This window comes from Odocoileus virginianus, unplaced genomic scaffold, assembly GCF_023699985.2.
Source record: "Odocoileus virginianus isolate 20LAN1187 ecotype Illinois unplaced genomic scaffold, Ovbor_1.2 Unplaced_Contig_2, whole genome shotgun sequence".
Lineage (NCBI taxonomy): Eukaryota > Metazoa > Chordata > Mammalia > Artiodactyla > Cervidae > Odocoileus > Odocoileus virginianus.
The window spans coordinates 3,779,409-3,923,587 of NW_027224319.1; the positions used below are offsets into that span (position 1 = coordinate 3,779,409).

Sequence of the window (144,179 nt, forward strand, 5' to 3'; positions counted from 1 at the left end):
GGGAGACAGGCAGTTGGGAAGGGCTGGGGTGTCCTGAGTGACCAAGGAGGGGTCTGGCAGGAGCAGTCAGATCTCTCATCTGATGGAGCTGGAGAAAGATCACCCCCGCTTTCCTTCCTCTATTTCATTTAATCCTCAGAATAGCCTCATAGTGTATATACTACTCTAATCCTTATTTTATATGAAACAGTCATCCATTCAACCAGCAGTTACTGAGCTTGCTGTGTGTTAAACTTTACTGAGTTTACACAAAACAAATACTAAGTGTGATTGGTTATGTGTGTGTGTGCACGCACATATGCACACATGCATGTAGATAACAATACTGGAAGGTGATGCACTAAATTACTAATATGCTAAGGGGCTGCATTTGAGTAGTGGAATAACAGGCGCTTCCATTTTCCTCTTTGGGCTTTTTGCCTGTTTCCAGTTTTCTACAAAGAACATAGATTGCCGTTGTAACAAGATTAAAAATAAGTATTATTTCAAAACTTGAATTGGAGGATGTTGTGAAATAGTTCTCATTATGATACTGTAGTGGATCAAATATTATACTTTGATTCAGTGTTATTTTACCAAAGTAGTAGACAAATGTTTCTTAATTCCATTGAACCTCCTCTTCAGACTGTGGAAAAGGCTGGCAGGGTTACATGTGGAGAGCTGACCCCAACCTTACCCCTGAGGCCTGTATTCGCCCACGTTTCCTGTGTGGAAGCATAATCCCAGTGCAGACTGACCCCTTCCTCCTCACACACAAGTTCGCTACACCTTCATGACACCACCTTCTTTGCATAAAGATGGCAGGAAAACACAGTAGCTCCCTGAATGAGAGAGCGATTTGGTAAATCCCCCGAACTCTAGCGTCCACCAGAAAGAGGCCGCTCAGTGGTGTTACTGTGTGTTAGGTAGGATCCCCGTTCACTTAGGGTGCTTTCTGACTGAGGGGGCCCTCCCCCACCTTTGCTGTCCTGCACCATGGGCTCGGAGGCAGTCCCCCTGCCCGCCGGGGCTGGGCTGATGTCCATGCACCTGTCCACTGCACCGTGCCGACAGCTCAGGGAGGGCAGACGGCCCTTCTGCACCCGTGTCTCCTGGGGCTCAGAGCGCTGAGTTTAAACGAAGCAGGTCCTTGGTCACTGTTGCCGGACTGAATTGATTTGCACAAACAATCGTGAGGACACTGGCAAATGAATTAGGGTTCATTCCAGCGGCAGAATTCAGCACAGGTCCCAAAGCCGAAGCTAAGAAATGATTTATTGCCTGGGAAAGTGATCCCAACATGCTGCTGCTTAAAAACAACAACAGTAGAAGAGCAACCACAGTCAAAGGTCATCTTGCTTATAAACATAAACATGCACAGCAAAGATAAAACTAGAAGATACATCAAAGAATGTACAGTGCTGTTTCTGGCTAGGGGATTATGAATGATTTTGACATTTGTTTTTTTTTCTCTGTGTTTTTAGGCTTTTCTAGTAAACAATTTATATTATTGGAAAAATTATTTTTAGAGAAATGTACAACTGAGGGAAAAGGGAATAAAGACACGTCTCACTTCAGGCGAGAGCTGAGGTGTTAAGGACCTTTAGGGTAAATGAATTTCTTTGAGTTAAGTGGTCCTTGACTTCCTACACTGACAGAGTCCCCACCCGTCCTGGTAGACGTTGCCCTCCCTGCCAGCCTCAAACCCTGTCCACTTGCACACCAGGTCACTGTCCTGCTGATCGGGCCAAGGTGGCAGCCAGAACTCTGATCCATACAACTATAAGGTCTGGATGGAGGTCCAGAGGAAGAAAATCAACCCTGTCTCCTGTTGCCTGGTAATAATTTCTGCAGTAAAGCTGTCAGAAATTACTGCTGCATCCCTCAACTGACAGGGAAGGGAGATTTTGAAAAATATTCAGAAAGACAGAAGTACAGCATCTTATATATTTTGTCTATGTCTAGCCTGCTGCCTGAATTCTTCTAGTTCAGTAGTTATAAAAATTCTACCCAAGGGCTTTCTTAGCCCCACTGCCAACAGCAGTTCCCCAAATCCATTTCCCACTAGGTGTCAAGTTCTTCCATCAGGAGCTCGAGGTTCCTCATGGTTTCCAAGAACCTAACCGTGCCATGGGGGTTGGGTGGAGTGGGTGGAGGAGGCCGCAGGCTCATGATTGGCTCTCAGTTCAGAGCAGAGGCAGCTATGGAAATCAGTTTCCAAGTTCACTAGTACTGAAGGTGGTGGATGCTCAGTGGCTGGTTTACAAATGTTAATGTTCATAAATCTGAACTCCTGTTTGGGACTAAGCCCGTCTCTGTCATCCTTTGTCCCAGTCTTCTGTGATGTCCCATTTCATTCATTCATCTCCTTTCCACAAAAGAGTAGTTCATGGAGAAAATTCAAATGCCAGCAGTGATTTTGTCCTGAGCACATTGGAATTCCCTCAACCCCATGTGGTCAGAATTCCACATCAGGTGAGACAGTTGCTGGGAGACCAAGCTGCCTCCTCCCCAGCCAGCATGCCCGGCAGGTCAGTCTTGCTGGGCCCTGCATCGGCCTCCAGGGGCCTGAGTCAGAACCCAGCAGAGAGTTCATGCTCTCCTGTGGAGGGGGACATGGAGCTGACCCTCTCCAGCCTGTCTGTGGAGAGGAAGGGGAGCCACTTGGCCAGGTGCACAGCCACCAGCCGATGGAACAACTGCCGCAGGTACTTGCGGAACCTCTCGCCGACAAAGACATAGATTACAGGGTTGACGCAGCAGTGAGTGTAGGCGATCACCTCCGTCACCTGAATGGCCAGGTCCAGCTGTCTACTCTGCTCACACTTACGGGTGAACAGGGAATCTTGGAAAGCAGAAATAAACACACTCAGATTGTAGGGTGTCCAAAAGAGAAAGAAGATGATCATGATGACAAAAATCAGACGCACGGCCTTGGCCTTCTTCTCATTTGGTTTTCTGAGCAGAATCTTTATAATCCCTGTGTAGCAGACGATCATGACCAGCAGAGGCAATACCAGGCCCATGATGTTCAGTTTCAGAGCCTGGAACTGTTTCCACCTTGTGAAGCTTTCAGGAGGAAAATGAAGACTGCAGGTGTAGTGGCTGAACTCCCACTGGGTCGTGGAAAAGTACAAGCCGGGGACAGACGCCAAGACGGCCAGGGCCCAGACGACAATGCTGGTGACGATACCAAAGGTGACAGTCCGAGCCCGCAGAGCAAACACGGCATGGACGATGGCCAGGTACCTGTCGATGGTCAGCAGGATGATGAAGAAGATCTCGCTGTACAAGCCCATGAAATAGAACCCAGAGAGCAACTTGCACATGGCCTTACCGAAAACCCAGTCATCCTTCACCTTGTAGTCGATCCAGAAGGGCAGCGTGAAGAGGAAGATGAGGTCAGAAATGGCCAGGTTGAGGAGGTAGATGCTGGTCATGCTTCTGAGCCTCTTGTACTGCATGAGGACCAGGACCACTAGGATGTTGCCGATCAGGCCAACGACAAACACCACCGAGTACAAGGGGGGCAGCAGCTGGGCCCCGAAGGCCCGCTCCTGCACCTTCTGGCACGGGGTCGTGTCCCCGTAGTCGTACTCGGTGGTCATCTCATAGTCCTTTGCGGTGGTTGAAGTTTCCATCCTGGCTTCTGCCACGGGTCAAGGGAAAGGTTTCTGTGTGTATCTGCTGTTAAAGGCAGTGGGCTCTGGACAACAAAAACAAGGCAGTGAGTATACAGCCTTCACCCCTGGACAACTGTTTACTGAGTGCCGACTGTGTACACGCCCTGTGGGGCAAGGGAGACCCAGGTCCTCTGGACTTGGTTCAACCCGGAGTCCACCACACTAACAAACACGGCGTGCACACATCGCTAACTCAAGTGCTCTGGCAGTGAGCGCTCTGAAGGGGACGTCCAGAGGAGGGAGAGCGCAGACGGGGGGGACAAGGGGAGGCCTCACGCATGTTCCCGACCAAGCCTTCCTGAGAGCTTCCCGTGGACTCGGCGTTGGACTCAGCGTTAAGCAGCCCTTGAATGGGGACCATGGTCATTCCCCGTTTTAGAGCTGAAGGCGCACACGTCGGGGGCAGTCAGGACACAAAGCTGCTGAGAGCAAGAGCTGGAGCTCAGACCCGGGTGTTCAGGCCCATTCCTGAAACCCCCTGCCCCTCCTCCCCAGTCTCAGAGCAGTGACTCTGCACTGTGGGGTCCCCAGAGGAGGCCGGGAAGGAAAACAGTTCTGGCTGAGAGTCAGAAACTGGCCGACAGATCTTTCTGGCAGATTCTCAGCCAGGGGTGATGGAGTGCCGTGGGGGCAGGTCAACGTGAATGTTTGTTCGGGCATCACAGACACTGGGGACGTCACTGTCATTATGTAGCCAGAGCCGAGGATGTACTGCGATGAGAAAATCACCAACAGTGCTGCCACAGCGAGAGCCTAGGAGGCCAACCCATCCCCCGGGCTGACTCGGGTACTCTGAAGGCCTCTGAGACAGCCGTGAGGAGGAGTCAGGAACAGTCCGGGAGGAGTTCGGTGACCGGGTAAGGAGAAGATGGGGCTCTGGGGGAAGAAAGGCTCAGAATAGCTTCAAGACATGGAGTGTCACACAGTGACCAGACACAGGGCGGAATTCTCTTTAAAAAAAAACTTTAGATATTTTTAAATCAGGGTTGCCTCAAAATAAAAAGAAACAAAAAGCCTGACTTTGTAGAAAATTCCCAGCCCCTGCTTTTTAGCACTCCCTTCCATCTTTTCCATCCTCCCCAAAGGGAGCACAGGTTTTTGTGTAACCTACCAGCTCTGTGACCTCATGTAAGTTAAACTACCTCCCTGAACTTCAGTTCCTCATCTGTAACATGGGAAAGTATCCTTACCTTGCAGGGGTAATGTAAGGCAATGTCTGAGCCTTGCCCTGGAAATTATCAGGTTCTCAGTAAATATTAGGGGACCTCCTTCCCTTCAGGTGCCCTGCTCTGAGGCCTGGTGCCACCAGGATGTACGCCACTCCCTGTAAGTCTCCCTGTAGTTAACCTGGAAAATGAATGCTGCCTGACAGTGATGGAGGCACAGTCCCTTCCATCTGCACTGCACTGTGAAATTTCCAAAATGCTGCCATCAGTGTAACTGATTTAACCTAAACTTTGATCAGTAAAGTGAGTGCTACTTACAGCACAATTTCCACCTAACATCTTGAGAGTCCAGTGCTCCTCCTTCCATAGAACTTAAAGAATGTTTCCTGCTCACAAAATTCACATTTCTGTAGTGGCTTTCAGAGATTAAGGCACAGGACGGTGGGGGGTGCTGGGCCCCCAGGCTGCGGGGAGGTCATTTCCCATCAAATTCACCCCTACGGCTCTCTCCTCCATCTCTGAGCTTGCGTACGGCCAGCCAAGCCTCTTTCTGGAGAAACCTAAGGTGGCAGGTCGCCAAACAAGCTGCGTTGGCAACTTCTGATTTCTGCTGCCGCTGCCAGCTGGCAGACAGCTCCGTGTGGCGGCCAGCACTTCTGGGTGTGTTCTCAGGCTTACTGTGTGAGCAGCAGGCAGTACAGACAGCAAAGGGTGCAAGGCTGAGCCCGTGAGCCCAGTTTCTGGGGAATTCTGGCAAAAGTGGAGGCAAACCGCGTCAGCGCTGTCAGGGGCCATCTGAACAGAGTCACCTTTACACCTACTCCCACTTTCAAGCCAGATCACTATTTCCCCACTTCTTGGGCACCAGAAACAGCTCCTGGGCACGCTGTCCCTAAAGAGAGATGAACTGGAGTGAGGCCCTGGAGGCGACACCCAAGGAGCATGCCATGCCACGTGCCAGTCTGTCTGCAGCCTGCTACTAACGTCTGCCCCAGGCCGTTGCCCCAGTGATCCAGCGCCAGCATCCTTTATCCTGGGAGTTGGTGAAGCCCCTGGACAGACCAAGGGCTGTCTGTGGTAGTGGAAGACACCCAGGCCTGGTGGGGTGCAGGAGCTGGCTTCTTCTGGCTCATCAGAGCCAGCTGTGTGCAGCTGTTCTGCATCTAGCATGCTGGTGACTCAAAGTCAACCAGAATGGGACTATTTACACATGGGAATCAGCCAACACTAGGAATCAGGGCACTTTTCTTGGGAGAATTAGCTGATAAACACTTGCCAGTGCATCCATGTCCTTCAGTCTGAATAGCCTAGAGTTGTCCTGGAGCCAGAGTGGGGACTTAAGGGTCAGTGAGGGGCAGAGAGCCTGGTGGTCGGCTGTGCAAACTTCTGGGGATTTCTAATCCTGAAAGTCTGGGACCTTCCAGATCTACTGGAGGAAAGGCTGAAGTAGATACGTCCAAGTAGCCCCCATGTCATTTATCTTCAGAACAAAATTCTGACCTCCCTCTTCTTTAGAACAGAATGGATGCCCCTTGCCCTCTCCCGCCCCCCACAGCTGGCCAGTCACCTGGCCAGCTGCCTACCTTCTGGTGGGTGAGAGCCTATCTCCTTCAAAGACAGCACACAGTCCTGATTTTGGGGCTCCTGGAGTCTAGCCTTCTTAAGAAACTGTCTCAGTATCAAATCATCTTTGCATCTGCGAAGCTTTTACTAATTAGTATTATCCTTTTGCTGCAATTTCCTCTTATACCATGTTTGTCTTGAATAGCTTTCTTCAGAAAGTATGTTAATAGTGGACTGACTTTTTAATCAGTCATCAACAAGCAATCAGACAAGAAAGTATCCTGTTTTTAGAAAGAACAAGAATCAGCTCAAAACAAAAAGAACACCCTATTTTACATCTGAGCACTCATATAAATCCATCCATCCTCAGTATTGCTATACAAAGCACTGTCTTTCAGATGCACTGCTGGGTTACTTAGGCATTTGACTGGCCCTCAAAGAACTCCCCAACTCTGAGGAGACAGACTGATAAACAAGTCATGTCCTGCAACAGGAGAACTACAGTCCAATCTGGTCATGTGCAAACAACAGTACCTTCAAAAGTAACTGACAAGACCGAAGAGACAAGTTCCACTTACTCTGGCTTCAGGGGACTGTGTCCACGAAGTGTTTGTTTCTGAAGCTTTTAGATGCTTTATGAATTCGAGGGCAAGGTCCTGAGTGAGTCAGAAGTTCTCAGCTTCCTGTGTGATGATGGAGATAGAACTCCGGGTCTCAGGTTTTCAGAACAACAAGAAGGGGACAAAGATCCTCTTTCTTGTACTGCTGGGTGTCCAGTTCCTGAATGCCAAGTTCACGCTAAGGTTTTTTCCTGCTCACTCAGCTGTACTTCTCCTCGGGCAGCTCTGCTTTAAGGGGATTGGGTGGTGGGGCTGGGTGGAGTTGAGCAGGGCGAGGTGGGTGGCAATGAATGTTTCTGGAGCTTCTGAGGCAATCTAGTTCTTGCCCTCAGTAAGTAGTCTTCCTCTTCTTTTTTTTAAAGATTGCAAATAAAAGGATTTAAACAGGAAATCTGGGGTTCTGGGTCCTCAAAACAGTCTGGCCCTACCAGCCCTAGAAGGGCAGGAGGTCACTTCTTTTTGGCACCCCCATGTGCCTGTGCCAGCAACTGCTCACCGCCCCTCTCTGCTCTCCAGTCTGCCCCACAAGCCCCAGGGAGCGGCTCTATGACACAGAGTCTCCCGCCTGGAGAGAGTCCAGGTCTGTTGGATGGCTGTCGGCTGTCGGGCCCCTCCTCTTTGATCTCAGATTTCCTTTTTGCGTCTCATCCCTGACAACTGATTCGGACCCAGTCCTGTCTCTGCTTCTCCTTCCCGTCGCAATGTCAACATCCTAGAAAGCTTATGCTCTGTGTGACCTTGGCTGCAGGAAGCCTGCAGCCTGTCAATGAGGCATGCCTTCAGATTCAAATGCTGCACCAGCAAGTTAACTTCTAAGAGGTCGTCATGACCTTGGAGCACTCTCTGTTGTCTAATCCTGGGACGCACTCTCTCTCTGCAGAGCCAAGGAGGTTGCTTCTGGTCCCAGGTCACATTCAGACACCAAAGCCCAATGGGCGAGTGTCTCACAGATGGACAGAAGGGCCTTTGCGGCACACAAGTGGCTCCTAGGCAGTAGCCCTCTGTCACCTCCCCATCACCCCGTCTCTTCCCCCACCCTCCCACTCCATTCCTCTTTAATTTCCTTCCCCAGGCTCTCTTTCCACCACCCTTTCTCACAACATAGACTCCCTTGGCCCTCCACCCAGAATTCTACACCCCCTAACCTGACAAACCACAGGGAAAGGTCCAGTAGTCCCTCTGCTCTGCTCAGCTGCCCCCTTGTGCTGGGTCAGGTTCCAAAGTCAAAGAGGCTGTTGGACACGTTCATGCAGATCTCTCTCATCCTGCCCGGATCACCCAAGAGACACTCCCTCCATGAAGCCTTCCTACTCTCTACGGGAGGAAGTCATTCGTGACAGGCAGGTGCTGGAGCTGAGAGTTTTAAGATTTTGGAGGGGGGTGGTGGGGGTGGTAGAGTTTCCCTTAGTCACACTTTATTGTATAGGTTGGACATTTGGACAATAAACAGCAAGGCACCATTTAAAATAGCTCAAAAATGAAAAAGAATAGAAGTCATCATTTTCTGGGCTTCCCTGGTGGCCCACTGGATAGGAATCTGCCTGCCAATGCAGGGGACATGAGTTCAATCCCTGGTCCAGGAGGATCCCACATGCCACGCAGTAACTAAGCCTGTGTGCTACAACTATTGATCTTGTGCTGTAGACCCTGGGAACCCCAGCTACTGAGCCCACATGCCCAGAAGCCTGTGCTCTGGAACGAGCAAGGTCATCGCAATGAGAAGCCCAGGCACGGCAACAAGAGAGCAGCCCCCACTTGCCACAAGGGAAAGCTCGACCAGCAATGAAGACCCAGCACGGCCAATAAGTAAATAAACAGAAACTATAACTTTCTAAAAAGAAACCTTGGATGTTTACCTCAGTTTGGGTACCACTCTCTAATGCTCTCTTGTAATAATCCTTGATTTCACTTTTCACGTGCATCTCTTTTTTCACAGCCTAATAAACAACCTCAAAACTTTGGGGCTTAAACTCACAAGGAGATTGTTCTGTGATTCTGTGAGTTAGGCGGGTGTTCCCACATAGCCTCACTCCCACGACTGATGGTGGGCGCTGCTTGCTGACTGGACCGCCTCAGTTTTCCACGTGGCTCTCGTCTTCCAGTCTGCCAGGCTGGCTTTATGCACAACAGTCTCAGGCAAGAGAAGACCCTGTAAAGCATCTTAAGGAAACGCCTCTGAGGCCACAGAGGATCACCTGTGCTGCAGTCTATCACTCACAGCAAGTCACGGAGCCAAGCCACAGACAAGGCAGTCAGGAAACAGAATCTGCCTTTTCAGGGGAAGAAATAAAGTCACATTGTAAAAGCTGGTGAGTACCGAGAGGAAGGGCTCTGAAGCCATATTTATCTTCTACCAAAAGCACAGGCTTCCTCTAGCTCCCTCACCCGGGGGTTCCTTGAACTCCTGTCCTCTGATGGTCCTGTCTTCCCCCATCCTTAGCCACTCATTCCTGTGACCCTCCCTAATCCTGGGATTTTACCGTCAACAACATCTGTGTCCTTTTTGTCTCAGGTCTCAGCATCTCAGCCCCTCACCTCCTGTTCACCTTTACTTCTCACCACCTCTAGCATCTCAGCTCCAGTGGTTCTTTGACCCCAGTGCAACCAGTGACATTTCAATTTCTTCTGATCCTCAGCCTCCTCATGCTCCTACTTCCATCACCTTACAGTCCAGGGGCCATCATTACGGTCCCTCCTGTACACACATCCTCAACGCCGTCACTCTTTTCTGATCTGGTTGTGCCCACCTGGCACAAACCCGGTCCTGATTAGATCTGAATCCCACCGGCACCATGAAGTTGAACACGGCTGGAGGGAACCACACAGCAGTACCGACTGGGAACCCCTAAATTACTGTCGGCCACATGCCAAGGGTCCCTCATGCCCACCAACGGCATTCCCCCCTTAGACATTATCTCACACTTTCTGCCTTTTCCTTGAACCTCCAGCACCACCTCCATCATCTTCAGTCTTAGCTGATGACCTTGTTCCCCAAGTCAGCGAGAGAACAGAAGGCTCAGAAGAGACTGTTAACACATCCCACCTCCCTTCTTCCCATCCACCCTTCCCTGACCCTTCTACCTGCTTCCCTCCTGCCACGAGGATGCATTCTCCATGCTCCAAGTTCATCTCATCCATGTTGCCCAGGATCCTCTCTCACCAGCACGAGGACATCATTCTAGTCATCTTCTCCTTTATCACCAGTTTTTTTTCTGTCTGCCAGATTATTCCCATCAGTATACACACATGCTCTTATTTGATCTGAAACAAATAAGTAAAGAAACAAACAAGTTAGCAAGCAAAGTCTCCCTTGATTCCACTTTCAATTCTAATTATGATTCATTTCTTTTTAAAAATATTTTACTTATTCAGCTGTGCTGATTCACAGTTGTGGCACATAGGAACTTCATTGCAGGATCTGTAAGTTGTGGCATATGTAATCTAGTTCACTGGCCAGGGATCGAACCAGGGCCTTCTGCATTGGGAGCAAATAGTCTCAGCCACTGGACCACCAGGGAAGTTCATCTAATTACTGATTCATTCCTGCACAGCTCTTTGCAGTACTCAAAAGAGCTGTCTTTATCTGCATCCAGTTCCACTTCACTCCAGTTTCTAGAACCTGCTCTCCTCTAGCCCCCGGTGATTTTGTCAGGGTCATCAGTGACCTTCATGTGGCTAAATCCAATGGTCAGATCTCAGGCTGTACTGGACCTGACAGCTCAGCACATTTGACACCATTGTAGCTCCCTCTTCTTGATACTCTTCGCCTCAAGGATGATACTCTTCATCCTGTGTGTGCAGGATCCCAGTCTCCTGGCTTTTCCCTCATTTCACAGCAGCCCCTTGTCAGTTCCCACTGCTGGTTTTTGCTCAGTCTTCCAGCTTCTTTCCTTGGCAAGCACCAGGCCATGGTCCTTGAGCCCCGCTCCTCCCAATCTGCAGTCACACCTTTGATGGCTCTATGCTCTCTCACGGCTGAAAACGTCATATCCACTCTGAAGAGGCCCAAATGTACATCTCCAGCCTGCCCAGCTCCCTCAAATCTAGGCTCATACCCAGCACTCTGCTCAATGTCTCCACCTGGTTTTCTCAAAAGCTTTTCAAATAGAATTCCTGATCTTCTCTCCAAATTTTATTGTACTGTCATCCACACCTAGAGGTAAATGGCAGCTCCATTCTTCCTATGGAACCTACCAAAACATTGGAGTAACACTTGAATCTACTCTTTGGAACCTGACCTGTGATCTTTTTGCAGAATCTGCTGACTCCATTTTCAACACACAAAGACTTCAATCCCTTCTTGCTTCACCCACTGGCCCCAGTTTGGTCAAACCACCAAGACCACTGTCTCTTTCCAAAACAACAGCTGGCATGATTCTTCAAGAGTTACTTCAGGTCAAGCATACCTCTTCCAAGTCCTTATATTGGCCTGCAAGGCAGTTCACCACCTGCCCTCCTCCCGTCTCTGACTTCATCTGTTAGTTTCTCCTTCACTCACTCTGTTCCAGCCACACTGGCTCCCAGGATGCCCCTGAACACACCAGGTACCTTTCCACCTCAGGGCCTTTACATGTGCTGTTTCCTCTGCCAAGATGCCCCTCCCCGACATGCCTGGAAGGCCTGCTCCCTCACCTCCTTCATTTCTACATGCGTGCATTACTTTCTCAGGAGGTATTCTCTAACCATCTTATTAAATTGAATCTCCTCTTCTCCCACCTTAGAAATCAATGACCCTCTTCCCATATTTACTTATTACTTCCTGGGTTACATATATTTAATATGTAGTTATTGTCCGGTTTCTCTCAATGTAATGACAGCTTCCTGAGAGCTGGAATATTCCCTCTTTTGTTCACTGCCATAGCCCCAAACAGCAGGTGCTCAAGAAGCATTTTTTGGCCATGGTCTGCAGCATGTGGGATCTTAGTTCCCTCACCAGGGATGGAACCTGTGCCTCCTGCATGGGGAGGGCGGAGTCTTAAACACTGGACTGCCAGGAGTCCCACAGTAAGCATCTCTGAATGGCTAAATTGCAAGAAATTTAGAGTCAGGATACCCAGAGAGCACATTAGCAACAGCTCTGCAGTTTATCCAGGATCCAGGGCACTTCCATCTTTCCAACACACACGGGTCAGCACTGCTCATGGCCACGAGATGGTTGAGCTCATCCAGGCCTGATGACATCTACCAGAAAAAAAGTGCTGTCTCTTCCTGCTGTCGGTTCTTAGAAACAAGGAAACTCGCAGCAGTTTTGTAAGAAAACATCCACTGGGGAGCTGGATTCTCTGCAGTGAAACCAGGAGACAGCCCCTCCACCTGGCCTCCCTGGGTAGGGCTAGGCAACAGTGACCCAGGGAAGGGATCAGCCCCTCTCTGTAGTTCTTCTGCCTCAGGCAGCTGCTCAGCAGGAAGCAGACACTGGGAGGCAGGATGTGAGAGGCTATGAACAAAGGGGGAGCACTGTATCTCTTCCCAGGCTCTTTCCTCCCCTCCACAACCTACCTGAATACAGGGGCCTCTGGGGGAGGTTCCTGTTCAGAGCATGGCCACTAAGCCCACGAAGGCGGATGCCAAGGGTTGCTAACCAGACGGTGGCAGTTCCCTGAAATAGTACCTACAAGCACTGGGTGCTGGCTCACTGCTAGGCGGGGACTCAGGGAGGAATGAAGACGGTGAGTATGATCCTGTCTTTGTCCCTCCAATCTAAATTGCAGACCGTCACACGTACACATAGGCACCCACTGACTCCTCTATCTGCTCTGAGAGCTCTAATTCATGGTTGCTGCATGCTGGTATTCATTCATTCCCTTCCATCTCACTTCTCACACGTCTACCAAATGCCCTCTTCCCTTGCCTGTTGTGCGTGCTAAGTTGCTTCAGTTGTGTCTGACTGTTGTCACCCTATGGACTGTAGCCCACCAGGCTCCTCTGTCCATGGGGATTCTCCAGGTAAGAATACTGGAGTGGGTTACCTTTGCACCAAGGGATGGAACCCACATCTCTTATGTCTCCTGCGTTGGCAGGTGGGTTCTTTACCACTAGTGCCATCTGGGAAGCCCCCTTGCCTGTTATGGGATCTCAAATATGAGTGAGGCAATGCCTGGATCTAGTGTTAACTCAAGGTCAGATCTGTGGGCTGGCTACAGTAGACACTGCCTGGGAGCTTGGTGGTAATGAAGATTATCAGACGCCACCCTCTGACCTGTAGAATCTCAGGATGTGGGGGTGTTGGATCCAGAAGCTATGGTTGAACAAGTCTTCCACATGCTTCTTATTGGTGCTGGAGTCTGAGAATCATGGCTGGACCCTTGCCCTTTAAAGTGTGATGGTAAAACCTGAGTGCTTACCAGAAATGCAGACTCTCATGCGTCACCCCAGGCCTACAGAGGAGAATCTGTCTTTTTTACTAGCCTGCCCAAGGATTTCTTTGCACATCCCAGTGTGAGACACTCTTGTCTAGAATGTCACAGTCCAGTGGTGGAGACATCTCCTTGGGCTCAAAGATGCACCAGAGCAAGGTAGGAGGGGTCCAAAGTGCTCACTTAATCTGAGACTACAGACAATGAGTTGGAGTCTATCAGCGGAGTAGGCAGAGGACCAGGGGTTGTGTTGCCAAAATGGCCTCTGTTCACTGGTGCCGAAGGGAAACACAGAGATAAGAGTTTTGGGTGAAGTAGAAAAGACATTTTATTGCTCTGCCAGGCAAAGCGGGTCACAACATGCTAATGCCCTCAAGATTGTGGGAGGCTCCTGCAGGGGGTAGTGAGAATTTGTACAGTGTTCAAGGAGCAGGGAGTAAGCAGCTTGTGGATGATTAGTGGTTGGCAACAAGGTAAAGTTTCAAGCATCTTCAATGTTCTGGTTTCAGCCAGTCTAGGGTTCACGATCTTGCCAGGGAACTGGGAGATTGGTGATCTGCTATGTTGTAGAATGACTGTCTAAACTGTTACCAGTTCCCCAGTCCAACAGCCACTCTTCGTTTCTACATCTTCACATTGAAGATCATTAACTCTTTGTTGATCATTAATTCTTTCATTTCAGTTCAGTCGCTCAGTCATGTCCAACTCTTTGCAACCCCATTGACCACAGCATGTCAGGCCTCGCGGTCCATCACCAACTCCCAGAGTTTACTCAAACTCATCTCCATTGAGTCGGTGATACCATCCAACTATCTTATCCTCTATCATCCCCTTCTCCTCCTGCCTTCAATCTTCCCCAGCATCAGGGTCTTTTCAAATGTGTCAGCTCCTCGCATTGAGTGGCCAAAGTACTGGAGTTTCAGCTTCAACATCAGTCCTTCCAATGAACACTCAGGACTGATCTGCTTCAGGATGGACTGGTTGAATCTCCCTGCAGTCCAAGGGACTCTCAAGAGTCTTCTCCAACACTACAGTTCAAAAGCATCAATTCTTTGGGGCTCAGCTTTCTTCACAGTCCAACTTCTCACATGACTACTGGAAAAACCATAGCCTTGACTAGACGGACCTTTGTTGGCAAAGTAATGTCTCTGCTTTTTAATATGCTGTCTAGGTTGGTCATAACTTTCCTTCTAAGGAGTAAATGTCTTTTAATTTCATGGCTGCAGTCACCATCTACAGTGATTTTGGAGACCCCCAAAATAAAGTCAGCTACTATTCTCATTGTTTCCCCATCTATTTGCCATGAAGTGATGGGACCGGATGCCATGATCTTAGTTTTCTGAATGTTGAGTTTTAAAGCCACCTTTTTCACTCTCCTCTTTCACTTTCATCAAGAGGCTTTTAGTTCTTCACTTTCTGCCATAAGGGTGGTGTCATCTGCATATCTGAGGTTATTGATATTTCTCCTGGCAATCTTGATTCCAGCTTGTGCTTCATCTAGCCCAGCATTTCTCATGATGTACTCTGCATATAAGTTAAATAAGCAGGGTGACAATATATAGCCTTGATGTACTCCTTTCCCATCTGGAACCAGCCTGTTGTTCCATGTTCAGGTTCTAACTGTTGCTTCCTGGCCTGCATACAGATTTCTCAAGAGGCAGGTCAGGTGGTCTGGTATTCCCAGCTCTTTCAGACAGTTTATTGTGATCCACACAGTCAAAGGCTTTGGCATAGTCAATAAAGCAGAAATAGATGTTTTTCTGGAACTCTTGCTTTTTAGATGATCCAGCGGATGTTGGCAATTTGATCTCTGGTTCCTCTGCCTTTTCTAATACCAGCTTGAACATCTGGAATTTCACAGTTCACGTATCGCTGAAGCATGGCTTGGAGAATTTTGAGCATTACTTTATTAGCATGTGATATGAATGCAATTGTGCGGTAGTTTGAATATCCTTTGGCATTGCCTTTCTTTGGGATTGGAATGAAAACTGACCTTTTCCAGTCCCATGGCCACTGCTGAGTTTTCCAAATTTGCTGGCATATTGAGTGCAGCACCTTCTTTAGTCAGCATTTTACTTCAAAACAAGGACACAGAGGCTTGTTCAACTTCCTTTTTTCTTTGATACTCCTCAGTCTTGAGGACTGAGAACAAAAAAGGAAATAAAGTTATAGATTCCTCAGTCTTGATGAAGGAGAACAAGAAAGGGAACGAAGTTTTAGATTGAGAGGTTAATCATAAACTTGGTAAGGAAACTCAATTTTAGTTCCCTTTGTTTCAATTTTCCCCAACTTTTTGAGAGAATGGGTTGGTAAACTGCTCTGGTTACTTTCTGCTGACCTGGGGGCATAGTCCTGCCTAATTTGGGGAATGGACAGAGTTGAAAAGAATCCTGAGTTTCAAGCTTGGCATTAATATTTTGTATTAAGAAAATATTACCTCTATCTTTGATTACCTCTATCTTTGATTGCTTTGTTGTAGCACATGGAAAAACATTCAGAATTATTAGACGTATTACAGTGAAGAAAACGTCTAAAATACACCTTCGAAATATTTTTGAAGAGTCCTATTTTAGATGGCAATCAGGAAATTAAGTGTTGGAGTGTTTACTTTTTACATATACATTTAGTAACCAGGTAGCCTTTTGCTCGGTGGCTATAGCTTGAGCTGTCTCATTTGCTTTGCTATTTTTAAAGTAGGAGTTTTCATACTTAAAAAGAGGACATTGAGATCATATGGGTGCAGTTGGCAGCTGCTAGCACATACTGTTTAAAAAACGGTTGATGGTGTTGTGAAGTATGATCAAGTTTAGAGAATTCAGGTTTTCAGTAACTTAGAAATGTGTCTGAACACACATTCATAATAGCTACCTAGTTCCACTTGGGGTGTCTGAATGATAGTTATTTCATCTCAGTTTTTTAAATGTAATTTTTTGATGGCTAAAGCATGTTTAATAGGCCACAAAAGGCTGGTCTGATTAGCCTGAAGTTCAAATTCGTCAAGTACAAGTCAGAACAATTTCCCCATACCTCAACATGTGAAATTTTCTTCCATAATTTTCCCCCCTTTAATTGCAAATCTTTCCATAAACATCACTGATAATCAAAATATTTTCCTAACATTGCCAAAGCGGCCAAGTTGCCTCCTCTGGGTCCATTTATGCATCTTGATGCTAGGCCTCTTTTTTCCCCTAGTTCTCCATGTTGGGGGAAAACTAATCAGATATCATTAACAAACTCAGAGGTATATTAATGGGGCAAAGCTTTGGAGGCTATGCATTTTACCACTAGCACTTAATTGTCACACAGCATTGTACATGTGCTTTCAGCAATATACTTAAAATAAGCAGTGATACATGTCATGAATAGTTATACTCTGTGACAACTTCACTACAGAATTTTCTTTTCATCCTGAACATTGGGGTCTAAGTATGCTTAGAAGTAAAATAACTTTCCATGACGACAGGAAGACAAACATTCAGTAAAGAGAGCAACTGAAGTCCGGGAGCAGACTTACACGTCAGCTGTCTTCTACTGTTGTCTCCTTTTCCTCTGGTGTGGGTATCCTTTGGGGTTAACAGTTTTTTCTATAGACAATCCTATATGGACACTCTTCTTAAATGGGAGATATGGAATTAACAGTCAATTCCCTTCAGTTTTGTTGCACATGCGCTAGTTAAAAGTACCTATAAAGTCCTTTTATTTAGCTTGGAGAAAGTTTGTTAAATGATATCTTTTCCAGTGTACATAATCTCATAGTTGCAGGTCACAAGACATTTGATCTTTATCCAAAGAAAATCACTGTGATCAGACTTAGAAACAAGCTTAGAATATTCTTTTACTAATTAAATTAAACTGTATAATAATGTAACATGGCAACAAGGAGCCATCCTGGACAGAGATAATAAATACAAAGCCTCAGTACACATAAAACTTCATGATCCACAAGAGTTTAATATTGAAACATAATTTCCTTCTCTAGATTATCTTTATTTCTATGAAATCTAGCAAAATTAAGACTAATTCACTTAAAATAGGTTTGTTTTCAATAAACATGTCCAGATTATTCACATGAGTGTAACTACCCATATGAACTCTTTCAAATTGACTGCACTGGAACTTAATAGGAATCTCAGATCGAACTTTCAAAATGCCTCTAAATGCCAGAATAGCCATGCCGATGGCCTGTCTTCAAATTCTTCCTGTGATATTTATGGATTGGGTAAATTTGTCTCTTTTCCAGGTTTATGAATATTTAAATTCCTGCACATGCCAAGAGATAGTCTTTCCCATTCACCTGATAAAGTTGCTTAGAACCAAAGGGTCTCTGATTTCCAGAGGAACCAGACAGAGAGAAAAGAAAAATATTATAACTTTACCCACAGATATAAACCAGCAAACTGTTGTAAATCATAAGTAGCTTGAGTAAGAAGGATTTTCTATATATTAAAAGCAACGATGAGAAAGCCTGTAGTGGGCTCGCTGGTGGTCCAGCGGTTAAGACTCTGAAGACAATGCAAGGAACCTGGGTTCTGTCCCTAGTTCAATCACATTTTAGATGTGTAATCTAAAATACAATACAAATGAACCTATCTATGAAACAGAAACAGAATCACAGACACAGAGAACAGACTGGTGGTTGTCAAGGTAGAGGGGTTTGAAAGAGGGATGGGGTGGAAGGTTGGGTTGGCAGATATAAGCTTTTATATATAGAGCGCATAAACAAGGTACTACTCTATGGCACAAGGCTTCCCTGATAGCTCAGTTGGTAAAGAATCTGCCTGCAATGCAGGAGACCCCAGTTCGATTCCTGGGTTGGGAAGATCCCCTGGAGAAGGGAAAGGCTACCGCACTCCAGTATTCTGGCCTGGAGAATTCCATGGACTGTAGTAGTCACAAAGAGTCGGACACGACTGAGTGACTTTCACTTTCACTCTATACCACTAAGAACTATACTCAGTATTCTGTGACAAACCATAATGGAAAAGAATATTTTAAAAAAGAATGTGTATATAACTGAATCACTTTGCTGTATAGCAGAAATTAACATTGTAAATCAACTATACTTCAATAAAAAGTATGAAAACTGAAAAAAAAAACAAAAAACTTGTACCCAGATTTTTAGAGCAGTGTTATTTACAACTGCCAAACATGGAAGAAACTGAGATGCCCTTCAGTGGATGAATGAATAAACAGACTGTGATACATCCAGACAATGACATATTATTCAGCACCGAAAATAAATGCTATCCAGGCCATGAAAAGAAGCTTAAATACATATTACTATGCGAAAGAAGCCAATCTGACAAGAGTACATATTGTATGATTCCAAAGCATGACTTTCTGAAAAAGGCAAAACTAAAAGGAGACAGTAAAAAGATCAGCAGTTGCCAGGGATTAGGGAGAAAAAATGAAAAGGCAGAGCATCTTTCTAAGGGTGATTTTTAGGGTTATGAAAATGATACCACTGTGATGGACACATATTATTACTCATTTATCTAAATTCATTAGACTGTACACCACCAAACGTATACCCTACTATAAACTAGGGACTTTGGGTGATGATGAAATCACTGCAGTAGGTTCATCAGCTGTGACACTGTTTGGGGGATGATGACAATAGGGGAGGGTGAGGGTGTGTGGGGGCAGCAGGTGAACGGGAAGGGTACTCTCTGTCCTTTCCCCTGGGTTTTGTGGTGAACTTGTAACCGCTCTAAAAATAAAGTCCATTAAAAAAATCTTATGAGGCCACAGGTAACTTAAATAAAGTTGAAGTAACTTTGCCAGAGGTCCCACAGCTGCACAGTGATGGAGCTGAAGGCAGGGCAGACACGGACCCCCTGTCTCGCTCCAAGGCCTTACCAAATCAATACATTCTGCCATTTCTATGGATCTGATCAGAAGCTACCTTTCTGTGTTACTTGTCCCTTTATTCCTTCTGCGCATGAATCACCTGTGCAGACCGCAAACCATCTGGAGTGGGACCTGACAGCCTGCATTTCTAGGGAGCTCCCTGCTAACAGCGATGGAGCAGGTCCGGAGGGGACACTGAGTCACCAGGGCTCATGTTCCACCAGCACCAACCTGCTGGCTGAGTCCTGCACACACCCTGAGTTTTATCATCACTGTGTCTTACGGACGCTACCTGCTCCCAGAACGTCTTACTGCTGCATCTTTTCTTATTAAAACTCATAATCTCCCTTAGATATATGCATTAAAATCTATTCTTATGATAAATCAGCACGTGACCCTCACCACCCCCACGGAGAGGCAGAAGTGATTTCTCCCTCTGACGTGCTTGCCTTGCCCTCGGCACCATTTCTTGCAGCGCCTGCTTCTCCTTATTAACTGGCGCCTCCCTGCTCCCTGACTGTGCATCTGTTCACTTCTGCTATTTTGAAAGCACTTTGAGGAGAGGAACTCTATCTCTTTCATCTTTACAGGTTTCTTAACAGCAAGCAGGGCTTTGTACACGGAAAGGAACATGACCTTGCCTTGCCCCTTTCTTATTTCCCTGACACTGGCCCTCTTTTCTGTAAAATGGGATGTTTGGACTGCAGTGAGGTTTAAATTAAATGTCATATGTTCAATGCCCACAGTAAGCCCCTGCCTGATAAATACTTATTGAATTGGATTTTCCTCTTTTATTATCTGAATAAGGAAAGGAGGTGGGCATGAAAGTGAGTTAATGACAGAGCTGGGCCTAGTAGCAGGTAACTCAACCTTTATTCAAGTCATTCTTCCACTCTATCAAGCTCTGGTGTACTTTATTTCAGTTATGTTAGTACCTCCCAGTCATTTATATGACTAAAATTTATCAGTATTTACAGAAGAAACCTAGAATACTGTTTCCTGGTTCACATTTCTTGCACAAATCATTGGCTAAAATTCAGATGTGGCTGACAAATTAAAGGCATTGATGTATTCTTACATCTTGGTAAATGGTAAAGTAACATAATATATTGAATACACATCTATAATGTAATGGTAGGTCTACATAACTCAAAATAACCAAATTTAACAATAGGATATGGTTCCAGCTTAAACATGATCATAGAAGATAAATGATTATGACCAACCAGAGTGATTCCCACTCGCTGGGAGACCTTGGCAAACTCTTGATTTCTCATTTGCTTCATCTGTAAAACACAGATACTCTTAATACCAGTCCCATTACCTGCATCTCATAGTTCATGAAATGAGCAAAAATTGGCAATTTATATAAATGCTGTAAAATATAGCAAACTGTCCACGCACAAAGAATAATTAGCAATAGCTTTGGGCATAATAGAGCTGGGGGTAAAGGCAATTTATGTGAATATACAGAAGGTAGATGTCTTGGGGAGGACCAATGATTAAGTATTTCGCCTACTATTATTACTCTTTAGATTTATGATCTTTGCTCCAAATGCTCCAGGTATGAGACGTGAGACATGTGTGAAGAGGTCAGAGAGCAGACTGCTTCTGGAGCCACCTTCCCTGTTTTAGAATAAGAGAACATGGTTTATCTGATGTAGGCACGTTGACTGGCAGCGCAGGCTTGCAAATTCCTTCAGTATTATGTCTTCTAGACTGCATAGGGTGCTGAGTGATTAAACTCTTTCTTTTTCCATGGAAGTAGCAGAAGATAACATGCAAACTGAGTTGTGTGGACTCAGGAAAATTCCCTGTAAACTGCATTGCTCATCTGAAAGTAGCATAAAGAACTGCACATCTGTCTGTCTGTATAAAACAAACAGAATCCGGACTTCATTAATGGACCTGAGGAATAAATTATTCTCTAATAAATGTTTTTATAATCGCAGTGGAGAGGAAGACTAGGACACCGAAGAAATGGGACTCTGCCATACTAATCTGTTGGTGGAAGCCTGGAGGAGGAGTGGGAGAGGGAGGAGTTCACAGCTGTGTTTGATGCCAGAGAGGTCGTGCCTTCTCTAAAGACGGGGAGTGTAGAGGCTCTGGGAGGTACCTTATTCTAGACTGCCAAGGAGAATGCCAAATCAACCAGGAGGATGATTTTCCCTCTTAGCTTTTGGCAGATAACCCAGGAACAACCCAATGTGACTTTCAACTGAGACTCCAGACCTAACAATCTCTGTGCCCTGAAGGTCACAGTGTCCACAGGACGTGGGCTAATGAGCTGCAGCAACTATGGGACAGGGCACTTGGGCTGTTTGACTTTTGCACCCAGATACTGCTAATGCATGAAATACTTAATCATCTCTCCGGTTGCCTCATCGAATGTTTACTGTCATTGGCTTATGATCACAAGCACCTTTATTTTGTAAGGGAGGACAGAGAATAAATTTAATTGACTCAGGGGTGGTGAGGAGGAGAGAAAAGCAGGCTGGAGAGTGATGTGGTCTCTCTTTCCTGTCAGGCTCCCTGAATTGCATCTGAGCCCTGATGCTGGAGGACTAAGCTGCTTTCATTACAGACTGTGAGATTCTTGCAGGCCTGAATTCTTGTAGGCTGTAGGCTCAGAATTGTCTGTGAGTTACCTGGCCCAGCCCTGGGACCCAGAGGGCTGGCACCCTCACGATAAAGCCCATTTGTGAAGGCTTCACTGATGCTAGCAAGAGGCTTCTCAGGCAGACTGAGTGGAGGCAGGCCGAGGCGGTGGCAGAAGTGCTGTGGTAACAGCATCTAACAGACTGACTCGTGGACACGGGGGCCCTTTGAAATAACTCAAGAATATATTCTTGACTGGGCAGAGGGGAAATTTTCAACCTCAATTCAATGTACTTTGGGCATACTCAAAAAAGGATCCACTGATGGCCGTGACTAGGACTTCCAAAACTATGTTGAATAATAGTGGCAAAAGTGGAAACTTTGTTTTTGTTCTTGATTTTAGAAAAAAATGTTTTCAGTTTTTCACCACTGAGAATGATGTTTGTGGTGAGTTTGTCGTATATGACCTTTATTATGTTGAGGCAGGTTCCTTTTATGTCCATTTTCTGAAGAGGTTTTTTTTTTTTTAAATCATAAATGGGTGTCAAATGTTGTCAAAAACTTCTTATGCATCTACAGAGGAGACTGGCTGGCTATATAGTCCATGAGGTTGCAAACAGTCAGACACAATAGAGTAACTAACACCTTCACTTTTTTCATTGAGATTATCATATGATGTTTATTTTTCAATTTGTTAATATGGTGTATCACGTTGACTGACTGCATAGATTGAAGAATCCTTGCATCCCTGGGATAAACCCATTTGATCATGGTGTATGATTTCTTTAATGTGTTGTTGGATTCTGTTTGCTAGTATTTTGTTGAGGATTTTTGCATCTATGTTCATCAGTGATATTGGCCTGTAATTTTCTTTTTTTGTGATATCTTTGTCTGGTTTTCGGTATCAGGGTGATAGTGGCTTTGTAGAATGAGTTTCGGACTGTTCCTTCCTCTGAAATTTTTCGGATGAGTTTGAGAAGGACAGGTTTTAGCTCGTCTCTAAACATTTGATAGAATTCACCCATGAAGCCATCTGGCCCTGGGTTTTTGTTTTTTTGGGAGATTTTTGATTGTAGTTTCGATTTCAGTGCCTGTGACTGGTCTGTTTCATAATTTCTTATTTCTTCCTGGCTCAGTCTTGGAAAGTTGTACTTTCCTAAGAATTTGCTAATTTCTTCCAGGTTTTCCATTTTTATTGGCATATAGTTGTTCATAATCTCTTATGATCCTTTGTATTTCTGCATTGCCTACTGCAATCTCTCCTTGTTTTTAATTTTACTGAGTTTTCTTCCCTTTGTTCTTGATGACTCTGCCTAATGGTTTGTCAATTTTGTTTATCATCTCAAAGAACCAGCTTTGGCAGTCCTAGCCATGGCAATCAGAGAGGAAAAAGAAATAAAAGGAATCCAGATTTGAAAAGAAGAAGTAAAACTCTGTTTCCAGATGACATACTATACATAGAACACCCATAAAGATACCATCAGAAAATTATTAGAGCTAATCAATGAATTTAGTAAACCAAAAGCATACAAAATCAATACACAGAAATACTTTGCATTCCTATACACTAACAACAAAAAATCAGAAAGAGAAATTAAGGAAACAATCCCATTCACCACTGCAACAAAAAGAATAAAATATCTAGGAATAAATCTACCTAAGGAGACAAAAGACCTGTATGCAGAGAACTATGAGACACTGATGAAAGACCTCAAAGACAACACAAACAGAAGCAGCTATATATCATGTTCTTCAATTGGAAGAATCAATATTGTGACAATGACTATACTACTCCAAAAATTCTACAGATTCAATGCAATCCCTATCCAATTACCAGTGGCATTTTTCAGAGCTAGAACAAAAAACTTTATAATTTGGATGGCACAAAAGTCCCTGAATAGCCAAAGCTATTAGTCAAAGCTAATCTTCAGAAAGAAAAAAGGAGCTGGAGGAATCAACCTTCCTGACTTCAGGCTATACCACAAAGCTACAGTGGTCAAGACAGTATGGTACTGGCACGAACAACAAAAAATACAGATCAATGGAACAAGATAGAAAGCCCAGAGATAAACCCATGCACCTATGGGCACCTTATCTTTGACAAAGGAGGCAAGAATATACAATGGAGAAAAGACAGCCTCTTCAATAAGCATTTTGCTGGGAACATTGACTAGCTTCATGTAAGTAATGAAATTGGAACACCTCTTCACATCATACAGAAAAAGAAATAAAAGGAATCAAGATTTGAAAAGAAGTAAAACTCTCACTGATTACAGATGGAATGGATTAAAGACCTAAATTTAAGGCCAGAAACTATAAAACTCTTAGAGGAAAACACAGGCAGAATACTCTTTGACATAAATTGCAGCAAGATCCTCTTTGACCTACCTCCTAGAGTAATGAAAATAAAAACAAAAATAAACAAATGGGACCTAATTAAACTCTTTTGCACAGCAAAGGAAACTATACACAAGATGAAAAGACAACCCTCAAAATGAAAGAATGTAATTGCAATTGAAGCAAATAACAAAGGATTAATCTCCAAAAAATAAAAATAGCACATGCAGGTCAAAGTCAGGAAAACAAATAATCCAATCAAAAAATGGGCAAAAGATCAAAACACAGAAAAACAAACAATCCAATCAAAAAATGGGCAGAAGATCTAAACAGACATTTCTCCATAGTCATACAGATGGCCAATAAACACATGAAAAGATGCTCAACATCACTCATTATTAGAGAAATGCATATCAAAACTAGGGCTTCCCAGGTGGTACAGTGGTAAAGAATTAGCTTGTCAATACAGGAGACACGAGAGACATAGGTTCCATCCCTGGGTCTGGAAGATCCCCTGAAGTAGAAAATGACAACCCATTCCAGTATTTTTGCCTGGGAAATCCCATAGACAGAGAGGAACCTGGCAGGCTACAATCCAAGGTGTCCCAAAGGAGTCTGACATGATTTAGCGACTAAACAACCACAACAACACATAATAATGCATATACATGGAATCTATAAAAATGGTACTGATGAACCTATTTTCAGGGGAGGTATACAGACCAGAACTGTGGACACAGCAGAGGAAAGAGAGGGTGGGACAAATTGAGAGAGTAACATTGAAACAGATAGACTACCGTGTGTGAAAGAGATGGCTAGTGGGAAGTTGCTGTGTGATGCAGATTCCTCAACCTGGTGGTCTGTGACAACCTAAAAGGGTGAGACGGGGGTAGGTGGGAGGAAGGTTCAAGACGGGGGGGATATATGTATACTTACAGGTGATTCACGTTGTTGTATGGCAGAAATCAACACAACATTGTAAAGCAATTATCCTCCAATTAAAAATAAATTTGAAAATTAAAGCTTACAAGGTAACTTCAAAAAATTAGATACACACAAATAAAATATAAATAAATATAAATATAAAATAAAATATAAAATAGACACACAAGTCCTACTGTATAGCACAGGGAATTTATTCAATATCCTGTCATAATCTATAATGGAAAAGAATATGAAAAAACATACATATGAATAACTGAATCACTTTCTTGTGCACCTGAAACTAACACAATGCTGTAAATCCACTGTTTCAATAAAAAATAAAATGAATTTAAAAAATAGTCCAAATCGGAAAAAAAATCTTTGAAAAATAAATAAATAAATTCTGGGGTGGAGCCCAGCTCCATCCTTTGACCGCTCTGTGGTGTCTGCCAAGTCCCTTCGTGAATCTCAGTTTCCTCATCTATCACATGGGGTAACACCAGCATCCTCACCAAACTTAAGGGGCTGATATGGAGACGTCTGTCAAAAGGACAAGGTGGACCATGGGCAGCTGGCAACTCTACTGTGCTTTGTCCATGTGCTGACCGATCATCAGACCAACACCCCTGGTGTTCTCCAACCCAGCCCTAGTCTTGAGGGATGATCAGTTCAGTTCAGTCACTCAGTTGTGTCCAACTCTTTGTGACCCATGGATTGCAGCACACCAGGCTTCCCTGTCCATCACCAACTCCCAGAGCTTACTCAAACTCATGTCCATCAAGTCGGTGATGCCATCCAACCATCTCATCCTCTGTCATCCCCTTCTCCTGCCTTCAATCTTTCCCAGCATCAGGGTCTTTTCCAATGAGTCAGTTCTTTGCATCAGGTGGCCAAAGTATTGGAGCTTCAGCATCAGTCTTTCCAATGAATATTCAGGACTGATTTCCTTTAGGATTGACTGGTTTGATCTCCTTACAGTCCAAGGGACTCTCAAGAGTCTTCTCCAACACCACAGTTCAAAAGCATCAATTCTTTGGCATTCAGCTTTCTTTATAGTCCAACTCTCACATCCATACATGACTACTGGAAAAACCATAGCTTTGACTAGACAGACCTTTGTCGGCAAAGTAATGTCTCTGCTGTTTTTAATATGCTGTCTGGGTTGGTCATAGCTTTTCTTCCAAGGAGCAAGCATCTTTGAGGGATGATAACAGGTGTTATTTGAGAAAATAAAAGTTTTTTCTACTTTAAAACTACATTGGCAGAACGCAAGGTTAATCACGTTTAAACCTGCTCCTCACTGAGGACTTCTCAGAGACTGCAACGCCCTGTGAATCTCGGTGAGTGTTTTCCACACAGTGTCTGAGAGGCAGGCCCCGAGGGCTCCCACACCACACCCTCGATGGAATGCTGCATTAGATAACAGGATGATCTCTGAGTGGAGGACGAAGGCGTCAGACTTGGTGTCGCCTCTGACGTTAATGCTTGGATCACAGGAGACTGGAAGGACAAACGAGTTCATTTAACCAATGAAGTGTTAATGTGGGATTACAGCCTGGAAGACAGAATGTTCTTGATACCAGAAAAACCCCAGGAGAAATCCCCGATGTGCGTGATGAATCTGACCAAGATCTCCCAGAGTCACCAGTACACTTCCAGAGTCCACACAGGCCCCTGAAAGTCATTTCTAACAAGAATCCTCTGTAAGCATAATTCTCAGAGATCAGCTGGCCCATAGGAAAGGCCAACACTGTAATAACAGACACTCAGTTCAGTCACTCAGTCGTGTCCGACTCTTTGCGACCCCATGAACTGCAGCATGCCAGGCCTCCCTGTCCATCACCAACTCCTGGAGTTTACCCAAACTCATGTCCATTGAGTCGGTGATGCCATCCAACCATCTCATCCTCTGCTGTCCCCTTCTCCTCCTGCCCTCAATCTTTCCCAGCATCAGGGTCTCTTCCAATGAGTCAGCTCTTTGCATCAGGTGGCCAAAGTATTGGAGTTTCAGCAGCATCAGTCCTTCCAATGAACACCCATGACTGATCTCCTTTAGGATGGACTGGTTGGATTTCCTTGCAGTCCAAGGGACTCTCAAGAGTCTTCTCCAACACCACAGTTCAAAAGCATCAATTAAAAAACAAAAAGCATCAATTCTTTGGTGCTCAGCTTTTTTTATAGTCCAACTCTCACATCCATACATGACCACTGGAAAAACCATAGCCTTGATTAGATGGACCTTTGTTGACAAACTAATGTCTCTGCTTTTTAATATGCTATCTACGTTGGTCATAACTTTCCTTCCAAGGAGTAAGCATCTTTAAATTTCATCTGCAATCACCATCTGTAGTGATTTTGGAGCCCCCAAAAATAAAGTCTGCCACTGTTTCCACTGTTTCCCCATTTATTTGCCATGAAGTGAAGGGACCATTTTGAGTGTACTCTACCACAATAAAAATGGGGAGGGGGCAAAAAAATAATACACATTAAAAATCTTAGAATAGGACTTTTGCCTTGGTCATTCAATTTTTCCCATTCATTTGTCCACTGACACGTAGGTTGTTTTCATACCTAGACTATTCTGAGTAATGCTGCAATAAACATGGGAGAATAGACATTTCACTGAGATAATGACTTGATTTTGTTTGGGTATACTACGTACAAAGAAGTGGAATTGCTAGGTCATATAGTAGCTCTATTTTTAATTTCTTAAGGAAACTCCATACTGGTTTCCACAGTGACTACATGCATTTACATTCCCACCAATAGTGAACAAGAGTTCCCTTTTCCCTACATCCTCACAACTCTTGAAATCTCTTATTTCAAAATAGACATTTTCACAGGTATGAGGTGATATCCTACTCTGGTTCTGACTTACATTTCCAGGATGATCAGTGATGTTGAGAACTTATTCATATATTTCTGGGAATCTGTATGTCTTCTTGGAAAAAAAAGTCTAGGTAGGTCATTTACCCAGAGTGAATTATGGTCTCTTACGGTGGAAGAACTCAGTGCTGGGCCCAAAACCAATGCTTTTAAATGATTTATTGCCTGGGAAAGTGATCCCCACATACTGCTACTTAAAAAAACAACAGCAGAAGAGTAACTACAGTTGAAGTTCATCTTATTTGTAAACATAAACATGTACAGAAGAGAGAAAACTAAAAGAAAATATTAACCCATCAAAGAATGTACTGCCTCTGCGCAGGGGATTATGAATAATTTTGAAGTTTGTTTTTTCTCTTTTTGTGTTTTTAAGCTTTTCTGGGAACAATTTTTATAACTGGGAAAATCATTTTTAGAGAAATGTACATCTAAGGGAAAAAGGAAGAAAGGCATGATAGATAAGAGGTCCTATCTCAATTCAGGTGAGAGCTGAGATGTTAAGGACCTTTAGGGTAAATGAATTTCTTTGAGTTAAGTGGTCCTTGACTTCCTACACTGACAGAGTCCCCAGCCTTCCTGGGAGATGTTGCCCTCCCTGCCAGCCTCAAACCCTGCACACCAGGTCACTGTCCTATTGATCGGTCCAAGGTGGCAGCCAGAACTCTGATCCATACAACTATAAGGTCTGGGTGGAGGTCCAGGGGAAGAAAATCAACCCTGTCTCCTTTTGCCTGGTAATAATTTCTGCAGTAAAGCTGTCAGAAATTACTGCTGCATCTCTCAACTGACAGGGAAGGGAGATTCTGAAAAATATTCAGAAGACAGGAATAGGAAAAGGAAGTAATGACTACCTCTGTCCCACGGCAATTTCAGAAGGACAGCAGTTTATACATTTTGTCTGTGTCTAGCCCGCTGTCTGCATTCGTTGATTTTAGCGACTGTAAAAATTCCATCCGAGGGCTTTCTCAGCTTCACTGCCAACAGCAATTCCCCAGTCCTATTTCCTGTTAGGTGTCACGTTCTTCCATCAGGAGTTCTAGATTCCTCAGGGTCTCCGAGAGCCTAAGCGCTGCGCTGGGAGTGGGGCTGGGGAAGTGAACGGCGGCTGCCGCCACCCGCTTGACTTCTCCACTCAGAGTGGAGGCAGCTCTGAAGATCCCTATTTCCAAGACCACTGGTCATGGGGGTGAGGGCAGCAGATGCTCCATGACTGGTTTACAAATCTTATTGTTCAACAACCTGAACTTCTCTTTGGTACCAAGCCCTTCTCTGTCATCCTTTGAGTCAGTCTTCTGGGGTGTCCCACTTCATTTATTCATTTCCACTCACCTATTCATCTCATTTTCCACTGAAGAGAATTTCATGGAGAAAAAGCAAACCCTAACAGTGATTTTTGTCTGGAACACCTTGGAGCTCCCTCAACCCCATGTGGCTACAATTCCAGGTCAGGAGTCAGAATCTGGCTGGGAGACCCAAGTTGCCTCCTCCCCAGTCAGCATCTTGGCTGGTGACGGTTGTTGGGTCCTGGATGGACCACAGAACAGCTTTCTTCCTCGCCTGTGAAATGGACATGGGGTGAACCCTCTCCTGTCTCCTTGTGGATGAAGAAGCGATGTATAGTCAGCTGATAGAGCAAGTCCCGTAGAGCCCTGTGGTACCTTCCAGGGGAAGACACATAGACTATGGGGTTGACGCAGCAGTGCGCATATGCAATCACCTCTGTCACTTCAATGGCCAAGTCCAGCTGGCTGCAGTGCTCACACAGGGAATCTTGGAAAGCAGAAACAAACACAGTCAGATTGTAGGGTGTCCAAAAGAGAAAGAAGGTGATCATGATGACAAAAATCAGATGCACGATGGCCTTGGCCCTCTTATCTCGTCTTCTGAACAGAATCTTTATAATCTGTCTGTAGCAGATGATCATGACCAATAGAGGCAATATCAGTCCCAAGATGTTCAGTTTCAGAGCCAGGAACTGCCTCCACCTTCTGAAGCTTTCAGGAGGAAAATGAAGACTGCAGGTGTAGTGGCTGAACCACGACTGGGTCTTAGAAAAGTAGAAGCCAGGGACAGAAGCCAAGATGGCCAAGACCCAGGTGACACTGGTGGTGATGACACGAAAGGTGGGGGTACGAACCCTCAGGTGAGACGAGATGCGGCTAAGCAACACGGTCCTGTGAATGGTCAGCAGCATGATGAAGAAGATCTCACTGTACAAGCCCATGAAGAACAGCCCAGAGAGCAACTTGCACATGGCCTCACCGAAAACCCAGTCATCCTTCACCTTGTAGTCAATCCAGAAGGGCAGCATGAAGAGGAAGATGAGGTCAGAAATGGCCAGGTTGAAGAGGTAGATGTCAGTTACCTTTCTGAGCCTCTTGTATTTCACGAGGACCAGCAACACTAGGATGTTGCCGATGAGGCCAACGACAAACACCACCGAGTACAAGGCGGGCAGCAGTTGGGCCCCGAAGGCCCTCTCTTCTGCCGTGTCATGCAGGGTCTGGTCCCCACGGTCGTATTCTGTGGTCATCTCATAGTCCTTTGCGGTGGTTGAAGTTTCCATCCTGGCTTCTGCCACGGGTCAAGGGAAAGGTTTCTGTGTGTATCTGCTGTTAAAGGCAGTGGGCTCTGGACAACAAAAACAAGGCAGTGAGTATACAGCCTTCACCTCTGGACAACTGTTTACTGAGTGCCGACTGTGTACACGCCCTGTGGGGCAAGGGAGACCCAGGTCCTCTGGACTTGGTTCAACCCGGAGTCCACCACACTAACAAACACGGCGTGCACACATCACTAACTCAAGTGCTCTGGCAGTGAGCGCTCTGAAGGGGACGTCCAGAGGAGGGAGAGCGCAGACGGGGGGACAAGGGGAGGCCTCACGCATGTTCCCGACCAAGCCTTCCTGAGAGCTTCCCGTGGACTCGGCGTTGGACTCAGCGTTAAGCAGCCCTTGAATGGGTACCATGGTCATTCCCCGTTTTAGAGCTGAAGGCGCACACGTCGGGGGCAGTCAGGACACAAAGCTGCTGAGAGCAAGAGCTGGAGCTCAGACCCAGGTGTTCAGGCCCATTCCTGAAACCCCCTGCCTCTCCTCCCCAGTCTCAGAGCAGTGACTCTGCACTGTGGGGTCCCCAGAGGAGGCCGGGAAGGAAAACAGTTCTGGCTGAGAGTCAGAAACTGGCCGACAGATCTTTCTGGCAGATTCTCAGCCAGGGGTGATGGAGTGCCGTGGGGGCAGGTCAACGTGAATGTTTGTTCGGGCGTCACAGACACTGGGGACGTCACTGTCATTATGTAGCCAGGGCCGAGGATGTACTGCGATGAGAAAATGACCAACAGTGCTGCCACAGCGAGAGCCTAGGAGGCCAACCCATCCCCCGGGCTGACCCAGGTACTCTGAAGGCCTCTGAGACAGCCGTGAGGAGGAGTCAGGAACAGTCTGGGAGGAGTTCCGTGACCGGGTAAGGAGAAGATGGGGCTCTGGGGGAAGAAAGGCTCAGAATAGCTTCAAGACATGGAGTGTCACACAGTGACCAGACACAGGGCGGAATTCTCCTAAGCTTTTAGATATTTTTAACTAAGGTTGCCTCAAAACAAAAACAAATAAAAACCACTAGATAGCCTGGCTTTGTAGAACATCTCCAGCTTCTTCTTTTTAGCACTCTTTTCCATTCTTTACAATCACTTACTGAAGAACCTCCCCAAGGGAGGAAGTCTTTTCGTCTAACCTGCTGGTTCAGTGATATCACATAAGCTAACCTACCTCTTTGAACCTCAGCTCCTCTCTGTACCTAGAGAAACTAATCCTTCGTTTGCAGGACTATTGTTAGGCAATGTTTGACCTTTCACCTGGAAATTATCAGGTCCTCAGTAAATATTAGGGCACCTCCTTCCCTGCAGGCGCCCTTCTCCGAGGCCCAGCACCACCAGGAATGTCCCAGGTTTCAATCCTATTCTGGCCAATGTATCACACTCCCTACAGGTCTGTCTGTAGTTAATCTGGAAAATGAATTCTGCTTGAGAGTGATGGACATTGACAGTCCTTTCCATCTGCACTGCACTGTGAAATTTCCAAAATGCTGCCATCAATCTAACTGATTTGACCTAAACATCGATCAGTAAAGTGAGTGGTGCCTGCAGCATAATTTCCATCTAAAATCTTCAGACTCCAGTGCTCCTCCTTCCACAGTGCTTAATGAATGTTTCCTGCTCACAGAATTCATGTTTCTGCAGTGGCATTGTGAGATTAAAGCACAGGGGGTAATGTTGGTCCCCGTGACTGTGGGGGTGGTCCTTTCCCATCAAATCCATCCCTATGGCTTGCTCTCCCATCTCTGAACTTGCATACACCCAGTCAAGTCTCTTCCCAGAGAAACCCAGGCTGCCACTCACTAAACAAGCTGTGTTGACAATTTCTGATTTCTGCTGCCACTGCCAGGGCAGACAGCTCCGTGTGGCAGTCAGTACTTCTGGGTGGGTGGGTTCTCAGGCTTACTGTTAGCAGTGGCAGCACGGACAGCAAGGGGTGGAAGGCTGAGCCTGTAAGCCCAGTTTCTGGAATTCTGGCAAAGGTGCTTCTTGGTTCATCTACTTCAGTAGTACATGAAATGAGAAATTCCAGGTGTTCAAGCTGGATTTAGAAAAGGCAGAGGAACTGAGATCAAATTGCTAACATCTGTTGGATAATAGAAAAAGCAAAAGAGTTCCAAAAAAACAGCTATTTCTGCTTTATTGACTATACCAAACAAAGCCTTTGACTGTGTGCATCACAATGAACTGTGGAAAATTCTTAGAGAGACGGGAATACCAGACCACCTGACCTGCCTCCTGAGAAATCTGTATGCAGGTCCAGAAGCAACAGTTAGAACTGGACATGGATCAACGAACTAACTCCAAACTGGGAAAGGAGTACATCAAGGCTGTATATTGTCACCCTACTTATTTAACTTATATGCAGAGTACATCATGTGAAATGCTGGGCTGAATGAATCACAAGCTGGAATCAAGATTGCCAGGAGAAATATCAATAACCTCAGATATGCAGATGACACCACCCTTATGGCAGAAAGCGAAGAGGAACTAAGGAGCCTCTTGATGAAAGTGAAAGAGGAGAGTAAAAAAGCTGGCTTAAAACTCAACATTCAAAAAGCTAAGATCATGGCATCTGGTCCCATCACTTCATGACAAATAGATGGGGAAACAATGGAAACAGTGACAGACTTTATTTTTTTGGCTCCAAAATCACTGCAGATGGTAACTGCAGCCATGAAATTAAAAGACACTTGCTCCTTGGAAGAAAAGCTATGACCAACCTAGACAGCATATTAAAAAGCAGAGACATTACTTTGCTAACAAAGGTCTGTCTAGTCAAAGCTACAGTTTTTCCAGTAGTCATGTATGGATGTGAGAGTTGGACTATAAAGAAAGCTGAGCACCGAAGAATTGATTCTTTCAAACTGTGGTGTTGGAGAGGACTCTTGAGAGCTCCTTAGACTACAAGGAGATCAAACCAGTCCATCCTAAAGGAAATCACTTCTGAATATTCATTGGAAGGACTGATATTGAAGGCATTGAAGCTCCAATACCTCGGCTACCTGATGCGAAGAGATAACTCATTGGAAAAGACCCTGATGCTGGGAAAGATTGAAGATAGGAGGAGAAGGGGACGACAGAGAGTGAGATGGCTGGATGGCATCACTAACTCAATGGACCTGAGTTTGAGCAAGCTCCAGGTGTTGATGACGGACAGGGACTCGTGGCATATTTCAGTCCACGGGGTCGCAAAGAGTTGGACACAACTCAGCGTCTGAACTGAACTGGAGGTAAACCGTGTCAGCACTGTCAGGGGCCATCTGGACAGAGTCACCTTCACATCCACTCCCACTTTCAAGCCAGATCACTATTTCCCCACTTCTTGGGCACCAGAAACAGCTCCTGGGCACGCTGTCCCTAGAGGGAGATGGACTGGAGTGAGGCCCTGGAGGCGACACCCAAGGAGCATGCCATGCCATGTGCCAGTCCATCTGCAGCCTGCTACTAACGTCGGCCTCAGGCCGTTGCCCCAGTGGTCGAGTGCCAGCATCCTTTATCCTGGGAGTTGGTGAAGCCTCTGGACAGACCAAGGGTGTCTCTGGTGGTGGAAGACACCCAGGCCTGGTGGGGTGCAGGAGCTGGCTTCTTCTGGCTCATCAGAGCCAGCTGTGTGCAGCTGTTCTGCATCTAGCATGCTGGTGACTCAACGTCAACCAGAATGGGAATACTGACACATGGGAATTGGCCAACACTAGGAATCAGGGCACTTTTCTTGGGAGAATTAGCTGATAAACACTTGCCAGTGCATCCATGTCCTTCAGTCTGAATAGCCTAGAGTTGTCCTGGAGCCAGAGTGGGGACTTAAGGGTCAGTGAGGGGCAGAGAGCCTGGTGGTCGGCTGTGCAAACTTCTGGGGATTTCTAATCCTGAAAGTCTGGGACCTTCCAGATCTACTGGAGGAAAGGCTGAAGTAGATACCTCCAAGTAGTCCCCATGTTCCTGCATCTTCAGAACAAAATTCTGACCTCCCCTCTTCTTTAGAACAGAATGGATGCTCCCCCAGGAAGTCACGTGAACGGCTGCCTGCCTTCCGGCGGGTGAGATCCTACCTCCTCCTAAGACAGCACACAGTCCTAATTCTGAGGATCCTTGTATCTAGTCCTCTTCACAAACTGCCTCAGTATCAAATCATCTTTGCACCTGCAATTGTTTCTCTGATTATTACCCTTTTTGCTAAAATTGCTTCTTATGGCACATTTGGGCTTTGTTTCCATGGGGAAATTTGACTGTTGTTAGTGTCTTGAATAACTGTCCGCAGAAAGTACCTTAATACTGGGATGACTTTCTTAATCACTCACCAGAAACCACTGTAAAAGAAAGCATCCTGTTTTTAGCAGAAAGATAATCTCCCCCCAAACAAAAAGAACACCCTAGTTTACGTCTGAGCACCCAGTTGTATAAATCCATGCATCCTCAGTATTGCTATGCAATTTGTTGCCTTTCAGAAACATCACTGGGTCCTTAGACATCTGACTGGCCCTTGAAGAATTCCCCACCTCTGACAAGACAGACAGGTAAACAAGTCATGTCCTGCAGCGGGAGGACTACAGTCTACCCTGTCCACGTGCCAACAATAGTACCCTCACTAGTAACTAACAACACAGAAAAGACAAGTGTCACTTACTCTGGTTTCAGAGGACTGTGTCCGTGAGGCATGTGTCTGGAGGACATTCCTCTCTTCTCCTTTCTGGACCACCCTGGACTTCCAGATCAAGTAATTAATATCAGGAAGAAGAAAAGTAGCATCTGGGACTTTAGAACTCGTCTGCCAGCATTTCTGGTAAATTGCCAGGCTTGCACACCAAGGCCACTAGACCTGGTCCATTTGGAGAACCTTTCATTCCCATCTAGGCATTTTCTATAAGAATATCCCAGTTGTGAGATGCTGCTTTGACCAAGGCCACAACCAGCTTAGCGGGACTTGGATATCCATTTGAGCCTAGGGCTTTTTGTTTTTTTGTGTGTGTGCAGCTTCCGTTTGTCTGGTGAGGATTTTGGTTTTGCTTTCAGTTCTGCGTGCAACGCTGTTTTATGCCACGCATTGTGGCCATAGCTTCCTCTTCCATTTTATCTGACGCTCCCCCAGGGAAGACTCTGGCATACTGTTTGACCTATAGCAATGAATCTATCACTTAGAAGAATGAGATCCTACTATAATTCTGTTTGACCAATGCACATTATTAGAAGTAATGAGAGGTGGCCTAAATTATTATTGTAGTATTCAGCTAGAATTACTTTGTCACATGAATGGAAATGCTGGGAACACTCTCCACTCCATCTGTGCTAGGCACTCTGGGCTCACTCCTGTGGGGGAACTGAGTGGCTCTGCACCCCCATAGGGCATCTCTGCGTTTGTTTTCTTTCAGTAGCTGAGCCAATCTGTTTGGAAGCCTTTCTCTAGAAGTTTTAAACTGTACCTCCTCTGATTTTCTGTCTGTGTGGACAGAGATTATCTGTCCTTTGTATTTTTCTATGTATTATTTCGGGATGAACCACTCTGGCATTTTGTATGATGGGAAATTCTACCCGCTCATTGCAAGCTACTTTGGGAGTGGAAATGGAATCTTTGAGCTACACCTTGTCTGATCTTTTGTTTATGGGACCATATTTGTTGTGTGCATGAATGTGAAACAGTATTTGCACTGACTGGTTGAGACAAATAATAAGGCTCAAGTGTGACAATATAAGCTAGGCTTCAATAGTATGTGAATAGAGAACTTTCAGATGTTCAAGCTGGATTTAGAAAAGGCAGAGGAACCAGAGATCAAATTGCCAACATCCACTGGATCACAGAAAAAGCAAGAGAATTCCAGAAAAACATCTACTTCTGCTTCATTGACTACACCAAAGCCTTTGACTGTGTGGATCACAACAAACTGTGGAAAATTCTTAAAGAGACAGGAATACCAGACCACCTTACCTGCCTCCTGAGAAATCTGTATGCAGGTCAAGAAGCAACAGTTAAAACTGGACATGGAACAACAGACTGATTCCAAATTGGGAAAGGAGTACGTCAAGGCTGTATATTGTCACCCTGCTTATTTAACTTATATGCAGAGTACATCATGTGAAATGCTGGACTGGATGAAGCACAAGCTGGAATCAAGATTGCCAGGAGAAATATCAATAACCTCAGATATGCAGATGACACCACCCTTACTGGCAGAAAGCAAAGAAGAACTAAAGAGCCTCCTGATGAAAGTGAAAGAGGAGAGTAAAAAAGCTGGCTTAAAACTCAACATTCAAAAACTAAGATCATGGCATCTGGTCCCATCACTTCATGACAAATAGATGGGGAAACAATGGAAACAGTGACAGACTTTATTTTTTTGGGCTCCAAAATCACTGCAGATGGTGACTGCAGCCATGAAATTAAAAGACACTTGCTCCTTGGAAGAAAAGCTATGACCAAACTAGACAGCATATTAAAAAGCAGAGACATTACTTTGCCAACAAAGGTCCATCTAGTCAAAGCTATGGTTTTTCCAGTAGTCATGTATGGATGTGAGTGCTGGACCATAAAGATGGCTGAGCAGCAAAGAACTGATTCTTTTGAACTGTGATATTGGAAAAGACTCTTGAGAGTCCCTTGGACTGCAAGATCAAACCAGTCAATCTTAAAGGAAATTAACCCTAAATATTCATTGGAAGGACTATGCTAAGACTGAAGCTCCAGTAGTTTGGCCATCTGATGCAAAGAACTGACTTATTGGATAAGACCTTGACGCTGGGCAGGACTGTAGGCTGGAGGAGAAGGGGACAACACAGGATGAGATCACTAGATGGCATCACTGACTCGATGAACATGGGTTTGAACAGGCTTGGGAATCGGTTATAGAGAGGGAAGCCTGGCATGCTGCAGTCCATGGGATCACAAACAGTCGGACACGACTGAACGATTGAACTGACTGTGACAATACCAGGGTACCATTCCCTATTATGTTGGGCTTTGCCTGTGGTGGAATGTTGGTTGGAATTTTCCCTCTTGTTAAGGGTGACCAGAGCTCCATTCCAAGCCGTAAATGCCCCCTGCCTTCCAGGGTATTTTTACAAAACTGGGACATCTTCAACTGTCTCCATGAAAAGGATTTGCCATCTCTTTCTGCCTGTGCCCTAGCCCTCCGGAACACTTACCTACTCGACCTATAGATCCTGAGACTGAAGGAAAAGGTGGGGAAAGAAGGTTTTCTTAAACTCAAGCAGAAAAACTGTGAGGTTTCTGGCTCAATCTTTATGTACAAGTTAATCTGTATATAATCTATATTTAATTAGCTTAAAAGTAAACTCTTACAAATTAAATCCAAGTGTCTAAAAAACTGACCAAGATCAATTTTAGAACCATATGATCTGGTAAATATTCAGTATTGACTTGCTATCTGCTATTTAAGGTGGCTTAAGCTTGCTGCTGAGAGGAGCTACCCCACCTCCAAGGAGCGGCTGCTGCGCGGGCGCAGGAGGGCTGAGAGGAGCTACTCCACGTTCAAGGTCAGGAGGGGTGGCCGTGAGAAGATACCCCTCGTCCAAGGTAAGAGAAACCCAAGTAAGATGGTAGGTGTTGCGAGAGGGCATCAGAGGGCAGGCACACTGAAACCATAATCACAGAAAACTAGCCAATCTGATCACAGGACCACAGTCTTGTCTAACTCAATGAAACTAAGCCATGCCGTGTGGGGCCACCCAAGACAGTCGGGTCATGGTGGAGAGGTCTGACAGAATGTGGTCCACTGGAGAAGGGAATGGCAAACCATTTCAGTATTCTTGCCTTGAGAACCCCATGAACAGTATGAGAAGGCAAAATGATAGGATACTGAAAGAGGAACTCCCCAGGTCAGTAGGTGCCCAATATGCTACTGGAGATCAGTGGAGAAATAACTCCAGAAAGAATGAAGGGATGGAGCCAAAGCAAAAACAATACCCAGTTGTGGATGGGACTGGTGATAGAAGCAAGGTCCAATGCTGTAAAGAGCAATATTGCATAGGAACCTGGAATGTCAGGTCCATGAATCAAGGCAAATTGGAAGTGGTCAAACAGGAGATGGCAAGAGTGAATGTCGACATTCTAGGAATCAGCGAACTAAAATGGACTGGAATGGGTGAATTTAACTCAGGTGACCATTATATCTACTACTGTGGGCAGGAATCCCTTAGAAGAAATGGAGATAGCCATCATAGTCAACAAAAGAGTCCGAAATGCAGTACTTGGATGCAGTCTCAAAAACGACAGAATGATCTCTGTTCATTTCCAAGGCAAACCATTCAATATCATGGTAATCCAAGCCTATGCCCCAACCAGTAATGCTGAAGAAGCCAAAGTTGAACGGTTCTATGAAGACCTACAAGACCTTTTAGAACTAACACCCAAAAAAGATGTGCTTTTCATTATAGGGGACTGAAATACAAAGTAGGAAGTCAAGAAACACCTGGAGTAACAGGCAAATTTGGCCTTGGAGTATGGAATGAAGCAGGGCAAAGGCTAATAGAGTTTTGCTAAGAGAACGCACTGGTCATAGCAAACACTCTCTTCCAACAACACAAGAGAAGACTCTACACATGGATATCACCAGATGGTCAACACCGAAATCAGACTGATTATATTCTTTGCAGCCAAAGATGGAGAAGCTCTATACAGTCAGCAAAAACAAGACCAGGAGCTGACTGTGGCTCAGATCATGAATTCCTTATTGCCAAATTCAGACTTAAACTGAAGAGAGTAGGGATAACCACTAGACCATTCAGGTATGACCTAAATCAAATCCCTTATGAATATACAGTGGAAGTGAGAATAGATTTAAGGGACTAGATCTGATAGAGAGAGCCTGATGGACTATGGACGGAGGTTCATGACATTGTTCAGGAGACAGGGATCAAGACCATCCCCATGGAAAAGAAATGCAAAAAAGCAAAATGGTTGTCTGAGGAGGCCTTACAAATAACTGTGAAAAGAAGAGAAGCTAAAGGCAAAGGAGAAAAGGAAAAATATACCCATTTGAATGCAGAGTTCCAAAGAATAGCCAGGAGAGATAAGAAAGCCTTCCTCAGCGACCAATGCAAAGAAATAGACGAAAACAACAGAATGGGAAAGACTAGAGATCTCTTCAAGAAAATTAGAGACACCAAGGAAACATTTCATGCAAGAAAGATGGGCACAATAAAGAACAGAAATGGTATGGACTAAAAGAAGCAGAAGATATTAAGAAGAGGTGGCAAGAATACACAGAAGAACGGTACAAAAAAGATCTTCACAACCCAGATAATCACAAAGGTGTGAACACTCACCTAAGACATCCTGGAATGTGAAGTCAAGTTGGCCTTAGGAAGCATCACTATGAACAAAGCTAGTGGATGTGATGGAATTCCAGTTGAGCTATTTCAAATCCTGAAAGATGATGCTGTGAAAGTGCTGCACTCAATATGCCAGCAAATTTGGAAAACTCAGCAATGGCCACAGGACTGGAAAAGGTCCATTTTCATTCCAATCCCTAAGAAAGGCAATCCCAAAGAATGCTCAAACTACTGCACAATTGCACTCATCTCACATGCTAGTAAAGTAATGCTCAAAATTCTCCAAGCCAGGCTTCAGCAATATGTGAACCATGAACTTCCAGATGTTCAAGCTGGTTTTAGAAAAGGCAGAGGAACAAGAGATCAAATTGCCAATATCCGCTGGATCATCAAAAAAGCAAGGGAGTTCCAGAAAAACATCTATTTCTGCTTTATTGACTATGCCAAAGCCTTCTACTATGTGGATCACAATGAACTGTGGAAAATTCTAAAGGAGATGGGAATACCAGACCACCTGACCTGCCTCTTGAGAAACCTGTATGCAGGTCAGGAAGCAACAATTAGAACTGGACATGGAACAACAGACTGGTTCCAAATAGGAAAAGGAGTACGTCAAGGCTGTATATTGTCACCCTGCTTATTTAACTTATATGCAGAGTACATCAGGAGAAATGCTGGGCTGGAAGAAGCATAAACTGGAATCAAGATTGCCGGGAGAAATATCAATAACCTCAGATATGCAGATGACACCACCCTTATGGCAGAGAGTGAAGAGGAATTTAAAAGCCTCTTGATGAAAGTGAAAGAGGAGAGTGAAAAAGTTGGCTTAAAGCTTAACATTCAGAAAACTAAGATCATGGCATCTGGTCCCATTACTTCATGGGAAATAGATGGGGAAACAGTGGAAACAGTGTCAGACTTTATTTTTGGGGGCTCCAAAATCACTGCAGATGGTGACTGCAGCCATGAAATTAAAAGACGCTTACTCCTTAGAAGGAAAGTTATGACCAACCTAGATAGCATATTAAAAAGCAGAGACATTACTTTGCCAACAAAGGTCCATCTGGTCAAGGCTATGGTTTTTCCAGTGGTCATGTATGGATGCGAGAGTTGGACTGTGAAGAAAGCTGAGTGCCGAAAAATTGATGCTTTTGAACTGTGGTGTTGGAGAAGACTCTTGAGAGTCCCTTGGACTGCAAGGAGATCCAACCAGTCCATCCTGAAGGAGATTGGTCCTGGGTGTTCATTGGAAGGACTGATGCTGAAGCTGAAACTCCAATACTTTGGCCACCTGATGTGAAGAGTTGACTCATTGGAAAAGACCCTGATGCTGGGAGGGATTGGGGGCAGGAGGAGAAGGGGATGACAGAGGATGAGATGGCTGGATGGCATCACTGACTCGATGGGCATGAGTTTGAGTAAACTCCAGGAGTTTGTGATGGACAGGGAGGCCTGGCGTGCTGTGATTCATGGGGTCGCAAAGAGTCGGACACGACTGAGCGACTGAACTGAACTGAACTAAACTGAAGCTTGCTGCTTTGACTAAAACAGACAGTCTTTAGAGTCATCAATGTTAAGTAATGCAAGTGAGATAAGAAATTTTGGGTAAACTCTTTAGGAATAGTTGTTTTAGAAATGTGTACTTAAGAATTATCCCCCAGGTATTTGGTAGCTTAGAAATTTTGAGTTAAGTTAAATGACAAGTTTATTGAATATCTAGGTTATTTCTAAACAAAATAAGATACTGAAACATTACTGAATACTGCATTCCTTTGGCAGAGAGAGACTCATAGGTATTTAGGAAACTAGATACTGGTGGCATCCTGAGATATAATAAAGTACATATTTTTAGAGTTTTGCATGATCAAGATTTTCTCAAATAGGATTAAATGTAGTTGGGTAAACGGATTTAAGTATTGTCTGGCAGTTTCCAAAAGTTCTTTGGGGTTTCCCAGGTGACTCAGTGGTAAAGAATCCACCTATAAAGACTGAGATGTGTAAGGAATCATGGGTTTGATTCCTGGGTGGGAAAGATCACCTGGAGGAGGAAAGAGCAACCAACTCCAGCATTGTTGCTTGAGAAATCCCATGGACAGAGGAGCCTTGAGGATTACAGTTCACAGATAGAAATGAGTTGGACACAACTTATCCTTGAGCACTGAGCACAAGTGAAAACTTTTGACCTCCAGGTAACTTCAAGATATTTCAGAGGACCCCTGATTCATCTCAGAGAGAAATATTTAACTAGGATTGCTTGCTGTATTAATTACAATCAGTTAAATTTAATCCCAATTTTTTAACCAAGTTTTTTTACCAGACTGCATTGCAATCAGATGAATACCTATGCATCCTCCTCTTTTTTAAACTCTTTCTGTCATTTATAAACAGTTATTGCATTCACCTTCAAGAAGCTTTATGAGAAGGACCACCTTTGACAAATACAGGCTTCTGATAATCTTCATGTCATACTGTAACAGGAGGGAAAGGGGCAGGGCACAACTTTTGAAAGAATGACATAGCCCAAGGACACAACATAAACCAATTAGAATCAAATGGGACCAAGATGGCAGACAAGACTAGACCTTGATCCTCAATCAGCAAGTGAAATGACACACCCAGAGGTGCCATGACAGTTCCAAGGCACTGTTAAAAGACCAAGGAGTGGGCGGTGGCCCAAATCCTGGAAATCTCCACCCCTTCCCAAAATAGTTGGAATAATCCTCCCACTCATTAGCATATGAAATTACCCAGCCTATAAAAACTAACCATGCCACATTTCAGGGCTGCACTTGCCCTCTGTGATGGCCCACACTCTGTCTGTGGAGTGTGCTTCTCTCTGAATCTGAATAAATCCACTTCTTACCTATCACTTTGTCTCTCACTGAATTCTTTCTGTGATGAGACATCAAGAACCTGAGCTTCATTAGGTCCTGAAACCAGGTACCATGGGTTTTGGCTGGGTTTGAGTCCCAGCCATGTGGGTTCAAGTCCCAAGCAGGAAGCCTTCCAGACCAGAAGTTCTCAAAGTGAGGATCCTAGACCAAAAGCATCAGCACCGTGGGAACTTGCTAGTGGTGCAAGGTTTGGGCTCCCCCCAGACTTACTGAATCCGAAATTCTGTGTTTTAGTATGCCCTCGACTAAATGTTTAAGAACCACGGATCTGGTTTCCCACCAGGCATTTGGCCCAGCGTTTTATATGATCTCTCTCTAGGAGACCTGGGCTGGCCCTGATGTGAGTTGAGAAGACTTCTTTTGCTTTCAACTTGAGGCTGAAACAAGAAGCTGCTCAGTGGCCCATTCTGTTTCCTCTTCCTGTCACCTACACCCAGGGCCCCACGGCCTTTCAAAGTTGAAAGGCAAACTTCTTAGTGCAAACACACGTACGTACCTGCATACATATACACTCGGTCTTTTTGTTTTTAAAACACAGGTGAGCCTATGATACACATTTTTTTCCATCTTGCTTTTGTCACTGAACATCATACCCAAGAGATTCTTCCCGACCAGTACATAGGACCATGCGCTTAGGCAAAGGTCCTGTTGTAGTAGAAACGGAGAGAGTAGCAGTGAGGCACACACCACATGATTCTGACTCTGACTTTGTCTAGGACTCTGATTCCATGAGTGTCAACCCCATCCAGTGTCAACCCCATCCTGGTCCACTGGCCCCTCCAGTTTGATCTCACAGACTTCCTTTTTACAACTCATCATGACACCTAGTCCTGACCCAGTCCTGTTTCTGCTTCTCCTTTCCTGTCACGACAATAACATCCCAGAAAGCTTATGCTTTGTGTACCCAACACAGGGTGAGGCCAGGCTCCTTGGCTCTAGGGAGCCTGCTTATCCATGAGGCACACCTTTCAGATTCAAATGCCGCACCAGCAGATTAATTTCCAAGAGAGGGGATGCAGTGTCATGACCTTGGAGAGTTCTCTGTTGTCTAATCCTGGGATGTACTCTCTGTCTACATGGGGAAAGGAGGTGGCTTCTGGTCCCAGGTGGCATTCAGACTCCAAAGGCCGACTGGTGAGTGTCCCACAGATGAAAAGGAGGGCCTTTGGGGCACAAGAGTGGATCTTTGGACTTAACCCACCCCTGTCCCCTCCACATCACCTCATTTCATCCCCATGCCCTCCTACCCTGTTTCTCTTTGTCTAATTTCCTTCCCCGGTTTCCTTTTTCACCACCCTTCCTCACTCCATATTTCTCCTCTCTCCTTAATCTCTGCCTCTCCCGGCCGACTGGGCCTCTCTCCCAGGCTCTCTCGCGGGCCCCCAGAATTCTACAACCCCCAACCGGACAAACCACAGGGAAAGGTCTAATAGTCCCTTTCCTCTGTTCAGTTGCCCCCGTGTGCTGGGTCAGGTCCCAAAGCAAAAGAGGGTGTTGGGCACGTCCCTGCTGATGCCTCTCATCTTGCCTGATTACCCAAGAGGACACCTCCTCCATGAAACCTTCTGACTCTCTATAGCAGGAAGTCATTAATGACAGGTAGATGCTGGAGTTTGGAGAGTTTTAAGTTTTTTGGGGTGGTGGTAGATTTTCTCTTATTCACACCTAGTTGTATATAGGTTGGACATCTGGACAATAAACAACAAGGCATCACTCAAAATAACTCAAAAATTAGAACAATTACAACCTATACTTTTCTGGGCTTCTCTGGTTGTTCAGCAGGAAAGAGGGTTTGATTCCTGATCCAGGAGGATCCTACATGCTACAGAGCAACTAAGCCCATGCACCACAACTATTGACCCGACTCCAACTGCTGAAGCCCACGTCCCAGAGCCAGTGCTCCATAACAAGCAAAGCCCTCAAATGAGAAATCTGCACCCTGCAACTAGAGGGTAGCCCCTGCTAGAGAAAGACCAATTGGCAATGAAGACCCAGCAAGGCCAATGAATACATAAATAAAAGGAACCTATAATTTTCTAAAAACCTTGGATGGAAGCTCTTGTTTGGTACCATTCTATAAAGCTGCATAAAGTTATACAATTGCTCATTCACTATCTATATACCTCTCTGTCTTTGCAGCCTAATAAACAACCTCAAAACTTTGGGGCTTAAACTCACAAGGAGATTGTTCTGTGATTCTGTGAGTTAGGCGGGTGTTCCCACATAGCCTCACTCCCACGACTGATGGTGGGCGCTGCTTGCTGACTGGACCACCTCAGTTTTCCACGTGGCTCTCGTCTTCCAGTCTGCCAGGCTGGCTTTATGCACAACGGTCTCAGGCAAGAGAAGACCCTGTAAAGCATCTTAAGGAAACGCCTCTGAGGCCACAGAGGATCACCTGTGCTGCAGTCTATCACTCACAGCAAGTCACGGAGCCAAGCCACAGACAAGGCAGTCAGGAAACAGAATCTGCCTTTTCAGGGGAAGAAATAAAGTCACATTGTAAAAGCTGGTGAGTACCGAGAGGAAGGGCTCTGAAGCCATATTTATCTTCTACCAAAAGCACAGGCTTCCTCTAGCTCCCTCACCCGGGGGTTCCTTGAACTCCTGTCCTCTGATGGTCCTGTCTTCCCCCATCCTTAGCCACTCATTCCTGTGACCCTCCCTAATCCTGGGATTTTACCATCAACAACATCTGTGTCCTTTTTGTCTCAGGTCTCAGCATCTCAGCCCCTCACCTCCTGTTCACCTTTACTTCTCACCACCTCTAGCATCTCAGCTCCAGTGGTTCTTTGACCCCAGTGCAACCAGTGACATTTCAATTTCTTCTGATCCTCAGCCTCCTCATGCTCCTACTTCCATCACCTTACAGTCCAGGGGCCATCATTACGGTCCCTCCTGTACACACATCCTCAACGCCGTCACTCTTTTCTGATCTGGTTGTGCCCACCTGGCACAAACCCGGTCCTGATTAGATCTGAATCCCCACCGGCACCATGAAGTTGAACACGGCTGGAGGGAACCACACAGCGGTACTGACTGGGAACCCCTAAATCACTGACGGCCACATGCCAAGGGTCCCTCATGCCCACCAACGGCATTCCCCCCTTAGACATTATCTCACACTTTCTGCCTTTTCCTTGAACCTCCAGCACCACCTCCATCATCCTCAGTCTTAGCTGATGACCTTGTTCCCCAAGTCAGCGAGAGAACAGAAGGCTCAGAAGAGACTGTTAACACATCCCACCTCCCTTCTTCCCATCCACCCTTCCCTGACCCTTCTACCTGCTTCCCTCCTGCCACGAGGATGCATTCTCCATGCTCCAAGTTCATCTCATCCATGTTGCCCGGGATCCTCTCTCACCAGCACGAGGACATCATTCTAGTCACCTTCTCCTTTATCACCAGTTTTTTTCTGTCTGCCAGATTATTCCCATCAGTATACACACATGCTCTTATTTGATCTGAAACAAATAAGTAAAGAAACAAAGAAACAAGTAAGCAAACAAAGTCTCCCTTGATTCCATTTTGGTCTTCAACTACTGAGTCATTTCTTTTTTAAAAAAAAATTATTTATTTATTTATTCCACTGTGCTGAATCACAGTTGTGGAACATGGGATCTCCACTGTGAGATTTGTAAGTTTCAGCATGTGGGATCTAGTTCCCTGACCAGGGATCGAACCTGGGCCCCCTGCATTGGGAGTGCAGAGTCTCAGCCACTGGACCACCAGGGAAGTCTCATATGATTACTGCCTCATTTCTGCACAGCTCTTTACAATACTCAAAAGAGTTGTCTTTATGTGTATCCAGCTCCACTCCACCCAACATTTCTGGAACCTGCTCTTCCCCTAACCACCACTGATTTGGGGAGGTTCTCCAGTGACCTCCAGGAGGCCAAGTGCAAAGGTCAGTTCTCAAGCCTCGTTGGACCTGACTGATCATCACATTTGACACCATAGTTGTTCCCTCTTCTTGATACTCTTCCTCTGTGGATGCAGGACACAGTTTTCCCCAGGTTTTTTCATGATTCACAGGCAGCTCCTTCTCCATACCCACTGCTTTCTGCTCAATATTCCAACTTCCTAACCTTGGCATGCCCAGGCATGTTCCTTGAATCCTTCCCTCTCTCCGATCTACACTCACACCTTTGGTGGCACCATTCTCTCTCGTGGGTCCAAACATCATGTTCACACTGAGGACACCCTAAAGTACATCACCAGACCACCCCACCCCCTCAAATCCAGGCTTATACTCAACTCTCTGCTCAGTGCCTCCACTTGGGTTTCTCAAAAGTATTTCAAATCAAACTCCTGATCTTTTCCCCAAATTTTGTCACTGTCATCCATATCTACAGGTAAATGGCAGCTCCATTCTTTCCACGGAAATGACCAAAACCTTGCAGTAACACTTGAGTCTACTCTTTTGAACCTGACCTGTGATCTTTATGCAGAATTTGTTGACTCCATCTTCAAATATATAAAGACTCTAATACCTTGTTACTTCATCCACTGGCCCCACTTTGATCCAAACCAACCAAGACCACTGTCTCTTTCCAATGCAGCAGCTGGAGTGATTCCTCAAGGGTTACTTCAGGTCAGGCACACCTCTTCCAAGTCCTTACATTGGCCTCCAAGGTGGCTCACCATCTGCCCTCCTCCCCTCTCTGACTTCATTTCCTATTAGTCTCTCCTTTGCTCACTCTGTTCCAGCCAAACTGGCTCCCAGGATGCCCCCGAACACACCTGGTAAACACATCACATACCTTCCCACCTCAGGGCCTTTACACGTGCTGTTTCTGCTGCCAAGATGCCCCTGCCCCACATGCCTGTAAAGCCTGCTCCCTCACCTCCTTCATTTCTACACACGTGCATTACTTTCTCAGGAGGTGTTCTCTAACCATGTTATTAAAATTGAATCTCATCTTCCCCCACCTCAGAAATCAATGATACCCTTCTCAGATTTACTTATTATTACCTGGGTTACATCAAGGCTGTATATTGTCACCCTGCTTATTTAACTTATATGCAGAGTACATCATGAGAAATGCTGGGTCAGAAGAAGCACAAGCTGGAATCAAGATTGCCAGGAGAAATATCAATAACCTCAGATATGCAGATGACACCACCCTTATGGCAGAAAGTGAGGAGGAACTAAAAAGCCTCTTGATGAAAGTGAAAGAGGAGAGTGAAAAAGTTGGCTTAAAGCTTAACATTCAGAAAACTAAGATCATGGCATCTGGTCCCATCACTTCATGGGAAATAGATGGGGAAACAGTGGAAGCAGTGTCAGACTTTATTTTTGGGGGCTCCAAAATCACTGCAGATGGTGATTGCAGCCATGAAATTAAAAGACACTTACTCCTTGGAAGGAAAGTTATGACCAACCTAGATAGCATATTAAAAAGCAGAGACATTACTTTGCCAACAAAGGTCCGTCTGGTCAAGGCTATGGTTTTTCCAGTGGTCATGTATGGATGTGAGAGTTGGTACTATAAAGAAAGCTGAGTGCCGAAAAATTGATGCTTTTGAACTGTGGTGTTGGAGAAGACTCTTGAGAGTCCCTTGGACTGCAAGGAGATCCAACCAGTCCATCCTGAAGGAGATCAGTCCTGGGTGTTCATTGGAAGGACTGATGCTGAAGCTGAAACTCCAATACTTTGGCCACCTGATGTGAAGAGCTGACTCATTGGAAAAGACCCTGATGCTGGGAGGGATTGGGGGCAGGAGGAGAAGGGGACCACAGAGGATGAGATGGCTGGATGGCATCACTGACTCGATGGGCATGAGTCTGAGTAAACTCCAGGAGTTGGTGATGGACAGGAAGGCCTGGAGTGCTGCGATTCATGAGGTCGCAGAGTCAGACATCACCGAGCGACTGAACTGAACTAACCTGGGTTACATATATTAATACGTAGTTATTGTCCACTGTTTCTCTCAGTGTAATGCCAGCTTCCTGAGGAATGTTCCCTCTTTTGTTTACTGCTGTAGCCCCACACAGCAGGTGCTCAGTAAGCATTGTTTTGGCCATGGTGTGCAGCATGTGGGATCTTAGTGCCCTCACCAGGGATGGAACCTGTGCCCCCTGCTTGGGGAGGGTGGAGTCTTTACCACTGGGCCACCAGGAAAGTCCCCCAATAAATATTTTTGAATGGATAAATCATAAGAAACATAGAGTCAGGATGGCCACAGAGCTGGTTTATAACAGCTCTGTGGCTTATCCAAGACCCAGGGCACTTCTATCTAGCACATACAGACCAGCTCTGCTCATGGCCACGAGATGGTGGAGCTCATCCAGGCATGATGACAACTAATAGAAAAAAGTGCTGTCTCTTCCGGTTGTCAGTTCTTAGAAACAAGGAAGCTCAGAGCAGTTTTGTCAGAAAATAGCAACTTGAAAGATGGTTTCTCTGCAGTGGAACCAGGAGACAGGCCCTCCCCCTGGCATCCTGGGGCAAGACTGGGCTATGGTGACAAGGAGGGGGGGTACTCCTTTCTGAAGTTTTGCCTCAAGGAGCTGCTCAGCAGGAAGCAGACACTGTGGGCAGGTTTTGAACAAAGGAGCACTGGATCTCCTCATGGCCTCTTTCCTCCCCTCCACAACCTGCTCATAAACACAAGGATCTCTGGGGGTGGTTCCTGCTGGTATAGAGCCCAGGGTGTGGCCACTGAGCCCATGAAAGCTGGGGCCAAGGGCTGCTAACCAGACCAAGACAGCTCCCTGAACCAAGTACCCGCAAGCACTGGGTACTGGCTCATTGTGGGCTGAGCCTGGTGGGAAGGCAGGGAGGAAAGAAGAGGCTGACTATGACCCTCTGTACCTCAGTTCTAAGGTGCAGACTGTCACATATGCATGTATGCACCCACTGACTCATCTACCTGCTCTGAAAGCTCTCATTACATGGTTGATGCATGCTGGTACTGATTCCCATCCAGCTCATTTCTCACATGCCTATCAAATGCCCTCTTTCTCTGCCAGTGAAGGGGTCTCAAAGTAGAATCTGTCAAGGCTTGGAACTCGTGTTAACTCAAGGTCAGGTCTGTGGGCCAGCAGCAGCAGCATCACCTTGGGAGCTTGGTGGAAATGAAGATATTCAGGCGCCACCCTGTGACCTGCAGAATCTCAGCATGTAAGGGTGTTGGATTGGGAAGCTATGGTTGAACAAACCTTCCACATGCTTCTTATTGGTGCTGGAGTCTGAGATTCAGTGCTGGATCCTTGCTCTTAAAGTGTGATGGTAAGACCTGAGTGCTTATCAGAAATGCAGACTTTCACCCCACTGCAAACCTACAGAATCTGCATTTTTTTTTTTTTACCAGTCTCCCCATGGATTTCTTCGCACATTACAGTGTGAGACACCCTTGTCTACAAAGTCACAGTCTGGTTAGGATAGAAATCTGGTTGGGTTCAAGAGATGCACAGAAGAAGGTAGGCGAGGTCCAAAGTGTTTTGCAGAGACATTGCATTTGCAGAGACTTAATCCCAAAGAATGCTCAAACTATCGCACAATTGCACTCATCTCACACGCTAGTAAAGTAATGCTCAAAATTCTCCAAGCCAGGCTTCAGCAATATGTGAACCATGAACTTCCAGATGTTCAAGCTGGTTTTAGAAAAGGCAGAGGAACCAGAGATCAAATTGCCAATATCTGCTGGATCATTGAAAAAGCAAGAGAGTTCCAGAAAAACATCTATTTCTGCTTTATTGACTATGCCAAAGCCTTCAACTGTGTGGATCACAATAAACTGTGGAAAATTCTGAAAGAGATGAGAATACCAGACCACCTGACCTGCCTCTTGAGAAACCTGTATGCAGGTCAGGAAGCAACAGTTAGAACTGAACATGGAACAACAGACTGGTTCCAAATAGGGAAAGGAGTACGTCAAGGCTGTATATTGTCACCCTGCTTATTTAACTTATATGCAGAGTACATCATGAGAAATGCTGGGTGGAAGAAGCACAAGCTGGAATCAACATTGCCAGGAGAAATATCAATAACCTCAGATATGCAGATGACACCACCCTTATGGCAGAAAGTGAGGAAGAACTAAAAAGCCTCTTGATGAAAGTGAAAGAGGAGAGTGAAAAAGTTGGCTTAAAGCTTAACATTCAGAAAACTAAGATCATGGCATCTAGTCCCATCACTTCATGGGAAATAGATGGGGAAACAGTGGAAGCAGTGTCAGACTTTATTTTTGGGGGCTCCAAAATCACTGCAGATGGTGATTGCAGCCATGAAATTAAAAGACACTTACTCCTTGGAAGGAAAGTTATGACCAACCTAGATAGCATATTAAAAAGCAGAGACATTACTTTGCCAACAAAGGTCCATCTAGTCAAGGCTATGGTTTTTCCAGTGGTCATGTATGGATGTGAGAGTTGGGCTATAAAGAAAGCTGAGCATTGAAAAATTGATGCTTTTGAACTGTGGTGTTGGAGAAGACTCTTGAGAGTCCCTTGGACTGCAAGGAGATCCAACCAGTCCATCCATAAAGGAGATCAGTCCTGGGTGTTCATTGGAAGGACTGATGCTGAAGCTGAAACTCCAATACTTTGGCCACCTGATGTGAAGAGCTGACTCATTGGAAAAGACCCTGATGCTGGGAGGGATTAGGGGCAGGAGGAGAAGGGGACGACAGAGGATGAGATGGCTGGATGGCATCACTGACTGGATGGGCATGAGTTTGAGTAAACTCCGGGAGTTTGTGATGGACAGGGAGGCCTGGCGTGCTGCGATTCATGGGGTCGCAAAGAGTTGGACACGACTGAGAGACTGAACTGCCTGAATCTGAAACTACAGACCATGAGCAAGATTCTATCAGAGAAATAGGCAGAGGACTGGGGTGGTGACTCCAAAACTCATCTTCTCTTCACCAGTGCTGAATGGGAATACAGAGACAGAGTTTTGGGAGAAGTAGAAAAGAGTAGCTTTTATTGTTTTACCAGGCAAAGCAGGCCACATTGAACTAATGCCCAACCAAACTGACTACACTGAAACTTTTTACTAGGAATCTCAGATTGAACTTTTTAAAGGTCTCTCAAGGCCAGGAAAGCCATGTTAATGGCTTTCCCTGCCTTCAGATTCTGTCTGGGATATCTATAGATTGGGTAGATTTATCTCTTTTTCAGGTCCCCCCTCCAAAATCTAGACACATGTCAATGGCTTTCCCTGCCTTCAGATTCTGTCTGGGATATCTATAGATTGGGTAGATTTATCTCTTTTTCAGGTCCCCCCTCCAAAATCTAGACAATTTCATTCCAGAAAAACATCCACTTCTGCTTCATTGAATACCCTAAAGCCTTTGACTGTGTAGATAAAAATAAATTGTGGAAAATTCTTACAAGAGATGGGAATACCACACCACCTTACTTGCCTCCTGAGAAATCTGAAATCTGTATGAGGGTCAAGAAACAACAGTTAGAACTGGACATGGAACAATAGACTGGTTCAAAATTGGGAAAGGAGTACACCAAGGCTGTATATTGTCATCCTGCTTATTTAACCTCTATGCAGAGTACATCATGTGAAATGCTGGGCTGGATGAATCACAAGCTGGAATCAAGATTGCTGGGAGAAATGTCAGCAACCTCAGATATGCAGATGATACCACCCTAATGGCAGAAAGTGAAGAGGAACTAAAGAGCTTCTTGATGAGGGTGAAAGAGGAGAGTGAAAAAGCTGGCTTGAAACTCAACATTCAAAAAACAAAGATCATGGCATCCAGTCCCATCACTTCATGGCAAATAGAAAGGGAAAAAGTGGAAGCAGTGACAGATTTTCTTTTTGGGCCTCTAAAATCACTGTGGATGGTGACTACAGCCATGAAAATGAAAGATGCCTGCTCCTGGTAAGAAAAGCTGTGACAAATCCAGACTGCCTACTAAAAAACAGAGACATCACTTTGCTGACAAAAGTCCACATAGTCAAAGCTATAGTTTTTCCAGTAATCATGTATGGATGTGAGAGTTGGACTATAAAGAAGGCTGAGCGCTGAAGAATTGATGCTTTTGAACTGTGGTGTTGGAGAAGACTCTTGAGAGTCCCTTGGACTGCAAGGAGATCAAACCAGTGAATCCTAAAGGAAATCAAAATGAATATTCATTGGAAGGACTGATGCTGAAGCTCCAATCCTTTGGCCACCTGATGTAAAGAGCTGACTCACTGGAAAAGACCTTAGTGCTGGGAAAGACTGAAGGGAAAAAGAGAAGGGTGTGTCAGAGGATGAGGGTTAGACAGCATCATGACTCAGTGGACATGAATATGAGCAAACTCCAGGAGATAGTGAAGGACAGAGGAGCCTGGCGTGCTGCAGTCCATGGAGTCTCAAAGAGTTGGACATGACTTAGTGACTGAATGATAACAACAAGATATCTATTACTCTATTAATAATCAATAATAATTATAATTATAATAATCTATTAATAGTAATAAAATATAATATATATTAATTTATATATTATATATAATATATATAATATATAATATATAATATATATACATATAAATATAATATAATGTATTTATATTATATTTATATGTATTATATTAATATTTATATTGATATATAATTTATATATCAATATAAAATTAATATATTAATATATTATATTATGCTAATATTAAATATATTAATATTAATAATATTTATATTATATTATATATTTATATTATATAATATAAAATTGAATATATATTATTATATGATATAATTATATATACTATAGTAATATAAAACTATCAATTTAATAATTATTATTAATATAAAATTAATATATTTAATATATTGTATTAAATATATTAATATTAGTATTAAATATATTAAATATTATATATTATATTTATATATCATATAATTTAAAATTAAATACATATATATATATATAAATATATAATTATATATAAAATATATAAAATTTAAAATATATAATATATAATATATAATATATATAATGATATATTATATATAATAATAATAAAAATAATCTATTAATAATTTATTAAAGGCCAAGTGATAGCCTTTCCCATTCACCTGATAAGGTTGTTGAGAACTCAAGGGTCTCCAATTTCTGGAGGAACCAGACAGAAAGAATAGAAAGATATTGTAATTTAACCCACAGGTGTAAATAACCAAACTGTAAATCATGAGAAGTGTGAGGAAGAGGGCTTTTCTATATCTTAAAAACAAAGATCAGAAGCCAGCAGTGGATTTCTCTGGTGGCAAATCAGTTAAGAAACAGCCTACGAATGCAGGAGACAACAGTTCGATCCCTGGTCCAGGAAGACTCCACACGCTGCAGAGCAAGTAAGCCCACGCATCAGAACTACTGAGGCAGTGCGCTGCAACAACTGAAGCCCGTGTGCCCCAGAGCTGGTGCTCTGCAACGAGACGCAAACTGCACTGAAAAGGCCATGCACCACAACTAGAGAGTAGCCCCCACACCCCACAACTAGATAAAGTCCAGAGGCAGCAACCAAGACCTAGTGCACTGAAAAACAAATAAAGAAGCCAGTAATCTGTGAGACAAGTCTCAAGATCATAACCACATTTAGCAGATCATTTAATTCCATATAATTATCTTTGATCTGCCTGAATCCAGATTACCACTCGTTTTGATGAATGGATAAAGATGTCTTACACATATTCAATGGAATATTACTGAGCCATAAAAAGAACAAAATGATGCCATTTGTGGCAACATGGATAGACCTAGGAATTATCACACTAAGCGAAGCTAAGTCAGAAAGAGAAAGACAAATATCATATGATATCACTTATATGTGGAATCTAAAATACAACACAAATGAACCTATCTATGAAACAGAAGGGGCTTCCCTGGTGGCTAAGATGGTAAACTGTCTGCCTGCAACGTGGGAAACCCAGGTTTGATCCCTGGGTCGGGAAGATCCCCTGGAGAAGGAAATGGCAATCCACTCCAGTATTCTTGCCTGGAAAATCCCATGGACAGAGGAGCCTGACAGACTACACCTGTCCATGGGGTCGCAAAGAGTCGGACACGACTGAGCGACTTCACTCACTCAATGAAACAGAAACAGAATTATGGATAGAAAATAGACTGGCAGTTGTCAAGGGGGAGGGGTTTGGAGGAGTGACGGAGTAGAAGGTTGGAGTTAGCATATATAAACTTTTATATACAGAGGGGATAAACAAGGTCCTACTTTATAGCATAGAGGACTCTACTCAGTGTTCCATGATAGACCATACTGAATATTTGGAAAAGAATATTTCTTAAAAAAGAATATGTAGAACTGAATCACTTTACTGTACAGCAGAAATTAACACAGCATTGTAAATCAACTATACTTCAAGAAAAAATATTAAAACTAAAAAAAATATTAAGGAAAAACTTGCACCTGGATATTTGGAGGTACCAAATTACCAATTACCAAACCTGGAAGTAACCAAGATACCCTCCAGGGTGTGAATGGATAAACAGACTGTGACACATCTAGACAATGGAATATTGCTGTTGTTCAGTCACTAAGTTGTGTCCGACTCTTTGTGACCCCATGGACTGCATGCAGCACGCCACGCTCCTCTGCACTTCATGTCCATTGAGTCAGTGATGCTATCCAACCATCTCATCCTCTGCTGCCCCCTTCTCTTTTTGCCTTCAATCTTTCCCAGCATCAGGGTCTTTTCCAATGAGTCAGCTCTTCACATCAGGTGGCCAAAGTATTGGAGCTTCAGCTTCAGCATCAGTCATTTCAGTGAATATTCAGGGTGGATTTCCTTTAGGAGTCACTGGTTTGATCTCCTTGCTATCCAAGGGACTCTCAAGAGTTTTCTCCAGAATTACAATTTAAAAGCATATCATTCAGCATTAAAAAGAAATGAGCTATCAAGCCATGCAAAGAAGCTTTAAAAAATACATATTACTAAGTGAAAGAAACCAATCTGACAAGGGTATATACTGTATGATTCCAACTATAATACTTTCTGTAAAAAGGTGAATTCTAGAGACAGTAAAAGATCAGCAGTTGCCAGGGATTCAGGAGAAGAGATGAAAAGGCACAGCACATTTTTAGGAGATTTTTAGGGTTGTGAAGGTGATACCATAGTGATGGATACCTATTATTACACATTTATCTAAACGCATTAGACTGGACTACACCAAGAGTGACCCCTACTGCAAACTATGGACTTTGGGTGATGGTGAGTCAATGTAGGTTCATCAGCTATAACAGCCCCACTCCGGTTGGGGATGTCAATAACAGAGGATGCTGAAGGTGTGTGGGGGCAGCGGGTGAACGGGAACTCTCTGTCATTTCCCCCGGGTTTTGCTGTGAACCGGAAACAGCTCTAAAAAAATTAAGTACATTAAAAAAAAATCTTATGAGGCCACAAGTAACTTAGATATAGTTGAAGTAACTTTTCCAAAGGTCCCACAGCTGGAAAGTGATGGAGCTGAAGGCAGAGCAGGCATGGACACCCTGTCTCACTCCAAGACCGAATCTTTTTTTTTTTAATTCAATTTATTCATTTTAATTGGAGGCTACTTACTTTACAATATTGTGGTGGTTTTTGCCATACACTGACATGAACCAGCCATGGGTGTACATGGGTCCCCCATCCGAACCCCCCTTCCACCTCCCTCCCCACCCCTCTGGGTTGTCCCAGTGCACCAGCTTTGAGTGCCCTGTTTCATGCATCAAACTTGGACTGGTGATCTATTTCACATATGGTAATATACATGTTTCAGTGCTGTTCTCTCAAATCATCCCACCCTCACCTTCTCCCACAGAGTCCAAAAGTCTGTTCTTTATATCTGTGTCTCTTTTGCTGTCTCACATATAGGGTCATCGTTACCATCTTTCTAAATTCCATATATATTCATTAATATGCCTAAACTACTTCACTCTGTATAATGGGCTCCAGTTTCATCCACCTCATTAGAACTGATTCAAATGTGTTCTTTTTAATGGCTGAGTAATATTCCATTGTGTATATGTACCACAGCTTTCTCATCCATTACGTCTGCTGATGGGCATCTAGGTTGCTTCCATGTCCTGACTATTGTAAAACGTGCTGCAATGAACTGGAGAAGGCAATGACAACCCACTCCAGTACTCTTGCCTGGAAAATCCCATGGATGGAAGAACCTGGTAGGCTGCAGTCCACGGGGTTGCTAGGAGTCAGACACGACTAAGCGACTTCACTTTCATTTTTCATTTTCATGCATTGGAGAAGGAAATGGCAACCCACTCCAGTGTTCTTGCCTGGGGAATCCCAGGGTTGGGGGAGCCTGGTGGGCTGCCGTCTATGGGGTCGCACAGAGTCGGACACGACTGAAGCGACTTAGCAGCAGCAGCAGCTGCTGCAATGAACATGGCAGTACACATATCTCTTTCAATTCTGGTTTCCTCAGTGTGTATGCCCAGCAGTGGATTGCTGGGTCGTATGCCAAGGCCTCATCTAATCAATACATCATGCAGCTTCTATGGATCTGATCTGAAGCTACCTTTCTGTGTTACTTGTCCCTTTATTCCTTCTGCACATGAGTCACCTGTGTAGACTGCAATCCATCTGGAGTGGGACCTGACAGCTTGCATTTCTAGGGAGCTCCCTGCTAACAGCGATGGAGCAGGTCCAGAGGGGACACTGAGTCACCAGGGCTCGTGTTCCACCCGCACCAACCTGCTGGTTGAGTCCTGCACACACCCTGAGTTTTATCATCACTGTGTCTGACTGATGCTACCTGCTCCCAGAATTCATATCTCTGCTTATCAAAAATCATAGTCTCCCTTAGATATATAAATTAAAGTCTACTATCAAGATAAACCAGCACCTGACCCTCACCCACCCATGAGAGGCAGAAGTGATTTCTCCCTCTGATGTGCTTCCCTTGACTTCAGCACCATTTCTTGCAGCGCTTGCTTCTCCTTATTAACTGGAGCCTCCCTGCTCACTGACTGTGCATCTGTTCACTTCTGCTATTTTGAAAACACCCTAAGGACAGGAACTCTCTTTCATCTTTACCGGTTCCTTAATAGCAAGCAGGGCTTTGTATACAGAAAGGAACATGACCCTGCCTTGCCCTTTTTTCAGTTCAGTTCAGTTCAGCTGCTCAGTCATGTCTGGCTCTTTGTGATCCCATGAACTGCAGCAGGCCAGGCCTCCCTGTCCATCACCAACTCCTGGAGTTTACTCAAACTCGTGTCCATTGAGTAGGTGATGCCACCCAACCATCTCATCCTCTGTCATCCTCTTCTCCCGCCTTCAATCTTTCCCAGCATCAGAGTCTTTTTCCAGTGAGTCACTTCTTCGCATCAGGTGGTCAAAGTATTGGAGTTTCAGCTTCAATATCAGTCCTTCCAATGAATATTCAGGACTGATTTCCTTTAGGATGGACTGGTTGGATCTCCTTGCAGTCCAAGGGACTCTCAAGAGTCTTCTCCAACACCACAGTTCAAAAGCATCAATTCTTTAGCACTCAGCTTTCTTTATAGTCCAACTCTCACACCCATACATGACTATACTGGAAAAACCATAGCTTTGACTAGACAGACCTTTGTTGGCAAAGTAATATCTCTGCTTTTTAGTATGCTGTCTAGGTTGGTCATAGTTTTTCTTCCAAGAAGCAAATGACACTTAATTTCATGGCTGCAGTCACCATCTATAGTGATTCTGGAGCCCAAAAAAATAGCCTTTCACTGTTTCCCCATCTATTTGCCATGAAGTGATGGGACCAGATGCCATGATCTTAGTTTTCTGAATGCTGAGTTTTAAGCCAGCTTTTTCACTCTCCTCTTTCACTTTCATCAAGAGGCTCTTTAGTTCCTCTTTGCTTTCTGCCATAAGGGTGGTGTCATCTGCATATCTGAGGTTATTGATATTTCTCCTGGCAATCTTGATTCCAGCTTGTGCTTCATCCAGCCCAGCATTTCTCATGATGTACTCTGCATATAAGTTAAATAAGCAGGGTGACAATATACAGCCTTGACGTACTCCTTTCCCTGGAATTTGGAACCAGTCTGTTGTTCCATGTCCATGTCCAGTTAACTGTTGCTTCCTGACCTGCATACAGATTTCTCAAGAGGCAGGTCAGGTGGTCTGGTATTCCCATCTCTTTCAGAATTTTCCACAGTCTGTTGTGATCCACACAGTCAAAGGCTTTGGCATAGTCAATAAAGTAGAAACATGCTTTCCTGGAACTCTCCTGTTTTTCCAGTGATACAGCAGATGTTGGCAATTTGATTTCTGGTTCCTCTGCTTTTTCTAAAACCAGCTTGAACATCTGGAAGTTCACGGTTCACGTACTGTTGAAGCCTGACTTGGAGAATTTTGAGGATCACGTTACTAGTGTGTGAGATGAGTCTAATTGTGCAGTAGTTTGAACATTCTTTGGCATTCCCTTTCTTTGGGATTGGAATGAAAACTGATCTTTTCCAGTCCTGTGGCCACTGCTGAGTTTTCCAAATTTTCTGGCATATTGAGTGTGGCACTTTCGCAGCATCATCTTTTAGGATTTGAAATAGCTCAACCTGGAATTCCATCACCTCCACTAGCTTTGTTCGTAGTGATGCTTCCTAAGGCCACTTGACTTCACATTCCAGGATGTCTAGCTCTAGGTGAATGATCACACCATCATGGTTATCTGGGTCATGAAGATCTTTTTGTATAGTTCTGTGTATTCTTGCCACCTGTTCTTAGTATCTTCTGCTTCTGTTAGGTCCATACCATTTCTGTCCTTTATTGTGCCCATATTTGCATGAAATGTTCCATTGGTATCTCTATAATTTTCTTGAAGATACCACTAGTCTTTCCCATTCTATTGTTTTCCTCTATTTCTTTGCACTGATCACCTAGGAAGGCTTTCTAATCTCTCCTTGCTATTCTTTGGAACTCTGCATTCAAATGGGTAAATCTTTCCTTTTCTCCTTTTGCTCCTTCTTGTCTCTTTGATATTGGTTCTCTCTCCTATATAATGGGACATCTGGACTGTGGTGAGGTATAAATCAAATGTCATGTGTCAATGTCTCGCCCATAGTAAGCCCCCTGATAAATATTTATTGAACTGGATTTTCCTCTTTTATTATCTGCATCAGGAAAGGAGGTGGCCATGAAAGTGAGTTAATGACAGAGCTGGGCCAGTACCAGGTAATTTCCCCACTCAATCAAGCTCTAATCTACCTTATTTTGGGTATGTGAGTACCTCTTAGTCATTTATGTGACTAGTATTCATCAGTATTTATAGAAGAAACCTAGAATATTGTTTCCTGGTTGCACAATTCCTGAACAAATCACTGGCTAGAATTCAGATTGGTGTTGTTCAGTCACTCAGTCGTGTCCGACTCTTTGTGACCCCATGGACTGCAGCATGCCAGGATTCCCTGTCCTTCACCATCTCCTGGAGCTTGCTCAAACTCATGTCCACTGAGTCGGTGATGCCATCCAACCATCTCATCCTCTGTCGCCCCCTTCTTCTCCTGCCTTCAATCTTTCCCAGCATCAGGGTCTTTTCTAATGAGTTGGCTCTTCGCAGTCAGGTGGCCAAAGTACTGGAGCTTCAGCTTCAGCATCAGTCCTTCCAATGAATATTCAGGGTTGATTTCCTTTAGGATTGACTGGTTTGATCTCCTTGCAGTCCAAGGGACTCTCAAGAGTCTTCTCCAACACTACAGTTCAAAAACATCACTTCTTTGGCACTCAGCCAACTCTCACATCCACACATGACCACTGGAAAACCATAGCTTAGACTAGACAGACCTTTGTCAGCAAAGTAATCAGATAGGGTTAAAAATAAAGGAACTGATGTACCCTTACAATTTGGTAAATAGTAATATAACATATTTAATATCCATCTATAATGTAATACATCTCTATGTAACTCAAAACAACCAATTCAAAAATAGGAGATGGTTCCAGATTAAACACGATCATATAAGAAAAGATAAATGATTATGATCAACCACAGTGACTTCTACTCACGGGACACCTTGGCACTCTCACCTGATTTCTCATTTACTTTATCTGTGAAACGCAGATACTATTAATATCACCTCCTTACTTGCTTCTCAGAATCCATGAAATGTGGAAATAACTGCCAATTTAGGGAACTGCTATAAAAATATAGGAAACATTTTATGTACAGAAAATCATTAGCAATATCACTGGGTATAATCCAGAGGTGGAGGGAAAGGCAATTTATGTAAAACACATAGAAAAGTGGAACAGGATTAATGGTAGATGGGACACTGCAGAAGAAATGATTAGTGAACTTGATGACATCAATAGAGAGTATTCAAAATGAAACTGAGAAAATAATTTTAAAAAAATTTAAAAATCATCAATGAGATAATTTCAAGACATGGCCTAATGGACACATAATTAGAGTCCCTAAAAATAAGTGGTGGTGAAAAAACAATTGGAAGTAGTGGCTCAAAACTCATGTTTAATTGAAACTATAAACCCACAGATCTGAGAAGCTTAATGATACCCAAGTACAAGTAACCTGAAGAAAACTACACCACAGCATAACATAATGATGGTATTTCTGATTAGAAACAACTCAAATGAGAAAATACTAGAACACATTTAGAGTAATGAAAAAAGACTCAGAGAATCTATACCCTGAAGAACAGACAAGAGGAAAATTATATGAGAAGTGACTGTAGATATGCACAAAGAAATGAATAGCACTGGAAATGAGTAAATATAAAATATTTTTCTCTTAGTATTTAAGTCTTTTTTAAAACATAAACTTCTAATTTTGGAATAATTTCAAACTTACAGAAAAGTTGCAAAGTTATTATGAAGATATTAGATAAATGCTGCCTTTAGATACCAACTTCACATATTAATAAACAGATTGGTTAAAAGTGGAAGAAAAGAGAAACATATAACATCAGTATTCATTAAAAAATACAAATTAAAATTAATGAGATACTTCTATTCCTTTTTTTTTTCATTTATTTTTATTAGTTGGAGGCTAATTACTTTACAATATTGTAGTGGTTTTTGTCATACATTGACATGAATCAGCCATGGATTTACATGTATTCCCCATCCCGATCCCCCCTCCCGCCTCCCTCCCCATCCCATCCCTCTGGGTCTTCCCAGTGCACCAGCCCCGAGCACTTGTCTCATGCATCCAACCTGGGCTGGTGATCTGTTTCACCCTTGATAGTATACTTGTTTCAATGCTGTTCTCTCAGAACATCCCACCCTCGCCTTCTCCCACAGAGTCCAAAAGTCTGTTCTGTACATCTGTGTCTCCTTTTCTGTTTTTCATATAGGGTTATCGTTACCATCTTTTTAAATTCCATATATATGCGTTAGTATACTGTATTGGTCTTTATATTTCTGGCTTACTTCACTTTGTATAATGGGCTCCAGTGACCCAGCAATCCCACTCCTGGGCATACACACCGAGGAAATCAGATCTGAAAGAGACATGTGCACCTCTATTCCTTAGAATGACTAAAATTGAAAACCATACCACAAAAGAGACAAAACATACAGGAGAAAATAACAAAATACCTGGAGGGGAAAATGGATGAGATCTGAAATGTGATTAATAGGAATCAATTAATCAGAGTGGAAGGAATTATACAAAATTGAGATTGAGGACTTTCCAGATTAAAGGAACAAAAATGTTCAGATTGAAACAGTCTATTGAGTTCTTAGTATCATGAACAACACCCAAGCTCAGACACATTCTTGGGGACATTTCAGAAAACCAAGGATGCAGAAAGGTTCTTTCTGAAAATAAGAATGGATTTGAAATAATATAATGAAATGTCATTAGCTACAGAGGATGCTAAAAGATGATAGATGGTCTTCTGCATTCTAAAGGAAAATGACTTTAAGCCAAGATTTCTTTGCTCAATCAAACCATCCAAGTACTTTATATAAGGTATGAAGGCAGGACGAAAACATTTCAGGTGTGTGAGGATTCAGAAATTCTATCTACCAGTGTTCTCGCATTGAAAGTTACTTAGGTCTGTAGTCAGGCAAAGCAAGAAAGGAAGATGGAGGGCCCCAGAGCCAGGGAACCCCACCCAGTAGGAGAGAAGTTTCCAGAGGACAGCGGTGTGTCCACAAGCTGGACAGAGAAGTGGATCCATGTGAGGACAGTAAGGATGGGGAACTCTTAGAGGTCATTTCCAGCGGAAGGAGGACTTGACTGAATAGAAACTATACTGCAGAGGTTGGAGGAAGGTGAAGACGTGAAGAAGGCAAATCCTTAAAAGGCATGAGAATCACCAGGAAAAAAAAAATAAACAGGATAATAAAAGAAAAATAAATAAATAACAAATATACTAAATGTTGGTGAGGATGTAGAGCAACTGGAACTCCCACACTACTGATGAGGATATAAAATGGTACAGTCACTTTGGGAAACAGCTGAGCAGTTTTTAAGAAAATTCAATATGCATCTACTATAAAAGTCCAGGCATATATCACCCCTAGGTATTTACTCAAGAGAGAAGAAAGCTTATGTTCATACAAAGATCTGTTACAGATGTTCATAGCAGCTGTATTTGTAGCAGCCCCAAATTGAAAACTGCCTCCGTGTTCATCAGCGGGTCCCAAGTAGGTGAGCTCAGAGAAGGGTGTTATGCACTAGGAAACAGAAACGTCTTACACAGCAAATGGAAGAGTGGATGTGCATACAGGATCCTGCACTAAGTGTGCTGTGCCCACATGTACTTGTAACGATGCTGGTTTCAAAGAAGATTTCACATGTGGTTGAAGTATTTGAAACTGTGAAAAGGAAAAAATTCCAAAATGAAAAACAGCTTAAATAAAACCAATAAATGAATTTGATTGTTACATAATTTATACTCTACTGTGGCCAAAAGTTCTAGGAACTTGCTCCAAGTGCTCTCACTCCATTACCATCATAGAGGCCAACAAGGCAAACTTCTTCTGGACATGCTTTTAAATCCCATTCAAGTCGCCAGGGTTCTGATTAGGTTATAATTCTTATGGAAAGCTTCTGGCCTCCTTCTCCTTACTCACCACCATCAGTTTCTTCTGCATGTTCATTCCTAACCCTCATCTGCTCAGATTGGTTATGCACTATGATTTTTACCCCTTCAGTCAAGATAAATTCTCTTCTCCCATTTATCTGATGATAAATGCTGCTGGAGCCAACTAGGTAGTGTAGCTGTGGTTCTGTGCTCACAAGTCCTTCAAGCATACCTAACTCAACAGTTGAAATTTAAAAACAAATTGTGGGTACTATAAATACACTGGTCCACAGCAGACTGAGGTATTTCAGAAGGCAAGAGATAATGAAAGCAATATTCTTCATTAGGACACTGACATGTCAGATTCTATTAAAGCATGAGTTATTTCTGGAGCATTCTTAAAGAGATGGGAATACCAGACCACCTGACCTGCCTCTTGAGAAATCTGTATGCAGGTCAGGAAGCAACAGTTAAAACTGGACATGGAACAACAGACTGGTTCCAAATAGGGAAAGGAGGCCGTCAAGGCTGTATATATTGTCACCCTGCTTATTTAACTTATATGCAAGAGTACATCATGTGAAACCCGGGGCTGGATGAAGCACAAGCTGGAATCAAAATTGCCAGGAGAAATATCAATAATTTCAGATATGCAGATGACACCACTCTTATGGCAGAAAGCAAAGAAGAACTAAAGAGCCTCTTGATGAAAGTGAAAGAGGAGAGTGAAAAAGCTGGCTTAAAACTCAGCATTCGGAAAACTAAGATCATAGCATCTGGTCCCATCACTTCATGGTGAATAGATGGGTAAACAGTGAAAGACTTTATTTTGGGGGGCTCCAAGATCACTGTAGATGGTGACTGCAGCCATGAAATTAAGTGTCGTTTGCTTCTTGGAAGAAAAACTATGACCAACCTAGACAGCATACTAAAAAGCAGAGATATTACTTTGCCAACAAAGGTCTGTCTAGTCAAAGCTATGGTTTTTCCAGTAGTCATATATGGATGTGAGAGTTGGACTATAAAGAAAGCTGAGTGCTAAAGAATTGATGCTTTTGAACTGTGGTGGTTGGAGAAGACTCTTGAGAGTCCCTTGGACTGCAAGGAGATCCAACCAGTCCATCCTAAAGGAAATCAGTCCTGAATATTCATTGGAAGGACTGATGTTGAAGCTGAAACTTCAATACTTTGACCACCTGATGCGAAGAGCTGACTCACTGAAAAGGACCCTGATGCTGGGAAAGATGGAACGACAGAGGATGAGATGGTTGGATGGCATCACTGACTCAATGGACATGAGTTTGAGCAAGCTCCAGGAGATGATGAAGGACAGGGAAGCCTGGCGTGCTGCAGTCCATGGGGTCGCAAAGAGTCAGAGACAACTGAGCAACTGAACTGAACTGAACTGAAAGACCTAAAAGCAGATTTTGGTATGACTAGCAGACAGGGCTAGATATTAAGGATGCATTAATGATCCCCAAACCGGCCACACAGGGAGTTCAATTTTTATTCAGTATAACTCTGGTTTTTGTTTGGCAGAGAAGAACAGGGAAATGAGTTTCCAAATCCCTTATCATGTCCACTGTCAAGGCAGAGAAAATGCAGACACTGCTTGTCTCTTGATAACCCTTCTGCAGCCCTGCGGAAGTATTAAAATAGGGCAGCTCTATTGGCCCTTTTTTGACACTGCTACTTAAGCTGTGACTCACACTCTTGGGCCTCTGCTGTTGTGGACCCTGACTTCTTGGTCTTCACCCAGAAACTCTGGAGAGGAGGCAAGGTAGGTTCTACTCCATCAAGGTCAGTGTAGTCATAGGAATGTAGTGGTTTCCTCTCCTACTCCCTGCAGCTCAGTGTTCTGTGAAAGCACCACAGGGCCAACCCGGGCTTGTAAATGAGGCCAAGCAAATGAGACCTGCGTTCCTTCTTACTCAGGGCAGATCTAGTTTTGCAATTTTATGGAAGATACCAGTTTAAAAGTTTCAGTGTTGATAAAAGGTTTGAGAACCACCAGGCTGCTTTGGGACAGCACAGTTCAGTGGTTGAGATTATAGTTCTGGAGCTTGAAAACATGGGTTTAACTTCAAGTTCAACCACTCCTGGATTATGTGTGCCTCATGGAGCAAGTAAATCCACCCTCTGAACCTTATACCTATTCTGGGTCCAGAATAGTAATCAGTGGTGGTTATTAACCCTGCTGTCTGGTTCTATTAGTAGGTAGAGAGCTAGAGGGGAATCAAGCTAAGATTCAGGAGGAGAAGGGGAAACAGCTCATGGTTTGTGAAAGACTTGGGGCCTGACTCCCCTGACAGGTCTGAAATAGAGAAGGGTTTACTTGTGTTCTCTCTTCTAATGACAAACTATCCTTTCATAATGTAAAAACAGGTCTAGAGAAGTTGTGACTTATACCACGGTTAAATTAGAAATGTATATTCTATATTCTGTTTCTGTATGTATGTAGCTTTTTAAGGTTCTTCTGGAAGTCTCAAACTTTTTCTTATTCAAAGAAACAAAGCAGCTATATATGAGGACCTGATATGAGCTTAGGGAAAAGCTGCAGTCTGGAATAAAGTACAAGAAAGCATTAGAACTAGGAGGGGGTAGAATTGAGGCTGACCAAATATAAAACTAACATTTAATAGATATTATATGTGTGTGTTGTGCTCAGTCGTGTCCAACTCTTTTCGATCCCCTGGACTGTAGCCCACTAGGCTCCTCTGTCCATGGAATTTTTCAGGCAAGAATACTAGAATAGGTTGCCATTTCCTGCTCCAGGAGATCTTCCTGACCTAGGGATCAAACCTGCATCTCTCCCTGCACTGGCAGGCAGATTCTTTACCACTGTGCCATCTGGGAAGTCCATATTATATATAATAGAATGATTAAAAATGAAAATCAATATGAAATTTTTAACCCATTACATCAATAATAATGATATAATAGTACAGACTTTATAAAAAAATTTTTTTTCATAGTAATTCTCAGAGCAATGGAAGCTAGGTCAATACAAAGTTAACCTAAAAATAAAATGAAAACAATGTCGCCCCCACCCCCCCCTTCTTTGCTATTCTGCGCTGTCACAATGAAACATCTCAAGCATCAGCTCTGTTTGGCCACATCACACTTACACTGCAATACACAGAGAAGAGACTCTGGCTGGACAACAGGGTACAAAAGCCAATGGCATGTGCTCTAAAGGATGTTTCCAGAAGCCTTTAATTACAAGACCTGGCATTTCGCCACTCAAGCCTCTTCATGAGAAGAGTTCACTAAGTTCAACATATGCTAAGAACATAATATTAGATTCAGTCTGTTCCTAACGGAAGGGGAGAAAAAAGATGAGAGCAAATGTACCCTATTCAGAACCTCAATCAGAGGAGTGACAGAACGTGAATTGTTCAGTCTACAAGGAGGGTACCATGCCTCTGTGAAGTCCAAGGTCATTTCAACTCCATACCAGGAGAAACTGCTGTGAGTGCATTAAAAAACTGACAGTGATCTGCGTCAAAAGAAAGTCTCCTTACTGGTCAGATTCCCTGCCTGTTAAGGGGCTTTCCTATCTGTCCTTCAGTCTGAACCTAACAATCCAGACAAATGAAAGAAGAATGCTCCTGCCAGCTGCTGCCCTCTCTTAGGATGTTTACTTGATGCTTTCTCTTCCCCTCCTCTCAGAACAAAGGTTGTTGGTATTTAGGGTCAAAATTAAGCCACGTAATGTTCTGACAGAACCCTCCGATGGCAGGAAACTCTGTTAGCATTTTGACAGGGTGAGTCACTTGTCCACGGAGGCCCAATGCAGTGACCGTGGTGCCACCAATATTATGCTCGAAAACTGGAGGGAAATCCAGGGCTTTTTTAAAAAGGACTTGTAAAAAATCCTGTTTTTCCCAAGAGGTACAAACTGAAAAAAAACCAAGTTGGAACTTTTTTGCCTATAAACTTGAGAATGATTAAAAAACTTAAAGAAACAGAATGGCAATATTCTGAAGTGCTGACAGTGTGAAAAAAACAGACACTTTGGTGAACTCCTGTTAGGAATAAAGTTACACATTAAATGCAACTGTTTGGCAGAGAAATCTGGCAATAATGTATCAAAAGCTTTCAGAGGGCTTAAAGTTTTAGTAGCAAGTCTAGTGAAACAATGAGATGTGCACAGCACTTTGTTAATAAGGATGTGTATCACAGCCTTATTAATGATGCAGGAATATTTTACATGATCTACGTGTCTAATAATAATGGATCACCTGAAAAAATCGGTAAATATATGCACATGATACAATGCTTATCAGCCACTAAAAGTGGTATTGTAAGTCATTCTTCTAAAAATAGTTTATTTTTTTTTCTTCCAGTTTTATCAAGATATAATTGACATTCAGCACTGTATAAGCTTAGGGTGTACCACAGAATGATTTGACTTACATACATCATGAAGTAAGTTTAGTGAATACTCATCATTTCAAATAGATATAAGATTAAAGAAATAGAAAAAAAAATTTTTATTGTGATAAGAACTCAGGATTTACTCTCTTAATACCTCTCATATATAACAGCAGTGTCAATTATATTCAAAATGTTTTACATGGTTAGTATTTTTTTATTTTGTAACTGGAAGTCTGTACCTTTTCACCACCTTCATCCAGTTCCATCTTCCCTCTCTCCCCATCTCCCAACTCCCACCTCTGGTAACCACAAAACTGACCTCTTTTTCAATGAGTTTGAAATTAATCTTTTTGGTATGTGTGCAACTTGGGGTTTTCTGAGGCAGGAAATCTTAAACTTTAGGTAATAATGGCATTTTCCCAGTAACTGTCCCAGAGGGAACTTCTAGGGATATCCATTTGTTCGAATTTTATGTTGATAAATTAAAATGACCACACACTGTAATACAGAAACAAAATCCAAAACGAACCTGCCCTGTGAACCTCTGGGCTCACATGTTTCAGTGCCATAAAGTTTCAGAGTCAAGTCAGTTAAAAAAGTCACAGAGCCAGGACTCAAAATCACGTATTTAAATAAGAAAATGAGACCCTGGTGGCTCAGTAGCAAACCTGCAACACAGGAGACATGAGTTTGATCCCTGGGTCGGGAAGATCCCTGGAGAAGGAAATGGCAACCCACTCTAGTATTCTTACCTGGGAAATCCCATGGACAGAGGAGGCTGGCGGGCCGCCAGGTCCCAAAGAGTTGGACATGACTTAGTGACTAAACAACAACAGTAGTTACAAGTAAACATTGTTTTAGGACACAGAGCCCACTTGCTAAATCTGTAAATATTTTATTCAAGGGTGAGGCATGTAACACTTTCTACTATAAAGATTCTAGTTTGGTCTGAGTTATTGTGAAAATAGAGTCATAATGTACTTTCACAAAATTATTTGTTAGGCACTTGCTGCTGTTGTTCAACCACTAAAACGTATCCAACACTGTGACCTCATAGTCTACAGTATACCAGGCTCCCCTGTCCTTCACTATTTCCCAGAGTTTGCTCAAATTCACGTCCACTGAGTCAGTGATGCTATCCAACCATCTCATCCTCTGTCACTTCCTTCTCTTGCCCTCAGTCTTTCCCAGCATCAGGGTCTTTTCCAATGAGTTGGCTCTTCGCATAGGTGGCCAAAGTATTGGAGTTTCAGCTTTAGCATCAGTCCTTCTAATGAATATTCAGGGTTGATTTTCTTTAGGACCGACTGGTTGATCTCCTTGCAGTCCAAGGGAGTCTCAAGAGTCTTCTCCAACACCACAGTTCAATAGGTGTTTGTTATCTGTTTTCTATTTTGGGAACCACTGAGAATAAAACCAACACCCACGTGTACACAGTGTTCTAAAGTCAAAATACATAAGGGTGAGAGGAAAACATGGAATGAGGCTGAGTTTATGGCCACTGAGTGCCTCATGAAGATGTACTTCTTGGCTTGGCAATATCCTTTGGCAGCAAGGTATTCTCTCCTGCTCAAGGTCTCTGCCCTCAGCATCCCATGGGTGTGGTATTATCTTAATCCCAACACATGCTATGATCTGGCTTAAAGAGCAGAGTTTAAGAGAAGTCAGTGAAATCTGTTTTGGGATATATGGAGAAATTATGGCCTTGAGCCCTGCTCTGCTTCTGACAAGGTCTGTACCATAAGAAATGCCTTTCAAAGAATTTTATTGAAACTGCAGGCCCAGCCAACTTCTTCTCTAACTAGGTTCATGTAAACAAATGCCTCACTTTTTCCACATCAAAGCAAGGAGCCTCCACCTCATACATAACAAGGATATGATAATAATAATAATAATAATGATAGTAATAAATAAGTTATTCATTGATCATCAATTGCATAAATATGTTCTAGGGGTCTTATACAGGCTATCCAATTTATTGCTCATAAAATCCTCTCATAAGATTAAGAAAAAAAAGGCTGTTCACGCCAATATCAAAAAAGCTTCAGACTACTGATCTAGAGCACACTAATTTTAATTTATTTTAAACTCCTCTTTCCGCCAGTAAATAGCTAATGACACAGGGTAAATCATCTATTTTTCTGAGCCTCACTTTTCTCATGAATGAACATTAATCCAGCGATGCACATAAAGCATTGAGCACATAAGGTAAATGCAACACCATGACTGTTTAACCCTGTGGTAGGCTCAGGTTACCCAACTCCACTTCAGTGACCTTAAGTCAGCAGCTTAAACTTGGCCACAAGGAGAGTCTTTACACCAGGGAAATTGGAAACCAGCAAACATGTCAATGCCTTTTTTGTTTCTTTCTTCCTAGTGGGTTGTTAGAACACTTACCAGCACATTACTCCTACCTACACACCATGAATGTACAGGAAAGATATTTGCATCTCTTTCATCTTAAATCTGCAAGGGCAAAGGGATGTGATAACAGAGTTTGCATCTGAGTCCACAAATCTTTGGTTTGGGCAGAAACCAAATGCCTGCCCTTTGTACAGCTAGCTGGCGCTCAATTTCCTATTTGCAGGGGAATTCCCTTACACTTGGGATGTACCAGCTCATGAGGCCACTGCTAGATCAGTCCTCTTTCTGGAGGGAGGCAGGGGTCTTGCCCCACTGCCATCTTTGGGTGGGCTCTGCTTCATGCCACACAAACAGAAGTTCAAACCACGGGTTTGTGCCTGTGGGGTGAGGCATCGTGTACTCAGTTCATACTTCCCTTTTCTGAACTTTCTAGTCTCGTTACTATCTTCCTTTTCCCTCTGTGGGTTTTCTTGAGGGGAGTAAGCTGTGGTTGGTGGTATTTTGTTCTGTTTTCTGGCTTTCATTGTTTTTTTAATTGAAGCATAGTTGATTTACAGTGTTGTTAGTTTCTGGTGTACAGAAAAGTGATTCAGTCTTTCTGTTTTTAATCTTTAAAAAAGATATACTTCTCTTTTGGCTGTGGTGGGTCTTTGTTGCTGCAGATTTGCTTTCTCAAGATGCAGCGAGCAGGGGCTACTCTTCATTGCAGCGTGTGGGCTTCTCACTGCGGTGGCTTCTCTTGCTGTGGAGCACGGGCTCTAGGCACACGGGCTTCAGTAAGTTGCAGCTCGCAGGCCCTAGAATCAGTACGGGCTCAGCTGCTCCGAGGCATGTGGAATCTTCCCGGAGTAGGGATCAAACTGGTGTCCCGTGCATCGCAAGGTGGATTCTAAACCACTGGGTCGCCATGGAAGGAAACACTGGCAGATTTAAGCACCAATGTCTGAATTGGTGCCAATGTCTGAATTCCTGTTTCAGAACGATGAGATGAGAGGAAGGACGAATGCATGCCATTACCAGTCCATGGCAGCCCAGCAGCCACGGTTCCATGGTATGGCATTGCTAGGGCACTCCTGGATGGCAAGGTAGAAGTGGGGTTTCACAGGACAAATGGACATCCAGCCAAATTGGGCACATGAGGGATCAAGCACTATATTTGGGGAAGTTACAGGAAGGGGGGAGGGGTGATAGACCACCTGGCTGTGTTACTTTCTCTTATCTAATCTGCTTCCCTCTCACTTCTGCCTTGCTATCCAAAGTCACCAGTCAGGCTAACCTTGGCCTCCCTTGAAGGGATGGCCTCTTCTATTGGGCCCTGCTTCAGAGACCCGGTGCCCTAGGACCTGGGCTTTAATCTCTGACACTGTGAGTGGCTGGGCCCACTGTCCCCTTCCCTTTGTTCAAGCAACAGGAAATGGCAGTGTCTCACAGCAAGCAAGAAGTGCCCCAGTATGTCAACCTGCTTTGAATCATGGCTCTATCAGATGCTATGTCTTTTCTTTGCCTGAGCCTCCATTTTCCCACCTGTAAAACAGAAGCAATATGATACCCTTCTCAGAATTGTGGCAAGAATTAAATGTGATTTACTACATGCCTGGTACTTAGTAGGTATCTGGCTGATGGGCGTTATGTAGCTATTAATTTCTGCAACCTAAGCTTCACTCAAACCAGCGAACATACACTGAGTATCTCCTACGTGCAAAAAGTTGTCCAAGAAACCCGTTATCCCCACCCCCATGCTGAAAAGGGGAAGGAGAGACTATCTTAAGGAAGTCCTCTAAAAACTTCCCGTCCAGGGCCAGCTTGAATTAGCACTTATGGTCTTTCATGCCCAGTTCTAAAACTCTTTGATCCTGAAGAGTTATGTTATGTACTATCTAACATGCATTATTTTACTAAATCACATAACCTGTATTACGCCTTTTCTTCCCAACTCGATTGTAAGCTTCTCAACAGCTGGAGCCGTGTCCAGTCCTCCTTTGTGTGTTTCCCACAATGGCCAGCATCGAGCTGCATGCATAAGAGGCAGCTGATATGGAGACACGTTGATTAAGTTTGATGCCTTGATGTGTGTGTGACCACAGGTGAGAGTATAGCTTGACATCTTTTATTCAGAGTATGATATTATCATGTATCTGCTTGAATAAACTTATTTCCTCACTTCATTTTACCTCAGGGAACAAGAAATCTTCCTGCTTCTGAGAAGTGAGAGATGCAGGGATCAAAGACAGAGAGATTTTGTTTATGGCTAGCCAAGAATCTGGGCAGGGGCAAGCAGTGTGCTGGTATGAATCTGAGACACTGACAGAAGCACTGCAGAAGTGGTTGGTGACTGCAGCAGGGTTTGGAGACTTAAGCCTAGAGATATTTGCAAACAGAATCACTATCTGGAGTGATCAGGGTGTACCAGAAGACTGGGAGAAAAAGGCACAAGTGCCTATAGCCAGAAACAGATCAGAGATACTTCTCTTAGATAAAGGGCTCATATACAGAACAGATTACAAACTCCTAAAAGTCAATATGAAAATGACAAACAACCTAATTATTTTTAGACCAGCAAAAGATTTGATCAGCCACTGCACAGACGATAACCAAATAACCAACATATATGTGAAAAGATAATCAATATCATTAATCATTTGAGAAATGCAAATTAAAACCATAATGATATAGCAGCTGATACCCATCAGAAGAGCTAAAATGAAAAAGAAAACGAGAAAAATCTCTAATAGACAATACCAACTATTGACAAGAATGGAGATGAACTTGAACTCTCACATACTGCTGGCAAAAGCATAATAAGTTGGTACAACCACTTAGAAAACCGTTTAGTAGCATGTAAAGCTAAACAATGCCTTCTCTATGACCCCAAAATTCTACCTCAAAGTATATACTGCAGAGAAAGAAATGTATATGAACTCCAAAGACACACACACAAGACTGTAGCTACTAATTTTATTCATAACCGTCTCAAACTGCAAACCCCCAATTTTTATCAACAATAAAACAGGTAAACTGGGGTGCTATGTGCTGTGTGCTCGGTCACTTCGTCATATCCTACTCTTTGTGACCCCAGGGACTGTAGCCGACCAGGCTCCTCCGTCCATGGGATTCTCCAGGCAAGAGTACTGCAGTGGGTTGCCGTGCCCTCCTCCCGGGGAACTTCCTGACCCAGGGATCGAACTTGAGTCACCAGGGAAGCCCCAAACTATGGTATCCTCACACAATAAAATGCTATGCGACAATATAAAAGAACAATCTACCACGACTACATACGGTACAGCCGAAACTAAACGATAGTAATAGGAACAAAACAGCGGTTACCTCTGTGGATACAGACTAGGAAGAGACACCAAGGAATGGTCTGGGGCTCTGGCACTGTCCAGCCATGGTGGTCACACAGCTGTGGATACATGCAAAACTTGGATTAGTATACTTTAGGCATTTTATTATATGCGTGCCACATTTCAATTTTAAAATCTTCAAAAATGTTTATTTTGAGATATCTGCCCAGGAATCTGACTGCTAGATTGCATTGTAAACTTGTGTTTTGCTTGCACGCTAAGTTGCTTCAGTCATGTCTGACTCTGTGTGACCCTATGGACTGTAGCCCGCCAGGCTCCTCTGTCCATGGGATTCTCCAGGCAAGAATACTGGAGTGGGTTGCCACTTCCTTCTCCAGAGGATCTCCCCAACCCAGGGATCAAATCCAAGTCTCTTAGGTTTTCTGCGTTGGCAGATGGGTTCTTTACTGCTAGCACCATTAGTTTTATAGGAAACTGCCATATTCTTTTTCAGAGTATCTGTATTATTTTATATGCCCAACATCAATGTAGGAGTGATCCAGTTTCCTCCTTATCTTCCCCAGCATTTGCTGTTGTCACTACTTTTTATTTGTCACTCCGATAAGTGTGATGGCAGTTTTAATCTGCATTTTCCTAATGGCTTATGATACTCAACATGTCTTCATGTGCTTAGCTGCCATATGCATGTCCTCTTCGGTGAGGTATCTGTTTGTGCCTTTGCCCATTTTTTTCTTTCTTTCTAACCATCTGTAGATTTCTTTATTCACTTGAGGTAAGTCCTTTTAAAATTTCTACCTTGTTGGGAAAAAAAAAATCTTTATTTTCTAATCAGATTGGTTTTTTGCTTTTTAACTTTGAGAATGCTTTATATTTTAGATATGAATATTTTATTGGATATATTGTTTACAGATTTTTTTTTGAGGTTCTGGCTTGTGTTTTCATCTGCTTTTTAAAAGTTGTTCAGAGAGAGAAGCTTTTAATTTTTATGAAGCCAAATTTATCAACTATTCTTTTTATGGATACGGCTCTTGGCATCAACTCTAACAACTTTTCTCCAAATTCTAGATTACAAAGATTTATCCTTTGCTATCTTTCAAAGTTTCATAGTTTTACATTTTACAATGAAGTCTGTGATAAATTGAGTCAATTTTTGTATGTCCTTTTAAGTTTTTTATCGAAGTATAGTTGATATTTATTTTTTTAAAAATTTTATTGAAGTATAGATTATGTGAAGTTTGGATTAAGGTTTATTTAATTTTTCTGTCTATGGATATCTAATTGCTCCAGCATTATTTACGAAAAAAGCTACTGTTCTTCTGTTTAAAGGCGCTGTGCCTTTGTCAGAAAGCAGTTGGATATATTTGTGAGTTTGGTTCTATAATTTTCTATTGTGTTCCATTATTCTATGTGTATATCCCTCTGCCTAAACCATAGGTCTTTTTTTTTTTCTAATTTCATTCTGTAGTTTTCATTGCAAATCTTGTCTATGTTTTGTTAGATTTATACCTAGGTATAGTCTAAAAGATTTTGGAAGCAATTATAAATGGTATTTTAATTTTGGTTTCTAAGTATTCACTGATACATAAAAATGTGATTGGTTTCTGTTTGTTGATTTTTTCCTGCAACTGAGCTGAACTTGTTAGTTTCAACAGTTCTGGGGAGAATCCCTTGGGATTTTCTATGTAAACAACAATGTCATCCTCAAATAAGGGCAGTTTATTTCCTCCTTTTCAATCTATATGCCTTATATTTTGTTTCTGGTCTCATTGTGCTAGCTAGGACTTATGGTTGGAGAGGAGTGACTGAACGAACGTTTTTGCTTTGTTCATGATCTTGGAGGAGAGCATTCATCTTTCATTATTAAGCATGATGCTATCTCTAGGCTCCTCCTTGTAGATGCTGTTTATTAAGTTATCAGTTCACTGAGAGGTGTTTATCACCACCAGTGGGTGAAATACTTTGTCAGATGTCTTGTCTCTGTTATTAACCAACAAATTGGTCTGTTTCTTTTAAATTGTTGCACGTATAAGCATAAAGTTGTTCATGTGCTGTGTGGGTGCTCAGTTGGTCAGTCATGTCCAATTCTGTGCGACCCTCTGGACTGTAGCCCGCCTGGCTCCTCTGTCCATGGGATTTCCCAGGCAAGAATGCTGGAGTGAGTTGCCATTTCCTTCTCCAGGGGATCTTCCTGACCCAGGGATTGAATCCATGTCTCCTGCATTGCAGGCAAATTCTTTACCACTGAGCCAACTGGGAAGCCCCAAAGTTGTTCTCAGTATTCTCTTACTGTCCCTTTTAATGGCTGAAGAATCTGTATTCATTCTTGACATTCTTTCATTCTCGACATTGTTGATTTGTGTCACCTCTCTCTCTCAGATCTTGCTAAAGGTTTATCACTCATTTTCAAAGACTTTTTGAAGAATCAGCTTTTTGTTTCAGTGCTTTAATCTCTTTTCTGTTTTAAATTTTATTACTTTGTGCTCTTATCTTAGTCGTTCCTTCTTTCTGCTTAATTTGGGCTTATTTTGCCCTTTCTCTAGTTTCTAGAGGAAGAAACTTAGATTATTGACTTGATTCCGATCTTCTTTTCTAACGTAAGCATTCAGTGTGGCAATATGTTCCTCAGAATGGCTTTAGCTGCACCTCACATATCTTGATGTTGTATTTTTGTTTTCACTTAGTTCAAAGTCATTTTTATTTCCTTTGAGACTTCCTTTCTGATCTGTGGATTATATAGACGTGTGATTTAAATTTTTCACATGTTTAGAAATGTTTGTCACCTTTCTGTTTTTTAACTTTTAATTGACTGCATTTTGATCTGAGAATATACTCTATATAATTCAAATTTTAAAAACTTTTTGAGGCTCTAGATATTGTCTATCTTGGTGAATGTTCCATAAGCACTTGAAAATATTTACTAGCTGTCAAGGCATTGTAATCTACATTAATTCCCTTCCTGGTCAAAATACCTACAGAAGCCTTTTTCATGACCAAACCCTAACTTATATAGGAAGGTTACATCCCACACTACACAAAAACCCACCTTCGAATCCTGCTGAACTTTCTTGTTTTCCTAGATCCTTCCTCATCTACTGCCCCTTTGCTCGGCATCTGTCTTTGTCCCTCCTGGCCCCACACAGCCCCTTCCCTGGTGCCAGCCTCATCTTTCTTCCTAGACCTCATGTGACACCCACTCTGCATTCCACCCCATCTCTTCTTACCTAGAGAATTTTTTTTTCTCTCAAACTAAAAAAAATAGTGTCTCTCCCCTGAACCCCTGCCATCATCACATTAAGAATTTTCTTGATCCAGGCTTCTTAGAACACAGAGAGGGTGGTAAACGCAAAGAGCTTTCTCAACTCTCCTAGGGCTGAATGTGACCCCACCCTTGTATCTGCGATGCAGGTGCCTGCTTGGCCATCTGCCCTGAGGTCTAAGTTGTGGGAAGTTTATTTACTGCTCCTTCTAGAATCTCTGAATAACTATAGATTCTTGATGCCCTGGATTAGGTTAAAATCTGCTGCTGATAATTCATAGCTCTCACTGAAGTGGGAAAATGCTATAATTGATTTGTTCTGCTTTATGCTAACTGCGGAAACGTAGGCATCAAGAAAGATCTGGGCACAAATTTATCCTCTGCCATTTGGTAGCTATTTGGCAACCACAGCTTTATAATCTCCTACTGCTTTAATCTTCATAAGGAAATTGCATACCTGTAGAACTGTGAGGATAAATGTCATAAAGCACCTGGCACCAAATTCCTCAAAAGATGATAGTCACTCTTATTGTTTGTCACTTCATAGTTATGTTGTTGCTGTTAATGATTAAAATGGCATTAAGTGTCAGTATGTCTTTTATCTTCCTCTTTTGAGCTTGTTCTTTTCTGGTCAGATAGTTATTAATTAACACATGCATACACATAAGTATTATTAATTTCTGGACACACAGACAGACTACATTCGAGCTGCTGACACATTCATGGGTGGCCACATGACTGAGTCCTAGCTGATGGAATGTGGACAGAAATGGTGTGGATGATTTCTTCACCAGTTCATAAAATCCTTCCAAAAGCATTCCTTCATACTCTTCTCCTTCCTCTCGGGTGATGCAGCTGTATACATTTGGGTCTTGAATGCCAACTTCAGTGATAGTAGACACTGTATGTAGATGCGTAGGTGCCTGAACTAATGATTAAAGGCAGACTGCCACCAATAAATAATCCTGATTGCTGTACATGATCAAGAAATACACTTCTAGATGTTCAAGCTCATTGTACATTTTGGAGTTTTGTGTCAGCTAGCATTTTCTAAGCTAAAATATAAATTGGTAACTTTAAGTAGTGCAATACAAAAATCAAAAATATATAGCACTGGCTTAAAGTTTAGGCAGCAGGCTGCAAAGAAACTGATCTTAAGAAGTGGAAAGATGTGATTGCCTGGAGGGAGGGATGGATTTCAAAGGGGCATAAGGAATCTCTTGGAGGTGATGGAAACACTCATATCTTGACTATTGATGGATGTTATAATCCAAATGTATATGACTGTCAAAATTCATCAAACTGTAGACATTAAATGGATACACTTTATTGTCCAAAAGTTACATCTTAATAAGCTGTTGAAAAATAAAGGAACTTCCATCTATGTTAAATGCACTATCTTATGAGGGCCCAGACCCTGAGGGGAGGATTCATGTGTGAGTGATTTATTCAGTGGGTGCTCTCAGAAGACACCATAAAGAGAGTGAGGGAACAGGACAAGAAGGGAGGAAGCAAGCAGCAGGATGTGGTCTCAGGCAAAGATCCCCTGGGGTCTCCGCCTGGTCCTGAGCAGACCCTGGGACAGGAACCTCACAGTGTGTCCTGCCTAGAACAAGGCAATGAGGGGGGTTCCTCCTGGCTCCATGCAGGAGAGTGGGGCTGGGGGAGTCGGGGGCACGATGGTTCCTGAGCCTTAGGATAGCCCTCCACAGTCAATCACAGGTGCAGAAGATGGAAGCAAAAGGGCACAGAGGCTGAGGAAGGAGAGCCAGAAATGGGAAAGGGACTCAAGGGGACCCAGCAGAGCTCTGCCAACTTATGTCATATTCTCCTAGAAGGAGAACTTGTTCCTTATTATAATGAAGTATAATATGCCTGCTTTCTTCAGGTTTTTCTTAATGTTGAATTAAAGCAAAGGTGTTCTGACATAAAAATCACCTGTTGAATCTTGGGCATGGACCACTGGAGGGAACTGAAGGGCCAGCACCAACCAACCCACTGCCCACCCCTTGGGCCTCATCCACAGACTCCTGGAGAAATAGCGGACATGGTGGTCAGAGGAGAGGGAAGGAAGCATACAGAGATGGGTTCCAGAATAAGCCCCACCATTTTCTAGTTGTGTTATCCTGAGCTATTGCTTAACCCACTTGTCTCAGTTCCTCCTCTGAGAAATGGTTAAGAAAAAAAACAAACTCATTTACCTTACAGGGTCACCGGGAGGCTTAAAAGAGATGAAGTACGTAAAGCCCTTAGCAGCTCCCTGGTGTGACATGTGACACAAGTGTGCAGGAAGTGTTGCTTACATTATTGAACGGTTTCTCTCACATAACTTGCCCACTCCCAGCGCAGCCCCCACCCTGCCACTCTTGGTCACTGTCTGGGTTCACCGATGCCGCCTGGAGCTCAGGACTGATACGCCTTTCCTCCAGCCCCTCACTAGCTCTCTTATCTTTCCCAGAGTAGATGCTCTGGCACATCTGAAAATTTGTTGAGGATTTGCACAGCTCAAAACAGAGGCTTGACACGTTTAGAAAGTACCCAGATTAATCTTGGGGGTGAGAAACGGAATATTTCCTGCCATATCAATAAACAAAGGATGTCACAGTCATCAGCAATTGCAGCCCTGCAACCCCCGAACATGAGCCAGTGAGGCCTGAGGAAACTCAGGAAGAAAAGAATACCTGCCAACTAGCAGCCATCAGACTGCAGCCACTCCTGACGGTGAGCCCTGAGCGAACAGCATGCGAGCCCAGACTCCTGCACTTGCCCATACGTAGAAAAGCACTAAAGTCCTTAACTTGGAGATATCTGGGTTTTTTTTTAATTAACAATCATCTTTTGATGTACCAACTATCTGCCCTTTGTTGCAAAACTTCTATATAACCTGGCTCCCCCACCTCACCTCCTTGGAGCAGTTCTCTCAGGGTTACTTGAGATGCTGCTCCTGGGCTTGAAGTCCTAAAAATTCCCACAAAATAAAACATAACTCTCTTTTAGGTTGTGAACATTTTTTGTGTCTACAGAGATGAGATGCAAAACAACATCCCATAGGAAAACAAGTCATCTAGTCCTCTCCATCCCAAGTTATACTTCTAGGTGTCCTTCTAACCATTGGGCTTTATAGAAGCCTCTATAACACTGTATTACATAATTGTGAACAATGCAGAAATTAAATTTTCTCATCTGGTAGAAAATTTCTGGCTGCCATTTGGAAAAAGGGAAGAGACTAACTTAAATATCTATTATCTCTCCATCCTTCATATCTCCTATTTCTCTTGTCTTTTTATCTGTGCTCTCGCTCTCTCTTCTCTTTTTACATTTCCAAGGGCCCATCTTATAGTTCAAGATATTGTGGAAGAAAAGATGTCATTTACTCCACTTGACAGACATCTGGTGAGTTTTCTGTTTATGCAAAGATGCATTGTATTTGCACCTCATTAAGAGGTACTTCCCATATCCTGGGGAGAAAACTGTATTTTCTGCATCATTTCTAAATCATTGTTCACTTTTTTCTTCATCATTATACTGATTTTCTAATTTTGATACTAGATTTTTTTCAATGTTGACAAAAAAGAAAAAGTGCAAAATGAAACATACAGAATAGTTAGATCAACAACCACCCAATTTTTCCTGGAAATGGACTAGAGGGACCTGGGCTCTATTCTGAAGCTAGTATGAATATGCAGGGTGTGATACTGAAAAGCAGACACCCAGCAGGTCTTAACCTTTATTAGAGGAGGTACCTATGAGGGGAAATGGGCGAGCACTGTCAGGCCTCAAGTGAAGCAGGGAGCAAGGGGAGGATGGCAGATGATTCCCACCCTGTTGTGTAGACTAAGGGGAGTTTGGTATGTCTACTTGGGAGCTCTCTAGCTAAAGGCAGCCATCAGTGGAAGCCCTGTCTCGCAGGAGTAGGCCTGCCTCAGTTTGCATGCTGGCCGAGTCAGGGGAGGGGCAAGCCACAGAAGTGCAGCTTTGGGGAAAGCAGAGCATTGGTTTCAGAGCCCAGCAGCAGGGCTTGGTCAACCACACACCCTGCACTTGGAAGCGTGCCAGGTGCTCACAGCTGTCCAGTGGGTGGCTCATTTTATCCTTGGTTTAATTCTAGATTTGAGTTGCAGGCCAATGCTAAGTGTAGACTCTGCTCTTCCGTTCAAATCTTGAGATGTCCACTACCTCCCCAAATAATACAGCTTCCACATGGTCACTCCAACTTGTCTTGTATTAAGAGTCTATGATGGGGGAAGAGCCCTTTTTGTAAAGGCTTGCTTCTGTTGATTTGGGGGCTTTACAGAAGGGCAGGGTGCTGTCAATGGAGAGAACTCAGAAATACACTCGACCACCAAGTGCCAGAGGCAGGCACCACTGGCTGCGTGAATCCTTCCATTACCTCCCCTAGGAGTTAATGTTCCCCTGGAAACACATCAGTAAGAGGAGGTAAATGGCTGGAACCCACCTTCCTGCCCCAGGACCCTGTGGCCAGGAGCTGGTGTTGAAGACAGGATAAAGGAACCCAAGTACTTCTTCCTGCTGCTCAACAACACTTCCTTTCACACGCTCGAGGCCACAGTTGACCTGAGCTTGCCTGCAGGAAATTTCTGACCCTTTCATATAGCTTCTTAACATCTTTTGTTTGTTTGTTTCTCTCTCAGACGTTCCCATATTCCTAAGCTGTCTTCTGTTTGGTTTGTTGTTGATGTCATTATTTTGGTTGTTTTCTCAAAAATGCTTCTGCTTTAGTTTATGTACATTAAGAATCTGAAAACATCAGAAGTAATAAGTGTTTGGGGTCAGTTTTCCTGTGTACCTTGGAAATTCATGAGCTGACTGCCTCAAGGAGCCTGAAAGAAGCAGCAAAAATCTCCTGCCCATCCTGGGAAAAGTCAGACAGAACAAGCCACTCCAGACCTCAGGGAAGTCACTCTGGTTCTACCTTTACAGTCTGCCATCCTTATTTTCAGCTGAAAGCACAAGTCCTTCAGATGGTGATGCAGGGCAGGAAAAATGAGCACCAGTGAACAGTCTAAACTCTTGAGGTAAGGGTCTTCCCTGGTGGTCCAGTGATTAAAACTTTGCCTTCCTGTGAAAAGGGTACAGGTTCAATCTCTGGTTGGGGAGCTAAGATCTCACATGCTTCATGGCCAAAAACTCAAAACATGAAACAGAAATAAACAAAATCAGTAAACACTTTAAAAAAAAAAATGGTCCACATAAAAATATCTAAAAAAAAAAAAAGTAGGAGAAAACCCTAAGGTGGAACCTAGCTCTGTCTTTTAGTCTCTGGTGTTTGCCAAGCTCCTTGTTGAATCTCAGTTTCCTTGTCTACAACAGCATCCCCACATACCTCGAGGGGCTGGTCAGGGGACTCTTGTCAAAATGGGAAGATGGGCCAGAAGAGGGTTGGCAACTGTACTGTGCTGTGCCCACATGCTGACCAGTCATTAGACAAGCACCCGCAGCATTCCCCTACCCAACCCCAGTCTTGAAGTATATTGACAGGTGTTATTTGAAAAAACAACAACAACAACAATGTTTTCTCTACCTTAACACAAGCTTTGAGGGATGCACGGTTAACCACGTTTAAACCCGTTCCTCACTGAGGCCTTCTCAGACACTTTAACGTCCTGTGAACCTCCATCAGCATTTTCCACACAGTGTCAAGAGGACCTGAGGCCTCCCACACCACACCCTATGCTGGAATGCTGTGGTAGATAACACAGTGATCCCCGAGAGGAGAATGAAGGTGTCAGAGGAATGCTGCGGTAGATAACACAGTGATCCCCGAGAGGAGAAGGAAGGTGTCAGAGGAATGCTGCGGTAGATAACACAGTGATCCCCGAGAGGAGAATGAAGGTGTCAGAGGAATGCTGTGGTAGATAACACAGTGATCCCCGAGAGGAGAAGGAAGGTGTCAGAGGAATGCTGTGGTAGATAACACAGTGATCCCCGAGAGGAGAATGAAGGTGTCAGAGGAATGCTGTGGTAGATAACACAGTGATCCCCGAGAGGAGAAGGAAGGTGTCAGAGGAATGCTGTGGTAGATAACACAGTGATCCCCGAGAGGAGAATGAAGGTGTCAGACTTGGTGTCACCTCCAACGCTGATGCCTGGATCATAAGAGACTGGAAGGACAAATGAGTACATTTAACCAATGAAGGGTTAATGTGGAGCTACAACCTGGAAGAATGAATACTCTAGATACCAAAAAAAAAAACACCACCGCAGGAGAAATTCCCAACATACATGACAAATCTGACCAAGATCTTCCAGAGTCACCAGTGCCCTTCCAGAGTCTACACAGGCCCCCGAGTTGCGTTTCTAACAAGAATCCTATGTGATCATGATTCTCAGAGAATAACTGGCCCATAGGAAAGGCCAATTCTATAACGGAAAGCAACGGTGACTCCTTATTTTCTCATATTCAAAGGAGAGGCTTCCAGTTCTCCTAACTCTTCTCTGACTGTCTCTGCTGACCACCTGAGCTGAGACGCTGACTATCAAGCTCTCTCAAACTGGGGCCCCAGGATGCCCATGAGCCCTCCCAGCAAAGTCACTGTCTTTCCTTCCTACCTTTTCTTTATCACTTGAAGTATAAAGCACATTCCTGCATATACAGCAGATGTCTGATGAATGCTTGGTGAACTTCATTGTCTTGTCCACTTTAGCCAGTGTATCACAGATCACACCGTCCATGGTCAGACTTCTTCCCGAAACATTGGATGAGCACCCGCTCTGTGCCCAGGACCATCCTGGGTGCCACGGACACATCAGCACATGGAGCAGGCACATGACTCATCCCTGTGAGGCTTAGGTCTCAGTGGTGTTCTTCTCATCCCTTACATTTGCTTAGCTTTGGACAGTCCTCAGAGACTTTTTGCATATTTATCTTAGCTAGTTCCATGGCAACCCAATGATGTAGTTATTGTCATTCTCAGTTGACAGATGAGAAAGCCGAGGTCCAGCAAGATTAAACCATTAACTCAAGGTCAAGCAGCTGTGGGTGCTCTAACTGAAATTCAAGTTCGAATCATCTTGGGTTGTTTAAACCCGTACTACAACTCGCCTCGTCAAAGTCTCCCACTGAGCTCTGCAGAGTAATTACAAGGAAATCCCGATTTCATTTTTTATCCTGTCTCCTGACAGGTCAATGCATGCTTATTCAAGAATTTACCCCTCTTCCAAAACAATGAGCAATTCCAAGGGAAGACAGAACCCCCGAAACAGTTGGTGACATCAACAGCATTCTTCTCAAGGATTACTCAACTGAGTGCTTGTTTAGTGTGTGATCTCAATCATAGAAAAGAAGAACTGCCCCAGACTTGATTATCTTTTTAAAAACTTGCAAAACCTGAGAAGCTAAGACTCTTTGAAACAGGAAGCTGTGTTTTTTCCTACCTTACTAATGTCTCTGGTGGTATCAGATGGTATCTCCGTTTCATGAGTGGCAAGACCTAAGCTATCACTGGACGCATAAAGGACTTTGCTAAATTAGCAGGTACCATCATCTTCTTTTTGCTCTCATCTGGGCGAGAACTTATTGAATGCAACAGAAGTGGATTATTCAGGAGGGGTTTCCAGGAAGACAGTCAGGTTTCTAGGAAAAAGGAGATGGAGCAAGGAGTCTTGGCAGGTGGAAGTTACACCTCCCAGGAGTGCTCCTGGATGGACGGGGCGTAGAGGGAGGCCGGCTCTGCTGCAGTAGGTAGTGTGGAGCCAAAGTGGGAGAGCGGATTGTGAGATGTGTCCGTTTTCTTCTCGCTTTTCCCCACTTTGCCTTTCTCTCACCTGTATCATGATGTGTTTGCCTTTCCACTCATCCGAACTCAGCCTTTTACCCTCTTCAGTCAACATGTCCACAACTGTGCCTATGCTGCCTTCCCTGTGCTTTCATAAATTCTCAACTATTGAGAGGATGGCCACTCCAAAAGGGTCCTCTTGAGTAGTTCTGCGTTAGTAATATTGACTAGTAAGAAGCAGTGAAAGTATAACTGACATATGTGTGTACATGCACGTATGTTACATTTGTATATATATATAAATTTTTATATTTCAATTTTTCACTGAAAATCCACTCTAAGTCAGGCTGTCAGATGAATCAGCTGATCGGTTGATTTGGTGTCTTTCTGTTTTGGATCTACAAAGTTGACTGCTTTTCTTGGATCTATATTAGAGGGTAGGGATAGAAAGTCTTTCTAACCTTCTGGGAAACCTTCAACCGGTTGGAGATGAAAGTTAACTGTGTTGACAAGTGTTTTGAGGGGAGGGAGTGGGAATATGGGGTCATTGGTACATGGAAGCGATAGGAATTGGAGCATATCTGCAACTCATTTCAGAAAATGGTGATGATTACCATGAACTATGCAGGCTGAGTTATTTCTCTAGGGGAGGAACTGCATGACTCAATAAGAAAAAAGCAGATACATTCAGCACAATAAAAAGGGTAAAAGGCACAAATAGATATTCACAGAAAAGGAAATACTAATGACTAATAATTACAGCTTAAAAAAAAACCCTCAGTAATTAAGTATTAGTTACATAAATAATGACACCCTTGTTGCCTGTAAAATTGGCCAAGTAATTTTTTTCTTTTAGATCTTGGTATTGATGGGTGCTTGCTGAGACTGGCACCAATATGAAACAGAATACAAATTGTTACACAACTTCTGGAAACAATTTGGCAAAATGCAGCAAGAGTCTTAGAAATAGGACTGGGGTAGAAACTGTCCTTTGAGAAATCTACTTTAAGGAACTAAGAAAAATACAAAGATGTTTACTGCAGCATTATTTGTAAAGGTGCAAATTGGGAACAACTTAATCACACGACAGTAAGACAATGATTAAAAAACCATAAATATACAGTATGTTGAGTCGTTCCAAATTATATTTTCATATAATTTTTTAACCACATGGAACTAGATGCAGGGTGGGGCTTCCCTGGTGGCTCAGTGGTAAAGAATCCACCCGCCAATGCAGGGAGACGCAGGTTGGATCCCTGGGCTGGAATGCTTCCTTGGAGAAAAAATTGGCAACCCACTCCAGTATTCTTGCCAGGGAAGTGCTATGAACAGAGGAGCGTCGAGGGCTACAGTCCATGGGGTCGCAAAGGAGTCAAACACAACTCAGTGACTGAACAACAATAATAAAATTTTACGTACCAGAATACAAAAGGGGGTGCAAATGTGATATCAATTGTAACAAACATGCCTAGAAAAGAGGCAATGGTTCTCTCTCCAAGACACAGGTGGAGGTGGCAATACCAGGGGCCAGGAAACTGACCTTCAGTACACTGAACACTCCTGCCACGTGTACTCTGACTGCACAGGCATCATCTCCCCATAAAACACTTTTCAAGATCATCTCTTTCAATTTAATCACATATCAGCCTGCATACAAACACTAAAAATCAGCCACACTGGAAACACCTGGTATTAGAACAAAGTGAGTAAATCTACACTTTGAACAAAGAAGTTGGTAAAACTATTTCAAGTTACTTTGCAGGTGGATGAAACCAAGTCACTTAACTGACTACATTCCAAGAATGGAATATAATCTTTGCTCTAATAATATTAATGACTGGAAGCTGAGGAAGTCCATGTGCTGCCCTAAAATATAAAGGCTGGGAGATGCCTGCAGCTGGGAAGAAGACTGCATTTATTCAAGATTTCAGCCTTCAGAGGTTCTTTGTATCTCCAGGGAAGGAGCTCATTGGCTCACAAGGCAGCCCATTCCATTCCCGCACAACTTGGTTCTCACCAAGTTCTTTCCCATGTGTGACTGAATTTAGTTTCCTCTACTACCATCAAATTTCTGCTCTCTGTAGAGTCTGCTTCCTTTTTCTACAGCAGAGGCTATCACATTATAGATTTTCCCATCTCGAAGGAACCCAGGACATTGCCTAATCCAATTCTTTTTTTAAAAAAGATTAGAAAACTTTGCTCCAGATCAAAGATGTACAAATATTTGGATAAAAAGAAAACAAACTAAAATAAACCTGAAGACTTTTATTTTTTACAAAAAACATTCCAAGTTTTGCCAAATACTGTTGATGTTTCTAGACCTTTATCATCCTAGCCTGTTCTGTGTTGCAGGTGGATACCAACGCTCATGAAATGTGGTAACTGAAGAGAACCTAATATTTCAAACGCATAATCTGAAAAGTGAAAAAAGGTAAAGTTATTCTGCTCCATCTTTCTATCCATTTAAGAAGCATTAGTAGGCAGCTATTGCTTGTCAGGCATTGTACTGGGCAATAGTTCTGCATTGTCCAAGATGGTGGCTACTTGCCACATGCGGCCATTCCAAGTTAACTTAATAAAATTTGAATAAAATGAAAATCTCAGTTCTTCAACAGCAGTAGCCACATTTCAAGTGCTCGATAGCCATGTGGCTAGTAGGTGTTTTATTGAACAGCACAAACACAGAACGTTCCATCACTGTAAGAAAGGCCTACAGGATAGTGCTATACCAAATAATTGTTTTCTCTGACTACCCAGGTTTTCTGTGGAAAGAAATGAAAGGGAAGGAGAACTGGCTTAAATCTGTGTAAGTGGGAAGCAATTCAAGGTGCTAGATGGACAGATAATTGGATGAATACATGAAGGGGTAGCTGAGAAGAGAGGTGGATGGAAAATCAGATGGGTAGATTTCCTTTGTTCTGGATGATTTGTTAATATTGATGAAGACTGAACCAGCTCTTGGGATTGGCTTCTAAACTGCTTGCAATTGAGGATACTCTTAGTTCAACCCTTAAATTTCCTCTTTTCTTACAACTTAAAGAGGTTGGAGGGATGTAACTCAGAGATAGTAAAGAGATTCAAAAACTTTAGGAGGGTACAGCCTGTCATTTTTCTCTCTCTATTCCTGTCATATTTGTGAAAGAATTATCAATAATTCTTCATTGGAATGTCAGTAAATAAATGGATTAATGTATTCTTGGGTTCCTATTAGGCTATTTAATTTGGTACAGATCCAAAACCATTTGTATAAATTCAAACTCATTTACTGTAACTACAGATTTTAATGAAAGCTGAAATATCTTTTTAAAACATTTTGGATACCAATCACTGTGTTTTCTGTAACTTTGAGTAATGGGCTACAGACTGGTTATTTGTAGAAAGCCAAGAATTTCTCTTTAGATGGAGGAAATACTTCCTCCTCTAGAGTCATACTATCGTGTTTTGGAAAAGATCTAAGAAATTCTGGAAAGGGCTGAAAACTTGAGAAAATAGAGAACGTCAGTGAGTAGAGGGAGAGGGAGAAGAACTAACATGCATTTGCCTGGCACTGTGTCCTGATGTTCTCACGTGGGTTCATGTAATCCTCACATTACCCCCCAACTCCTTACAACACTTTCTTCACACAGCTTCAGGGACACCAGTTCTGCTTTTTTTCTGATCTCGCTGCCCACCCTTTCTCAGTCTCTCTTACTGTGTCCTCCTCATTTCTCTCACCTCCGACTTTTGGCATGCCTGGGGATGCAGTCCTTTGCTGTCTACACCTATGTCTCTGGTGCTCTTTTCCAGAATCAGTGCTTTACATCTATGTGATGACAACTGTCACTTTCGTATTTTCAGCCAACATTTCTCCCTGGAGCCGTATGTCCAACTGCCTGCTGCACATCTCCACTTGGATGGCATATAATCAATCTCAGACTTGCCTGCTCCAATTCAGGCTTATTTTTCCCCAGACTTTATCTCTGCTGGTGTCAACGCCATCCTTCCAGTTGCTCAGACAAAACTCTTGGAGTCGTCGACTATTTCTCACTTACTCGTACACTATCTGTCAACAAATCCTGTGGCGAGCTTCCACATTTGCACAGAATCCATCCATTCTCACCCTTTCTACCTCTACTGCCGTGCCCTGCCCAGTGTCACATCTTCCCTGCATTATCATAAGTGCCTCTTTGAGCTCAGTTCAGTCACTCAGTCATGTCCGACCCTTTGCAAACCCATGGACTGCAGCACACCAGGATTCCCTGTCCTTCACCAATTCCCAGAGCTTGCTCAAACTCATGTCCATCGAGTCAGTGATGCCATCCAACCATCTCATCCTCTGTCATCCCCTTCTCCTCCTGCCTTCAATCTTTCCCAGCATCAGAATCTTTTCTAAGGAGTCAGTTCTTTGCATCACATGGCCAAAGTATTGCAGCTTCAGCCTCTTTACTGGTTCCTTGTTTCTAATTGTGCTTCCATAGTCTATTCTCCGCATGGCAGCCAGAACAATCCTTACAGAATATGAGGAAGATAACTTCAAGTTTAATGGAAACTTACCTACGGTCCCTACTCCATTCAGAAAAAAGCCGAAGTTCCTGACTGCACAGCTCCACGGAACTCCTGCCCACAGCTTCTCATGTCTCTCTGACTCTCTCTCTTGATACCCACCCCTCACTCCTTTTGGCCACACTAAACCCTCCTGCTCCTCTAAGAACCTGTCCAGCCACTATCTCACCTCAGGATATTTGCACTTGGTGTTCCTCTTATCCCCCAGAAACCTGTTCAACTCACTCTCTCACCTCCCTCCACTTTTCTCAAATGTCATCTCGAGTTTCTTGCTGACCCTCTCCTGTTTAAGCTTCACCTCTCCAACGCCACCCTACTGCTGCCTTCCCTCATCTCCTCACCTTCCTCTGCAGCACTCATGAGCATCTGAGACACTGCAGCTTCTGGCTACTCCCTGGCTGGAACATAAGCTTCATGAGGTCAAAGAGCTTTGTCTATTCCATTCATTGATGCGCCGTATCACTGGAACAGTGGCTGGCATGTCATCGGTTGCTTATTAACTATTTGCTGAATGAACGACTGGAGAACCCCATGAGGCAGTAACTCTTCTTATCACTAGGTTACACACACATAAAGATTCTGAGGCACAGAGAGCGTAACCTACTTGCTCTATGTCACACAGTCATTTCTTCAAACTCAGGAATTCAATCACTATCCTATACTGAAGAGGACCAAGGATATGTAAGCAAGAAAACCTTATGACTATGGTTCTCTGGCACCAATACCCATGAAACCAAAAGTACCCAGGGCCTTAAGCATGGAATCTGATCTTAACAGCAGGTGGTCCTGCAGGAATGCTGACCACTTGGAGTCTGTGGGCAGAGCTCTTCCAGATGGACACGCAGATCCAGGATGGTACGCAGTGACCTCACAACCTGCTCTCTTCTCTATATTCTTTGCTTTAAAAATTTTTAATTGGAGTACAACAGCTTTACAATGTTGTACTGGTTTGTGCCGTACAACAACGTGAGTCAGCTCTAAGTGTACATTCGTCCCCTCTCTCCTGAGCCTCCCCACCCCATCCCAGCCCTCCAGGTCGTCACAGGGCACCAAGTTGAGTTCCCCGTGCTATACATATGCTTCCCACTAGCTTTCTGTTTCACATATCTAGTGTATATAAGTCAAAGCTACCCTCTCAATTCGTCCCACCCTCTCCTTCCCCTGCTGTTACATATACTTTAGATGATTCATCAAGTTCACCTGAGAGGCTGATCCCCTCAAAGAGACTAAACACTTAAATACACACACACACACACACACACACACACACACCAGATTAGTGATGTTACTAAGCTGGGATATCATTCAGCATGTGGCCCTCTTTCAGACGTGACTGGTTTAACCAAACTCCCACTATAGTCAAGGATCAGCACTCTTCATCATAGGCATGGCAGTTTTCCACTTTAGTAAAGTTTTAGAATAAAACAGATTTCAAATTAATAGTATCTTTTTTGTACTTTGGGGACTTTGAAAGTTTGGAGGGTGGATGTCTAATTACAGTCTGGAACCAGAAACACCATTATTATTTAACATCACTGTGGAAGTTCCCACCAAAGCAAGAAGGTGAGAGAAACAAATGAGAAATACCAGAAAGGAGGATATAATTCTGTCAGTGCTTCACAGATAATATCTATAATCTATCTAGTGAAATAATCTAGTGAGAAGTGAAAGTGAAGTCGCTCAGTCGTGTCCGACTCTCTGCGACCCCATGGACTATATATATAGCCCACCAGGCTCCTCCGTCCATGGGATTCTCCAGGCAGGAATACTGGAGTGGGGTTGCCATGTCCTTCTCCAGGGGATCTTCCTGACCCAGGGATCAAACCCGGGTCTCCCGCATTGCAGGCAGACGCTTTACCCTCTGAGCCACCAGGGAAGCCCAATCTATCTAGTTCTAAAGGTATTTATTTTTAAAAGCCGGTAAGGTAATCAGCTTAAAACATGTAATTTTGTTTCATATTACCAACAACTGTTTAGAAAATTTGTTAAGGAAAAGTATCTCATTCACAATAACCTGAGAAATATAAAGGTAGATGATAAAAATGTAAAAAGAAATATGCAACATCAATAACTTAAAGCCCTATGGTAAGCACAGTAAGGAGACTTAGTGTGTTCCCAAATAGAAAAGCTTGACATGTAACATTATCAATTTTTTCTAAACTTACTTACAAATGTAAGAAAATTTCACTCAAAATTATGTTTTTGTAAGTAACTGATGACGTGATCCAAAAGTTTATCTAATAGGACAAATGGTTCTAAAAGATAAGACATACTGGAAATGAATACTGAAAGGCAGTTGTTTAATTAGATAATATACATAAATAATCTAATAAATCTACAGTAATTAAAGGAGTGTTTCTAGCACAGAAATCAATGATTTCTATGTGCAAAGTACACAAGCAGAATCAGGAACATGAAGGAATATATGGCAAAGGTGATGTTTCCAGCTCAAGGGGGAGAGGGTAATTATTCAACATATGGTATCTTCAGATTGGTCAACCATTTAGAGAGAAATAAAATAGAAGTGCACTTTGCACCATATATCAAACCAAACTAAAATGTATTAGTGATCTGCATGTACAAAAATGGAACCATGGAGATACAAAAATATATATAAACACTCATGTAATCTGGGGGTGTGGAGGCCCTTATAAATGGAACCCTAAGGAAATAACTGTGAGCTTTGGAGACACAGAGCCCCAGCTCTGCTGTGTGCTAATGGAATAGTGACAGAGCCTTGCCAAGCCTCTATTTGCTCATCTATAAAATGGGGACATAGAAATCCACCTTGCAAAGCTGTGAGGACAAGCAAGGCTGTATAAAGTGCTGGGCTAAGAAAGACACGGTTGTTATTGACTCTTATCTTACACTCGTTATATGTAAAGAATGTAAACTTTCTGAACTCACAGAACATTTTCTTCTCAGTATCTTTTCCTTCTCAGGTGGTTGTTGAAAATAAGCAGGAAAAACATTCACATCATACAATCTGAAGATATCCTGCATTATTTGATCCATACTGAGAAATAAACATTTCTCCCATCCAGGGGCACTGCGCTGGCTGGGACTCAGGACTAAGGAGGTGGAGGTCCAGTGCACTGGTCTGATTTGGCGTGTCTTTAGAGTTTAATAAGACTCTTTTGAGAGGATTCTCACAAGGAGGGGCTCTGGCTTGCGTTTGGGGAGGTGTTTGAGAGTCCAGGGAACTGGTTTTCATGTCTTCAAAGACAGGAAGGTCTGAATTACTGTAAATCCCAGGGGGTGGCCTTCTGATATTCACTCCGGATATTTAAGCACAGTGTCCAGTACAGAGGCTGAAAGACTTGCCCAGCAAGAAGAGAGCAGGGACCCTGCGAATATCATCCAGGTTCAGAATTTGCCAAAGGCACTAAGAATCGTGAAGTAGGAAGAGAAAATGTGGGCGCAAATAACTTGGAGGCATCCAGGGAGCTGGTGTCCCATGGCCTACCTGTCCTCACGCAGGTGCCCACTGCGGTCATCTGAATGGCCTTCTCACTCTTCCCGTGGAGGCCGGCTGAGCCCCTGCCAATGCAGGTGTCAAGACCGGAAAAGACGCCTCCCCTCCCCAAGTCTGGGTGGTTGTATGCCAGCTCGACCCACAATCAAAGGGGAGAACCTAGCCCCTAAGATCTCTTAATCTGAAAACAAAATGCAAATGCTTTGCCTAGTGTGCCCTCTTCTTCAAGTTCCTTAGATTTCAGTTTGTGGTTTCAAGTTCTGATGAGTAAACCCTTCATCTTGCAATTTGCCTAGGTTTCCACCCTAGAAAAGGTCCGCCAAATCTTCTAGCAGTGCCTGCCTAAAAACATTAGCTTTCAGTGACAGTTTAACTGATAAGGAAATACAGAAAAATTTAAAATTTTCAGTTTTAAAAATGATAATCCACCTACCTCTCACAACTATTTTGATTATTTGCTGTTGCCTTTTATATGTACATATAATTTCACGTTGTTGCAATCTTTGTTTACACATTTTACATTCTCTTCATTCTTAAAAACATCTGTCTGATTTTATCCGGTATCCAAAACTAGTTTTAATGACTACATAATAATCTATTCTTTAAATGGACTACAATTTATTCAAAACATTCTTCATGTGTCAAACATTTATATTGTTCCCATTTCTTGTTTTCTACTATGAGAACAATGCCACAATGAACATCTTTGTGCACATTATGTATTGGTAATACCTTTTCAACCTTTTCCCCTTAGGGTAAAATCATAGGACTAAAACTAATGGATTAAAGCCATGTGTATCTTGATGGCTCATGTTAGATACAAAATTTATTAAAACAAGTTACATAGCACCAGCAATGAGTAAGTGTTCCAGCGATGAATAAGGTTCACTGCAAACTCACCAGCATTGAGCATCACCGTTAGATTTTTTTTATATAATTGATATGACATTTCAAACTTAAATGTATTTTCTAAAGAAGGATCTCCAATTCTAAATATTTTTTTTCAATTCAACTTTGCAACACTCACTAAAATTTTACACTGGTGAATGTGAATTTATGAAGTTATGAGATATCCATCACCTCATCCCATTTATCATAGTATAGATGGAGGCTGCATATATATTTGTTGGAGTTGGCCAGACAAGAATGGCAGGGAAAGGGCAACCCTCCTTCTGACTTCAGAAATTATGAGAAAAGAGACCCTGGAAGGAAGCAGTCATAGCTGTGTGTCCCTATCTCTCCCATCCAGGCTTTGACCAGAGTTAGGGGCTTTGGAGAGCTGTTTGATAAGCTAGGGGGCTCTCAAGAGGATATCTCTCTGCAAAGCACATCCTTACCCACATGGGGTGGCCAGAGCAGTGAGGCTGGTGGTCAGGCAGAAAAACACCTGGCTTGCAGTCTTGTGTGTCCCTTGGTTTGTATAGGACATGCACATGGAGTCAAGGAGGGGCATGTCTGCTGGGTGCCTGCCGGCTCAGAACAAAGAGTGGAGCTTGGGCCAGGAACTCAATGGCGGTGTGGTTCTCCATTCTACAGGGCTGAGTGAAGGCTCCATCACCTTGGAGAGGTCACTGTGCCTGGGAAGGACTGAGAATGAATGGATCCTGAGGTCATTACTACAAACACTGCAGCAGATGCCAGCACAAAGACTCAGGGTTGGGACTGGGTCGACCCCCACCTTAGCAGACACCAGTCACGTAAATCAAGAACCAATAGGAGACTAGAGTACCCTCTTCTTCTCCCTCTGCCCATGCATCGAGTCATGCTGGCCCTTCCCCCATATCTCTACTGCCATCCTAGAAAGGACCAATGAGAGGAGACAAGGAACCGAAATTATAAGCTGATTAACAGAGGATGAGTAAAACCTAAAGTTATCATTCATATGAATGGAAGGATAAGACTAAATTTAAACCACTTAGGACTAAAATTTGTGAATACTTTTTTCTTCTACCCAGCAGGTGGGAAGCTGGTAACAAGAGATTCAAACAGTTTTGGAAACTAAAGAAACTTCATTTACACTGCACAACTGAATTGTACTATGGGCAATTTTAGTGAATCAGCTAAAGGAGTATGATCTCAAATTATGTAAAATTTTGTATCCACGTATGCATAAATAGAGAAATGTTAATGGTAGTAAACTCATCATGGTGAGATCTGGGGTGATTTTTACTATTTTTTCCTTTTCTTTATGACTGATATTGTTCATTTACTATTACTATATCATTTTTCCAAACTGCAAGGACTGTGATTAGGAGTGCAGACAGGTAAAAACTCTATCTGCTTCTGTGTTTCTGATCTCACGTAACTAGGGATCAAAAACTTGACTTCTAACTCTACTTGTTTTCTAATGCTTTTCAGTCTAGGCCCCTTCCCCCTCCCAAGATTCTATAATCTTACACTCATCATGTTGGATTTATGGAAATAACACATGAATTAAAGACGATCTTCAAGTTGAACAACACTTCAGTGAAATTCTTTTTTAAAGTTTGACTTGTTTTCAGATCAGTCTGTGAGAAAAGGAAAGAAAATATAAATAATTAATGATGAGTAGAGGCTCTTTCCACTCTTGCCTTAAATATTAAGGTTTAGAGAGATACTCTCATGACTGAAAATGCCTAACAGACCAAATGATGGGTATGTTTTCTCAGCTGCTGTGTATTATGCCATTGGGAATAAAAAAAGCTGATAAGATCATTTAAGTCAGTTGCTACTCAATTCCATTTTTAACCTCAAAAGCCTGAATGTGTCACTGATCAGTAGATGATGGACCAGGCCAGAGCTATGAAAATAGATCAAGTTCTATCCAAGAGCCTCTACTTTTTCCTGATTTCATGTGAAACCACTTCTCATTGCCTTTCTTTCACTTCTGCTTTCTACCAATTCACAGTTTTTTCTTTTTCTAGTTTAAAATATGATCTCATGTAGACTCTCTGATGGCAACCCACTCCAGTACTCTTGCCTGGAAAACCCCATGGATGGAGGAACCTGGTAGGCTACAGTCCATGGGGTGGCAAAGAGTTGGACACGACTGAGCGACTTTACTTTCTTTCTCTCTACAACCTTGCGTGGCTATCATGATCCTTATTTTGGAGATGAGTAAACAAGGCTCAGAGTTAAGAGCTTGTCTGAGTCTTCTCACTGGCAAGCAGAATGGCCAGGCAGAGCTTCTATGTCTCCCCTCTCTATAGTCATTTGGACTACACAGAACCCTGACAGGTGCTGACTTTAGGGTCCCAGTATTTTCTTAGGAAAGCAAAGACAATCCTTGCTATTGGCTCCAATTACCGCATTTCTAGGGCCAGCCTTGAGAAACCTGCTGGCGTACGTTCATGACCTCACACTTGTGCTTTCACAGAAAAGAGAAGGTTAGCAGGACTCCTGAGGAAGCAGGGTAGGGATTAGCTGCCTTTCATGGACTACTCCCTTGGTTCTTTTTCCTTCTTCTCCAGCCAAGTCTGTAATTCTAAGAAAAGCAGGCACTGACCCTAGGGATCCTGGTCTAAAAAATCCAAAATCTAAGAAGAAGTCCCATTGGCGCATGCTCAGAGCCTTTATGAGGGAGAAGCTCTAAGGGGTCTGTTGTAGGCACATGACTGGCTTATGTCAGCATTGTCAGGAACAGGAAAAGGGGACGCTGCTTATAATCGTTACAACAGTTCATAACTACTATAATAGCTAATTATAATAATTATTATAAGTTAAAAATCACTGTACTTGAATCCAGTGATGAGAGAATTAAGCATAGATACTGGAGATCTAACCTGAACTTTTGAAATTGCTTACTGAAGGATTTTAGACTCATTATTGAATTTCTTTAAGGTTCAATTTCCCCATTACTGTATTTTTAAATTTTGCATTTTATGTTATGGAGCCATGGAGGTGGGTAATTATTTCTAGAATAATCATCATTATTATTAGCATTTGGTTTTTAAATGGATGATTTTGAAGGTCATATATAAACTATAAAACATAAAATACAAAATTTAAAAATACAGTGATAATATAATAAGATTATTGTTATCATTACCCAACCTATCTCTTCCTGTTTTGTATTTCTTCCTCCAATACTTTCAGGATCAACATCTCCACTCTTCACTACCATCCACAATGTTTGTTTCTTTTCCCATGGTGGATCATGCTGACTCTCAAAGCATTGCATCTTTCACTCCTAACATTTCCCCCCGTCCCATGGCATATCTGATACACCTTTAGAAATATATGCTGAAGAATGTACAGGCTATTTATTCCATGTGGTTTTAGTGGGCAAGTGAATAAACTGACTGGTGTGGGTCACAAGGAGTGATCATAGTTAACTGTGGGATTACTTCTGCCTTCTTCTATCACAGGGACAAGGAAAATGGTGACCTCAGTTGATGGGATTGAAACCATGGGTGAAGTTGCTGGGACCACACCCTACGACTATGAGGGGGCACTGCCATGCGAGAAAAGCAATGTCAAGGAGCTGGGGGCCCAGTTCCTGCCCCCACTGTATTCCCTGGTGTTCATGATTGGCTTGCTGGGCAATGTAGTGGTGGTGGTGATCCTCACAAAATACAAGAGGCTCCGTATTATGACCAACATCTACCTGCTCAACTTGGCCATTTCTGATGTGCTCTTCCTATTCACGCTGCCATTCTGGATTCACTATGTTAGGTGGAACGAGTGGGCTTTTGGCCACTCCATGTGTAAGTTGCTCTCTGGACTCTATTACATGGGATTGTACAGTGAGATCTTCTTCATCATCCTCTTGACCATAGACCGGTATCTGGCCATCGTCCACGCTGTATTTGCCCTTCGAGCCCGTACAGTCACTTTTGGCATCGTCACTAGCATCTTCACCTGGGGCCTGGCAGTGCTAGCAGCCCTCCCTGAATTTTTCTTTCATGAGTCCCAAGAGGAGGCTGGACAGACTATCTGCAGTCCTCTTTACCCAGAGGATAATGAAAATGCCTGGAAGCGTTTCCATGCTCTGAGAATGAATATCCTGGGTCTCGCTCTGCCTCTGCTCGTTATGGCCATCTGCTATTCAGGAATTATTAAAACACTGCTGAGATGCCCCAGTAAAAAAAAATACAAAGCCATTCGGCTCATTTTTGTCATTATGGTGGTCTTCTTTATTTTCTGGACACCCTACAATCTAGTTGTCCTACTCTCTGCTTTTCAAATGCACTTGGAGGCCGACTGTGAACAGAGCAGACAGCTGGACCTGGCCATGCTGGTGACAGAGGTGATTGCCTACACGCACTGCTGTGTCAACCCCGTGATCTACGCCTTCGTTGGTGAGAGGTTCCAGAAGCACCTCCGCCACTTCTTCTACAGGCACGTGGCCACCTACCTGGGCAAATTCATGCCGTTTCTTCCCAGTGAGAATCTGGAAAGAGCCAGCTCTGTCTCCCCATCAACAGGGGAGCAGGAACTCTCTGCTGTATTCTAGGTCAGAGGCAGAACACTGCCTACAGAAGATGCACAGACCAGATGAAGCCAACATATTGACCTCTTCATCAGTCCTTTGAACTTCCAGCACAATGGCTGAAGCTCTTGAAGCCATTAAAATATACACACAATGGTGATGGTATATCTATGCACCCCAAAGTCATTACCAAAGGTCAACGCCTGGGCAATGACTTATTATGAACCCTGAAAAGCAGAGCTTTGCTTGATTCACTCGAGTCACGTAAATTTTAATGCACCTGAATGTTAGATGGTTACTATATGCAGCTACAAACTAGTCAAGCTTTTTATATCTTAAACCTTAACTTCAGCCAGTTATGGATATAAATGAAACATAATAAACATAAATGAAATATTAATAAATCAATTACATTTCTTCTTATTACAATGTAATAAATCAGTTTATTGCAAGGACTGATGCTGAAGCTGAAACACCAATACTTTGGCCACCTGATGCAAAGAGCCAACTCACTGGAAAAGGCTCTGACACTGGGAAAGATTGAAGGCAGGGGGGAGAACATAAGAGCAATTTGGCATTTTCAGTACAGAGAATAACCCACTCCAGTCTTCTTGCCTGGAGAATCCCACGGACGGAGGAGCCTGGTGGGCTGCAGTCCACGGGGTCGTGAAGAGTCAGACACACTGAGTGACCTGACTTTCATTCTTCACTTTCATGCACTGGAGAAGGAAATGGCAACCCACTCCAGTGTTCTTGCCTGGAGAATCCCAGGGACGGGGTAGCCTGGTGGGCTGCCATCTATGGGGTCACCCAGAGTCAGACACGACTGAAGTGACTTAGCAGCAGCAGTACAGAGAATAAAGGTCCTGCTCATAGAAACTTCTCAGAGCCCTGAGATGTGTGGACACTGTCTTATTTTACACCACTCTCACTGTTTATCCAGTAAGTGTGTGTTAGGTGATACAGGCAGGATACACAAACATTGTCTTAGGTTAAGTGAAGGATGCCAAACTGTGTTAGACAAACACGATCCTTGCCCCCATGAAACTTTCCCCATAGTAGAGGATGTAAGACAGAAACAAATAACTCCAGTGCAAACAGGAACACACTCAATGCTACACCTGGGTGAGGAAGAAAGGCCATTTCCACTGGAATCTGAGGGAGGAAGACTTAATGGAAGAAGTGGCTTTTGAGCAGGTCTCTGAAGGAGCAGCAGGATGAAAGGGGAGGTGTGAGGGGAAGGCACTGTAAGCCAGTGAGGAGAGGGGAAGGCACGAACGTGGGTGGATGGCAGAGTGAGGTGGGGACGCTGGGATGGGGATGATTTTCAGGCAGAGCACCTTAGGCTTTATTGGGAAGGCATGGGAGCAAGGCAATCAAAATGGTGTCAAGAAGATCATTCTGGTATCACATGGAGGATGGAGCAGAGGCCCCAGAACTGTGCAGGGAGCTAAGTTAGGAGACAAGTGCAAGTGTGGAGGCAAGGAAAGATCAGCTGATCAAGAGAGGTGCCAAGAGCACCCTGAGGAGAATCTGGTCAAGAGAGAGTGTGAAGGAAGAGTTAAAACACTAAGAGCAGTATATGGCTGATGCGGAAAAAAAGGGGGGGTGCAAAACAGAATGTTAAAAAAAGAAAAAGAGACACACACATTTTTCATTGTGCTTAGATGCACTGACCATCCTCTTAAAAGGATATAAAAGAAAAGAGGAACAATGGTTGTCTTTAGGGAGAGGCACGTGTAGAGAAGAGAAGAAGGATATTTCTCTGAACACTCTTCTGCATCTTTTGGACTCTGAAACATGGGAACGTGTTTTTTTAAAAAAAATAAACATTTTAGAACTATATTTTAAAAATGAAAGACTAGGCTACTATTCACATGTGGTATCCATTCTACTAGCCATAAAGAGATTAGATGTCCTCTGCCATGAATGAATCTTGTGACCTGGTTAGATTATTTCTAAGATCCTTTATAGCCAAAGCAAACTGATCTTGATGAAGTTTTAGGAAGTAGATGTTCAAAGTCTACAAAATACATTGTTGTTGTTGTTTTAAAAGGAGGTTGTGACGCAGCGAACAATTCTACAGCATCACCTCCTACTGGCCATGACACCAAGTGCAGTTCCTGTGCTCACTAAGGTATACTCAGGTTTCACGTGTACAGTCATTCATCTGGTCACTTATCCATTCATTCAATAAACATTTGCTGAGCACATGTCATGTTTTTAACTAAGCCCCTCAGGAAGCTACTGTCAGACTGAATTAGACACTGCTTTGCCCTATGCTATCAATGTTCAAAATCATGTCTTAAAAACTGCCAATGCCTAAATTCAATCCAAATGACAGAGACTTCCACTGTAAGACCAGTTCAGTTCAGTTCAGTTGCTCAGTCATGTCCAACTCTTTGTGATCTCATGGACTGCAGCACACCAGGCTTCCCTGTCCATCACCAACTCCCAGAGCTTGCTCAAATTCGTGTCCATTGAGTTGGTGATGCCACCCAACCATTTCATCCTCTGTCAGCCCTTTCTCCTGCCTTCAAGACCAGAAAACACTCCAACTCCAGAATATTTCACATTCTAGTCAAATGCTTGGAGAAATGATGTACGTGCTCTTATCCATCCATGCAATCCAGCCTCAACTGCTGGTGAGTGGCCTTGAGGTTTCTTACCTTCATGTGACCATGTCTAAAAGGTCTTACCTCAGTCCAACCCTAAATGGACAGCACAGGCTATGAACTTTGGAACACTAAACCGCACAACATGAATCTCAATTCGGCTAGGAAACTTTGAAGTTACTTTTTCTCTTTTTTGTGGTTCAGCCAAAATGTAAATGAAGCAATCATTTACAAACTATACACCTCTGATTCTCTCTTGCACTGTGAAGTATCTGCCCTTAGATAACCACAAGTGCAGGATCTATAGGTGCTGGTTCATACTCCCTTGATCCTGAAAGCTTTCAGTTCTGTGACCCATACAAAGCCGCACAAAACCAAATCACAGATTCAGTGTGCTCCACCCTGCTCCCCATCCCCATGCTATCCAATGGAACCAACTGCAATGATAGAAAAGTTCTACATCTGTGTTGTCCAATGTAATCACTACCGATCACATGAAGTTATTGAGCACCTGAAATGTGGCTAGTGAGACTGAGGAAGTGAAGTTTTCATTTTCATTCCACTTTAATTGAAATAGCCAACATGCGGCTAGTGGCTACTTCATGTGGTTAGTGGTGTAGCACTAGCCCCTTCAAACTTGCCTCTTCATCTCTGCTCTGCCTGTACATCAAGCCTCCTGTAGTCAGCAATCACATCTTGAACACTGTGTGACAGGCTAGGGAAAATGCCAGTGATGCAAAGATGAATAAGATTCATTTCTGGAAAACTCACCATTCCATGGAACAGACTCAAGTGACTATAATGAAATGTGACAGGTGCCCAAAAGCCCCTGCAGCAGAGACAGAATGAAATCACTGAAGAAATGTACACAGAGAAAATGATATTCTGATTAGGCTGGGTTCCCCCCAAAGCAATTCCTGAGCAGAAAGTGGAGAACAAAGAGTTTACTTGAAAAGAAACTCCAGGAGTGGGTGGGGAAGTTCAACAGGAGAGGAAGATGCCCCAAAAGAGTACATTACAAAGTACCTTTCACTGAGGGGTAACTGGAGCTCAAAACTACTAGAAAACTGTTGAGAAACAGTGTAACTCACAGTCCTGCATTATCCCATGTGAGGGGGAAGAAAGTTGGGGTATTAACATTCTACTCCCATTGGTCATTGGCTGATTGGCACTAATTTTCCAGGACTTCCAGCCTGCCTGGCTCTCAGAGCCCTTGCAGCTTTGGGAAAAGCTCCCCGGCAACAAGATGCAGATATGGATGCTGGAAGCCAGCTGGGCACACTCAAGTTAAGGCTTGAGGGATAAAGTGTTTGCTACATATTTAAACGACTTTTCACGAACCAAAGGGGGGAAGCAAGAGCAATATCCAGGCAGGTAGGTCAATATGATGGCAGCCACAACGACATAAAAGTGCTCTAGAGAGAGTCTACTGTGGTGAAGACTAGGGTGACCTTGACAATGGCAGGTGACCTTGACAATGGCAGGTGACCTTGAACACACCTCAGTGTTGACTTTCCTGACGCTCCTCTTTTTTTGCTGAGCATCATATCCTGCTGGTTTGAAAAATATGATCCTTTTCCAGCTTGAGTTTTTGAAGCTTTCTTCAAATTCCAGAGTCAAATTTCTAATCTTCACACCTTCTGAACAAAGCAGGTTTATGTCCTTCGTAGTCTGTGGGCTTTCAATCACTGAGGTTTTCGCCCCTTTCTGCCCAGATAAATCCCCAGTTTAGTTAAGGTGGCCATTTCTCTTCTCAATTCACTGATCCAATCCAGGAGTCGGTGAACTGTGACCTAAGGGCCAAACACAGTTCACTGCCTGCTCCGTGAGTAGAGCTGGAGCAGAGCCATGCCCGTTTGTTTATGAACTGTCTATGGCTGCTGCTGTGCTACCATAATAGAGCTGAGTGACCGTGACGGAGGCCGTACAGTCCACAAATCCTAAACCATTTACTTTCTTGTCTCTACAGAAGAAGTTTCCTGAACCTGGATAATTCATGTCCCACAGGATCTGGGGCTCTGATATGCATAGCCAAGATAAGACAGACTAGATTTGGGGCAGGGCAGGGGGGTTACTCAGCATGTGAGGTTTGTAGACAAGCTGCTGAGATCCCCAGGTTAGTTCCAGCTTGACCATGGATGCAGCTCTAAACAGTCAAAATAGGGTTAGATTGTATAGTAGTCAAATGCTGGTCACTAATACAAAAATGCTAACAGTCTATACCAAGACAGCACACTGAAGCTTTCAACTGGGGCAGCCGGACCCCACAGATGCGGTACTCTAAAGCAGGCTATATGCAGAATTGACATAGGAATTGTTAAAACCTATTTCACAACTCTTGAGACACCTCACCTCTACTGGGGACAAAGAAATTGAATTGATTAAAATTAGGGAGACACTTAAAAAGAAACTCTCTGTTGAAGTCTGCTGGTACCACCTCTCTATCAGGGATGGGGAGGAAGGAATGCATGGTGGGTGCTATCTCTCACCTCAAGCTTGTTAACAGCTATGCCAATGGGGCCACACAAAGAGACTGATACAAGTCACTCAGGTTAAAGAAGATCTGACTCTCATTCAGGAAATGGGGAGACCAGAGACAGGCCAGTCTTATGCTCTGGGGCTGGAGTAGAGGAAAACTGCCACTACTTTGGGACAGATCTATGCTTTCAGAGTTGATCCTGGCAAAGAATATGGGATTGTTTTCCACAGACCAAATGAGAAAGAGCTGACTGGGGGATTTCTAATCTTGCCCAAGAAGACTGCCTGGATGGAGTTTGTCTGGAGGATGAGAAAAATATGTGTATAGTGGACAGCCAAAACAACAGGATATTCCTGTTATGTTGAAGATGAATATTCCCAGGGATGTCTTTAATGACTCCATGAAAGCAGTCCATGAGAGAAAGAATCAACCTTTACACCTGCCAGTCCCACGGGTGGAGCTGAGGGTGAAGTCATCACCTGATGATAGGGTCAGTCAAGCAATAACTTTCTTCCTCTCCCAGCGCCCACCAGTGGGAGGACTAGAAACCATGTTTAGCAAGCAGGTGAAGGAGGAGGAATGCCAAGGAAGGAGAGAGATAAGTAGGCTGGCAGCCCTTGTGCGTGGTTCATCCCTCACCAGCTGGGAGGTGGAGCAAGGTTTAAAAGTCAAATCAAATTGACCTTTGCTATTCATATGGGGATCAACCATTCAATTTCTGAATTGGAACCCTCTCCTTTTAGTGAGTTCAAATGATCATGGGATTTTTTTGTACCTAAGCTTGATGACAGAAGTCATGGGAAGGTGCAACTTTTCACTGGGACTGGAAGAACTTCAGCCTCTAATTCAGTTTAAAGGGATGTGACACATGAAAGTAGATTCTATCTCATAAGCCTTGTTGGTTCAACATACTGGCGGTAAATTCAAGGACCCCAAATTTCAGCTCTTGAGGTCCACAGAGGGCTTACATGAATTTGCAGGACTGTTCTGCAGGACTTAAATGGATGTTAGAGCCTCCAGATCCTGGCTAAGAAATAAGGCAGAGAGAGGAAAAAAGCAACGATACTTAATACACATGGACAGATATAAATACATGTTAATATAGGCTTAAGTAGAGAAATACTTAATAATGCCTTTACAGTTCTATACACCTAGATTTTTGCCTCGTGGCTAAGCAGGAGCTAATCCCCTGGCCACTGCCCAATGGAGCTCTGTGATGACCTAGAAGGATGGGATGGCGGGGGGAGGCTCAAGAAGGAGGGAATGTGTATATATAGTTATGATTCACTCACATGGTTGTAGGGCAGAAATAACACAATGTTATAAAGCAATTATCTTCTAATTTAAAAATAAATTTTAAAAACAATAAAAAAAAGAAGAAGACTGGTTGCTTCTTGTAATCTAGACTTTCTGAATTGAGGAAAGCCTCTCAGTTTGCAAACAGGACAAGATTCTTCCTGGCTTAGTTTGGGTCCCGGGAAATTGACCCCTGGTCTCAGGTTGCCCCTTACTTGCTAACTCCCGCTTCACTTAGTCGCAGTGGGAAATGTGAGCACTAGGGGGCCTTCGTCAACGCCAGAGCTGCTGCTAGCCCCGTGCAGTCACTCAAGAAAACAGTGAAGCAGGAAAAAACGCCCATATGCTAGGTGGGAGGTGAGGTTTTGATGATGTCACAGCAAGAAAGTCAGGAATGCCTATATCTGATCCTGTTGGACTGAAGTTGCAAAACTCTAGGAGATATCATTTATATCCCTAGGAATTGTGCAATGCAGTGACCACAAGAGGGAGAAACAGAGGACAGATAGAAACACAGTTTCACTTTGTTATTAGCAGGGCTAATTCCCAGTTCCCTGGTGTAGGGCTTTGATAAAGCTGGTTATCATTCAAGTTCTAAGAAATTACACTATCTCCTCTTAAAAATTCAGATCTAATTCCAGAGATCACATGCAAGCAATGGGTAGGCTGAAAACATGTGCAGCCAGAAGAGAGTAGCAGGATGGCAGAAATTCTGCCTTCATGGGGCCCATCCTGATTCCACATACAACCTCTTGGAAGATGGAAATAGACTAGACTTGCTAGGGCATGTATGGGACCTTTTAACATACAAAAGCCCCAGCTGCTAGTAAGTATGGCCCAATCTATATTCTGAAATCTGTAAATCGAACAGCAACTCCTCTAACCCAATACACGTGAGAAGGGACAGATGGACAGATGTTCTGCTCATCCTACTGTTGTTCAATCAAGATGCTGTTCATCAGTCAAACCTCAACTGGTCACTTCACTGAACATCTATAATCGTCCTAGTCTTTATGCAAGGCGGTAAAGGGGATGGTTAAAACAAAACAAAACAAAAACATGGTAGCTTGTCTCAAGAAGATGAGAATTTATCAAATTAGGGAGTCCACGGATATTCTGTTGCCCCATCCAGATCCCTCTCCACCCTGCTCTGTGCCTGAAAAGCTGCCTTGAATGGACCACACCAGTTTTCTCCCTTGCTCTCTAGACTAGGTCTATGGGGAATGCCTTCAGGAGGCTGGAAGATGGGAGAAAAGTGAGATCAGAGTATTTATTCCCCCAACCCCCTTCCTGCAACAGCACTGGAGGCTGGAGGCACAGCAGATCCATGTCTTAGTTCTGGACCTTGCCAGATCCTCCCACCCCTCACCTCTTTTGAGCTGTTGCTGCTGTTCAGTAGCTCAGTTGTGCCCGACTCTTTGCAGCCCCATGGACTGCAGTATGCCTGTCCACGCAGCATGCAGGCTTCCCTGTCCTTCACCATCCCCCGAGCCTGCTCAAACTCATGTCCACTGAGTCAATGATACCACCCAACCATCTCACCCTCTGTTGCTTTGTTGTCCCCTTCTCCTCCTGCCTTCAATCTTTCCCAGCATCAGGGTCTTTTCTAATGAGTCGGCTCTTTGCATCAGGTGGCCAAAGTACTGGAGCTTCAGCTTCAGCATCAGTCCTTCCAATGAATATTCAGGATTGATTTCCTTTAGGATTGACTGGTTTGATCTCCTTGCAGTCCAAGGGACTCTCAAGAGTCTTCTCCAACACCACAGTTCAATTCATCTGCATTCAATTCCTCTGCATTCAGCCTTCTTTATGGTTCAACTCTCACATCCATACATGACTACTGGAAAAACCATAGTTTTGACTAGATGGACCTTTGTCAGCAAAGTGATGTCTCTGGTTTTTAATACACTGTCTAGGTTTGTCATAACTTTTCTTCCAAGGAGAAAGCATCTTTTAATTTCATGGCTGCAGTCACCATCTGCAGTGATTTTGGAGCCCAAGAAAATAAAGTCTCTCACTGTTTCCATTGTTTCCCCATCTATTTGCCATGAAGTGATGGGACCAGATGCCATGATCTTAGTTTTTTGAATGTTGAATTTTAAGCCAGCTTTTTCACTCTCCTCTTTCACCTTCATCAAGAGGCTCTTTAGTTCCTCTTCACTTTCTGCCATAAGGGTGGTGTCATCTGCATATCTGAGGTTATTGATATTTCTCCCAGTAATTTTGATTCCAGCTTGTGCTTCATCCAGCTCAGCGTTTCTCATGATGTACTCTGCATACAAGTTAAACAAGCAGGGTGACAGTATACAGCCTTGACATACTCCTTTCCCAATCTGGAAGCAGTCCATGGTTCCATGTCCAGTTCTAACTGTTGCTTCCTGACCTGCATGCAGGCTTCGCAGGAGGCAGGTAGGCTTCCCATCTCTTTAAGAATTTTCTACCATTTGTTGCGATCCACATAGTCAAAGGCTTTAGCGTAGTCACTGAAGCAGAAGTAGACGTTTTTCTGGAATTCTCTTGTTTTTTCTATGATTCAACAGACGTTGGCAATTTGACCTTGAGCTGGTAACAAATGTGTCCACCTCAGGGGACTGCATTCTCCCTCCGCCCTGCTGACCTTTGTGAACAACCCCTTGATTAACTTCCTCTCAAACTGCCCCATGTGAGTGTGTCATCTCCTGCTGGGACCCTGAGTGAGAAGACAATACATGGCACAGGAAAACAAGCTGGCAACAAAAGAACTTAAAAGCTTTTGCACAACAAAGGAAACTATAAGCAAGGTGAAAAGACAGCCTTCAGAATGGGAGAAAATAATAGCAAATGATGCAACAGACAAAGAATTAATCTCAAAATATATAAGCAACTCCTGCAGCTCAATTCCAGAAAAATAAACAACCCAATCAAAAAACGGGCCAAAGAGCTAAGCAGACATTTCGCCAAAGAAAACATACAGATGGCTAACAAACACATGAAAAGATGCTCAACATCCCTCATTATTAGAGAAATGCAAATCAAAACCACAATGAGGTACCATTACACGCCAGTCAGGATGGCTGCTATCTAAAAGTCTACAAGCAATAAATGCTGGAGAGGGTATGGAGAAAAGGGAACCCTCTTACACTGTTGGTGGGAATGCAAACTAGTATAGCCGCTATGGAGAACAGTGTGGAGATTCCTTAAAAAACTGGAAATAGAACTGCCATATGACCCAGCAATCCCACTCCTGGGCATACACACCGAGGAAACCAGAACTGAAAGAGACACATGTACCCCAATGTTCATCGCAGCACTTTATAATAGCCAGGACATGGAAGCAACCTAGATGTCCAACAGCAGACGAATGGATAAGGAAGCTTTGGTACATATACAAAATGGAATATTACTCAGCCATTAAAAAGAATACATTTGAATCAGTTCTAATGAGGTGGATGAAACTGGAGCCCATTATACAGAGTGAAGTAAGCCAGAAAGAAAAACACCAATACAGTATACTAATGCATATATATGGAATTTAGAAAGATGGTAACAATAACCCTATATGCAAGACAGAAAAAGAGACACAGATGTATAGAACAGACTTTTGGACTCTGGTGGGAGAAGGCGAGGGTGGGATGATCTGAGAGAATAGCATTGAAACATGTATATTATCAATTGTGAAACAGATTGCCAGTCCAGGTTTGATGCATGAGACAAGTGCTCAGGGCTGGTGCACTGGGATGACCCAGAGGGATGGGATGGGGAGGGAGGTGGGAGGAGGGGTTCAGGATGGGGAACACATATAAATCCACAGCTGATTCATGTCAACGTATGGCAAAACCCACTACAATATTGTAAAGTAATTAGCCTCCAACTAATATAAATAAAATGAAAAAAAAAAAAGGAAAATGCAGGTTAAGTGTTCAGGGAAGACTTCCTGAAAGAGGAGGGGTGAAGCTGGGCCCTAAGTACAGGAAACTACTCCTCTGAGGAGAGCTGAAGGAAGGGGTTAACTTTGCAAGGGCAAAGTTGAGAATGAACAGATGTTCAAGGCATAGAGACTAACTGTCAATGTGGATGGGAGTAATCAACAAGTGAGGAAGCACGGACACGCTGATGCTAAGGGTCTGGATGTACCCTACTGCCCACGGGGAGTGACACTGCTACAGTTTCGAACTGGGGTGGGGGTGGCTTGGTTCACAACGGCTCCTACAGTGACCATCACCAGGCTCCTCCCCGGTTCTCCTTCATTTGTTTGATCCAAGAGTGATAGATCCTAGCCTGAGTTAAGCTAGGCCAATCAGAATTGAAGACTCTAATGAAGACACAAAGAGATGGGTGGCAGTGACTGCTCCTGTGGCTGTGGCCTCGAGTGGGGCTGCATGACCTCTTCTGAGGTCCTTCTCACCTTCCGTGAACTGTCCAAACCACAGGCATACAGTCATTCTTGACTCAAGTTGGGTCATTTATAAATCAAGACAAAGTGACAAAAATGAGTGCGAGAAAGTAGGCTGCAGGTGCATCAAAGACTTTCAGAGAGATGAGACTCACATCCATATCCCAGAAAGGGAAAATGGCAGCCCATGGGATAGAGCACTGAAGTGAGTCAGGCTATCACCTTGCACTGTGGGCCCACTGAAGACAGAGCTTGTCCAGGGATGGGGCAGGTGGCAGGAAGGTGATGCTATTCAACAACCTAGAAGGATGAGGGATGCCAGAACCAGAGGGTAGAATGGCTGCTTCTGAATGCACTGAAAAACTCAGAGCAATAAAAAAACACTTGAACACCAAAGTTTTCATCTTCAAGTTAGAGTGAAACAGCATTCTGTGACCATGTTGGAGAGGCGGGGTGGGAATCTTGTTACTTGAAGTCACCAGGTTACGACTGTTGGAAACCAACTCAGAGCTGGAATTGGCAGGTGTCTTAATGTAAACTGAATTCACACACTTACCAAAAAGCATGAATGAATGTCAAGGCAGTAATTGAGACAGACCAAGAATTGGACTACCTGGACAGATGCAGAGGTCCTGGAAAGCCTTAACCCTCACTGCCCTCTGGCACACCCTCATCTACACCTTTCTTTCCAAAGAAAGCCACTTTTCCTGAGCATGACAAAGTTAACAGTTCACCCTATGTCCACGCTTTAAGGTTGCTCACCTAATAAATAAAGTTTGAATTCAACACAATCCAGAAGATAAAATGCAGAATCAGAGTAGGGAAGAAAATTCCATAAGGAATTACAGAAAAATTTCAATACATATTATCAAAACTCTGAGTTTGGATTTTGAGAGTACTTAATAAAAGTGAGCAGAATAGAATTTTAATTGGGCTGAATTTACTTATATGTGCACTCATCAGAAATACTTAACTCAATGGCTGAGGTTCTGTGAGTTTGTTGACTGGGCAAATACAGACTGAGACCAAATGCTCATCCATGCTAGGTGAGTGTTTTGTTAGGCCAGGGATCCCCTGGAAGAACCCAGAGGAAGACTGTACATTATATCACCTCTGTCATGTGCATTCTGACTTGTTTACCTCACTCCCTTTCTCTTTATAGCAGGGAAGACAAGATTAGAGAGAGAAGGTCATCTGCACTGGTGGTAGGATGGGCTATAATTAAAATATAATACAATTCTTGATCTCAGTGAGGTAGGGAGTATATTAAGTGTGGGTGTTTTACCATCCAAAGAGACAATATAGGTGTGGTCATTATGAAAGTCAATAGGCAAAGGATAGCGATCTGGGCCCAAGGAAGGATCTGTCACCCAGAAAACTCTTATTCAAGAAAATTTCAAGTCTGGCAAAAATCAGATCTTTAGCTGATTACTTTAGCTGAGAATGTATCCTCTGTCCAAGTTCTCAGAAGCAAGTAATTTTACAAAACCAGGGGTGCTTGAATGATAAGAAAACTACACTTCGTTGAGAAAAAGCTTTAAAAAATTGCCACTTGTGAAAACCTTAACCCTCACCTTTCTCAAGTGGACCCTCAGCTAATTTTCTGGAATAACAGGCACTAGGAAAAGAAAAGAAACAGTCAAACAAGGTCTTCCCTGTAGCTCAAATGGTAAAGACTCTGCCTTCAATGCAGGAGACCTGGATTTGGTCTCTAGGTCGACAAGATCCTCTGGAGAAGGGAATAGCAACCCACTCCAGTATTCTTGCCTGAAGAGTCCCATGGACAGAAGAGCCTGGTGGGCTACAGTCCATGGGGTCACAAACAGTTGGACACAACTGAGCGACTAACTCTACCACTACCAGGAAAAGAAATACACTTTTTAGTAGATGCCAGTTGTAGAGTACAATAATTCCAAAAGACCCAAGGAATCCCTCAGAGAAGGCAATGGCACCCCACTCCAGTACTCTTGCCTGGAAAATCCCATGGACGGAGGAGCCTGTAGGCTGCAGTTCATGGGGTCACTAAGAGTCAGACACGACTGAGCGACTTCACTTTCACTTTTCACTTTCATGCACTGGAGAAGGAAGTGGCATCCCACTCCAGTGTTCTTGCCTGGGGAATCCCAGGGATGGGGAAGCCTGGTGGGCTGCCATCTATGGGGTCGCACAGAGTCGGACATGACTGCAGCGACTTAGCAGCAGCAGCAGCAGCAAGGAATCACTGAGGTCAGCCTCAGAGTAATGCTCATGAGAGTCAGGTGATAGAGTTTTGATGGAGTTTGTATCACTGTGGACTGGATAGGGCCCTGAGCCTACCTTGTGATTTTTGTCCCCAGACCTCAAGTGCTGTGCAGGAAGAGATATACACAAAAGGCAAGATTCCCACGCTGGCTTTCAGACAGTAGACAATGGTTACTATGAAAGGAAGGTCCAAGTAGAAGTAATCGCAGGCTTCGTGTTCTCCAATCAAGACCAGAATATTATCCTATGAAGAAAAGAGCAGAAATCAGTGTCCCATCACAGATAAGAAAGATGCAGACACACTGATTCCTATAATAGTACCTCCTTATAATTCTCCAGTTGGCTGACATAAAAAACTGATGGGTCTTAGAGAAGAACAGTAAAATATTACAACTAAATCAGATAGTGCACTGTAATGGTCTTTATCTTTCTGGCTTTCGCTCTGTATAATGGGCTCCAGTTTCATCCATCTCATTAGAACTGATTCAAATGAATTCTTTTTAATGGCTGAGTAATATTCCATGGTGTATATGTACCACAGCTTCCTCATCCATTCGTCTGCTGATGGGCATCTGGGTTGCTTCCATGTCCTGGCTATTATAAACAGTGCTGCGATGAACATTGGGGTAATACATGTAAATCCATGGCTAATTCATTTCAATGTATAACAAAAACTACTGTAATGATGTAATTAGCCTCCAACTAATAAAAATAAATAAATAAATAAATAAAAATAAAAAAAATAAAATGCAAAAAAAAATGTAAATCAGATAGTGCCTTTAATTGTATATGTTCTTTTAAGTTTGGTTCCACTGCTGAAGCAAATCATTACAGTCCTGGTAATTACCATGTAGATATTCATCTAGAATAGGGGTTGGCAAATATTTCTGAAGGACAAGTTGTTGCATTGTGTTGGTTATCTAGGGCTGTAAAATAAATTACCCCAAACACAAAGGCTTAGAACAACAGCACTCATTATTTCAGAGTCAGGAATTTGGACAATGGGAACAGCTAAAAACATTCATATCTCACATAAATGCTCATCAAATGGAAAAGAGGCTCTGATAATATGGTGTGCTGGTTGCCCTCCTGTAACATCCAGATAATTTATCATGGGGCTCATGAACAAAGTAAACAATGGTACTTAAAAACATGGACTTCTACTTGTTGAGGTTATCTTGGTTTCTATCATGATTGTGTGCCAATTTTCCTTCAGGAAGAAATCAACCTAAACTCCAATATGGCACCATGCTCAGAGCAAACCAGCCAGCTTCCAGCTGCATTATGGAGGGGGATAGGATTTGTCTTCAGTGGGCTAAATATTCTGTAACTGGACTGTTTCCCTTACTCGTGCCTCTGCTAGCTCTGTCTATCCTTATACCTCCTGAAGGCCTTATACATCATCATAGCACCCTAACCAAAGGCAAAGAGTTTATTTCACAGCATAAAGTGGGGGGTTTAGGCTGACGCCCAATGTGGCCTCTTGGTCTTGGTTCTAGTTACAAATTCACATTTATTTAGAATCAATTGAACCCGTAGAATGGTGGGAAGGCCTATTGAAGAATTTACTAAGAACAATGAGAAGCAGTCACTTGAGCCCTTTAGAACTTCAGCCATTCTTGAGACTCAGGGGTATCAAGTACTGTGGAAGCTAGGACTGAATCTCAAGGCTGAAAACAGGGCAGTAAGTTAAAAATCTGCAAAAGGAGTCCCCACACCCTTCTTCACCCCACACAGACCAGGTGATTATCCTACCCATGTGTCTCCAGAGTAAATAAACTCAAGGTTCTCCACACTCAGAGGCACAGAGTGAAGGGCAGGGGTGAGCGCTGGACTCAAACCAAAGAGATTAGAACACAGCGTCTCATGCCAAATACTGAGACTGCTAGCCCCACTTCAAAAACACCAACTTTTAAAAACTCTCTAGCCAGGAAGGGCAGGAGATGAGATTCTCCTCTGCAGAAACAAATGCTCCCAGAGAAAGATACCTACAGGTTGTGCTACATACAGTTCAGGGGTCCCTCAACAGAAGGATGAGCTCACTATCTAAACATCTACGATAACACCATCAGTGGACAAGCTCTGCCCACTCAATGCTCCCCACCAGCTTTGGTGTCTCACTTTTAAATATAAATGGAATACCAAGGACTGCAAGGCACTGAGGACAATAGCCTACATGGAAGACAGCATCTGGAATGAAAATCTAGGAGAAAAGGAACTTAGAAGCAAGGGAAACATGAGGACATGGAAAAAAATGAAAAAAACGAAAACGAAAACAAAACAAAAAAACCCGCCAAACATGTAATATACATTCTGAATTCTCAGAGAGATAAAAAGTATGGCTTCTGGAAGCAAGGAGAAAAGGGAAAGAGAGAGAAAACATTCAGAGAAGAGGAAATTAAAAATATAAATTTTAAAGAAAAGTTAATGGAAGGTTTGAAAGATAAACTGTAGAAAGTGAAGTCGCTCAGTCATGTCTGACTCTTTGTGACCCTATGGACTGTAGCCTACCAGGCTCCTCTGTCCATGGAATTCTCCAGCAAGAATACTGGAGTGGGTTGCCATTTCCTTCTCCAGGAGATCTTCCCGACCCTAAGGGATTGAACCCGGGTCTCCCGCATTGTAGGCAGATGCTTTACCATCTGAGCCACCAGGGAAGTCAAAGTTGAAAGATAAAGTAGAATAGAAAAACTAATAGGAAATAGACCATAATAGCAATTTTTACTATTTTCCCAGGACCTGGTCAAAGGGTTTTATAAATTAACTCATTTAATCCTTATAACAGTTCTCTCATGTAGAGATACTCTCCACAGCACTTCCTTATAAACTATAAATATAAGAAGAAATAAATAAGTATATTGGGAGTTATAAGGAGGAAAAATGGGTAACAGGAAAGAACAGAAATGGCCCGAGCAAGGACACAACACTGATAAACGACAGTGGGGCAGCGGGTGCACCGTTCTGAGAAACCACTGCATTCAATCTGGAAATCTATACAGAGGCAGAGTTTTGGTCAAGTGTGAAGGTAGTATACGGGTACTGTTAGGTATGTAAGGACTTTGAAATTTACCTCCAATTTACCTGTTCTCAGGAAGAGACCAGAGAAGGCAATGGCACCCCACTCCAGTACTCTTGCCTGGAAAATCTCATGGATGGAGGAGCCTGGTGGGCTGCAGTCCATGGGGTCGCTAAGAGTCGGACACGACTGAGCGACTTCACTTTTACTTTTCACTTTCATGCATTGGAGAAGGAAGTGTTCTTGCCTGGAGAATCCCAGGGATGGGATCCCAGGGGGAGCCTGGTGGGCTGCCGTCTATGGGGTTGCACATAGTCAGATACCACTGCAGTGACTTAGCAGCAGCAGCAGGAAAAGACAAAAGATATGCTTCAGCAAAATGAGGACTAAGCAAGAAAGAGGGGCTCTCAGGATCCTAAAAACACAGTTTAACATAGGGAAGCAACAAAGGGAATTCAAGGACCCTCAGACACAGTCCAGACTGGTCCTGAAGACAAAACATAGAAGATGTGGGGTCTGGACATTCTGAAAAATTACTGTTGGGCAATACCTGACAGATGAAACTGAAGCATTCTGGAAAACCGGTGATGCGGGTATAAAACAAAGTAGGTGGGAGGAAGCCAGTCAACTGCAGGAGCACAATCCACTGGCTCCACAGTGAATGCTATTTATGCAGTTATCATAGCATGAACACTAACTCGCGGGTTTAAGCAGAAACCAGACAATAGCCATATTGAGAAGATGTAGAGACGGGAAGGAAGTGTGAGTGAGCTAGTCCTCCCCTACAAGAACAGGAAATCAGTAAGTAATGCCTAAAGGTGTTAGACTGTGAGGCAGCAACTGAAGCATATTACTTAACCACATGCAGGTAAGCAGCAGGAGGACTGACCAGCAGAGATGAGAATCGCTGCCTGGGAGGAGTGGGGCGAAGGTGGGAAGAAGTGGAGCCAAAGATGCTATTTGTGATTGCTTTTTTTTCTGTCCTCTGTGGCCAGCATCTAATTTTCTTAACTATGCACTATTATAACTTTCATAAAAATAAATTTAAAAATTTTGATGTCATTATATGTGAAAATAAGTGCAAAAGGAAAATAAGAATAGGAAAGTAAGATTAAGCAGAATCCCTTACTCCATATGCTCTAAGGCTCTGACAACTGGAAAACCTAAACTCAAACCTGACTGTGTGCTGGCTTCTTATTAATAGTAACCCAAACAACTAACAAAACACTGTCCAAAACAGTAACTAAAACATGTTTAGAGTATCAGAACTATATTAAATTAGAGGCTAATCAATTATACATTTTGGGTAAATGCTGAATGGCCCAATGTTACCTAAAATAACTGGCCACAGCTAAGGCCAAAATGGATGGTCACTATCAGAGAAAAAAACTGCTGGGATTTACATACAATCTGAAACCTTGTAAGTATAATTTCAACTGTATCGTTCAAGGTGAGTGTTCTCACCTTTAAAGGCTGACATCGTGGTGCAGAGATAATCACTTCTCTGCACTGTCAACATTCAGCAGCTCCTGTGGTCACCATGTGCCACACGTAAAACCTCACACAGATGGCTTCCTGCGGAGGATGGCCGAGGAGCAAGGGCTTGGGCTTATCATGCCAGTGTGGGAAAGTGCTCACAGTGACGTTGTCGTGGGCTTACTAAGCTTTCCTTTCCTTATCTCTAATGGTAATCAACTAAAGTAACAGTTTGTCTCCTCTGTAACTCCTGGAATTAAAGATACCATCACTGGTTGCTAATGCAATCTCACTATTAGTGCACAGCTTCAAGAGGATGCCTTCTGAAGAGGGTTCTTAAAAGCTATCTGGATGCCTCTCAGGAGTCACTTCCATTCCTCTCAGCCTTTTCCTCTGGGGCTCCAGTCAGCTTTGCACAGGTGTAGTCTGATGGCGCCTGGTCTGGGCTGGTACAATGCCTCTCATCACCTACCCCAGGACTCCTCCACTGACACTCAGCACCGTGTTCATGAAGGCTGGAAGCACAGGCAACTTGATGTCCGATGGAAAACAAAAGCTGAAAGGGGAAATGTGTCTGCCTCCACCCCTCGAGATGGACAATCTTGAGAAGCATCTTATAGCATCCAGCATGTGGTAGTGGCCACAATGCACTTACTCTTTCCCTGCCTACTACCCCAACCCTCACTTCCACTGCCTGCAATCACACGCACTGATGAAGTTCTGGCACATAAATCTTGATCTTAGGCTCTGCCTTCTGGGAAACCCAAGTGAAGACAGGAGATGATGATTATTTTCTTCACTTTCATTTTAAATATCTAATATTTCCCCATGCTTGTTTCATACAAGCACTTGAGAAAGGGTTGTTCTTAAGTCTTGAATCTAATAATGTACCATAAGTAATCCAAATGGCACCAAACATTTTAAAAAACTATCTCAGATTCCACCTGCATCTCAGCTGTCATCACAGGCACACCTATGGAGAGGAAGGACAGCAGGATCTTCACAGCCGTACCTGGTCAGAAATACTTGTGCTTTCAAGATGGCTTCTTCAATAGGTGCCAGTATGTCAGTTATTTTTCCACAAGCAACTATTGATTGTTACCAAGTCTTCCTGTGATAGCACTGTTAACTGCAAGGTGTATTAGTTCACTTTCTTTGGTCAAGCAGCCTTTCTAACACATCAAGGATGCTATTTCATTTGTCTAAGCATTTTGGAGAAATGTGTATCAAAGCAGTTTCACTATCTCGTATATGTCACACATTTTATCTTTGTCTAAACACTGAATAATACAAGTGGCCATCTACCTTTTTGCTTATGACCAGAAATCTGCTACATTATGCAGTGTCATAGATACTTTCTGAAAACACAGCTGAAAGGTGTGAACAAAACACTGCATGCTTGTGATCCCTAAATCACTCACAGGCTCACCATGTGTTTTCCATTATCAGTGACAATTACAGAACATTCTGTTGATTTTCCATTCCATACATGTTTTTTCTTTCCTTCAGATTCACTAAGTTGTTATCTGCATGAGACCCAGAAATCTCTTGACAAACAAAATAAGAGGCATACTAGAATTGTGTGATTCCAAAATGTTTTTTTTTTAAAAAAGATACCTAGTTGTCTCTGCATGTCCAAATAGCAGGTGCATTGTACACAAAACCAGCACATTTAGGACTATAAGTAATCCATGTTTTCTAGAAGAATCTTTGCATCTAGAATTCACAGCCTGGACAAATTTCAAAACTCTTCAACTTCTGAAAATGTTTGGGAACCTCTAGAAATATTTTTGACAAGCTTTTTGTTTCAATTTTAGCCTCTGTTTTCAACTGTCTTTTGAAAACAAAGATTCTGCCTTTGCAAAACATTCCTTTTTAAACTTCTTTATTTTTTAATTGGAGGATAATTGCTTTACAATGTTGTGCTGGTTTCTGCCATATATCAACACGAATCAGCCATCAGGTATACATCTGTCCCCTCCCTCTTGAATCTCCCTCCCAGTAAAACATTCTCGTGAAGTAGATTATTTCAAAGTTTGATTAATGAAGCAAAATGTTTCCCTTCTCTCCCCAATATTTTCTTTTTTTAAAATTACCTCATATTCTTTTTTATGTCAGGATCAAAGAGAATTTATCATGAAAATTTTCATAAACTCTTCTGACATCCTTTTGGAAAATTTTAAGGTGAAAATCTTCACGTTTTGCTTTTAATTCATCTTCAAAGGATGAGAAGAAATCTCAAATAGAAAACTTTATCCAAAGATTTCTGGCTAAAATTGAATTAACTAGACTAAGACTCAATTACAGTTCTTAAAGGTCATTTTGTTTAATTTTACAAGTAATTCTAGCAGGTCAAGCAACTATAAATATCAAAATTATAACTGACTCTCCAAAATCTTTCTTCTTTTTTCTATTCTATCTTTTAATGCTATTCATACGCTTATAAACATTTCTCAGGCTAAAACTGACACAAAAACTTGCTATAGTACACAAATAAAACAAATTCTTATTTCCTGCTTTTAAGGCCCGTCTGTTTGTCCACTTCCCCGTAATGAATCACAGCCTTGTCGCAGCAAAGGGACCCGCGTAACTCAGTGAGGCTGTAAGCCCTGCTGTGCGGCGCCATCCAAGACAAACAGGCTATTGTGAAGAGCTCTGACGAAACGCGATCCCCTGGAGGAGCAAATGGCAACCCATTCCATATTCTTGCCTCAAGATCCTCATGAAATGTATGAGAAGGCAAAAACATGGGACAGGAAGACGAGTTACCCAGGTCGCAAGGTGTCCAATATGCTACTGAGGAAGAGTGGAGGGCAATTACGAATGGCTCCAGAAAGAAGGAAGCGGCTGGGCCAAGGCAGAAACGACACTCAGTTGTGGAAGTGTCTGGTGGTGAAAGTAAAGTCTGATGCTGTAAAGAACAATATTGCATAGGAACCTGGAATGTTAGGTCCATGAATCAAGGTAAACTGGACATGGTCAAGCAGGAGATGGCAAGAGTGAACATCAACATCTTAGGAATCAGTGAACTAAAATGGACGGGAATGAGTGCTGCGCTCAGCTGCTTCAGAAATGTCCGCCTCCTGTGACCCCATGGACTCGAGCCCTCCAGGCTCCTCTGTCCGTGCGACTCTCCAGGCGAGACTGCTGGAGTGGATTGCCATGCCTTCCTCCAGGGAATCTTCCCGACCCAGGGATCGAACCCACGTTTCCTGCTCTCCTGCACTGCAGGTGGATTCTTTACCCACCAAGCCACCTGGGAAACCCAGAATGGATGGGAATGGGTGAATTTAATTCAGGTGACAATATTATATCCACTACTATGGGAAGAATCCCCTAAAAGAAACCGAGTAGCCCTCATAGTCAACACAACTGACTATGCCACACAACTGCACTCATTTCACATGCTAGCAAAGTAATGCTCAAAATTCTCCAACTAGGCTTCAATAGTATGTGAACCAAGAACTTCCAGATGTTCAAGCTGGATTTAGAAAAGGCAGAGGAACCAGAGATCAAATTGCCAACATCTGCTGGATCACAGAAAAAGCAAGAGAATTCCAGAAAAACATCTACTTCTGCTTCATTGACTACACTAAAGCCTTTGACTGTATGGATCACAACAAACTGTGGAAAATTCTTAAAGAGATGGGAATACCAGACCATCTTACCTGCCTCCTGAGAAACCTGTATGCAGGTCAAGAAGCAACAGTTAGAACCAACATGGAACAACAGACTGGTTCCAAATTGGGAAAAGAATACACCAAGGCTATATATTGTCACCCTGCTTGTTTAAGTTATATGCAGAGCACATCATGCAAAATTCTGAGCTGGATGAAGCACAAGCTGGAATCAAGATTGCCGGGAGAAATATCAATAACCTCAGATATGCAGATGACACCACCCTTAGGGCAGAAATCGAAGAGGAACTAAAAAGCCTCTTGATGAAGATGAAAGAGAGGGGTGAAAAAGCTAGCTTAAAACTCAACAATCAAAAAACAAAATCATGCACCCTGTCCCATCACTTCATGGCAAACAGATGGAGAAACAATGAAAACAGTGAGAGACTTTATTTTCTTGCACCCCAAAATCACTGCAGATGGTGACTGCAGCCACAAAATTAAAAGACACTTGCTCCTTGGAAGAAAAGTTATGACAAACCTAGACAGTGTATTAAAAGTAAAGACATCATTTTTCCAATAAAGGTCTGTCTAGTCAAAGCTATGGTTTTTCCAGTAGTCATATACAGATGTGAGAGTTGGACCATAAAGAAGGCTGAATGCTGAAGAATTGATGCTTTTGAATTGTGGTGCTGGAGAAGACTCTTGAGAGTCCCTTGGACTGCAAGGAGATCAAACCAGTCAATCCTAAAGGAAATCAGTCCTGAATATTCATTGGAAGGACTGATGCTGAAACTGAAGCTCCAATACTTTGGCCACCTGATGTGAAGAGCTGACTCATTGGAAAAGATCCTGATGCTGCTAAAGACTGAAAGAAAAAGAGAAGAGAATGGTAGAGGATGAGATGGTTAGACAGTGTCACTAACTCAATGAACATGAATTTGAGCAAACCCCAGGAGATAGTGGAGGACAGAGGAGCCTGGTGTGCTACAGTCCATGGGGTCACAAAGAATCGGACATGACTTAGTGACTGAACAACAACAAGTTTGCCTATTTATTTAACCAATAGAAATATCTTACTTTTGTACATAAAATTGACAGCTTATTACCATCAGCTTTTGCATCCATCTTACCCTTGAAATATTCAATGTTTATATTTTAATTGGTTGACTGAATTTCAAGATATAAAAGCAAATAAGGTCACTTTTCACTCTTAAGTTACTTCTAAATTCTTATGCATCTTTGGAACTGAATTCAGTTATTTATAATAAACTTATGCTTGTGTTTCATATATTCATATGATGTGGATCTGCATAATCACATGACCATTGATCACGCAAAAGTTCCAAAATCCCAAAAATGACACTGATGCAGCAACTAGCTTTTTGCCCTACCAAACTAAGGTCAAAGCTGAAGCCCAAATTTGATTCTTTCAAGCCATATTTTTTTTACCTGCCTCATATTACCTCAACCATATTTTTGGATGGCATTTAATTCTTACATCAACTATATCCATACTGAAAAGAAAGAAAGAAAGTGAAGTTGCTCAGTCATGTCTGACTCTTTGCGCCCCCATGGACTGTAACCTACCAGGTTCCTTCGAGTACTGGAGTGGGTTGCCATTTCCTTCTCCAGAGGATCTTCTGGACCCAGTGATAGAACCCAGGTCTCCCGCATTGCAGGCAGACACTTTACCATCTCAACCACTGGGGAAGCCCAAACCCAAACTGGGTACTGGTCAAAATCTATGTTTTGTCTCTTGTGATTCATGAGAAGTTAAAAGAGAAAAAAAGACAGAACATCTGTGTAGTTATTTCCAGAACCATAGCTATTTCAGGAAGTCTTATAAGAATCCTAAAGATATATTGGTGTAATGCTTTTTTCTTAATGTGCCTGAAAGTCAATAAATGATTTTTAAATTATGTAAACATTTAACTGATTTACCAGCTGAGACAGCATCTTGAAGCTTGAGATGATCTAACCTCTGAAGCAGAGCCACGAACCACAAGGTGAAGATGGGTGGAGAGACAGGAGGTTGTGACACATCTCATGTTTTTACCTCATGATCCACTCATAAATACTGTTTCCGGTCTTCACACCTCTAAGCTCCAGTAGTTTCAAGATTTTAGAACCCAGGTGACCCAAAAAAGTTCCTAATTGGAAACTGAGAATGACACCTGACTCCACTATCATTTCCTTACACAATCAGAGAAATGGTGGGCAACAGAAAAAAGAAAAACATATAGATGCATATACATGTGTATATATATATATATATATTCTGGAAGGGTACGTATAATATATGAAACATAGGGGAATGTTTTGTGCATTGCCTTATACCCCAAAGTAGGAACTAACAGGAACAACCCCAGTCCTATACAGACAGATCTATGAATTCTCAGGTGACTGAGGAATGACAGACTGGGCCACCTCAAAGGACTCCATCCATGGAGGTGGTGGCCATAGAAAAGGGGAACCTGAAATAGTAGTGGAGGATGGATGTCTTAAAATCCAGGTGCAAAAATAAGTATTGTTTCTGCCTGTAGTTCTCATCCCTCTTTACTTCTCCCATTATTGTGTTTGAGTTATGCTGGTTCTGGTCAAATTTAACATTTGGTTCACAGGTTACAGATGATCAGCTGGGCTAAAGTGAAAGTCCAAAAGAAACTAACATCATTGGGAGAGCATGGGCTTGGATAACTGAACTGAGGAACTCATTTCTAGATGCAGCACTTGATGACTTTGGGCTATCCTCAAAACCACACATTAGGTATATAATTTTACTTTTATAGAATGATATTATACATGCATGTCTGAGGGTATCTTTTTAGTACAGTTTTTTTTGTTTCTCTCCTTTTTTTCTACCAGTCCTTTCATCTCCTCTCTTCTCTCTCCTATCTGATATCCCCAAGTCTCACAAATGGCCCATGTTCTCTGTCCTAATGCACCATATCCATACACAGTTGTCTGGGGTTTTGTTTTTCTTTTTTGCCATTGTTTTTCTTGTTTACAATACACAAGACACTGTTCTTTGCATCTTACTTTCGAACACAACAATACTTTGTGGAAGTTCTTCCTCATCAGCTGGTTTGGCTCTAATTCTTTCTGTTTAATGGCATAATAATATTCTAGAGTGTGGCTGGGCCATAATTTATTGAACTTTTCTGTGCTATGTGTATGCTTAGTCGCTCAGTCGTGTCTGACTCTTTGCAACCCCATGGACTATAGCCCGCCAGGCTCCTCTGTCCATGGGGATTCTCCAGACAAGAATACTAGAGTGGGTTGCCATGCCCTCCTCCAGGGGATCTTCCCAACCCAGGGATTGAACCCAGGTCTCCCACATTGCAGGTGGATTCTTTACTGTCTGAGCCACCAGGGAAGCTAGAATCTTTCTAGTATTTAGCATTAATCACTTTTCAAGATTCTTCTTTTTTACTTACATATTCTTACATGCCAGTCACTGGTACTTTTAATTCTATGGCACTGGTTCCCAGGTATGGGGTTGCTGGGGCACAGGATATATGTTTTAAATTTTAAAGAATCTGGCAGATTATATTATAAAACAATAATAATAATTTACTTTTCCACAGACAGCATATGAAGAAACCCCTCACTTTTTCCTATCTTTCAGCAACTCATTATACCAGGCATTTCCACTCTTCCTAATGTGGTCAGTATGATGGACATAGAGTGATTTTTCACTTTGAATGTAATTTGCTTGTTTGAACATATTTTATATTTTTTAGCCACTTGGATTTGGTCTTCCATGAGTTGTCCACTCATTAGATAAAAAAAAACAGACACACAAAAATGGGAAGGATAAACAATTATAGATGAATTCTACATGCAACACTATGGCAACTCATTGGAAAACTGTGAAGAAAGGAGAGGATGACTAGAAATTTTTTAATTATCAAAATTCACCCAAGAAGAAGTGGAAAATACAAATGGGCTGATTAACATAGAAAATTAGAAAGGTAAATTAATATCTCCTTTTTAAAAATATCAGAACCAGATATACTCATAGATAAGTACTATCTAACCTTTTAAAAGAAGAGACAATTTCTGTGATATTTAAATTGTTGTAGTTCATAGAAAACTACGGAAAAATTCCCATTTAATTTTGTGAGGTCAGTCTATTTTTAAAGAGAGAAAGTGCAACTATGTGTCAATCTCACTTATAAATTTATAAGTAAAAGTCAAAACATTGGGGAATAAAATCTAGCAGTACATCAAAATAATAATATACTGTGGGAAAAAAAATAATATACTGTGGTCAAGTGATGATAGCTAAACATGAAAAGGTATCCAGATTAGGAGTTCTTTTCTCTTAATGCATTAGATTAACAAACTAAAGAACAAAAACCACATAACTACATTAATAGATACTAAAAAATTATTTGATAAAAGCTCAGCAATTATCTCCAAAATAGGGGAAATTATGAAACTATCTGTGCTGAAATCTGTTACCAAAAGTCCTCAAAATGTATCACCCCAAACTAGCCAAATAAGTCAGGCACCATCTATCAATGTTTGCTACCCTCATTATAATTCAGTATTACCTTAGAGGGTCTAACAAACACCAGATAAATGTCCAGATAAAACTTTGGACATTCATACACCTAGAAAATTCAAGAGAAAGAAACTTCTGGAACACATGCTAATCAACAGTGTTTCCTTATATTAATGATATGGCATAAGAATTTAGAAGCTATAAAAAAAAGGTAAACATATACACTTTTCCACTTTTTGTAGGACAGAAGAGACCAAGGGTCCCTAACCTCGCGGTCAACACCCTGCTGGGAACTGGACTGCACAGAACAAGGTAAACAGCTGGCGAAACAGAAACCATCCGCCACCCTGGTCTGTGGAAAAACCGTTTTCCACAAAACCGATTCCTGGTGCCAAAAAGGTTGGGGACCACTGGAATAGACCACAGCAAACCCAATATAAAAATAACTGGAAGACCAATAAAGTATTGATATCTACAATATATAGAGTTCTTACACATTTGCAAGAAAAAGACAAACAACCCCACTATAAACAAGTGTTGAAAGTCACACCTTGATGAGATAAGGAACTAAACTTTATACCGCAGAAAGCAAGTTTCCCCTCAAAATGGTTGCTTCTAGCAAAGGAAACTGTGTCAGATTAACAATCAGATTACAGCCTCCCTTAAAACCCCCTTGCACCATCACCACCTAAAATTGTATGCCCTCAAATGCTACTCTTATGTCTCATATCAGGCTGCCTTGGTTGTGGATGAAAGAGAAACATGGGCACCATTTAAATCTCTGGAGTACTGATTCCTGAGTCTAGCTTGACAGTACCCCTGTGAATTCTAGTTCACATATGTTGGCCCTGAAATCCTGCCGAGCTACAGAGGAAGTTCTGCTGGCCCTGGATGGCCGCAGCCTTCTTTATACTCCTGATCTGTAGTGTGGCTCTGAAAGACACATCACCTGGCTTTTGGAAGCAGATTTAGGTGCTGTCTACAGCTTTACCACCAAGCCCCACCCACCAGACTGAGCTGCTAGGATGGAATCAGAACCTGGGTCAAGATACTCCATTAGAGCCTGTGTAGGATGCACCATGGGACACTTCTTCTGGTGAAAAACAGCAGTCCAGCCACTTCCCTGCCCCTGTTCTAGGTGAGTCCCCACTCATCCACATTGTTGGTTATGACACAGTGACCTAGGCAGAGGTGAAGAGCAACGAATGAGGTGACCACAACCCACCAGTTTCTGAACTGCCTCTGGCCCCAGCCCAGGGTACAGCCTCCATGACCTGTGAACCACACTCTTTATGCTGGAGGTTGTGCAGGTCCTCTACAGAAAGCACGGCCATCTAAGAATAACAGCAGACGGAGTGTGTGGGGACAACCAAGAAGGGGTAAACAAGGTGTGGATGGGGGAGGCATCGGCAGCCTCTCTACCCCAGAGAGAGGGGGGATATGACAAAAGCAAGGTGGGGAGTCTCTCAGGGAAACTGACACCGAATTGTGACACATCCCAGGAGTGAGTGGGCTTAGAGGTTAGCAGGGGACAGGGAGATGCAGACTTTCAAAAAGTAGGGGGAGAGATGAGTCATGCAGATAACTCAAAACCTGCAAGGAGGAAATTAAGCACTTAAAATCAAAGGTTATTAGTTTCCATCCTTCTACAGAAGTTAAGACTAAAGGGCAAAAAGACCAGGTAAGAAGAGGGGATTTCAACACAGGGATCAAAACTGAGGCAGCCTGGGCTGATAGCAGGGCAAAGATGTTTTCTGTTAATGGCCCATGATCCTAGCTCAAGTCCGTGAAGAATCAGGTAGACTTTTGCAATTTTTCTGAAAGCTCCCATGGTGCCTACCAAACATGTAGGAAGCAGTGTTCATGGATGCAGTCCTGAGCTAAGATTCTCGACAGATAGAGGGGAAATGTAAGACCTACTCTCAGTGTGAACTATTAGAAGGCACTCAACAGCAGTGCTGACTGGTTTGATATAGGGCCTTTTTCTCTGACATGAGGTGGGTGGACCAGCAACTTCCACATCACCTGGGAGCTTATCAGAATGGCCCAATATCAAGTCCTACCCCATACCTACTGAACGAGAATTTACACTTTAGCAAGATTCCCCAGAGGTCATGTTTGAGAAACACTGATACAGGCAATGAGGCAGAATGAAGAGACTGCCTGGAGGTGGAACTGCTGCCCAAAGCTTCATGGAGAAGTTAGTTCTTGGACAATCTATTGAGTATGGATCCTGAGTGCTGGGAGGGAAAAACTGGAGGTATCCTCAAGGCCCATGTCAAATGCTTCACACATGTGAACTCAGTATGACACATCCATCCTGTCTATCCTCTTCTCAGTAAACTTCCCTGGGATGTTTCAAGCCAGGAAATGGCTCTGGTTATCAGGTGTGAACTGACCCACTCAAAGAAACTGGCCTGGGCTACCAAGACCCTTCTGCCGTTGCTTTCTGACTGCACTCTAGAAGTGGGTTGGAGTTTCTGCAAGGGGCCTCAGAATGACCTTGCTATACCAGGCCTTTCTCTCCCTTATTCATGTGACCTTTCTGTTGGGGAAATATGTATTTAGGTACAAGTAATATACTTCCTTCCTATTAAGGTGCCTGGGTCTGTACTTTTGCTTTTAGGAAACCCATAAAAAGGAAAATTTCAACTCAATCCAAAGAAAGGAATAACTCATATGTTAAGAATGGCCCTAATCCCTTAGCAAGGGACTATCTTCTAGGTCCAGAAAGGGGAGATTAATCCATGCACTCTTAATGGATGCCTTATGAGAGGCAGACGCAGCCTCCACCACATTTCCCCAAACCCAGAGCACCCCTTTCTGAACTGTTTCAGCGCCTGACCTACACTGAGGAGTATTCCTCTTTAAAGTGACTCTCTGCAGTGCTCTCCTGTATCCATTCCATGGGTCTTGCTAAGGATATTGATTACATTGCCTGAGTAGCTGCCATCATGTGCTCCGTGATACACCAGTGATCAGCTGCGACAGAAAATTAGGAGCCAAAGGAAAAAGAAGTCAAAGATGCTCTTCTGTGCTCCAGAAGCTCTGGAAGCTAGTCTGTTTTCTGTGAAATTCGCGGGGTCTTTAATACATTAATGTGGGACACTCCAAGATGGATATCTGATAGATATGGACTTTCCAAACTTATTTAACCACCTTTTTCAAGACAATCTTGTCTGTACAGACTTCACCATGTTCATTTCGTCTCAGAGAAGACCTACGAGAGACACTTTTCTCAATTCAGTACCAAGAACGGCATTTCCTGGGGAACTACTCTGCTGATTTTGTGAATCCTGAGAATTCAAAGCTAGCTGTGTTTTACTCTTTTCATTTGCTGCTAAGCTGAGGGCAAGACGCTGGAAGGTCTCCAGAAAGTATACCAAAATTTGGAGCACACCCTCTGTGGCCTGACTCACTGCTGTCCACTTGTTTTCCTCCATTTCCTCAACGATTTATCTGAAACGTTTCTCTTGACCTAGCTCTATGTAAGTCACATTAAATCTTTTTCCAAACAAAAATTCAGAGAGGCTAAGCAACTCATCCAAGGTCACACAGCTTACCAGAGAGGAATTCAAGATTCAGCCTCAGCTCTGCCCCTCTTTGAGGCCTAGGTTCTCCTAGGCCACCCTCCTAGTCCTGCAGGGCCCATGAAAGACCTGGATGTGTTGGCGACAGTGCTGGCAGGAAATGACCATTATTAAACAATAATGCTTTGGCTTAACCTTTCCTCTGCCTTCGCTTCTTACTGCCTAACCTCCTCTACACCCACAGTTTAGAATCCTTTCCCTATTTTCCAAGACTTTTCATCAGCTCCCCAAGTCCAAGACCCACAATCTGTGTCTCACCGCTCCAGCACATATACTTCTAGATAACGGGATACATGAGAACAATGTACTGAGTGGGTCATTGAGTGGCCAGCAGAGACCCTAGCTGTAATAACAGGGGTGATCAATTCCAGCTGAGTCTCTCCACCTGCACACAACAGAAACCCAGCCACACGGGTGGCTTGACTAATTATGGACTTGTCTGACTCGCACGAATACCCCAGCTTCTGCACCCAGCTCTCTACTCTACACCCCTAGAGTAATGCTTTCGTCTCCCTGCTGCCACACGGGCTCCAGATGGCTGGCCACTGCCAGCCTCATATTTGCATTCTAAGCAGGAAGGAACAAGAAGAGATAAATTAAGAGGAGGAGGAAGAGGCAGTAAGAATATGAGAGAAGAACAATTTCCTAGGAATTCCTAGTAGATTTCCCTTTCTAGCAGATTTCATTGGCCAAGATGGTGCCACACAGCCATCCCTAGCTAGAAGGAGACTGTCCTGAATGTAATCACAGTTAGAAAGGGAGGGAGAGACACAGAGGTGGGCAGTCAGCTGGTATGATCTGCCACGCCAGAGGCCACCCCAAATGCCTGAGTTGGGTACAAGATACAGAAAGCAGGCAGCAGGAACTAGAGGGGGAGCACCAGGGCTGAAAGGTGGGCACAGTCAAATAGGGGGTGCACCCAGGGTCGCTGTGCTGCATCCCAGGCTCCCCTTCATCAGAAGGATTCATTCCCCCAGTGCTGGGAGGGCTGCCAACACAGCCAGAGCTGTCAGCCTCCTCTGGGCATCACTTTGGCTGAAAAGAGTCACAGACCCTTAACAGCCTTCATCCACTGCCTCTCCTCTTCGTAACTCTACAGGGTCTTCCCAGCTCCAGAGCTCCCCATGGAGTCAGCTGAGGCCTTTGTTGAGACTGCATGCAGCCCAGTTTCTCCCTCTTCTCAATCTACTTCTTGTCTTTCCCTCCTACCTGAGTTATCCCTAAGCATTCCTGATAAACACCCTGCAGGATGATTTCCCAGAGGCACAGTCTGCACCAAGGAATAAGCCATTTCTTTCAAGTTCAATCCAACATGTGTGTCTGGTGAATGTGAGTACATCTGAAGCCCTGCGCTGGGTGCTGGGAATGGAGGGGGCAGCGAATAGAAACATGAACAAGCATTAGTCCCCACCTTTAAGGAGCTCACAGCCTTGTGCAATGAAGCCGGGAAAACAAGGAGCTAAGACACAAGACCGAAGAGAGTACAGCAAGGATAAAGTACAAAGGATGTTCACAGAAGGAAGGTGTCATCAGTAGTCTGGACTGGCGCAGTAACTGACTAGGAAATCTGGAGGAGCTTCAAGGAGAGGGAGCCTTTGAAATGGCCTCTGAGGATGATACGGCAGAGCCCACGGCAAAGCAGCCCTCCAGGCAGGGCCAGTGTAAGCAGAGGCACAGAGGACTGGGCGTGGGCCTGTCCACAGGGCAGTTACACAGAATGGGAAGTGAAATTGAGCACTAGCTCCAAGTCAGACAGCCAGGGTTTGACTTCCATCTCTGCCTTCTCTGAAAGAGGGGGATCAGGCATATTCCTTAACCTGTCACAACCAGGACTTTCTCCTCTGCACAACAGTGATTTTACATTCCCTTTCCCCAAAGGGCTGTCGTGGAGACCGAGAAGCTAAGACATGTAGACCACCACACAGACACCTGGAGACTCCTGAGGCTCAGCTGATAATCTAGTTGTTATCACACAAGTAGAGATGTTGAGGAGGCTTTGGTGCTCAAAGTGAGGTCCCCAACCAGCAGTGTCAGCGATACGTTGTTAGAAAAGCAATCTTGGGCCCCACTCACCCCAGACCTACTAAGCCAGCAACACTCTGGGTGGGCCTGTCAATCTGTACTTCAGCAAGGACAAGCAGGAGAAGCACTGTGAGGGAGGGCTTGGAAACAGTGCAAAAAAGCCCACTTGGGGAGAGAGCCGAATCATTTCCGTAACCTTGTCTTTCACCCCACTTCCTTAGACTCATAATGAAATAGCAAAAGAGACATCAGAAGAAGAAACACCCAGGGAAGAGGCTCCTCTTTACTCTTCTTCCTTTAAGGCGCCATTAAACAGAACAAGAGACAACTTCCCAAATTCCAGACTGTTAGACCTGTGATAGAGTCTGATATTCCTTCCTTTGCTTTTGGAGAAATTGAGGTGCTGAGGGGTAACGAGCCATGATTAGTGTCTCAGATTCACTGGCAGAGTCAGGACTGAAGATCAGGCCTCCCAGCTTCAAACTGTGATGATTAAAAAATGAAATTGTTTTGGTCAAACAGGAAAGTAACTGAGAAAGTAGATCAAAATGAAGCTATGGGGGAAAAAAAATGAAGCTATAGGAGATCTGTGTGAGTAATTAAGAGCCAGTGGAGTTAGCAGAAGGGCTGCATCTACAGTACCATTTTTGCAGAATCCTCAACCAAAATTATCAACAAACATCTGTTAAGCCTCAAATTCCACCATTGTAAGTAAGAGCTTTTCACACATGACAAACCAGGCAAGCCTAAACCCACTGCTACCTCAAAGTTAGAATTTCCAGAAGGCTTTAATTACATAAGGGATGGGGAGGAGAAGAGAAGCAAGAGACATTTTACAGAGCCATACAAAAGAAAACTACAGCTCCTAAATTCTTAGATTTAAATGGACCTATAAAGGGGAAAATAGCTAAAATGTTACACAGAGAAAGGGGTGTAAAAAGTATCTACATTAAAGTCCAAATTTTGTGAAACTACAGAAAGAGACTCTTGAAAGTTAATGCCTCAGTCTTAATAAAAAGAAGTGGTGAGCCCAGCTGGAGTTCGGTGGACCGATGTGGCCTCTGTGTAGCAGCCCTCCCTCACAGCGCTTCTCCTGCTTGTCCTTGCTCAAGTACAGACTGACAGCCCACCCAGGGGGCTGCTGCTCAGTAGGTCTGGGGTGAGTGGGGCCCAAGTGAGCAGACGACAACAAAAAATGAACAAGGGTTTTTAAAAAGGAGCCCGACTGAAGTAAGGAGATCTTTGGCTGCTCTTAGCTCTGGGTTTTACCAATATGTGGCTGGAGGAGGGATAGGCAAGGACAATTTTGTAGGTTGTTCCCTGAACAAGCCTGCTGCTCCTGCTATAGTGGCAGATGACAACTTATTCAGTTCAGTCGCTCAGTCGTGTCCGACTCTTTGCAACCCCATGAACCACAGCATGCCAGGCCTCCCTGTCCATCACCAACTCCCAGAGTCCACCCAAACCCATGTCCATTGAGTCAGTGATGCCATCCAACCATCTCATCCTCTGTCGTCCCCTTCTCCTCCTGCCCCCAATCTTCCCCAGCAACCCATACCTTTAAACAAATGATGGGTTCTTTTCAAATAATACTCTTATTTTCTTCATAAAGTCCCAAACTCAGAAGACCCAGTGACTCATTCAGACTCAGTATCCTGGTGTTTAGACAAAGCAAGAATCTTCCCTCAGAGAAGAATGTGAGCAGATTTACTTTTAGGAAGGGGTACCAAATACAGTGCAGTCGTTCCTGCTTCTGGAGGCAGAGTCATAACTCCCCTTATTATTATTTAATATTTTTTATCTTGTTTGTTTCTACAATGTCTTTTCTCAAGATCTTAGTGATTTTGATGATATATCTAGGGATCTGCTTTCTTGCTTTATTCCATGACACTGTCACACTCTATCTGACTAAAAATGGTCATATTGACTCACTTGTAGAAATCCTTCCCCAACACCAACTCTTTAAAAGGTCAAAATTAAACAAGCGGTAATAGTGGTGGCCTCCTCACTTTCACAAGGAGCAGGAAAGAAGTATTGCTCTCCTGGGAAGAAACTGGATTCCAACAAGTACAAACGAAAGGGAGCTGACTTGTTTGCTGTTGGAAGACTTCTAACTCACTGTGTGGGGTGAGGACGGTGCTACACATGTGTTCAGCATCAGTCATGTGACCCCGGCATATTCAGGATCTGACCACTCATTTCTACCTCCTGCTCCTATCCTTAAAAAGCCTCTGTCATGGGAACTTTGCCCTTCTTGTTTCCCTGCTGGTGTCTGCTTCAACAGGCTGTGCCCAATGCAGCCACCAGAGTGATGTGATCCTGTTACTACATCAGTCCCTCTGCTACCCAGGGCCCTCCGATAGCTCCCCAGCTCATGCCCCCTAAAAGGCAAAGTCCTGCCAAAAGCCCGCCTGCCCCACACAGCATGGGGCTCCCAGCCACCTCTCCGCCCTGGGTCTCCACACGCTCCCTCTCACTTCCTCTGCTCCAGCCACTCTGGCCCCCTTGCTGTTTCTCTGCGTGCAAGTCCTGACATTTCTTCAGACCAGACATGTATCTAAAAACGGAACTGCTGAATCAGAGCATCTCTACATTTTCCAGATATTGCCAAACTGCTTGTCAAATGGGTTTGCCAACTTACATCCCTACCCACATTATGGGAGAGGGCTGGTTTCTCCAAATCCTCAATGAAAATTGACTTTTTCATCTTTACTAAGCAGATGGATGGGAACGGTTAACTCGATACTGTTTCACTGTGCACTTTCTTGATTACAATGGAAATTTAGCATATTTTCCTGTCTACTGGCCTTTTTTTTTTTCTCATTCTGAAAAGCTGCCAAGGGATAAAGGAGATTTTAGGAACTCAATTTCTTAGAAAAGTTTATTCAGTTTTTCTATTTTTCATGAGTCAATTTCATGAACATGTAATTTTCTAGGAAATTATCCATTTTGTCCAAACTTCCAAATGTACTGTCATAAAGTTGCTGCAGGCATTCTATCATCTCTGTTCTAGTTTAGTCTTTCGTGGCTGTTGTTGATAATATTGCTTATCTGTGCCTTTTCTCATTCTTTCTTCCTTCATCCATCTTGCTTAGAGGTAGGATCACTGAGACTGTGAATGATCTCAGGTCAGGTGAATAAAGTTACAAACCAAAGTTTCAGTTTTCAGATTCTTTTGGATTTAAGACTTGTGGACTTACAGGTTGCGGACTGATGCTTTCATTTTCATTCAGCTCCAATTTACTTTGTCACCTCTGTTCTGCTTTCATTATTAACTCATAAGGCATTTAGAAATTTATTTTTTCAGTTTTCAGAAACATGTTTTTTTGGTTTTTACAATTTATACAAAGACAATTTTTAATTTAATAAACTGTGGTCAGAGAATGTGATGTGTGTCATAACATTTCCTTCTTATTTGCTAATAACTCTATTATGAACTCGGGTCTGGTCAGTGTTTATCAAGGTCTCTGCATAGTCTTGGCTCCAGAGCTGCTCCACTGGTGCACCATGAATGGACTGTAGGTGTTGTAACATGTCGATTTCTTCAGCCCTCAGGACAGTTGGGCAGGGCCTTCTCATAGGCAACCTCATGGGTTTTCTGGAAGGCAGCCCCTTGCCCAGGGAAGCACACAATGTAGCCCCCATGAACAGTAAACTCATGACGTCCACCCTGCCCGTGTGCTCTATGGTAATGTGCTAAGAGCCCAGACAAGGGGACATCTACATCACCAGCCAGCTGCAGAGTTCACGGCTGCCCAGCAGGACAAGGGGTCTGCGGAACTGAGGCTCACAGTCCAGGTGCCTGGGAGATGGAGCACAGGCTTCTGATAAAAGCTGGGGAAGCTCAGTGGGGCTCCCAGCTGACGGAGCTTTGAGCGGCTGTGTGCTCTCTAGGTTTTACATATTTCGGTCACTTGTGTCCGTTTGTGCCTGATGTACCCTTCTAGTGGCATCCAAACCAACTGCAGGGTCACTGTTCTAATAATATTTGTGAGCTTTGTAGAGTTGCATCATTTTTTAAACTCTTAACACATTTCATTGCCTTTGATATTCGTTTGTACTTCAACATTATAAGACATTTCAACATTATATTTGTAAATGAAAGAGAAAAAACAGATTCTTCAAATATAATTTCAACTTGCAAAATTCTGTATAGTTGTAAATATTTTGCTTTAATTTTTATTTAAAAATTATTACTTGTGTAAATAAATAAAGCTTCCCCTTTATTGTGATTAGCAAGAATCTGAAATTACTGTTATCAAAAATCTTGATCTGGAATGTGTCCAGCAGTTTCAAGCATAAACATGATAAGGATTTATGTTTATAGGGGAAACTTTGTTTCTCATTTAAAATTGAGATAATATTTTATTTGTAAAATTTATTTAAAACCAACATTAATATTTTATTATACTATGAATTTTACATCTTCTAATACTAACAAAATGAAAATTACTTTCTTAATAGACTATTCCTTTAATATTACCTAGTCTTCTTCTTTTCCAAATTAAGGATTTTGCATAAATTCTATTTTGATCTTAGTAATCTTTTCACTAACTTTTTAATAGAATAACCCTTTCCAATCCCTTTATTTCCAATCTATATGGCAATCTTAAAGGAGTTCCTGTATAAGCAATGGGTAATAATTTGCTTTTAATGAATAATGTTAATCCATTTACTTTTTACTTTTTTGTGGTTTTTTTATATAATCTGACTTTAGCCATCTTGCTTTATTTTCTCTTCTCTAACCTAATATTTAAGAATATTAGAAAAGAAAACCTATGACCAACCTAGATAGCACATTAAAAAGCAGAGACATTACTTTGCCAAGAAAGGTCCGAATTGTCAAAGTTACGGTTTTTCCAGTAGTCATGTATGGATGTGAGAGTTGGACTATAAAGAAGGCTGAGAGCCGAAGAATTGATGCTTTTGAACTGTGGTGTTAGAGAAGACTCTTTAATTTAGAGTCCCTTGGACTGCAAGGAGATCCAACCAGTCAATCCTAAAGAAAATCAGTCCTGAATATTCACTGGAGGGACTGATGCTGAAGCTGAAGCTCCAATACTTTGGCCACCTGATGCAAAGAACTGACTCACTGGAAAAGACCCTGATGCTGGGAAAGACTGAAGGCGGGAGGAGAAGGGGACGACAGAGGATGAGATGGTTGGATGGCATCACTGACTCAATGGACATGGGTTTGGGTGAACTCCGGGAGTTGGTGATGGACAGGGAAGCCTGGCATGCTGCAGCCCATGGGGGTCACAAAAAGTCAGACATGACTAAACTGAACTGAATCTAATATTTATTTCTCAAAATTTTTAAGTTCAAGAATGTTATGTAAATTGAATCATACAGTATGTAACCTTGTGAAATGGTTTCTTTCTCTCAATATAATTTCCGTGAGATTAGTCTACGTTGTGGTATCAATAGTTCGTTCCTATTTATTGCTGAGTAGTATTCTGTGGTGTGGATGTGCCTCAGCTTGTTTAACCAGTCAACCACTGACAGTCATCTGAGTGGTTTCCAGTTTTTGAGTACTATGGATAAAGCCACTATAAACATATTGAAAAGCTTAGACACTTTGCCAACAAAGGTCCATCTAGTCAAGGCTATGGTTTTTCCAGTGGTCATGTATGGATGTGAGAGTTGGACTATAAAGAAAGCTGAGCGCCAAAGAATTGATGCTTTTGAACTGGGTGGTGTTGGAGAAGACTCTTGAGAGTCCCTTGGACTGCAAGGAGATCAAACCAGTCCATCCTAAAGGAAATCAGTCCTGAATATTCATTGGAAGGACTGATGCTGAAGCTGAAACTCCAATACTTTGGCCACCTGATGTGAAGAGCTGACTCATTTGAAAAGACCCTGATGCTGGGAAAGATTGAAGGCAGGAGGAGAAGGGGACGACAGAGGATGAGATGGTTGGATGGCATCACTGACTCAATGGACATGGGTTTGGGTGAACTCCAGGAGTTGGTGATGGACAGGGAGGCCTGGCATGCTGCGGTTCATGGGGTCACAAAGAGTTGGACATGACTGAGTGACTGAACTGAACTGAAACATTTATCTACAAGTTTTTGTTATGAACATAAATTTTCATTTCTCTGGAAATAAATGCTTAGAAATTCAGTAGCTGTGTCATATTTGCAGGTTTAATTTTAAGAGACCGCCAACTTATTTTCTGCAATGACTGTCAAGTTTTATTTACATGCTGACCAGCAATGTGAGCATTTTCTTTGCACTGTCACCAGCATTTGATTTTAGCCAATCTGATAGGTGTTTAGTGATAGTTCATCTTGACTTAATTTGCATTTCCCTAAAGGACAGTGATGCTGAACATTTTTTCATGTGTTTTTTTTGGCTATTTCCTCTTTAGTAAAATGTCTGTTCATGTTTTACGTCCTTCTTTTTAGTTGAATTGTTTACTATTTTTTACTGTTGAGTTTTGAGAGTTCTTCATACCATACATTCTAGATGCTAGCCCTTTGCTGGATATGTGTGTTGAAAATAATTTCTCCACTTTGATCTTTGCCTTTTTACCTTCTTAAGAGAATACTTTACAAGCCAAAAGTTTTTAAAGTTTAATTTTATCAATTTTTTCTTTTATGGATCATGTTTTTGGTGTCAAGTCTAAGATCTCTGCCTAATACTACATCCCCAATTTTTTCTTTAACAAAAGCTGTAAAAAACCTTTAACATTTAAGTCCATGATCCATTTTGAGTTGTTTCTTGTTTTGTTTTTTTTTTTCTTCCTAGGTCAACTATTTGCTTAAGCACCATTTGTGGAAAAGTTTATTCTTCCTCCCAGGAATTACCTTTGTCAACAATCGCCCACATTTATGTGGGTCTATTACTGGATTATCTATTCTGTTTCACTTACCTATGTGACTACATCTCCACAAACAATGCAAAGAAATAGAGGAAAACAACAGAATGGGAAAGACTAGAGATCTCTTCAAGAAAATTAGATATCAAGGGAACATTTCATGCAAAGATGGGCACCATAAAGGACAGAAATGGTAAGGACCTAACAGAAGCAGAAGATATTAAGAAGAGGTGGCAAGAATACACAGAAAAACTATACAAAAAAGATCTTAATGACTTGGATAATCACAATGGTGTGATCACTCACCTACAGCCAGGCATCATGGAGTGCGAAGTCAAGTGGGCCTTAGGAAGCATCACTAGGAACAAAGCTAGTGGAGGTGATGGAATTCCAGCTGAACTATTTCAAATCCTAAAAGATGATGTTGTTAAAGTGCTGCACTCAATATGCCAGCAAATTTGGAAAACTCAGCAGTGGCCACAGGACTGGAAAAGGTCAGTTTTTATTCCAATCCCAAAAAAGGGCAATGCCAAAGAATAAAATTCAAACTACCATACAACTGCACTCATTTCACATGCTAGCAAAGTAATGCTCAAAATCCTTCAAGCTAGGCTTCAACAGTATGTGAACCAAGAACTTCCAGATGTTCAAGCTGGATTTAGAAAAGGCAGAGGAACCAGAGATCAAATTGCCAACATCCACTGGATCACAGAAAAAGCAAGGGAATTTCAGAAAAACATCTACTTCTGCTTCATTGACTATGCTAAAGCCTTTGACTGTGTGGATCACAACAAACTGTGGAAAATTCTTAAAGAGATGGGAATACCAGACCACCTTACCTGCCTCCTGAGAAACCTGTATGCAGGTCAAGAAGCAACAATTAGAACTGGACATGGAACAACAGACTGGTTCCAAATTGGGAAAGGAGTACATCAAGGCTGTATATTGTCACCCTGCTTATTTAACTTATATGCAGAGTACATCATGTGAAATGCCAGGCTGGATGAATCACAAGCTGGAATCAAGATCGCTGGGAAATATATCAACAACCTCAGATAGGCAGACGATACCACTCTTATGGCAGAAAGTAAAGCAAAACTAGAGAGCCTCTTGATTATGGTGAAAGAGGGGGGTGAAAAAGCTGACTAAAACTCAACATTCAAAACATGAAGATCATGATATCTGGTCCCATCACTTCATGGCAAATAGATGGGGAATAAATGGAAACAGAGGCAGATTTTATTTGAGGGGCTTCAAAGTCACAGTGGATAGTGAATGTAGCCTGGAAATTAAAAAGATGCTTAATCCTTGGAAGAAAAGCTATGACAAACCTAGACAGCATATTAAAAAGCAGAGACATCACTTTTCTAACAAAAGGTCTGTATAGTCAAAACTATGGTTTTTCCAGTATGGATGTGAGAGTTGGACCATAAAGAAGGCTGAGCACCGAAGAACTGATGCTTTCAAACTGTGGTGCTGGAGAAGACTCTTGAGAGTCCTTGGACAGCAAGAGATCAAACCAGTCAATCCTAAAGGAAACAACCTTGAATAGTCATTTGAATGACTGATGCTGAAGCTGAAGCAGTAATACTTTGGCCACCTAATGGGAAGAGATGACTCATTAGATAAGACCCTGATGCTGGGAAAGATTGAGGGCAGAAGGAGAAGAGGATGACAGAGGATGAAATGGTTGGATATAGCATCACTGACTCAATGGACCTGAGTTTGAACAAACTCCAAGACGTAATGAAGGACAGGGAAGCCTGGTGTGCTACAGTCTATGGGGTTGCAAAGAGTCAGACACAACTTAGTGACTGAACAAAATCAAAATCTTCACTAATTTCACATATTGACTACTGTAGCTATATAGTAAGTCTTGAAATCTAGCAGACTAATCACTCTCATTTTGTTCTTCATTTCCAAGATTGCTACAGCATATAAATTACAGAATAATCTTGCTTATATCTATAATAATCTTATTGAGATTTTGAAATAAATTGCATTAAACTTATATATTAGTGTGGGCTTCCTTCGTGGCTCAGCTGGTAAAGAATCCGCCTGCAATGCGGGAGACCTGAGTTCGATCCCTGGGTTTGGAAGATCCCCTGGAGAAGGGAAAGGCTACCCATTCCAGTATTCTGGCCTGGAGTTTCCATGGGGTTGCAAAGAGTCGGACACAACTGAGCGACTTTCACTTCACTATATATTAGTTTGGAAGTAACTGGCATCATTACTATGTTGAGACTTCTAAAGAGCTTTAATTTCTTGCATCAGTTTTGTAGTTTTCAGCATAATTATCCTGTACAAGTTTTGTTAGAGCTATACCTAAATATTTCACTTTCTGAGCAACTGTAAATTGTACTACATTTTTACCTTTTGTGTCCATGTTCATAGCTAGTATACAGAAACACAATTGACTTTCATTTGCTTACCTTGCATCCAGCAGCTTTATCAAATTCATTATTTCTAGGAGGTTTCCTTGTAGATTTCTTGAAATTTCCTATGTAGTCAATTATATTATCTGCAGATAGGGATAGTTTATTTCTTACTTTTGGATCTGTACATTTTTATTTCTTTTCTTCCCAATGGCACTAGGCAAAAAAACTCAGCATAATGTTGAATAGAGTGGTAAAAGTGGACATTCTTGGCTTTTTCCTAACTTTATAAGGAAAGCATTAGATTACCATTAACCATAACGCTAACTAGGTTTTTTGTGGTAGAAAGTTTTGCTTTATTCCTGCTTTTCTGAGATTTTTTTCATGAATGCCTCCGGAATTTTGTCCAATGCTTTTCTGCGTCAACTGATACGATCCTCTGATTTTTTTCTTTAGCCTTTTAATGTAGTGAATTACATTACATGATTTTCAAATATGCCAGCCTTGCATCCCTGTAACAAACCCCCTGTGCTGTGCTTAGTCGCTCAGTTGTGTCCGACTCTTTGCGACCCCATGGACTGCAGCCCACCAGGCTCCTCTGTCCATGGGGATTCTCCAGGCAAGAATACTGGAGTGGGTTGCCATGCCCTCCTCCAGAACAAACCCCCTAGGTCATGGTATATAACAGTTTTTAAATACTGATGAGTTCTATTTGTTAATATTTTCTTAAGGATTTTTATGTCTGTAATCATGAGGGATATTGGTCTGCATTTCTCTTTTATTGTATTAACTTTTCCTAGTTTTTGTAAAAAGATACTTCTAGCTATATTAATTTGTAATTGTTCCCTCCACTTCTACCTTCTGGGAGGTGCTGCACAGAAATGGTTTTAATTCTCCAGTGAAAACATATGGACCTGGAATTTTCTTTTTAGGGAATGTCTTACATTATTAATTTAATATCATTACTACTTTGCTGACAAGGGTCCGTCTAGTCAAAGCTATGGTCTTTCCAGTAGTCATGTATGGATCTAAGAGTTGGATCATTAAGAAAGTGAAAGTGAAAGTTAAGTCGCTCAGTCGTGTCAGACTCTTTGCGACCCGGTGGACTGTAGCCCACCAGGCTCCTCCATCCATGGGATTCTCCAGGCAAGAATACTGGAGTGGGTTGCCATTTCAAGCTGAGCGCCAAAGAACTGGTGGTTCTGAACTGTGCTGTTGGAAAGACTCTTGAGAGTCCCTTGGACTGCAAGGAGATCCAACCAGTCAATCGTAAAGGAAATCAGTCCTGAATGTTCACTGGAAGGACTGATGCTGAAGCTGAAGCTCCAATACTTTGGCCACCTGATGTGAAGAACTGACTCATTGGAAAAGACCCTGATGCTGGGAAAGACTGAAGGCAGGAGGAGAAGGGGATGACAGAGGATGAGATGGTTGGATGGCATCACCGACTTGATGGACATGAGTTTGAGCAAGCTCCGGGAGTTGGTGATGGACAGGGAAGCTTGGCATGCTGCAGTCCATGGGGTCGCAAGGAGTAGGACACCACTGAGTGAATGAACTGAATAGTTATAGAAATAGTCAAATTATCTATTTCATACTGGGTGAGTTGTAGTAGTACATGCTTTTGAAGAAATTGATGCATTTTATCTAAGTTATAAAATTCTGATTTGTAGAATCATCTTATTAGATTTCCTCCTTGTGTCAATGTTACTGATCTTTTAGAAGTATCTTTTTTTTTCCAATGATTTCCTTTATAGTTTTTCTCTTTTCAACTTCTTTGATTTCTGCCCTTATTTTAAGTTATTTGCTTATTTCTTCCAGCTTTGGGTTGGAAAGAAACCCAAAAGTTTAGCTCTCCTTTTCTAGCTTTTGGAAGTGGAGGCTAACTGATATGAAATTTTTTTTCTTTTCCTTTTTTAAAAATTATTTTCTAATGTAAGCATTTAGTGTTATAAATTTCGCTTTTGGCAGTGTCCCACAGATTTTGATAGACTGTATTTTCTTTTTAATTTAGTTGAATGTATTTTTTATTTTCTTTGAGACTTCCTTTTTGATGCATGGATTATTTAAATGTATGTTGCTTAATTTCCAAATGTTTGATTTTCCTGTTATTATAATTAATATTTTGATTCCACTGTGGTCTGAGACCACATTGCATTAGCTCAACTTGTAAATTTTTTGAGGTTTGTTTTATAACCTAGGGCATGGTCTACCTTCATATATGCCCTGCGAATGCTTTAAAAGAATGTATGTTCTATAGTTGTTCAGTGGAGTGTTCTTTAAATTAAGATTCTGTTGATGAGTTGTGTTAGTAAGTTCTTCTATAATCTTGATGATTTTCTGTCTGGTTGTTCTATCAGTTGACAGAACAATGAGGTCTCCAACTATAGTTGTGACATATGTCTCCTCTCAGTTCTTTCAGTCTTTGCTCCATGTGCTTTGCGGCTCTAACGTTTGGGGCATACACGCTCAGGATCTCCATGCCTTCTTGGCAGTGCCCCTTTTATCATATGTCCTCTCTGTCCCTCTCTACCCTGGTGAATGTCCTTCTTTGTCCCAGTTAATCTTCTTTGCTCTCAATTCTGATATTAAGAGCCACTATTGCTTCTTTGGATTGCTCCGGCATGATATATATTAAATCCATTTTTAACTTTCAATCTACATGTATTATTATATTTGAAGTGAGATTCTTATAGACAGCATATGGTTGGGTAATTTTTTTAAAAATCTGTTCTGTCTATATTTGTGTTTTAAAAGGTATATTTAATAAATGGAAAAAAAAAAGGTATATTTAGACCATTTATATTCAGTGTCACTATTGACCATGTCAGGGCTTAAGTCTGCCATTTACTTTTTTAATCTCTATTTGTTCTGCTTTTCATTTCTCTATTTTCTTTTCTTGCCTTTCTGTGGGGTACTTGAACATTTTTTTTATTTTTTAGAAATCATCAATTTTGACTTAGCCATAGTGTTTTTCAGTGTATCTCTTTGCATAGATTTTTTTGCAGGGGGCGGTGATGGTCATCCTAGATATTACTTGATATATATATGTGTATTTATAACATCACAATTTACTGATATTAACATTTCACCAATTCAAATGATGTACAGAAACCTTACCTCCTCTACTTCCCTTTAATCTTCCTCATTTATATTTTAATTGTCTTAAAATATTTCCTCTACATGTTTCAAACCACATCAAACAGTGTTACAATTTCTGCTTCAATCATCAAAAGTCAGTTATGAAACAGTATCAGGAGGAAGATGTGTTGTTCTTACCCATATTTTTACTTTTTTGATTGTCCTTGCCCTCTTACTGATGTTCTAAGATTTCTTAAATTTTATTTTCTGTTTTGGGAACTTCCTTTAGCGATTCCCTAAGAGAAAAGAGAGGTAACCACATCCTCCTTCTTTTCTCTCATCTTATGTCTTGATTTTCTCTTCATTCTTCCAGGGTATTTTCACTGGGTATAGGGTTCTGGATCAAACAGTCCTTTTTTCCAGCATTTAAAAGACTGTGCCACTAACAATGACTTCTGATGAGAAATTCATTGTCATAATTGTTTGCCCCCTGTAGGTAATGTGTTTCAAACTACTTTCAAGATTTTTCATTTATCTTTAGTTTTCAGTTTGACAATGATGCGTTTTGGTGTGGATTATATCTTTTGCTAAGTTCATGAAGTTTTCATCCATTATTTCTTTGAGTACCTTTTCAGACTCATTTTCTTTCTCCTCTCCTTCTGGAAGTATAATGAATGAATGTTGGATTCTTTGGTTATGATCCCTCAGAGTCCTGAGCTTTTGTTCTTTTCTTTTTTCCTCAGTCATTTTTTTCTCTCTGTTGTTCATTTAGAACAACATTTCTGTTGTTCGCTTTTCAAGTTCACTGATTATTTTACTCTGTCACTTCCACTTCTGCTGTTGAGCTCATGAAGCAATTTTTTGTTGTTTTTATTGCAGCCACATTTTTCAGTTCTATAATCTCCATGTGGTTTTTAATATTTTCTGGTTTTTTTTTTCCTGAGACTTTCTATTTCTTTGCTGAGATCTTCAACTTATTCATGTTTCAAGTGTGTTTACAATTGCTCACTGAAGTCTTTATATGATGGCAGCTGTTAATTATTTGTATTTCTAACATCTCTATCATCTCAGTATTGGGAGCTATTCATTGTCTCTATTCATTCAAGTTGAGATTTTATTGCTTCTTGATATGACAAAGTGACTTTCTATTGAAACCTGGACATTCTGAGTAGAATACAGGACTGTGGATCTTACTTAAACCCTCTGTTTTAGTTGGCTTCCTTGGACACTGCTCTGGTAGGGGAAAGGGTGTTGATGCCTTCTTAGTGCCACGTAAAAGCAGATGTCCAGATTTTCCCATTTGGTCTTCATGGACACTCAAGGAGGAGGGCTCTTGTTATGGCGAGGTGGAAGTGAGAGTACTCACTAGGTTTCTGCTAATACCATTCTGGATGGGAGGGGTGGGAATGCCTCATTCCTGTTCCTCCACGTGGCCTCCACTGACACCACATTACCACTGGGCCTTGTTAATGAGTGGTTGTAAAAGTCCTGGCCTTCCCACTAGTTAACCTCTGGCAGTAACCCACTGGATAGTGGGAGGGACCCTTTTTTTTACTGCTGGGGGGAAGTTGAAATACAGGTTCCTCACATAGTCTCCACTGGTACTGAAGGGAAGAGGGGGTAAGTCTCGTTACCTGGTGGGGATGAAAGTCCCTGCTCCCTATATAGCTTTCTTGACACCATTCTGCCACAGGTGGAAGGGAGAAGTCTGGGCAATCTCATTAAAGCCTTGACACTGGTCTTTGCCAGCCTGGGTGAGGCTTGGGCCACAGATCTCTTTGAGGCATTTGGCTGGAGTAGAGAATTTGACATCTGAAAGTTTTCTGTCTTTCTAGTCCTTGGCTAGAGAGAGTAGTATTTCACTGGAGCTAGTTTTTGTCTATACTTATTGTCAGTTCCAGGTTCCTAGTTTTTCCAGCACCCAGCCCAGGATATATGAGATGCAAAGAAAACCCAATAAACTCACCACCATGTTGTACTTGGTTTAACTTCTAGCTGGTTTAGCTTCTTCTCTTCACCTTTCAGAGTTTTCTTGTTTGTTTTATATACAATGATCAGGGGTTTTAGTTGTATTCCTTGGGGAGAAAAGGGGAAAGTACTTTTACTCCATTTTCCAGGAAGTTCCTGTTTGTTTAATTTTATGTCTATGTCACACATTTAGACTGTATGAGGTATGTCTATTTTGCTTATCATAGCAATTCCAGGAACTGGCACAATGTCCAGGTGATTATGATAATAAATGCATGAAGAGAAAAGTGCTAAAAGGAAGTAGAATTAAATCTTTAAAATGTAGACTTTTGATGGTAGGACTATAGTGATTTTTCCCTTCTCTCTATACATTGTTCAGTCGCTAAGTCATGTCTGACTCTTTGCAACCTCATGGACTGCAGCATGCCAGGCTTTTCTGTCCTTCACTATCACCCTAGAGTTTGCTCAAACTCACGTCCATTGAGTCGGTGATGCCCATCCAACCATCTTATCCTCTGTTACCTTTTTGTCCTCCTGCCCTCAATCTTACCCAGCAGAAGG

At 42.9% G+C, this 144,179-nt stretch overlaps 3 protein-coding genes and 1 non-coding gene across 8 annotated transcripts; 1 reads left to right on the top strand and 3 right to left on the bottom strand.

Annotated features, from left to right (window-relative positions):
* Positions 1–1,235: 1,235 nt before the first annotated feature.
* LOC110152397 (C-C chemokine receptor type 1) lies at positions 1,236–46,099 on the bottom strand. Of its 3 annotated transcripts, none has more exons than XM_020916145.2 (3): positions 46,019–46,099; positions 10,093–10,272; positions 1,236–3,685 (listed from the first exon to the last, which is right to left on the bottom strand). In XM_020916145.2, the coding sequence occupies exon 3, from the start codon at positions 3,618–3,620 to the stop codon at positions 2,553–2,555; it is 1,068 nt and encodes a 355-aa protein (XP_020771804.1). In that variant the 5' UTR covers positions 3,621–3,685; positions 10,093–10,272; positions 46,019–46,099; the 3' UTR covers positions 1,236–2,552. The 3 variants fall into 3 exon arrangements, with proteins under 3 accessions (XP_020771804.1, XP_070319419.1, XP_020771805.1); XM_070463318.1 differs by lacking the exon at positions 46,019–46,099 and adding an exon at positions 35,182–35,269; XM_020916146.2 differs by lacking the exons at positions 10,093–10,272; positions 46,019–46,099 and adding an exon at positions 6,970–8,005.
* Positions 25,268–46,107, bottom strand: LOC110152396 (C-C chemokine receptor type 1-like). Of its 2 annotated transcripts, none has more exons than XM_020916143.2 (2): positions 46,019–46,107; positions 25,268–30,593 (listed from the first exon to the last, which is right to left on the bottom strand). In XM_020916143.2, exon 2 carries the CDS (start codon positions 30,526–30,528, stop codon positions 29,455–29,457), a length of 1,074 nt encoding a protein of 357 aa, XP_020771802.2. In that variant the 5' UTR covers positions 30,529–30,593; positions 46,019–46,107; the 3' UTR covers positions 25,268–29,454. The 2 variants fall into 2 exon arrangements, with proteins under 2 accessions (XP_020771802.2, XP_020771803.2); XM_020916144.2 differs by lacking the exon at positions 46,019–46,107 and adding an exon at positions 35,182–35,271.
* Positions 46,108–46,395: 288 nt separating this feature from the next.
* Positions 46,396–46,468, bottom strand: TRNAG-CCC (transfer RNA glycine (anticodon CCC)). Its single transcript has one exon. It is a non-coding gene; the product is annotated as a tRNA-Gly (tRNA).
* Positions 46,469–65,367: 18,899 nt separating this feature from the next.
* Positions 65,368–98,541, top strand: CCR3 (C-C motif chemokine receptor 3). Of its 2 annotated transcripts, none has more exons than XM_020916139.2 (3): positions 65,368–65,449; positions 87,063–87,141; positions 97,074–98,541. In XM_020916139.2, exon 3 carries the CDS (start codon positions 97,085–97,087, stop codon positions 98,159–98,161), a length of 1,077 nt encoding a protein of 358 aa, XP_020771798.1. In that variant the 5' UTR covers positions 65,368–65,449; positions 87,063–87,141; positions 97,074–97,084; the 3' UTR covers positions 98,162–98,541. The 2 variants fall into 2 exon arrangements, with proteins under 2 accessions (XP_020771798.1, XP_020771796.1); XM_020916137.2 differs by lacking the exon at positions 65,368–65,449 and adding an exon at positions 84,208–84,469.
* Positions 98,542–144,179: the final 45,638 nt, after the last annotated feature.

Excerpts from the sequence above, each read along its gene's own strand:
- CCR3 (XM_020916139.2), top strand. The coding sequence starts at position 97,085 with ATGGTGACCTCAGTTGATGGGATTGAAACCATGGGTGAAGTTGCTGGG.
- LOC110152396 (XM_020916143.2), bottom strand. The coding sequence starts at position 30,528 with ATGGAAACTTCAACCACCGCAAAGGACTATGAGATGACCACAGAATAC.
- LOC110152397 (XM_020916145.2), bottom strand. The coding sequence starts at position 3,620 with ATGGAAACTTCAACCACCGCAAAGGACTATGAGATGACCACCGAGTAC.